Below are 144,179 nucleotides of genomic sequence, written 5' to 3'. Positions count from 1 at the left end.
TGGGGCCTCCTGCTGCTGCTGCGCCACCAGAGCACGATTTCTGTTCTCATCCTGAAGCAAAGTTCTTAACGAAGCACGATTTCTGGATAAGCGGAGTCTGTAACCTGTATGTAACCTGAAGCGTATGTAACCTGAGGTACCACCGCATTGCCTCAAGCCAGATCCTTAAAATGGGTTGGGAGTAGTGCCACACCCTCCAACTTTTCTCTGATGAAAATAGGGATGTCCTAAATAACAACAACAACAACAACAATAATAGTAATAGTAATAATAGTAATAATAATATCCCGCCTATCTGACTGGGTTGCCCCAGCCACTTGTAGGTGGCTTCTAACATATATAAAACATATAAAACGTATATAAAAACATAATAAAACATTAAACATTACAAAACTTCCCTATACAGTGGTACCTTGGTTCTCGAACTTAATCCGTTCCAGGAGTCCGTTCAACTCCCGAAACCATTTGAAAACCAAGGTGCGGCTTCCGATTGGCTGCACTCAAGCGGAAGCTGTGTTGGACGTTTGGCTTCGGAAAAACTTTCGCAAGCCAGGTTTGCAGCGTTCAGGAGCTGGTTTGTTCGGCGACTAAGCCGTTCTGGAACCAAGATTTGACTGTATAGGGCTTCAGATGTCTTCTAAAGGCTGTATAGTTACGTATCTCCTTGGCTCGGAGGTCACATAACTCCAACAATTCTCCAATGGAAATAGGGACGTCTAAGGAAAAGCAGGTGGCGCTGTGGGTTAAACCACAGAGCCTAGGACTTGCAATTCAGAAGCTTGGCAGTTTGAATCCCCACTACGGAGTGAGCTCCTGTTGCTCGGTCCCTGCTCCTGCTCACCTAGCAGTTCAAAAGCACGTCAAAGTGCAACTAGATAAGTAGGTACCACTCCAGCGGGAAGGTAAACGGCATTTCCGTGTGCTGCTCTGGTTCGCCAGAAGCGGCTTAGTCATGCTGGCCACATGACCCGGAAGCTGTACGCCGGCTCCCTTGGCCAATAAAGCGAGATGAGCGCCGCAACCCCAGAGTCGGCCACGGCTGGACCTAATGTCCAGGGGTCCCTTTACTTTTACCTTTACTAAGGAAAAGTGGGGCATTCCGGGATCAAATCAGAAACCGGGACAGCTTCTGTAAATCCAGGACTGTCCCCGGAAAATAGGAACGTTTAGAGGGTTTGCAGAATGCTGCTGGAACATGGCCCAGGTGAAACAATTGTATGAATAAAATTTAAGCCCCACAGAGTTTAAAGGAATCTGTTTCCAAATGCCTGAAGTTGTAGCTGAACACTCATCGGGGAAAACCTTTAATTAATGCACCCAGACTTTGTTTCAGAACCCTTTGCTTCATGCCACAGCCTAACCCTGTTCGCATTTCTCTGCACCATCACTCAAGCTAACTTGAGCCACAATATATAATGCATGGAAGTTTGCCAACTCAGCTATCATTAAAGCTCAGGGTTCTGGCGAGAACATAAACTCCTCAGCCTTCACTCTTGTGGTTTACTGTGATGTCACTAGAAGCCACTCAAGGTATTTATTTAAGGGGAATATATTCTCGGGAACCCCGGACTACAAAGCCATAAATCCATCAGTGCGGTGGTATCCTAACAAATGAGATGAAAATTGGTCCTTGATGTCGTCACACTCCTGAAATACATTTGATGGTCCTAGGCAACTGTTTTCATCGTGTATAATGCCTTCTGTTTTTTGTTTCTTGAAAAACAAGATGCACTTATACAGCTCATTCTACATTGTCCTGGGTTCTTCCTCTTCTGAAAGTTCAGTTTTTAATCAGGATAAGCAGAGAAGAAAGTTTTGGGTGTTTTTAAAAAATATATAGAATTTATTAGAGAGGTTTTTTTAAACGTATTAAGCAATAAAATCCAAACCCTTTTATAGAAAGATAATAAAAGGCGATATGTCAAAAGAAAAGAAATATATAGAAAAAGAAAATATAAAATGCAATATTCACGATCCTCGTAAAACACAGTTACCGTATATATCTACCGGTATGTATAGCTCTCTATAGTTTATCTCCATCTTCTTGGGATAAACAGAAAAGGAAGTTTTGGAAGGAAGTGTGATGGCTCCATTTTGCCCCTCCGGAACAAACAACAGAATGGAGCAGATTCAGCTATCCAGTGTGAGAAAGAGGCTGAGTATGAAGAGCTGGCCCTATCATTAGGCAGAGTGAGGTGGTCCATCTGAGCATGTGGGAAGAGGCTGGGCATGGAAGGCTGGCTGTATCTATTGATTCCTTTACAAAGAGAGGAAGAGGGAGATGCCTGCTCTACAGTGTGCTATGTGGAATTCTTTTATCACTGAACGGAAGCTGACTTTGGAAGAGAAGCCATTCTCCACCCCATTACCCTGAAGCATACACCCTCTATTCATGAAAATCAAGGACACTCCCAGGGCTAGTTCCAGAGGGTGGTAAACTTGGGGGCATTTGTCAGGGCCCCAACTCCATCGAAAGCCCTGCTGCTCTGAAACTGCCAGCAACTTTGAACCAAGTCTCTGGAAAGGCCAGATGCAGCCTAAGAGAATTTTCAGTTTGCATTGCATACCCTCCAACGTTTCTCTGATGAAAACAGGGACGTCCTATTCCGTAATCATCATCATAATTTTATTATTTATATCCTGCCCATCTGACTGGGTTGCCCCAGCCACTGTGGGCAGCTTCCAACATAGATAAAAACATCATAAAACATAAAACATTTTTTAAAAAACCTTCTGTATACAGGGCTGCCTCCAGATGTCTTCTAAAGGTTGTATAATTTGTTATCTCCATTTCTCCCATGAAAATAGGGACCGTCCTCAGGGAAAACGGGACATTCCAGGGTCAAATCAGAAACCAGGATGGCTTCTGTAAATCTGGGCCTGTCCCTGGAAAATAGAGACACTTGGAGGGTCTGGCGTCACCCAACACTTCTAGGTTTTTGTGGGGATGGGACCACAGTGAATTTGTTGTACTGCAGCTCCCACTGAATTCTGGAGCTGGCATGGACATTCCAGGAGGGTCATAAGTATGAATCGAGACCTCAGTCAGTCAACCTTCAGTCTCTTTACTTATCCACCCAGCCACCGCCACCCCCCAAAAGAGACTTCATTGCCACAGACAGTTTGGTGATCCTCTCTGGATTATAATATAATATAATATAATATAATATAATATAATATAATATAATATAATATAATTAAAAAACCAGCCAACCAACCAACCCACCGGGGGCGGGGGCTGGTGGAATAACTGGTAGCTCACTCACAATGAGCCAGAATGATGGACCACTTCGGGAGGAGATAAGCAACGGTGGTTATAATGCCATCCTCTCCATCCATCTTTAAATAACCCAAACCAGTTTGGGAGGATTAAAAAAAAAACCAAAAAACCCCCACAGCAGCATTGAGGTTAGAGGCAAATTCCTCAAAGGCGATGGCTCTGCAGAAGAGAGAAGAGACAGATTGTCTCGCGAGAGATATGGTCACAGCCTGGACCTTTGAACCCGCCCCCCCCCCTTTGTGCAGAACTTTGATCATTGATTGAAAGTGGGTCTTCTTGTTTTGGTCCTCTGGATCAATTTATTAAAGCTACAGGCGAGACACAGGGGCAGGGACTGTGCTGATGGTTCTGCTCTCCAGGCAGCCAAAAGGAAAGCATGGAAACCAACACATTTGATGTAGATGGGCTCTGCTTGCGTAGACCAGGAGTCAGCAAACTTTTTCAGCAGGGGGCCGGTCCACTGTCCCTCAGACCTTGTGGGGGGCAGGACTATTTTTTTGGGGGGGGGATGAACGAATTCCTATGCTCCACAAATAACCCAGAGATGCATTTCAAATAAAAAGACACATTCTACTCATGTAAAAACATGCTGATTCCTGGACTGTCCATGGGCTGGATTTAGCAGGCAATTGGGCTGAATCCGGCCCCCAGGCCTTACTTTGCCTACCCATGGTGTAGATGTTCCCAGTTTGCGCTGCTGGAACAGATGCTGCCAATCGCCACAGCCCTTCACCTGAGATTTCTCCTGCTCAAACTTCCTGTTTGAAAGCTTAGAAAGCTACTGTCAGTCACTGTGTAGGGGAAGCCTGAGGCGAGAGCCGAATGTGGCCTTCTGTCCCCCTCCATCTGGCCCTTAGGACTTTCCCCAGGCCACACACCCTTTCTGCCACACCCCCTCACTCAATCTCCCCTGTGTGTTTTTGACCAGCTGAAATGTGTTTTTGAATTCTGATCATTGTTGTTGTTGTTGTTTAGTCGTTTAGTCGTGTCCGACTCTTCGTGACCCCCTGGACCAGAGCACACCAGGCACTCCTGTCTTCCACTGCCTCCCACAGTTTGGTCAGACTCATGTTTGTAGCTTCGAGAACACTGTCCAACCATCTCATCCTCTGTCGTCCCCTTCTCCTTGTGCCCTCCATCTTTCCCAACATCAGGGTCTTTTCCACGGAGTCTTCTCTTCTCATGAGGTGGCCAAAGTATTGGAGCCTCAGCTTCAGGATCTGTCCTTCCCGTGAGCACTCAGGGCTGATTTCCTTCAGAATGGATAGGTTTGATCTTCCTGCAGTCCATGGGACTCTCAAGAGTCTCCTCCAGCACCATAATTCAAAAGCATCAATTCTTTGGCGATCAGCCTTCTTTATGGTCCAGCTCTCACTTCCATACATCACTACTGGGAAAACCATAGCTTTAAGTATACAGACCTTTGTTGGCAAGGTGATGTCTCTGCTTTTAAAGATGCTATTCTGATCATAGCTGTGGATAAGCCATATGTTTAATACTCACCCCCTCCGAACAAATCCTGGGAATTGTAGTGCATTAAGGGTGCTGGGAATTGTCGTTCTGTGGGGGGGGGGGTGAAAGGTAAACTACAGTTCCCATGAATCTTTTAAAGGAGATGTGTGCTTTAAATATATAGTGTGTATGTAGCCAACAACGGAATGGCAGAGAATGTGAGAGCATATCCAGAAACAAAGGTTAAACACGCAGGTCTAACAAGTACAGTGGTACCTCAGGTTACATACGCTTCAGGTTACAGACTCCGCTAACCCAGAAATATTACCTCAGGTTAAGAACTTTCTTCAGGATGAGAACAGAAATCGTGCTCCGGCGGCACAGCAGCAGCAGGAGGCCCCATTAGCTAAAGTGGTGTTTCAGGTTAAGAACAGTTTCAGTTTAAGTACGGACCTCCGGAACAAATTAAGTACTTAACTCGAGGTACCACTGTAGATCTGTGAGCAGTTGGGTGCTATAAACCAGTGTCGGAATCAGGGCAAGTCTTTAGGTCAGAGGTCAAAGGCCCCAGGAAGAAGCAGGAAGCAATAACACCTAAAGGCTAACTAACCACAATGGGAAGTAAGTAACATAATTCAGTTTCCCTCTAAACAGCCCCGCAGTGAGACCATAAAGGTCACATACACGTCATACATTGAAAGTACATGGCTTCCGTCAGGACGCAGGTGGGGCTGTGGTCTAAACCACTGAGCCTCTTGGGCTTGCCGATCGGAAGGCTGGCAGTTTGAGTCGCCGTGACGGGGTGAACTCCCATTTCTCTGTCCCAGATCCTGCCAACCTAGCAGTTCGAAAGCAAGCCAGTGCAAGTAGATAAATAGGTACCGCTGCGGCGGGAAGGTAAACGGCTTTTCCGTGCTCTGCTCTGGTTCACCAGAAGCAGCTTAGTCATGCTGGCCGCATGACCCGGAAAAACTGTCTGTGGACAAACGCCGGCTCCATCGGCCTGAAAGTGAGATGAGCGCCACAACCCCATAGTCGCCTTTGACTGGGCTTAACTGTCCAGGGGTCCTTCACCTGTATGCTTTTTACATGGCTTCCACCATAAAATCCTGGGAACAGTTATTTTGTTGAGGGTGCTGGGAATTGTAGCTCTGTGTGGGGTCAACTATAGTTCCCAGGATTCTTTGTGAAAAGCCAGGACTGTTGGGAAAGGGTTGTAGCTTGGCGGTAGAGTATCTGCTTTGCAGGCACAAGGGCCCAGGTTCAGTCCCCAGCATTTCCAGGTAAGGTGGAGAGCAACCCTTCTCTGAAACCCCAGAGGGTTGCTGCCAGTCAGTGTAGACCATGCTGAACTAGATGGACCGATGGTCTTACATGGTAGACAGCCACTCCCTACGTTCAAGTGGTATAAAATATGTTTTAAAGCGGAACCCACGGCACCAACCATTTTTTTATGACCTCAGCTTTCCAACCTGAGTCTCCAGAAAGAGCTTTACCTGATATCTTGGAGAGCTGCTGCCAGTCAGTGTTGACAATACTAGATGGGCCAATGATAAGACAGTTTCCTATGTCTTACAGGGATGGTCATAGCTCAGTGACAGAGCCTCTGTTTTGCATGCAGAAGGTCACAGGATCAATTCCCAACATCTCTAGGTAGGATATTTTCCGCATGAAATCCTGCTGCTGCCTATCCGCGTTGACAATATTGAGCTAGATGAGCAAATGGCCTGACTCATTATAAGGCAGGTCCAGGTCCCTCTGTTCCTTTGCATTAAGCGCAGGGCTTATAGCTCAGAAACAGAGCAAGTGCTTTGCATGCAGAAAGCTCGAGGTTCAATCCCTGACTTGTCCTAGTAAATTAGGAACATCCCCTGCCTGAAGCCCAAGCGAGCTGCTGCCTGTCTGTGTAGACAATACTGGGCTGGATGGACCAGTGGTCTGACTTTGTGTAAGGCAGCTTCCTGGGTCCATTTAGGGGACCTTCTGCTGAGTCCGGGACATCAACCCCAAAGTTCTGCCCCAACAGCACCACCACTCAGTGACATAACGGGGGGGGGGGTGTCACAGGGCCACACCCGGTGCTCCCTCAATACATCTACGCATTGGTGGGCTCCGTTGAAAACTGGCTTCTCTGTGTGAACCAGGATGTGACCTCTTCTCAGACAACAAAACAACTCTTCTTTTCTTATCTCTGTGGCTGCAATCTCCTGGAACTTAAGGAAGTTGAATGTGCATGTGTTTGCTGTTTCCCTCCTTCTACACAGCCCCAAGCACTGGCAACCCATGATACGCCACTGCCACTGCCTGAGTGTGCTCTACAGTCCACGAGCCTGGCACCTGCAGATGATACTCTTAGCGGGAGGGTGGGTGGAATTAGGAAGACTGCAACAAAATGTTGAAGTGTGGAGTGCTTTGATCCAGGATACTCCAAAGCAGATGCTCTAACCACTGAGCCACAGTCCTTCTCAAGCCTGCCTGGCTGCGGTGGCAAAAACTCTTTATTACAGGCAAGAGTCCTACTGGCTTTTTTTTTTGTGTGTGCCATACTCCTCTGGAGTAAATGTGTTTTTGGAGAGCAGCTGTTGACAGAAACGGCCCTGCGGTCAACGGTGAAGCGTGTGTACCTCTGCTATTGCTGAGCTCAGAGGAGAGAGAGAGAGTTAAGCATGAGCCTTGGAGGCCGCTCTGTGCGGAGATGTTAGTAATCATTCACAGTTGCTCAGGCCTCCCTTGCAAAAGGGGAATAAAAAGCTCTGATTAATCGAGAATTTCAAGAGAAGCCCCTCCGCCCGCCCCCCTCCCAATGCCATCCTTCAAGCTCTTTAGATGTTTCTCCCCCCACCCCTCTCTTTTTCTCTCCCTCCACTGACTTCCTTTCAAGGAATTCTGAACACATGAATGGAGAGAGAAACAGAATGAATGGGACACTTCAAAGAAAATGAAAACCATTACGAGGAAATCTGTTTATAGAGGGAATGAATGATTATGAGGGAAGATGCCGGCGGAGAGGGAGGGAGCCAATGGTTCACTTGCTGCACAGTTACTTAGCCTTGTGGTTCTCATCAATTGCTTTAGTGAAGTCTCTCCCCCCCCCGTCCCGCGCCGTCCCCCAAAATCCTTTGTACATGCTGCATGTAGCCCCTTACCCATTTAGATGGCATCTAATCAGAGCCCTTTTCCAGCCAAAGCTGTACAATGGAGCCAGGAGTGACTGTAACTACCTTAAATATATGTTGGTGTCTGTGGTTTTCTAAATTATGGGGAGAAATGTGGGGGTGGTTTTAAAACTAAATTATCCAGCAAATTGTGCATTTGTCTGGCCTCATTTTCTCTGTCTCTCTCTCTCTCCCCCCCCCCACATTCCCAATACTTGCTGTCATTTTGCGATGGCAGCATCCTAAGCAGCAGGGAGCCTGGGAAATGCAATTTCCCCAAGGCACTGGGGAGAGGGGAAGTTACATTTCCCAGGAATACCAGTGTGCTATCATTTCAACGGTGGCGCTGTGGGTTAAACCACAGAGCCTAGGACTTGCCAATCAGAAGGTCGGCGGTTCGAATCCCCACAACGGGGTGAGTTCCCGTTGCTCGGTCCCTGCTCCTGACAACCAGCAGTTTGAAAGCACCTCAAAGTGCAAGTAGATAAATAGGTACCGCTCCGGCGGGAAGGTAAACGGCGTTTCCGTGTGCTGCTCTGGTTCGCCGGAAGAGGCTTAGTCATGCTGGCCACATGACCCGGAAGCTGTACGCCGGCTCCCTCGGCCAAGAAAGCGAGATGAGCGCCGCAACCCCAGAGTCGATCACGACTGGACCTAATGGTCAGGGGTCCCTTTACCTTTTTATCATTTCAACAGGCACCAGGAAGGGAGGGGTGCAGGTGAGGCCTTCCTGCCAAGCAAGGTAGGTGGGAAGGTGGAGACCGATGTAGCTACAGGGGCAGGCTTGGGAGGGAGGCATTTGTACCTAATCACATTCTTGATTATGCCCTCAGGAATGTGATGTGGTCTAAACTGGGCTCAGAATGCTGGACATTCAACGGGCGATAGGAATCTAACGTATGAGCACAAGAAGTAAAATTTTGGATTCAGACCACTGAGACATCTTAATAGGGTGCAGGTTGTACTAATGAAATGAGAGGCTTCAGTCCTCGTGGTTGACAGCGACTCTAGGCATCCTCTATCTACAATCTATCTGTGCTGAGTTATTTTTTCTAGGAGGAATGTGATTCAGTTCAGTGGAAGCTAGTTCATTTGGGCAAACAGGGTGCTGTCTCACTAAACCAGTGTTTTTCAACCACTGTTCCGCGGCACACTAGTGATGTTGCCTGGTGTGCCGTGGGAAAAATTGAAAAATTTGAAAGATTTTTATTTTTTTTAAGTCACATTTTTGCCCACTTGGCGGGCGCCGGACTGTGTCCACCCTATTTTCCATCCGTCCTGGGTGGGGATCAGATCGGATGGGATCGGATGAGAGCGGACAGGGGGTCCGCTCTCATTCGATTCCCCATAGAGAGCAGCGGGGCTCTGACATCTCCCTCTCCGCACACAGTGGTGGTGTGCCTCGTGATTTTTTTCATGAAACAAGTGCGCCTTTGCCCAAAAAAGGTTGAAAAACACTGCACTAAACGTCCTCATCCAGCCCTCACCTGCCTGCCTTCTTACTTCCAACCAGTCCACTACAGTGCGGGATGCACATTCACAACCTGCAGCGGCACGTCTGCGCACGCGCGGGTTGCGATTCGGCGCTTCTGCGAATGCACAAAGTGTGGTTTAGCACTTCTGCGCATGCGCGACCGCAAAACCCGGAAGTAACCCATTCCAGTACTTCCAGGTTTCAGCGGGTCCGTAACCTGAAAAAAACACAACCTGAAGCATCTGTAACCCGAGGTATGACTCTACTTGTCAGCTTAGGACAGAGGTCAGCAAACTTTTTCAGCAGGGAGCCGGTCCACTGTCCCTCAGACCTTGTGGGGGGGGGGCCCAGACTTTGTTTTTTTTGGGGGGGATGAACGAATCCCTATGCCCCACAAATAACCCAGAGATGCATTTTAAATAAAAGGACACATTCTACTCATGTAAAAACATGCAGATTCCTGGACCGCCCGTGGGCCAGATTTAGAAAGCAATTGGGCTGGATCCAGCCCCCGGGCCTTAGTTTGCCTACCCATGGCTTAGGACAAAGATAGAACTTGTTGGCTCTTCCTGTCGTTGGCTCTGCTGCCACCTACTGTTGGCCTCCCTGCCTTCCACCCCACCAGTGTGAGAGGAATGAGACATTGTGTGGACTTTTTCCACCAGCCTTGCCCTACTCTCTGAACCTAGGAGCCTTTCCCAGATCATGGCTTTAAGAACAGCAGAAGTCGCTAGGATGACAGATGAGGAGTTCCAGAACCTGGAAGTTTGTTACCGCGGCTGTATCTTCGCTCTCATTTGTGGCAGTAGAGAGTTGCTTGTATATCACCTGCCAATGAAACCACAAGGAACATGAGGAAGATGCCCCATGCCAAGTCAAACCTTGGGCCCACCTAGCTCAGCATTGCCTACACTGACTGGCAGCAGCTCTCTGGGGTTTCCAATAGGGAATCTCACCTGGCCCTACCTGCAGATGCTGGGGACTGAAGCTGGGACCTTCTCAGTGCCGGATTTACGTATAAGCTAAACAAGCTATAGCTTAGGGCCCCACTCTCTTGGGGGGCCCCAAAAAAGGAAAAGCACTTTATGTACATTTCCAAAGTATAAGATAAAAAACAAATAAAATAAAACCTACATACATCAACAGTGTTTTGTCTTGCTTAGGCACTGGCGGAGGAAGAGGCATGTGGGGGGAGTGCATCGCCCGCGATCCTGGTGGGGGGCCATTGCGTCTGTAACCCCACCCACGCTGGGTGCCACGCCCCTACAGGAGGCACACCACACCCCCAGAACGCGCTCCACGCCCTTAGGAGACATGCGCCAGTCTCACCCCAGCCTGCTCTCCACCCCACCCCCAGTGCCGGAGCATGAAGCTTTGCCACTGTGTGTAGGCTCCTATGATGTAAGTAATGGGCCCCGCCTGCTAGCCTGCTACCTAAAATATCACTGGTTTGCTCATTTCTATATATAGGGTGGCTACATTCTGCATGTGCAAATGGCTTTAGATGCGTATTAGGTCCATAAATTACCATATAGCATATACGGTGGTACCTCGGGTTGCATACGCTTCAGGTTACAGACTCCGCTAGCCCAGAAATATTACCTTGGGTTAAGAACTTTGCTTCAGGATGAGAACAGAAATCGTGCAGCGGTGGCGCAGCGGCAGCAGGAGGCCCCATTAGCTAAAGTGGTACCTCAGGTTAAGAACAGTTTCAGGTTAAGAACAGACATCCAGAACTAATTCAGTTCTTAACCTGAGGTACCACTGTATTCAACGCAAAAACCAGCGACAATTTGTTGTTGACAAAGGACAGCTGGACATATAAAGGGCCCCATTACCTTCAACAGCTTAGGGCCTCATCGAACCTAAATCCGGCCCTCAACCTTCTGCATGCCAAGCACATGCTCTGCCACTCAGCTGTGACTCTTCCACACTTGGGAGTGCTAACCTGGAACCTTGTGCATTCAAGGTACGCGTTCCACCCATCGTGCTACAAAGATTTTCCTTCTAAGGAAAAATTGAGAAGGGGAGAAATCCTTTCCATGGGCAGGCAGGATCCCTGCTCAATTGGCAGCAGGGAGCGAGAGAATAAGGGGAGGCCTCCAAATGCAAGAGGGGGCTCAGGGGTCTGTTGGGAGAGAGAGAGCGACAGCTAAATGGGGGAGAACTAACCCCTCGGAACAAACCAGAAATGTGTTTTGCATTCTGCTGGCACAGCCTCTGCCTCCCTTTGCAGGTAATAAAGAGGCCAGGTTTTAAAAAAAAATATTAAAGGAACACATCTTCTTTATATATGTTTATTAGACATGTGGAAAAGGAAAACATGTGCAGATAACATTGCTCCCCCTAAATCTGCCCTCCTGCCGTCTCCTCTTCATTTCAGCCATCGATTAAGAAGGAAGGAGAAGGGTGAAAGGGGGAGCTTGTTATTGAGTCTGGAAATGAATGGATTTTCTGGTGAAAATCTGGAAGGGGAAGATCCTAACTCTGGGGAGAAATGCTGGATGGCTTTCCAACCCCCACCCTTTGGCTTCTCTGCATGCTTACTCAACAGTAAGCCTCATTGAGTTTTTTTATATATTTCTTTAAATTTATATATTGCATATATATAGAGAGAGAGAGCGCATATATATATAGCACACACACACACACACACACACACACACATATAATCTCCCCAATTAAAAGCAGTCTGATAAAAAGAGAATAAAGCAATTAAACAGAAAGTAAAAATATTTTAGAACAACTATTTAAAACACTGAACAATAATTAAAATAAACAACAAACAGATTAAAACACAGGTCAGTGTTTTACATGCGCAGATAGGCTTGCCTAAACAAAAATGTTTCCAGCAGACATTGCAAAGAGTATAGAATCACAGAATTGTAGAGTTATAACAGACCCAAACGGTAATCTAGTCCAGCCTCCCTGCAATGCAGGAATCACAGGCAATACAGGTGCCTGGTGTCAATAGGCAGGGAGTTCCGAAGTTTCTTCCAAGTAAGTATGGTTAGAATTGTGTCTACTCACAACTAAAATGTTCTGTATTCGGTTAGATTTACTCCCAGATAAATATGTGTAAAGGACAGCAGCCTTCGCATAGGGTTGCGTTAGTTCTGCAGCCATATGAACTTAACTGGGGATAAATGAAGAAGCGAAGATAGAAATGCAGTAGAGATAAATTTAAAAATATTAAGTGTGGGTCCTATTCCTACATACCTGGGAGTCAGTCCCACTGAACTTAGGGGTTTCTTACTTCTGAATAGATGTGTACAGCTCGTGAACATGGTTCCTCTCCTCCCCATTTCATCTTCACAAGAACCCTGTGAGGGAGGTTAGGCTGAGAGGCAGGGACCAGCCCTAGGTCACCCCAGCGCTTCATGGCTGAGTGAGGATTTGAATCAGGGTCTCCCAGGTCCTAGTCCAGCACATACAGCTGTTGTTTGCCAAAGTGAAGCTACATAAATCACAATTTCCTTTTTATCAGTTAAAAGCCTGGCCAGCTCATGCTCCTTTAACTGCAGCTTTGTGTACAGAAATCAGCATCTACGCCTTTCTGATATAAGGATAAAACAATATCATTGACCAATGGCGGTGGATAAAGTGGCTCTTGAAGGCAGAGGAGCAAGAGTCAATTAAAAAGTTGGCAACCCTACTCTCCTCATTCCATTCCTGCCCAGTGTCTAGCAGGCCATCCCACAAAATCCTTTCAGTGGCTCTGCCCCCAAAGCGTTATGCTTTTTGCTGGAGAATGAAATGTAAGCAAAGCCCTGACCTGATTAAACAGATCTTAGCTGGTCAATCATATGAGTTTTAGCTCAATGCGGTCCAATCCTAGGATTATTTTTTTACTCAGAAGCAAGTCCTGCTGAGTGGGACTTCCTCCTTAAGTAAATGTATGTCAAGATTGCATCTTTGTTCAATTAACTACTCAATCAAATCTGAACAAATTTGGGTGCTTGACTTGTGAAGAAATGTGTGCTTTTGAAGGAGGGAATTTTTGAAGATTCTCAAAAGAGAGGACCACATTTTAAATGTAAGAGAAGTTTAAAGTCCTGGGAAGCACATACTTGGTTTATGAAGAAAAGAACAAAATCACAAAGCAGATAAATTAATTCTATGCATATATTTTTCTTTAAGGACATCTCCGCTGCCCCAGTTTGATACACACACAGTCTATGGTGTTTACAATCTACAGTTTCCATGAGTATTCAATCTGCTATTTCGTGAATCAAGACATTTTAACCATTTCCCATGCGCTGTGAGTTAAACCACAGAGCCTAGGACTTGCCGATCAAAAGGTCGGCGGTTTGAATCCCCGCAATGGGGTGAGCTCCCGTTGCTTGGTCCCTGCTCCTGCCAACCTAGCAGTTCAAAAGCACATCAAAGTGCAAGTAGATAAATAGGTACCGCTCCGGCGGGAAGGTAAACGGTGTTTCCGTGCGCTGCTCAGGTTCGCCAGAAGTGGCTTAGTCATGCTGGCCACATGACCCGGAAGCTGTACACCAGCTCCCTCAGTCAATAAAGCGAGATGAGCGCCACAACCCCAGAGTCGGCCACAACTGGACCTAATGGTCTGGGGTCCCTTTACCTTTACCTTTAAGGCCCACTGCGTTCAATAGGACTTACTCCCACGTAAGAACATACAGGATTGCAACCTTAGCCTAAATGACTGAGCAGCACACTTACCAGGGACTATATTCCCATGGATCTCAGTGAGTGGAGCTTATTTCCAAGTAGACATGCATAAGATTGCAGAGTTAATATTGCAGTCCTAAATTCTGGACTGTGCCCTTGAGTGTGTTGACTTATCACACCACACAGGTGTGCATTTTGACAGCTGCAACACGGTTAAGAAGGAGATTCTGCTTTTGAACTTAAGACTTTAGGGGAAGAGGGTCCAGATGCAATTTTAAAATTTCACAACCTAAAAGAAACAAACAAAAATAAAGTTACAGTATTGCTTGTTCATCCATGGATCAAAGTGCATTTGGTCAAGCAGTAATCATTAGTTGCAGGTAGACTATCTGGATTTTCCATCAAATGGGCATCAGGATTGTTTCCTCGGAAAAGGTATAATTTATTTCCTAATAATTGTCTAGTGCAGATCAAATCCAGAAGGCGTGTACTCAAATACAGTTTCTCTTACTTCCCACCAGAGGACTGATTCACTAGACTCCGTTCTGGATGAAAGGCACCACAATGAGTGTTCTGTTTTCGAACTTTTTTCATAAGGGAGGTGTCTCGGACTACAAATAGAATCATTCTGACTTGGGAATTGTTGCTGTTGGTTTTTTCGAATGCATATTTTTAGATCATGTGACTTATGTGGAAATTGTTCGATTTGGTTGTGCAATTTTTGATGTTTTATTTCTTGCTTATGGCTACTTTTGTTATGTTGCAGATATTTATTTATTTTGATGTCGTAAGCTGCCCTGTGCATGGTTTGAGCTGTGGAAGGGCAGCATACAAACAAAATTATGTATTATGTAAAGGTAAAGGTAAAGGTACCCCTGCCCGTACGGGCCAGTTGGGTCCGACTCTAGGGTTGTACGCTCATCTCACTCTAGAGGCCGGGAGCCAGCGCTATATGAAGACACTTCCGGGTCACGTGGCCAGCACCAGAGCCGCACACGGAAACGCCGTTTACCTTCCCGCTATAAAGCGGTACCTATTTATCTACTTGCCCTTAAGGGTGCTTTCAAACTGCTAGGTGGGCAGGAGCTGGGACCGAACGACGGGAGCTCACCCCGCCGTGGGGATTCGAACTGCCGACCGTGTGATCGGCAAGTCCTAGGCACTGAGGTCTTACCCACAGCGCCACCCGCGTCCCGTGAATGTATTATGTAGAGATGTGCAATTTTGATCCTGAAGCTTACCTACAGTCCTTGGGTTGGTTACAGTGCTGGATTTACATATAAGCTAAACAAGCAATAGCTTAGGGCCCCACTCTGTTGGGGGCCCCAAAAAAATTAAAGGAAAAAAACCTGGATGTATCTTTCCATAATATAAGATAAAAATAAAATAAAATAAAACCTACATACAGCAACAGTGTTTTGTGTTGTGTAGGCGCCTATGATAATGGGCCCCACCTGCTAGTCTGCTCCCTAAAATATCACTGGTTTGTTCATTTCTATATATAGGGTGCCTACATTCTGCATGGACTGGTTGCATGGCAACACGTGCAAACGGCTTTAGATACCTATTAGGTCCATAAATTACCACATAGCATATATTCAACACACACAAAAACCAGTGACAATTTGGTGTTGACAAAGGACAGCTGGACATATAAAGGGTCCCATTACCTTCAGTAGCTTAGGGCCTTATCAAACCTAAATCCAGCCCTGGATGGTTAGGACAAAAATAAATCCCAATTAAAAGTTCTATTCTAAGCCCTAGAAGAAGGACCTTTTCCTGCGTGAGAGGGTTGACCACCTTGCTCAGTGACCCCTAGTCCCCTATGGCAATCCTAGGCAGGAAACCCCCATGGAACTCATTGCCACTTGATTGGGGAAGCGCCAAAGCTCAGAGGTTAGAGCATCTGCTTCAAATGCTTCTGGTGGAACCTGAAATGGGAGGCTGTGTGTCTTTTTTTGGGAGGACGGGGGAGAAGCAGAGGCTGAACATTAGCAGATGGAAATGGGAAGGATTGTAAGGAAAGTGGAATCATGCACTCCAGTCAAAACTCTGAGGTAGTTTGGGATTTTGCAGGCCCTGAACAGAATTAATGATGTCTGGAAGGTTTGTTTTTTTTTAAAAAAAAGAAACTAAAAAATTAAGGAACGGCCAATGACCAGTGTTTTATAAGAGTCATTATTTTCCAGCAAGTTCCGATTAACTCTGGCATAGCTGGAAGTCAATTTTTTTTAGCAAAACAGAAATAAAAATGTGTCTGGACATCGTAGACATATGAAATATTTGTAGGGCCGGTTTTTATGGTTTCCATTCCTATACTTAAATATATTTAAATATATTCACTATTTAAATATTGGCTATGGCTGCGGGAATGCCATATTTGGGAGGCCAAGCTCACCCAGGACTTTGAAATACTTCCTAAGAGCAAGGGGGTTGCCTCCAGGTTTTTTGTCCCCTGCTATCCAAATGGTTCCTTGTCTCTGCCTCCTGTTTTATAAATTAACCCCTTTCCCACCGAAATCTCACCCCTTCCTCTGAAGAAGAAATAAAAGAGTTAAAATATTAGGAAGCAGTTGGACGGAATCTTGACTTCTTAAGAGTAGCTACTCCACAGCAACACCCAAACATTGGAACTCCCTGCCACTTGACACTAGGCAGGTGGTCGTCCTCTTTTTGAAGCCTTCAAAAAAACCATCTCTGTTCAGGCAAACCTACCCAGATATGTGTTTTAATTTGGTTTTTAGCTTATGGCTGATTTTAATTACTTTTTGAATGTTTTAAATAGCTGTTTTTAACTGACAAAAGCAGCATTCAATAGTACCCATCTCCATTTAGCCTGAGGACAGCAACAACCCTCTGAGGTAGGTAAGGCTGAGAGACAGTGACTGTCTCAAAGCCACCCTTGAGAGTTCTCCAGGTGAGTGGGGATTTAAACCTTGGTCTCTCCCATCCAGTTTGGAGAGGTCACGAAGGCTTGTTTCATAAAGCGATTCCTTTGGGAGGACTAGAAATTGCAGGCTGCTGATTAAACAGGAGGAAATTTTAGTCCGTCTTGAGATGTGGCGATGACCATTAGTTAGATGGGTTTAAAAGCAGAGGCTGTGTTAATGAAGACTAGATGTGCTGATTTAGTTAGATGGAACCTCAATGTACAATAATTGGGAGTATTAAAATGTTTGCATTGGATGCAGAAGGTCCCAGGTCCTATCTCCAGGTTAGAGATGGAAGAGACTCCCTGCTCAAAGCCCTGAAGAGCTACTGCCTATCAGTGTAGACACCACTGAACTAGATGGTTTAACTTCATGTTGTGGCTCATTATAGGCTAGTTACCCATGTTCCCATTTTACAGAGAAAGAGGTAAAGGTAAAGGTAAAGGTACCCCTGCCCGTACGGGCCAGTCTTGACAGACTCTAGGGTTGTGCGCTCATCTCACTCTAGAGGCCAGGAGCCAGCGCTGTCCGCAGACACTTCCGGGTCACATGGCTAGCGCGACAAGCTGCATCTGGTGAGCCAGCACAGCACACGGAACGCCGTTTTCCTTCCCGCTAGTAAGCGGTCCCTATTTATCTACTTGCACCCGAGGGTGCTTTTGAACTGCTAGGTTGGCAGGCGCTGGGACCAAGCGACGGGAGCGCACCCCACCACGGGGATTCAAACCGCCAACCTTTCGATTGGCAAGTCCTAGGGGCTGAGGCTTTTACCCACAGCGCCACCCGCGTCCCTTACAGAGAAAGAGAGGTGCCTACAATTCCTGATCTATAGGGGCTGTCCATGTTTAGTCTCTGACTAACCCAAAGCCGACGCGGGTGGCGCTGTGGGTAAAAGCCTCAGCCCCTAGGACTTGCTGATCAGAAGGTTGGCGGTTCGAATCCCAGCGATGGGGTGAGCTCCCATTGCTTGGTCCCTGCTCCTGCCAACCTAGCAGTTCGAAAGCACGTCAAAGTGCAAGTAGATAAATAGGTACCACTCCAGCGGGAAGGTAAACGGTGTTTCCATGCACTGCTCTGGTTCGCCAGAAGTTGCTTAGTCATGCTGGCCACATGACCCGGAAGCTGTACACCGGCTCCCTCGGCCAATAAAGCGAGATGAGTGCCGCAACCCCAGAGTCGGCCACGACTGGACCTAATGGTCAGGGGTCCCTTTACTAAGCCAAAGCCACTCTGTGCATGCTCAGAGAGTTGCCTGTCTTCACTGTGATTTTGTGGAACGCAGCAGGACCTAGCCTTGAAGCTGGCAACAGGTTCCAGGACTTTGACTGGGAAGGGGCCCATAGCTCAGGGGCAGAGTACGTGCTTTGCATGCAGAATGTCCCAGGTTCGATCCCCAATGGCATCTCCAGGTAAGGTTGGGAGAAATCTCCCGGAGAGCTGCTGCCAGTCAGTGCTGACAACACTGAGCTAGATGGACCAAAGGTCTGACTCAGTAGAAAGCAGCTGTCAGATTCAGTTTGGCTTTAAAAAGAATCGCATTTAGGAACAAAAGAAGAGCCTGCAGGATCAGGCCAACAGGCCATCTGGCCAAGCACCTGGTTCTCACCATGACCAGCCAGATCCCTGGGAGAAACCAGCAAGCAGGACACAAACACAAGAGCAGCTCTCCCCTCCTGCGGTTATTTCAGCAACTGGTATTCAGAAGCAGTCCTGCCTCCAACTGTGGAGGCAGAAAACAGCCATTGTGATAGCTTTCTCCTCCGTGAATTTGCCTGATCCGCTTTTAAAGCCATCCAAGTTGGTGGACTGCAGGAACCCGTTCCATAGTTTAACTGTGCTCTGCAGAAGTACTTTATTTATGTGTCCTGATGTACAGGGAAATTTTTAGTGCTTGATGTTGTCTTCATAAAGGTAAAGGGACCCCTGACCATTAGGTGCAGTCGTGATCGACTCTGAGGTTGCGGCGCTCATCTCGCTTTCTTGGCGGAGGGAGCCGGCGTACAGCTTCCGGGTCACGTGGCCAGCATGGTGGCGAACCAGAGCAGCACACGGCAGTAAACGCCATTTACCCTCCCGCTGGAGCGGTACTTATTTATCTACGTGCACTTTGATGTGCTTTTGAACTGCTAGGTTGGCAGGAGCAGGGACCGAGCAACAGAAGCTCACCCCGTCGCAGGGATTCGAACCGCTGACCTTCTAATCGGCAAGTCCTAGGCTCTGTGGTTTAACCCACAGTGCCTTTCTTGCAAGGAATCCTATCTGGAATAAGGGAGTTTCCCTTAAAAGAAGAGAAACGTTGACAGCTATGGTTGTCTTGGTTTTTTTTGTTGGGAGCCGCCCAGAGTGGCTGGGGCAACCCCGTCAGATGGGAAGCATATAAATTTATTATTATTATTATTTTTGTTGTTGTTGATAATGATGATAACCTTTAATCTGTCAAGATTCAACTTGGCTCTAAAAAATAATCACCTTTAGCAAGGTTTCAAACAAACCAAACAAACCCTTATCCTCATAAAGAGTATCTGGTGGTGCTAAGAGCTGCAGATCTTCCGGTTAGTCTGAGCTGTTCAGGCTTGCATTTTTCCTTTCGGTTGCAAGAGGGCCTCATCCAGCTGATCTTCCGCCAGGGCTGCGGACCCAGATAAGGCCAGGCCGGGGGACCAGCCGCGCGCCCTTGAAAACAGGCCGCGAGTCAGTGTCAAGTGGCTGTTTCCTCCCGGGTCGGGTGTTCTTTCGCGGCCTGCGTTCGTCACTTTCGGAAAAAGGGCCTGTTGAGAGTGAGTGAGCTTGGTGGCGGCGGGGGTGTTTAAATGTAAATTGAAGCCCCTTTTAAGGATCGCATTCCTGTTTGGGAAGAAAAAAAAAATAAAAAAATTAAAAAAATTGCCCGGTTCCAAAACTGATGGGGATTTTAACGCGGGGAGAATGCAAGCTATTTTAAAAACAAGGAGAATTTAGATATTACGGGTATGCGCTTGACAGTTTCAGCTCCCTTAAACATAGTTAAATATTGCTCATCCACCTGGGTGCTTAGCAGTCCTAGGACGGTTTTGCGTCGATCTAAGTAAGGTTTACTTCTAAATAAATGGATTAAAGGTTGCAGCTGCGGATGCTGAGGAAATATAGCTTTGTGCTCAGCCAATAAAAGAAGGCATTTCTGTTGTTTTCCATAGGACTCTCCCTTCACCTCGATCAGAAGCCAAAATGGCCTTTAATTTAGCAAAATATACCATTTAGCAAAAAGTCAAGTGTCAACTTCTGGATTGTGGGGGCCGTGTTTTAAATTTACCTCTTTGCCGCAATAAGGGCGTAAATTGGGCTGGATCGGGCGCAGCAAACAATCTCAGCGAAATCTTATTTTGACGTCCAAAGAAACGCGTTTCAGGCCGTCGAGGACTTGGAAAGCGGTCCTAAGTCAGTAGGGTGATTTTAGAAACCGATTTCAAGAAGAGGTTTTGCCATGCCATCACCAGTAATGTGCGCGCGCGCATTTCGCGCCCCCCCCCCCCGCGCGCCACAGCCCGGTTTACCCAAATACTTGAAGTCAACACTGAAGTCAACAGACTAAACACCCACTTTTTTTTTTTAACACGCTTAGGGAGAAGTGTTTATTTTAGCGGAGGCCTCTTCCAAGGAAACGTGTGCGGGTCTCGGGGCCTTTGGCTGGAATCCAAAGCCCATTCACTCCCTTGACTCTATGAAACTCGAGGAGGGGGCGGCTCCAGGGTGCCGGTTTCTGTCCCGCTTCGGTTTATAGATCCAAACGCACCTGGCTGCGGTCGCGGAGTCTTTTATTTGGTCGGTAAAGGTAAAATAAAGTTTGCTAGGGCAAAGAGAGCGGGGCAGACAGGGAGCGCTTCTTTCTGTTCGTTGAGTGGTGCGTGCCTGCAATGTTATATATAATATTATATAATATATAAATATTATATATAATATTGTATGTTATAGAAATATTGTGTGTGTGATACATATGCGTAATAATAGGTGTATAATAATATGCACATAATAATGTGGGTAATGTTATACGTATATATAATATATGTGCGTTATATCTATAATACATATGTGTAATATAGATATGCATGTATTTTACATACAATACACGTGTGTGATAAAGATATAATATGTCTGTGGCATATATGTGCATAATAATATGTGTGCAATATTATATGTCTTATATATAGATCGTGTGTGCAATATATACTTGTGTGAAATATTCTTTGTAGGTATGTATAAAACTTATGTGTAATACAGACGTATATATGTCTCTATACATAATATGTGTTTGTAATATACATACGTGTGTGCGTTCTGTATATGTGTGTGTAAGTATGTATACTTATGTATGCGTACATATATAAGCATTTATTCTTGTCTGTCTGTTACAAGCTCGCATCTCGCCCTTCCAAATCTAGCCACAGACGTCGGGGTTTTATATAAACTTTAAAGCGGGAAAAAAAATCTCGTCGCACTCCCAACCGCTGTCATGCCGGTTTTCGGCTAATCTTATTTTCCCTAGTGTCAAAAAAGCTAATATTCTGGAGGGGGGGGGGGAGAAAGTGCCTGGCATCTTGATTTTCTTGTTAACAAACGGAATTCTCCTTCTTCCTGGGCGCTTTCGTACCCCACAGGTCCTTTTCTCTCCCCTCTACGTGGGAAAATAACGCAGACCCAACCCGCACCCCCTCCAAGCTCTCCCGGGCGCTGGGGAAGACTTGCAGGACGATCCGGAGCACGTTTGCATAGACGTAAATTCTCTCTGGGTTTGATGGGCTGACATCCGAGAAGACGGACCCTTTTTAACAGCTCTGTCTTGGGACGTGTCTCTCATTAGTCATTTTTTGCTTCCGAGGAAATGGGCACAATATGGTTGCACCCTCTTCTAGAAGCTCACTCGTGGTTGGATCGGGCCCATTCCTTCTTCCTAGTAAATGGGCCTAGGATGACACTCTCTGAAAAGGCTGTAAACTATCCCTTAAAGCGAACCAGGTCGACTCAGAAGCATGTCTTATCTGAATTCAGTGGGGTTTACTCTAAATACGGTTAGAAGCACAACTACAATACAATACAATACAATACAATACAATACAATACAATACAATACAATACAATACAATAGTGACAGCCTCAGGTAGATGCTCGGAGATAATCCCCCGTGGAATTCGATGCCTTGGGGACTTTTTAGCAGACGTGCATAAAACGGGACTGTAAGTCTCCCTTTAGAACCGACGGGATTTTAACACTGCTACACCCCATTCCCTCCGTGCACGCTTACCCGGGAGTCAATCCAGGGAAATTCAGCGGGTTTTGTTTCTGAATTCCTATGGAAAGGAATGCACTGTCGACTGTCTAACTTAAGTTGGGATCGTTGTTGTCAGTGTTTATTTAAAAAGAGCTGGAAATCATAAAACTCTTTAAGCGGTGTGCCTAACAACAGCAACAATTCTTAGATTATTTTACGCGGCTTAGCGAGTTCTACAATTAGGCTGTTCTTTATTATTATTTTTAGAAATGTTTATAAACGGCCCAATCTTAGAACTTTCTAAGCAGCGTGTGTATAATCAATTGCAATTAATATTATTATTTAGAGATGTTTCTAAACCGCCTAATCGTAGAACTCTCAAAGTAGGGTACCTAACAGAATAATCAATTATTATTATTATTATTATTATTATTATTATTATTATTATTATTATTATTATTATTATTATTAAGAGATGTTTATAAACAGCCTAATCGCTCTCTAAGCACTGTTCGTAATAAAATATATTAGTATTAGTATTCCCAAAGGAATAGTGGGAATAAATCGACGCTGTGACGCCCCACGCATGAGGTTTACCTAAAAAACCCCAACCACCACTCCTTTCTGGCTGTACAAATTATCTGGGCTGAGAACAGTTACGTTCCGACATAATTTCAGAACTCCATAAAATGTAACCCAGCCGTCTACTCGGAGTTTGCCAAAGCTGAAGAGGGGCTCTCATCCAGCCAAGAGAGGGGAACGCAGAACCTCAGCATCGCAGGGGAACGGGGACGACTCTTGTAGTTTGTTGGTGGGAGGGGAATTATTAAAAAAGAGGCTTTGGTTTTATGGCAGCCGAACAGTAACAAAATATAGAGTGAGGGTTGACAAGGAGCCAGCACCGAGAAACAACACTTGTGTCTCTGGATCGTTTCCAGTGGAGCAAACGCTACAGGGAGGGTTGTCTCTCCCCCCGCCCCATCCCCGAAAGGGCTTCAAATTATTAGGAGAATTATGGTGTTCATATTGCAAAGTTGTTCCATAAACACGTGGCTCATAAGACGGTGCAGCGCGCTTCACTGGGGAAAGCTATTAGCTCAGGGGCAACGCATCTGCTTCGCGCACAGAAAGCCCCAAGATCGGGCCCCGACACCCCCTGTTTGAAGAGCTGCTGCCAGAGTGGCCGTAGTATTGAGCTTGATCAGGATTAGCCACTTTGAGGCTCTCCATCATCACCCCCAGCCAGCCATGGCATTGGCTCCTATGGTCAGGAGCGTGGGGCTGTGGCTGGCTGTGGAGCTGATGGAACGATCGACATAGAGAAGGGACTTCACATAGGGAAGGCACCTCATTGGCTGCCCGGGAGCTGGGTGGACCAATGGCCTTCTGCCTTTGCAGAAAGCCACTTCCTGCGTCTCTGTAAAGGCAGCTGGTTCGCGGTCACATACAGAGTGCTGTTTGCTAGGTAGTTAGTCCAACGCCAGGAAAACGGTATAGAACTTCTGAAGATTAGGGTTGTGTTTAGCCATCGTGGCTAAAAGAATGCAATAAACCTTTTCATCTCAACCAGATTCCTTTTCCTAGATTCAGGTAGGTAGCTGTGTTGTTCTGACGCAGTCAAAAATAAAAATAACAAAATTGTCTAGTAGCATCTTATAGACCAACCAAGTTTGTTCTGGTAGAAGCTTTCCTGTGCATGCACACTTCTTCAGATACACTGATTCCCTTCAGATTCCCTTTTAACATTCTACATGGGGCTACCTTTGGAAGGGACTCTGAAACTACAACTAATCCAGGATGCGGCGGCTAGACTGCTGACTGGGAGTGGCTGCTGGATCTAAAGGATCTACACTGGCTCCCAGTACGTTTCTGAGCACAATTCGAAGTGTTGGTGCTGACCTTTAAAGCCCTCAACAGCCTCAGCCCAGTATACCTGAAGGAGCGTCTCCACCCCCATTGTTCAGCCTGGACACTGAGGTCCTGTCCTGAGGGCCTTCTGGTGGTTTCCTCACTGCTAGTAGTAAGGTTACAGGGAACCAGGCAAAGGGCCTTCTCGGTAGTGGCGCCTGCCCTGTGGAACACCCTCCCAGCAGATGTCAAGGCAATAAACAACTATTTTACTTTTAAAAGACAACTGAAGGCAGCCCTGTTTAGGGAAGTTTTTAATGACTGGTGCTGTATTGTTTTTTATATAAGGTTGGAAGCCGCCCAGAGTGGCTGGGGAAACCCAGCCAGATGGGCGGGGTATAAATAATAAAGTATTATTATTATTATGCGCATTGGAAGGTTGGAGGGAAGTGTGAAAGGGGTGAGACACTTGTTTCAAAGGGAGCAGACAAGAGATCGGACCTGGTGGCAGCTACACTCCCTGGCATGTGGTTGGTTTTTCAGGACTTTATCCTGCAAATGACCCACCTGTATGGATATTCCCCTCGGGATTAATGACTAGGCAGGTGGTGCAGTTCAGCGACTTTAGACTCTGGATAAGAACCAAAGAAGAGTTCTGTTGAATCAAGTAAAATGAATGCAATACCATTTACATATGAGTAGGTCCATTACATTCCATGGGTCTACTCTCTGTATAACTTCATTTCATTTCACTTTTAATTTGTATCCTGCCTTTCTATATTACTCTGCAGTAACAAAATATACAACAGAGAACGCACACCTTATGATAATCTGATCCAATACAAAAAGTCATAATAAAACATAACTTTAAAATGGAATGACTTCTAAATAAAGTAATATTCAATAATAGATTAGAATATAATAGTGCACAATAAAATTAACTCTCAAAACACCAGCGTATAACAATTAAACAGAAATTCACTTTAAAATTACAATAAATAATTCCTAAACCATGATCAATAAAAATAACTGCAAGTCGCTATGCATAAGATACCACAATACAAAACCATGTAGAAGGATAAACTGAGAAACAAAGACACACAATTTATGAACCTCAAACACACACACACACAAACCTTAATTGGCTACAAGTCATCTTTGATACAACGTTATAGACTAGGGATAGTCTTCCTGTTGCTGTTGTTGGACTGTAACTCCCATCATATCTGCCCATTTTCCATGGAGGCTGTGGTTGATGAGAGTCAGAGTCCAACAATATTTGCAGGGGTTCAGGTTGGGAAAGGTCTCCTAGATCTATTATTCATTCATTTCATTTTAATATGTAATGTCAAAACACAGTAAGAATCCCATAAAACATTAAGCAGAACATTAAAACAGGAATGCTGAAATTATGCCTGTGGGCTGTTAAAATGCTTTGTGGAAAGACAGAATGACCCATGCTCACACGCTAAACTACAGCTTGTTGAAGCAATGCTTTGAAAAAAAGACATTGTGGCCCATGTCCGCACCCTAAACTGTGGTCAGTCTTAACTTCAGCTTATTGAAACAATGCTTTGGGTGGCTCAAGTGCAAACCTGAACTGTAGTTAACCTATACTGTTTCTTGAAGCAAGGCAACTTCACAATTTGTGGTTTGTAAGCAAGTAGAAACTTCCTGTGCTCCTTTCTTGAAAGGGAGTATTAAAGCCAATGCATGCAATGCAGAGCTCTGCCACAGGCACAATTTTCTCTCTCCTGGCAGACTGCAGAGTCTTTGTGTAGAGCTCATGATGGCCATATGGAGCCCATGTCGCCCATCTGCAAAGGTCTGCCTGCCTCGGGCTCTGAGAGTCTGCCAAGGTCATTAAAATGTTCCCCAGCCCCCTAAGGGCAGACCTGTGCCTATCCACCAGCCTGCCTGCCTTTTATCTAGCCCATATACCAGGCTGTTTATACATTGCAGACTTCCTCCTTGCCGGTGCTCGAGCTGGGAAGGATGAAGGTCTGTTTCCACCCATGTTCTTACCAATGACCCTTTCCTAAATCAGAGGTTGGAAGTATAAAGCCAGGATAAAAGGGGGGGGGGGTGTTGTGGCATGTGGGGCTCTTAGATTTAGAGAAAAGGTAAGCAAGAGGTGACATGATAGGTGTTTTTTTAAAATAATGCATGGCATGCAGAAAGCAGATAGGGAGAGCCTTTTCTCCCTCACCTTGCTAGAACTTGGGGACATCCATTGAAGCTGAATGTTAGAAGATTTCAGGACAGATAAAAGAAAGGACCCATTTATGCAGTGCATAGTTAAATTATGGAGCTTGCTTCTGTAGGAGGCAGTGATCCATCAACTTGGATGGCTTCAAAAGAGGATTGAACAAATTCATGGAGAGGAGAAGGCCACCAATGGCTACTAGCCAGGATGCCCATACTCTGCCTCCATGGTTAGAGGCAGCAAGACTTCTGAATAACAGTTGCTGGAAACCTCAGAGGAGGGGAGAGGGCTCTTGTGTGTGTGGGATGTCAAACACAAGAACAGTCAAGTACAACATTCCTAGAGTGAACATGTTTACACACGGGGAGGAATGTTTGTCCAGCCAGCAGGTAAGCTTCCTGTTTCCTTTTGGGCTGTGGCAGACTTTCTCTGCATGTGACTAGAGGTGGGCGTGGCCTCACCTGTGCAGGTAACAACAAAAGCACAGGGCAGGGCAGCCATCTCTCTCTCTTTGACTACACGCATCAAAGAAGCGACATCTGCTTAGCCAAAGATGCTCTCTTGGCTTCCAGCCAAGGGAGGACAAAGGGACTGTCTAATTATGAGATAGTTTCCAAGTGTATGTTACTTTTCTAGTCTAAGTCTGCCTTCTGGGATCCGATTGTGAACAGAATGTGAGTAAACTCTTTTTATACTTTTATAGAAGACTGTGTCGTGTCTTATCTTTTATGAGGGAATAAGAAGGAAATACCAGAACAGTTATTATAGAGGCTTTAGCGAGCCTGAGCAAACGCATCCGCTGCAAGCTTAAAAGGGGGAATGTTACTCTGCTAAACTGTGAACTTGTTTACATAAGTTGGAAAGGCTTTAATCAAACAATATATCCTCTCCTGCATCCCTGAACATCCTCACAATGTGCAGGTCCTGCTTGCAGGTTTCCCACAGGCATCTTGTTGGTCACTGTGGGAACAGGATGGTGGAATAGGTGGGCCATTAACCTGATCCACCAGCAGATTCTTATTCTTATGTTCTTGAATATTTCTATAACTCAACCCTAGAATAGGCTATCTCTGGTAGAAAAAATGTATGGTGATTGGCTATCACTGAGAACATACCGTAATTCAGGCATCCCCAACCTGTGGCCCTCCAGATGTTTTGGCCTACAACTCCCATGATCCTTAGCTAACAGGACCAGTGGTCAGGGATGATGGGAATTGTAGTCCAGAACATCTGGAGGGCCGAAGGTTGGGGATGCCTGACATAATTCATAACTTAAAAGTGATAAAAGGAACAGAAAAAAACTGGATATACTGTAGTTGATGCAATGTGGTTCCTAGAAATGAAACTACTCTTAAAAATACATTCTCCAGAGCAGCTTTGCAGATTTGACTATCCTGAACAGAATGGCTTGAACTATATTCTTTTCACTGGGAATGCCTGTTCATGATGGATAGAACAACCTTTTTGTTGTTGTTTGATGCTAGACATCAGGATAATTTGTGTGGGTTATTACACACTATGTTGATTTAGAATGGGATACCTCTTAAGGGTGGGCGGAAATGATCTTAACATTACATATTTTTGTAAGTATGTATTAAAAGAAACAATCATAGCTATTAATAAAGATACCACCCCAAACATTCCTTTAATTGGGTTGTGGGCTTTGGGGGTGGGGGAGAGGGAGGAAGGATCTCATTGATGGATGCAGTGTTGCCGTTTATCTCTCGGCGCTGTGCATACCAACAATTATTCAACCGTTCGCTCTAGTAAGTAGTTAGGAAGATGTTAAGAAGAGATAACCCTGAGCAACCCGTCTCCTTTTATTCTAATCCGATTTACTGAAATCAGGGGCGTTTTGACAGAGACCCAACTAGACATATCCATGAGCGTCTGTGTACCAAACGTTTGGACTGCTGGTTTTTTTTAGGGTCGCCCGGGTCAGGTAAGTTCAAAGCATCACCTAACTTTCATCCAACTTCTGTCCGGCTCCACCATGCAATGAGACTTTCAAAGCACCCTGATTCAAGGAAGGTTGTCCCCCCCCCCAAAAAAAAAAGCAGCTAATAATTTTTTTGGTGATAATACTCCCTTTCTAGATACATGCTGCTCGTTCCGCTCCTACAATATAAAAGAAACCCTCTTTTGTGATTAAACTCGATTTTGGGGGGTGGGCTCTCATTTGCAATTTCAGACAGCAGCTTTTCTTTGAAGTGTTTTTGTTGGCAATATTGCTGCTTTGAGGCCAGCTTCAGGGGTTCCTGAGAGACTGAAATGCTCTCTGAGCAGACTATTTTTTTTAAAAAATATATCAAATTAGTACACATTTATTCCCTCCTATAAGGAGACTTTACTTTTTCTTTTGCTGACAATAGCAGATCATTGTGTGTCATGCATTTCTTTATTTAAAACAGAGTTAGAGAACCTTGTTTGTTTGTTTGCTTGCTTGCTTGTCAAATTTATATTCCACCTTTTTTCAGAGGAGCTCAAGAAGGCAGTGGCATAGTGTGGTGGGGGCAGAGAGGCAGTGGCTCTGGGCACAACACCTGAGAGGGACATAACCAGGTGCCCCCGTAACATGCTCCCTCAATGTGGCTGAGCTCCTAACACTTTCTAGAGCTGCAGAGAGGCAAGCTGTGCTTGGTCCAGGCCTTTAAGGCTGGGACGGTGTCTCCTTCTCCATGTGGCCAGTGAAAGGACACTTGTGCCCCTGGGCTGGCTCACCCTTTCCTCCATGTGGGCTCTGAGTCCCCACCACCATCTCCACTCAAGCCATCCAGTCTACCAGCGGGACATAACACTTGCTCTGCCCTAGGCACTGGCAACCCATGCTATGCCACTGCAAGGAGGCATACATGGTCCTTCTGGGTTCCTCATTTAATCCCCACAACAAACCTGCAGAGCAGGTTAGGCTGACGGACAGTGACTGGCCTGTTCACTCAGTGAGTTTCATTCATGGCTGAGTGGGGGTTTGAACCCTGGTCTCCCAGGTCCTGGTATGACACTTTGACTGCTACACCACACCACTTCTTAGTCGACATGCTGAGGAGCATCCTGTTAGTTGGCTATCCCCCAACCCCAGATAAAGTGTAGTTTTCATTCATTAGAAATATAGATATCTATTTTTGCAGATGCAAATTTATGCACAGTTACTAGGAAGTAATTCCCATTGTGTTCAATAAGACTCGCTCCCTAGAAAGCATGTTTGGGACTGCAGACTGACACAGCACAATCTATACATGTGCATTCAGAAGTGAGTTCAGTGGGCTTTACTCTTAGATAAGGGGATAAATGGCCTTAATCAGTTAAGACCCATAAGAAACATGCAGTGGTTAGACCGCTTTCTAAGAGAGAATACTACCAACATGTTAAGCCACAGCTGAAAGAATCGCACTGGCTGCCAATTAGCTGCGAGGCCAAGTTCAAGGTGTTGACACTAGTGTATAAAACCTTATACAGCTCAGGACCAGGATACCTATGATGTCATCTCACCCCTTATACACCCAAGTTATCATTGTATTGTGCTTGAGAGGGCCTTGCACAGGTACAGTGGTGTGCTGGTCCAAGGTTGTGGAGTGTTCAAATACCCATTTCTATTTCTGCAGCAAGGTCCCTGTCTCCAGCTAGTAGCCATCAACAGCCCTCTCCTCCATGAATATGTCTAATTCTCTTTTGTTGCTGTCCATGTTGCTGTGGGATGTAATCCACTTGGGAGCAGTAAAGTACAACATTCCTTGTTTTCCTAGAATGGACACGCAATGGAATGTTTGGTCCAGCCAGTCGAAACTTCTTGTTTCCTCCTGGGCTAGAACATTCTTCCTTTTTGCATGTGACTAGAGGTGGGTGTGACCTTACCTGTCCAGGTAACAAGGACAAGGCATGCTGCCACACTCTCTCTTTTCCATCTTCCTTTTCCCATGTGAACTGCTGTAACTGCCAGTCTGGAATCACTGAGATTAACTCCCCATATGGGGTAGATCCACATGTACATATTTGTAACTAAGTCAGCCTTCAGGGATCACACTGTGCTCTGCCTGATTACTTACTCTTTTATTTACATATGAATAAGACTGTGGTGTCCTTATTTTTTTAGGCGGGATTCAAGGAAAATATTAGAACACATTTCAATCTGGACAAGCCTGATCAAATTGCGTATAGTCAGAGGCTTACACAAGCCTGCAACCAGCTATCTGCTGTGCATGTAAAAGGGGAATGTAAACTCTGCTAAGTAAAGAAACTTGCTAATGCAAGTTAGGAGAGATATCAATAAACAATATATCCTCTCCTGTCTCCCTGAACATTCCCACAGTTGGTGGCCATCACCACCTTCTGTGGGAGTGAGTTCTAGTGTTCAATGATGCACCACATGAAAAAGTGCTTGATTTGATCTGTCCTAAATCTTCCATGAGTAGAGAAGACTCCCTGGAAAAGACCCTGATGTTGGGAAAGATGGAGGGCACAAGGAGAAGGGGACGACAGAGGACGAGATGGCTGGACAGAGTTCTCGAAGCTACTAGCATGAGTTTGATCAAACTGTGGGAGGCAGTGGAAGACAGGAGTGCCTGGTGTGCTCTGGTCCATGGGGTCACGAAGAGTCGGACACGACTAAACGACTAAACAACAACAACAAATCGTCCAACATTCAGCTTCATTGGATGTCCATGAGTTCTAGAATTATGTGGGAGGAAGAAAAATGCTTTCTCTTTCCACTTTCTCTGTGTCGTGCATCATTTGATAAACTTCCATCACGTCACCTCTTAGTTCCATTTTTGTCTGTGGAATGTAATCCATTGGAGCAGTCAAAATACAACATTTCTTGTTTGCCTAGAGTGGACACAGACAAGGGGATGATGATCCAGCCAGTTGAAATTCCTGTTACACCTGGGCTGGAGCATCCTCCCCCTGTGTGTGACCAGGTAGGTGGGCGTGACCCTTGCAGACCCCACAAAAGGTCCAGTCATGCAGCCACCTTCCTCTCTTTTGATGCCTTTTCTTCTCTTGGACTGCACTGTTGGCTCTCTGTCAGCAGCATCCTTACAAGGATGTAAGCCACACTGTACAGTTCTACCTCGGGTTAAGAACTTAATTTGTTCCGGAGGTCCGTTCTTAACCTGAAACTGTTCTTAACCTGAAGCACCACTTTAGCTAATGGGGCCTCCCGCCGCCGCCGCACGATTTCTGTTTTCATCCTGAAGCAAAGTTCTTAACCCGGGGTACTATTTCTGGGTTAGTGGAGTCTGTAACCTGAAGCGTATGTAACCCGAGGTACCACTGTATTTGTAACTACAAGCTAAAGCCTGCCTTCAGGGAGCCAACTGTGAACTGAATGTGAGTAAACTTCTTGTTACTTTTAAAAGAAGCTTCTTGTGTCTTTATTCTTTTTAGGAGGGAGAAAAGGGGTCTTACCAGGAACAAAATCCAATCTGAGCAAAGCCAGATTGGATTGCTTAAGTATATTGTGATGGCCTGGGATTCCGAGTCTGAGAGTGAACCGGAGGAATCCCAGCTGGCACAGGAGTCACCGCCTCCAGGGCCGGCTGAACTGGGGCAAGGCCTAGATGCTGAGGAACCTGCACCCGTGCCAGATCCTCAGGGGCAGGCACCAGGTGAGACCATTCTGGCCCCAGAGGTGCTGGAGGACTCAGTGGCTACAGGTGAGCCTCCCCTGGGGCCCAGTAACCCTTCGGCCTCTCCTGAACTGCAGAGGCTTAGGGCAGAGAGGCGAAGGGAACTGGTCTCTCCCAGGAGGAGTGCTCGCCTTAAGGCCAGGATAGGCGGGGCTCCTGGGGGCCGGGACCGCCCCCGGCCTTAGAAGAAGATAAAGGTCAGGCAGCCCGGTCCCAGGTTGCGGGAGCAACGTCGTTGTGGAGTACCTGCTTTACCCAGACCTAGACCTGCACTCCCGGTGTGCCTGTTCCTCACCCGGCTTCCTGCTTCTGACTCTCCGGTGTTCCTGTTCCTCGCCTGGCTGCCCGCTGCTGACCCACCAGTGTTCCTGTTACCCGCCTGGCTTCCTGCTGCTGCCCTACCAGCGTTCCTGCTCCCCCCCCCCCGGGACCAGCACATATAGAGATTCAAACGAATCTAGCAACTAGCTTCCTGCTATATATTGGGCGAATGAACTCTGCTGTATGACTCACTAGCGTGAATTGGGAAAGATAATATTTAATCAATATATCCTCTCCCAGTATCTACAACATTCCCACATTGTCAAAACTAAAAAGTCCCAAATGCTGCAACTTTTGCTGATTGGTTCCCCACAATGACAGATATCGTGTCCTTGTAGGACTCTGACCACCAGGTCTATAAAGAGAGACATGGAAGAGTGTGGGTGGAAATCCTTCATCCTTGTCCACTTGTGACAGCTAATCTAGGCTCACCAGCAGCCGCTCCAGCAAGGGACAGACACACCATTTTTTACAAAAAGGACATCTGTGTGGATGAAATGGGCTTTCAGTAGCTTTGCTGAGATGTGCCTGGCATTCAGCACGTCAACAGATCTCTCTATGTGTTGACCTTGTGGAGCAGCTGGTGGCTTTGCCTTCACAACCAAAGCTGTCTCCCTTGACAGTGGGTGCCTTACCTGCCTCAGGCCTCAATTTGAGCAAACAGCTGACATGGTGCTGGTGTGTGGACAGGACCAATCTGAGTGAGAACGTGCTGGCAGAACCCAAAGTCAAAAATTATCTGGTCTAGAGAGACAACCCCTACTTTGAAATGTTCATTTTTCTATCAGGAATTTACCCCTGATGACAGGCACAACTTTTTACAGGTCTGTGACTGTGTCATAAATGACTGACGGACGGACTGACTGATTGATTGATTGAAGCCATAACTATTTTGCTATCAAATCCAGGAAGAAAGGGCTCTTCTAGGTGACATGTTTATTGTGCATGCATCCTGTCTTGCTTCCACAAAGTTTGTGCAGAGGTTAGACTATGTCTGATCTTTATTCTGCTTTATGATTTGCTTGTGGGGAGGTTATACAGCAGTGAGTGTTCATCCTGAAACCATCACGATTTGCTTCCAGGGTGTTTATATGCTTTTGGATCATTTGTTCCTCCCCAACTTTTTGCTGCATCACTTTCCTAACAGCATAAAGTCTGTGTCTTTTTTTTAAACTGGGCTTGTTGCACTAAGGCAACGGGCCACTTTTTAATGGTGAATTGTGCTAGCCTAAATTTATGGTATATGCTTGACCCTCCTCCATCAAAATAGCATGTGTTTATTGTTTGTAAGCTGCTTTGAGGCCCAGATGTGGTGGAAAGAGAGCTCTTTTTTTAATGAATACATTTCCAAAGGGGGGCTTTGCAACAGGGCGAAGGGGGAAGTAATATCATTGATTTTGGAGAGTCGAAGAATTTGTGTTATCTAGACAAGATACTCAAAAGGGTCTGGGGGACGCACTGCCCTCCTGGAATTGCGAAACCTCCTGCTCATTCTTCTGAACTTCCCCCTCCCCCCAAGTCCTGTCCTGACAGTAGAGCTGGGCAATATATGCTTTTCAACATCATGATATAGCACCAGCTAAACATTGTTATATATCGATATATCACAATGTCTGAAATAAGGATGGAACTATGTAAAGGCTTTGATTGGCTTCACATTTCCCCACGCATCATGATTTTTGCATCACACACATGAAAGGGCTGGGCCAGATATTGATACGTTGTCAAAAATTAGTAACAACACATTGTCAAAAATTAGTAACAATTTCAGAATATTCAACATGGCAATATACAGTGGTACCTCAGATTAAGTACTTAATTCATTCCGGAGGTCCGTTCTTAACCTGAAACTGTTCTTAACCTGAAGCACCACTTTAGCTAATGGGGCCTCCTGCTGCCGCCACGCCGCCACAGCAGGATTTCTGTTCTCATCCTGAAGCAAAGTTCTTATCCCAAGGTACTATTTCTGGGTTAGCGGAGTCTGTAATCTGAAGCGTCTGTAACCTGAAGCACCTGTAACCCGAGGTACCACTGTATTGTGAACCATGATGTGTGTGCATGTGCTATCTGGGGGGGGGGAATTGTGATGTGGGGGAAACCGTGAAGCCAACAATCGCTTCACACATGGTTCCTTCCATCCCTGTTGCTCTGTACTATAAAATAACAGTTGTAACGATATGGTAAAGGTATCAGTTTTAGACCCCTAAGCAGTAGCAGTTTCCAGGGCATTACCCTTTTCACCTCTCCATAGTTACATCCTTATTTTGGACATCATGATAGAGTGGTGTATCACAATGTTTAGCTGGTGATATATATCACAATGTTGAAAGCCAGACATCAGCCCTAATGCACATCATGATTCACAATATATTGCCAGGTCAAAAATTATGAAACCGGTATCACAATATGGACTTCAAACCTGTTTGGGACGATATATAGATATATCACCCAGTTCGAGGGCCAGATTTAGGTTTGACGAGGCCCTAAACTACTGAAGGTAATGGGGCCCTTTATATGTCCAGCTGTCCTTTGTCAACAACAAATTGTCACTGTTTTTTTGTGTTGAATATATGCTCTATGGTAATTTATGGACCTAATAGGTATCTAAAGCCATTTGCACATAACAAAATATATATTTTATCAAAGGAATTGTTGAACTCAAATACAATTAAGAAGAAGTATATTAATAGTGAAATCATTATTAAGCTCTAACTTAAAATATATTTTTTATTCATAACAACCTTAATAATGCAAACACGGGTTTTATTTTATTTGTTTTTTGTCTTATATTTTGGAAATGTACATCCAGGGTTTTTTTTCCTTTAATTTTTTTTTGGGGCCCCCTAGAGAGTGGGGCCCTAAGCTATAGCTTGTTTAGCTTATACATAAATCCGGCACTGCCCAGTTCTACCTGACAGCACCACTACCTACAAGCATGTTATGTGTATTTATACAGGCAATTGTTTTGCTGTTAGTAGCTCAATTGTATTCTTCACCAACTGCTTGTTTCTAATGATATTATCAATATAAAACTATTATTAATTGTTAGTGATATTACCAAAGTAGTGGTAACAGTACTGTTAGTAGTAGTAATAATGCTGTTGTTATTGTTATTGTTATTATTATTATTAGTAATAGCAATACCACTGTTATTATTCTTAGCAGTAATAGTGCTGTTATTAGCAGCAGAAACTGTACAGTAGTTATTACTATTGCTGGTTGTGTCCATCTTCTCTAGATCATGGTTTCCCATTTTATTTTTCATCAAATGCAACTCTGTGAAACAAAATGCACTGAGAAGCAGAGAAGCTTCTCGAGAAAGAGAAAATGGAAAATATTCTTCATCTGGTTAATTATGTGTTCAACTGAAATGATTTTTTTTCCGTCCCCAAAAACCAAGTAGGCGGAGCAAAGAACAGGCCTTGGACCATTTTGTTCCTACTTAGAACAAAAGGGCTGTTTTGAAAAATTCTAAATACATTTCAAGTGCACATCAAAGGATTCTGTACAGATGGTTTTGCAGAGTAAGATTACACCTCGTGCACACCTCAAGCCACAATAAATCTGGGCACCTTAGTCTTTAAGGTGCCCCAAGACTCTTTGATGCTTGAGCTACAGCAGACTAAAGTTGCAAGCTAGCAACCCTGTTCATATTTACATAGGATTAAGTTCTGTTGGACTTAGTTGGACTTACTGGATTTACTTCAATGTGGATAAGATGAAGCAGCATGATAGGTATCCTTCTCCAATCTATCATGCTTTTGCAATGCCCTTTGTAATTATATGTGCTTACAAATATACAGGTTGAGAAGGCATTATGGTGGCACAGTAACAAGGACTGTAAAAGGCAAAGGGACCCCTGACCATTAGGTCCAGTCGTGACCGACTCTGGGGTTGTGGCGCTCATCTCACTTTATTGGCTGAGGGAGCCAGCGTAAACTTCCGGGTCGTGTGGCCAGCATGACTAAGCCGCTTCTGGCGAACCAGAGCAGCACACGGAAACGCTGTTTACCTTCCCGCCAGAGCGGTACCTATTTATCTACTTGCACTTTGACGTGCTTTCGAACTGCTAGGTTGGCAGGAGCAGGGACTGAGCAACGGGAGCGCAACCCGTTGCAGGGATTTGAACCGCCGATCTTCCGATTGGCAAGCCCTAGGCTCTGTGGTTTAACCCACAACACCACCCGCGTCCCAACAAGGACTGAAGCAAGCACAAATATCCTCTCCTTGGGTTTTCCTTGGGAAGCAATTCCATAAGCATGACTCCACCACAGAGAAGACCTTATTCTGTGTGACTCAGGAATGGAGGATTTTAGACATGAGTCTTTCCCTGTCTGAAGATATCATGCACTAAGGATTTTCTGCATGTAAGGTTTATGCTCGTGGCTGAGCAGGGATTTGAACCTACGTCTCTTTCTCTAAACTCTGATCATGGCATTACACTGGTTCTCCAGGGTCAGCAAGTGGGGAGATCATGTCTGAGAAAGTCTTCAGTGACTCTTAGCTGCTTTTCCATTTAGATGGAAGAGAGGAGCGCTTCCCTGCTTTTAAAAAGCAGGTAGGCATTGCAATTCATTTTTATTTATTTTTTAGGAGAAGGGTAAGGAAGAAGTGACATGATAGAAATTTGTCAAATGATGCATGGCATGGAAAAAGTGGATAGAGTAAAGGTTTTCTCCCTCTCTCTTACCACAAGAACTTATGGTCACTCAATGAAACGGAAGGTTGGAAGATTCAGGACAGATAAAATAAATCACTTTTTTGTCATGCAGCACATAGTTAAACAAAGGAACTTGCCAGTGGCGTAGCAAGGTCAGGTGGTACCCGGTGTGGAAAATTTCTTGTCACTTGGTTTGACTTTATTTCATATTTTCTTACAAAGGAGTGTGGATTCTGGGCCTCTGGTAACAAGTAGGCGACTGTGGATAGATACTTAAATTTACAGGTTGGATTGTGTTTTGGCTTATGTTATTTTATTTATAGCAGGCATGTCCCAAGAGACTGCAATCTACTCCCACTATTTAAAAAACTGGCAATGATCTACCCATTGGATTGACTAGAGTTGTTGAGCTTTTTTTGTGCAGAGCCAGAGTTGTTGAGTTTTTTGGGGGGAACCAAAGCTGTTGAGCGACATGGAGTCCACCCTACAGCTGAGGGGGAGCCAGCAGATGGACTGTTTTGGCAGCAGGAATACCACTTGCACCAAAGCCAAAGTGGCTCTCACAGATGTTTGCTGCACAGCATTTTGTCACCCCCCCCTCAGAGGTGACACCTGGGGCGAACCGCCCCCACCACCCCCACCTTGCTCCGCCCCTGGAACTTGCTCCTGCAGGAGGCACTAAGATCCACCAACTTGGATGGCTTCGAAAGAGGATTGGACAAATTCATGGAGGAGAGGGCTATTGATGGCTATGAGCCATGATGGGTTTGCCCTGCCTCCACAATTGGAGGCAGCAATTCTTCTGAATACCAGTCGCTGGAAACCACAGAAAAGGAAGTGTGATCTTGTGCCCAGCTTCTGTTTGTGGGCTTCCCATAGGTATCTGGTTGGCCAGATCCAGCAGGCTCTTCTTCTGTTCTTTTGGGGCCAGATCCTGGCCTCAGTGTCTCAGATACCCAGTCTAAGTTCCCAATTACTTTACTCTAGCATTCTTCTATACCCATCTCTTCTGCCCACTAATTTGCAAAATGGAGTGTATTGGTGATAATTGCCTATTCCCCTAAAGACATCACAAGGATTCCTATCATAAAGCTTCCTTGTGAATTATCAAGCAAGTTGGAAAGAGAACAGGGGGTGGAGTGATACCCCCCCCCCATTTTGTGGCATTCGGGGCTAATGATTGCTCCGCTCAAATATTTTCATTACGGCCAACCACAATTGCGGTGTGTTGGTCGCTTCATAATGGGCCATTTGGAATTATTTAATCCCAGAATCTGGCAGGCTCTGGTTTCAAGGCATCCATCTAAGATGCCCAGCTCCTTCCAGCAAGCCTGCCCTATTAGCTCCATTTGTCTATAATAGCAACCAAATGTCTTCAAATACTCCAGTGCCATTTTTATTATTATTTCTTCTTCTTTTTTTCTTTTACAGCTCTTGCAATAAGCCTTTTACATGTTAACTTTTGGCCTCTCGGAGTAACCTCTTATTTAAAATCAGCTTAATTGACTTTACCAGACTTTGGCTATTTTTCATTTCTTCCTAGAGGGCTCATTACTAGAGATGGATGTTTATAAACTTGAATCACTTGTTCCCCTGCTGCTTTCCTCGCTGCTCATGTGATCACACCCTCCTGCTAACTGTGTGGGAGCCAGTCAGAGAAGGGAATCCTTCTTTTCCAGCATTCCCTTGTGCACATTTAAGGCTACGAAGTGTCCCAATGCTTAGTGTAAATTTCATGATGTCTACTACTTTTTAAAAGTTTGATTTCATCTATAGTTTTAGTTTGAAATCAGCCCTGAGTGCTCAGTGGAAGGACAGATCCTGAAGCTGAGGCTCCAATACTTTGGCCACCTCATGAGAAGAGAAGACTCCGTGGAAAAGACCCTGATGTTGGGAAAGATGGAGGGCATAAGGAGAAGGGGACGGCAGAGGATGAGATGGTTGGATAGTGTTCTCCGAAGCTACATACATGAGTTTGACCAAACTGCGGGAGGTAGTGGAAGACAGGAGTGCCTGGCATGCTCTGGTCCATGGGGTCACGAAGAGTCGGACACGACTAAAAGACTAAACAACAACAACAACATAGTTTGATAAATTGTGTTGGGTTATATCCAATCAAGTTTTTCTCAGGAAAAACCTACTGACCTAAGTACTGGACCTAAGTTAGTCATTCCCAACCATTTCAATGGGTCTACCGTGGATAGGACCACTGCTGTTTTCTAGAAAAAGTGGTGCCGGAACTCACCATGGACACCTCCCTTGTTCTCTTAGGGCAAATCTGTAATCCCCTGGGAGCAGTCAAGTACAGCATTCCTTGTAATGCTAGAGAAGACATGCGAGAGAATGTTTGGTCCAGCCAGTCGAAACTTCCTGTTCCTCCTGGCTGGAGCATCCTTCCTTTTGCATGTGATAGAAGGTAGGCATGACCTAACCTGTCCAGGTAGCAAAAGGACGAGTCACGCAGCACACCTCTCTCTTTTTCACTTCCTTCGTTGTTTGACCAGCTTTTAGCTAGGACTGCTCTGCTAGCAGAACCAGTGGTCAGGGATAATGGGAACTGCAATAAAAAAAAGCTGGAGTCCAAATTTTGGGAAACCCTGTTCTAAACTAAAAAATAAAATAAAATTTCCCCAATGTTGCAATATTTCCTCAGAGGGGAGTCACTCCATCTCCTTGTTCATGTCTAGAGGTCCGGAGGGTGGCAACACAAGAAGGGGCCTTCTCTGCAGTGGCTCCCCATCTGTGGAATGCTCTCCCCAGGGAGGTTTGCCTTCATTATACACCTTTAGGTGCTAGGCAAAAACGTTTCTTTTTAACCAGGGCTTTGGTTAATCTGATTGACATCCTATGCCCTTTTAAAATGTGTCTCCTTTTTGGGGGGGGAGGGGTTGTTATTGAGTTGTTGTTTGTATTTTGATTATATATATTGTGGTTTTTATGTTGATTTTTTCTGTGAGACCTCCGGGTATAGGGCAGTATATAATTAAGAAGAAGAAGAAGAAGAAGAAGAAGAAGAAGAAGAAGAAGAAGAAGAAGAATTCACTGCTCTTTTCTGAAACCTTCTCCAACTCTACAATATCCTTTTTGATGTGGTGACCAGAACATGAAATACAACCCATTATGTCTACGTGCTTTTAGACATTTTATTTCAATTTTTTAAAATTTTCTTATGAATATTTTTATATTGTTTTAAGTAAAACTGTTTCATGGTATACCACCATTAAGCAGTAAATAATTACTGTTAAATAAATAAATAAATAGAATAAGCAATACAGTGGTACCTTGGTTCCCAAACTTAATCCGTTCCGGAAGTCTGTTCCAAAACCAAAGTGTTCTAAAACCAAGGTGTGCTTTCCCATAGAAAGTAATGCAAAATGGATTAATATGTTCCAGGCTTTTTTAAAAAAAACCTAAAACAGCAATTTAACATTAATTGTACTATCTCATGAGACCACTGAGCCATGAAATGAAAGCAATAATCAATGTAAAGGTAAAGGTAAAGGGACCCCTGACCATTAGGTCCAGTCGTGACTGACTCTGGGGTTGCGGCTCTCATCTCGCTTTATTGGCTGAGGGAGCCGGTGTACAGCTTCCAGGTCATGTGGCCAGCATGACTAAGCCGCTTCTGGCAAACCAGAGCAGCAGACAGAAACGCTGTTTACCTTCCCGCCAGAGCAGTACCTATTTATCTACTTGCACTTTGATGTGCTTTCGAACTGCTAGGTGGGCAGGAGCAGGGACCAAGCAACGGGAGCTCACCCCGTCACAGGGATTTGAGCCGCTGACCTCTGATCGGCAAGTCCTAGGCCCTGTGGTTTATCCCACAGCGCCACCTGCGTCCCCAATAATCAATGTACTACAGTATAAAATAAATAAGACAGTATTGTAGATGATAAAAATTAAAATTATTATTTTTTCTTACGTGCACTGATGCTAGTCATTGTTTGGATGGGGGGCTTTTCTCCATTTCTGCAGTCACACAATCAATCAATCAATCAATCAATCAGTAGCTGAACTGAGTTCCACAGTCAGAAAAACAAATCACAAAAATGAAGTCACAAGCCACAGTCACAAGTCAGTCCCATAAAGCAAAGAACAAGTCACTGTCAAAAAAACGAAAACGCCACACAAACAAAAATGCAAAAAATTAGCAAAAATGAAAGCTCCTCTGTCACCTCTGTCTTGTGTGGGTGCTCGGGACTCAACAGCCAACAGACACAACAGGAAGCCTCTAATTAGCAGCAGAAGCCTCAGTTTACAAATGGAACACACTCAACAGGAAGCGGAACATGTTCTGCTTCCAAGGCTAAGTTCACAAACCAAAACACCTACTTCCGGGTTTGCAGTGTTCTATTTCCAAGTTGTTCATAAACGAAACTGTTCTAAAACCAAGGTACCACTGTAATTAATTAAAACATTTGAATGGCTTAAAAGTGTGGCCCAATAAATCACGCAGTAAATTATGATGATGAGTGGAAAGAGTGGAATTGGGGATGGAGGCAGTATGCCAAGTGCTGGGAATCGCAGGTGTGGGGATACTGCCCTTGTGCCCTGGTCCTGTTTTCTGGTTTCCCACTGGTGTTTGGTTGGCCACTGTAAGAGCAAGTTGCAGGGAGGGAAACCCCTGACGGCATAGAAAGTTAGCAAAATTCAAATTTAAAAGCTATTTTTTTATTATTCTTATTCAAAACATGTGTTGGCAGGGGCGTGCCTACCAGATGCTTGCTTTAGCAAATGATTAGCATATCATTCACTACGTTGGGGACACACTGTTATATAATGATGATGGTTATTGGTTATTTTTTTAATGTTAATTACAGTACAATAAAACAAACTTTAAAATTACAGTACAATAAAACAAACTTTTAATGGACTGAAAAGTCTCATTTGGCAAAAACGCTACAAACAGTTTCCAAGAAAACGGCAGTGTAAACAAATTTTTGGTTCTGAATTCTTCAGAACTATTCATAATGAACAATGTAAATAAGCAGAGGAATGTAACCGGGTGCCAGATCTTCATCTTGCTCCTAGAAGAGCGGACTCCAGCATGGACCAGGGGTGTAGAACCTCAGGCCTAGTCCTCAGGACTCTTCCCAGGTCATGGTCTTCACTGATCCTGCTCCCCATACCTTAGTAGTCAAATGGTTTTGCCTGGCTTCTGGAATATATCCTTGGACTGTGATCATTGTAATTACATCAGAATCACGGGCTTTCTATAGGTACGGTAATTACAGCATGTGAATTAATATTTTGCAGCACTTCTTTCATTGCAGCTACAATAGCAGGCAGATTATTGTGAGCTTCTATCTATCTGTTGCAGTTGCATCCCATCTGTTTCTCCAGTGAGCTCAGGGTGGTGTGTGAATGGTTCTGCCCACCCCTACTTAATGCCCACAGCAACCTTGTGAGGTAGGTGAGACAGAGAGACAGTGGCTGGCCCAAGCTCACCCAAGGAGTTTCATGGCTGAGTAAGGATTTGAACCCTGGTCTCCCAGGTCCTAGTCCAACACTAACCACCACACCAGGCTGGCTCTCATATTGTGATTATGTTTCTTTTTAATTGATTATTTCCCTCCCTATGTATACTGTAAATATGTATTTCTGTTTCTTTTCTCATTCCTTCCTTTCTGCCTATCTAGAAACTTCAGCCTCTTTTGCCATCTATTGATCTATTTTAAAATACAACTTATTAAAGTCGTCGTCCCCATCCCCCATCAAAAAAAGCGATTACCAGATTCATCTATATGATGCTGGTCCAACCAAACGTCTAAGGAGAAAAATAGAAGACTTTCAAGCCTTTTGTCTGTATTGTCACTATAGTTCTTCAAGTGATAGGGGAGAAGGAAGGAAGGAAGGAAGGAATGATGGAGGGAGGGAGAGGAAGGAGGGAAGGAGAGAGAGAAGGGGAAGAAGAAGCGGAAGGAGGATGAGGAGGGGAAGGAGTGGAGGAAGGAGAGGGGGGATAGAGGAGGAGGAAGAAGAGGAGGAAGGAGAAGAGGAAGGAGGGAAGGAAGGAAGGGGAGGAAGGAGGGGAGGAGAGAGAGAAGAAGGGGAAGAAGAAGAGGAAGGAGGATGAGGAGGGGAAGGAGAGGGGGGATAGAGGAGGAGGAAGAAGAGGAGGAAGGAGAAGAGGAAGGAAAGAAGGAAGGAAGGAAGGAAGGAAGGAAGGAAGGAAGGAAGGAAGGAAGGAAGGAAAAAGAAAGAAAGAAAGAAAGAAAGAAAGAAAGAAAGAAAGAAAGGAAGGAAGGAAGGAAGGAAGGAAGGAAGGAAGGAAGGAAGGAAGGAAGGGGATTTCTGTTCACATAGAATTATTGGCCTGGTTGGCAGAAATCGGTTCCCAACCAGCAGCCCCTCCCCGCCGCCCAGAGCTCAGCAACCCCTCAGAAGGTGTGACTTGGAGCTCGGCGGTGGGGCGTCCAGCGCAACGAAGCTGGAATGCGGGCGCTCGTGTGAAGTGATTGTTGCCAGAAGCGCCTCGACGTCTCCGTCCCGCTGTCCTGGAGCGGCGGCTCAGTGGTCCCGTGGTGGAGCTGCGCGGTCGCTGCAGGTCGCTAGGCTGAGAGAGGGGCTGGGAGACCCCCTTATCAGCCAAGACCTCCTCGGGCAGGGTCCCTGGTCGTTACAGCCGGAAGCGGGGCCGAAGGAAGGAGCGAGCCGGAGAGGCTGTCAGAAGGGGAAGCGGTGAGTCCTCCTTCACCTCGGCGTCGCGGGTCCGCGGTGCTTTCCTGTCCCGGAGGTAAAGCTCTCTCCGTCTTGGAAAGAGGGCGTTGGGTCGCAGGCGAGGCGGGTCTGGACACCCGAGTCGCGGCTGAGGAGTGATGGCTTGTTGGCAGAAAGAAGACCCTGGAGACGGTTCCAGTCTAGGCTTTGACAGGCAGCGTGCTTGGTGAAGAGGGCAGTGGAGGGGCGGAGGAAGGGGGAGCATTCCTTGCAAGCCCCTAGTCCGCTGGGGGCAAGGCGGTGTGGTCTGTGCGCCGCTGCCATCTGGGCTGCCTCCTGCCTGAAACCCTGGCGAGCTGCTGCCAGTCAGTGTAGGCAAAACTGCGCTAGGTGGACCTGTGATCTGAGTCGGGAGAAGGCAGCTTCCTCTGGCCCTGTCGTCGGATTCGGCATGCGCTTAAGGGTGCTGGTCACGGGCGTAGCCAGGATTTATTGGAGCGGCAGGCTTTATGGGGGCGGGGAGCAGAACCGAGTTACCTGCGAGAATGCGACACAATTGGTCAGTTGGTTAAGTATTTTTATTTATTTACTTTATTTAGGGGAGCAGATGTCCCCCTGTACAACTACGACACTGGTGTAGTTTGCTTGTTGCTAAACATCCTCTGCCTAAAAACATCCAATGAAAGGGAGTCCATAACCCCCCTGAGGGAGTCCATTCCAGTCCATTTTGCTGAGTTGGAGTAGTGAGGGTGTGGCGGTGTCTATGACAGAAAACATAAGCGCTTCGTTTGCATTGTTGTTGCATTTAAATCCGTGGTGTTAATTCGTGATCCTGTTGCTTCAGTCAACTTCTGTTTGCTTACCCGGCTGGAGATCAGTCAAATGAATTTGCTGAGAGGCGGGATGTACATTGAAATAGAAAATGAATGCATATAAAGGACTCGCTACATTGAAAAGAATGCACCGCCCACCAGCTGAGATGTGCGCCCGCAGACACACAAACACACACGCCTATCCCGAGGGCAGCTGGAAGGAAGGCTGGCGAGATTTTGCCAGTAAAATTGTTCCAGGGCTGATCTTCTGCAAGAATAAGATGCGTGTGTTCCCATTTGCTATTATGTTGGTGCTCAGATTGCTGCTTGTGTTGGCGTAGAAACTCAGCAAGACTCCACGCTCACCATCCAGCAAATATTAACTTAGGTAATGCGTGAAATCCCGATGTTTGGGGGCGAGCGAAGTGTTTTTGGTTTTTTTGCCCTACTGTGATCCTAAACTTGCTGCCTTATTTTATTCCCCATCACCTCTCAATCTGTATTTTTCTGTAAGAGAGCTCTCTCTTCTCTCAAGAGCATCGCACTGGGTATTTTAAAAATATTTTTTAAAGGGATCTGTAGCCTCCTCGGGGCATCCAACCAACCTGCCTGGGTTCATCTGGTTATCTTCAGAATCATGCTATGACGATGATCAACCACAATAGCTTCGTATAAAAATGCGTTTATGTATCATACATATCATACATAATTATAAAGCAATGAAAGAGGCTTGCGACACCTTGAATAAATTTTTACTATTTATCACATTTAAATCCCACCTTTCCTCCAAGGAACTCAAGGTGGTGAACATAGTTCCTCTCCTAGAATCGTAGAGTGGTAGAGTTGGAAGGGACACTGAGGGTCATCTAGTCCACCCCCCTGCAATGCAGGCATCTCAGCTAAAGCATCCGTGACAGATGGCCATCCAGCCTCTACCTAAAAACATCAAATGAAGGAGAGTCCACAACCCCCTGAGGGAGTCCATTCCAGTCCATTTTACCCTCACAACTGTGGGAATGTTCTGGGGTGCAGGAGAGGATATATTGACTAATTATATCCTTATCCAACTTGTGCTAACAAGTTCCCAAAATAACAGCAGAGTTTATAAACATTCCCCTTCAAGTTTGCAACGGTAACGTGCGCACAGGTTCGCTAGAACCTCTATAATAATTACTCTGGTAATTTCCCCTTTGTTCCCTCTTAAAATACAAGACACCACACAGTCTTTATAAAAGTATAAAAGAGTTTACTCACGTTCTGTTCACAACATGATCCCAGAAGGTAGAAAGGCTTAAAAAAGGTTACATATATTTAGAATCTATCTTGTTGCAAGATAGACCTTATCTCCTCTCTTGGCTGAGAGCCAAGAGGGCATCTTCAGATGCTTCCTCATTGAGGGAAAATGGCAGAGAGAGAGAGATGGCTGCCTGCCCTGTGCTTTTGTCATTACCTGCACAGGTGAGGCCATACCCACCTCTGGTCACATGCGGAGGAAGTCCGTCCCCAGGAAGTTTACCTGCTTGCTGGACAGACATCCCTCCCCATGTTCTAACATGTACACTCTAGGAATGTTGTCATTGACTGCTCCTGTGTTTACATCCCACAACAACAACCCTGCAAGGCAACTTAGGCTGAGAGTGTGTGACTGGCCTGAGGTCACCAAGTGAGCTTCATCACGGAATGGGGATTTCAACCCTGGTCTCCCAGGTCCTTGTCCAATGCTCTAACCATTGTACCACACTGGCTTTCATTGTGCGTTCCACCTCTCATCTTACCATACCTCACACGGTTGTTTTGAGGATAAAATGAGGAGACGGAAAACCATGTCCCTTGTGCACCTGGGGGAAAAGGTGAGATATAAATGCAACAACAGTCTCCCTTGGCAGTTCCTCAGGGGAGGGGGGTGCAGCCCAGGAAAGGGCCTTCTCTGTGGTGGCCCCTAAGCTGTGGAACTACCTCTCTACAGAGGTGCATCTGGTACATTCATTATAGAGCTTCCGGAGGAGGCTGAAGACACACCTCTTTACCTTGGCTTTTGACACTCGAGGTGCATGTTTTTGGGAGCAACCTTATTTTTACATTTCCAAGTTTCTTTAACATGCTTTTAATATTGTGTTTTAATGTGCTGTAACGTGTTCTGGGACCTTAGGGTGAACAACAGGCTAATAATAATAATAATAATAATAATAATAATAGGTAAAAAGGTAAAGGTAAAGTACCCCTGGATGGTTAAGTCCAGTCAAAGGCGACTATGGGGTTGCAGCGCTCATCTTGCTTTTAGGCTGAGGGAGCCAGTATTTGTCCACAGACAGCTGTCTGGGTCATGCGGCCAGCATGACTAAACTGCTTCTGGAGCAACGGGACACCGTGACAGAAACCAGAGTGCACAGAAACACTGTTTACCTTCCTGCCACAGCGGTACCTATTTATCTACTTGCACTGCCATGCTTTCAATATGCTAGGTTGGCAGGAGCTGGGACAGAGCAACGGGAGCTCACTCCGTTGTGGGGATCCGAACCGCCGACCTTCTGATCAGCAAGCCCAAGAGGCCCTGTGGTTTAGACCACAGCACCACCCAAGTCCCTACAAAATAACAACAACAACAACAACAATAATAAATATGGCCTTCCAAAAGGGGGAAAGACGTATATATTTTCTCATATTTGCATTAAAAAATGCTTTCGTTGTGATGTGGTGGGGCGGGTAATCTATAGCAGGTGTTCCTATTTGGAGAGAGGCAAATGTCTCATTTGGAGACTTCCCCCTTCCACACCCTCCCCAAATGGAGAGCAAGGATATTATGAATGGCCTTGCCTGTGCAACCCTTTCATTGAGGACAGCTCAGCTTCCCCTTCCTACCCAATAAGTCATCCTAAGTTTTGTAGGCCGGGGCTGCGTGGGGGAAACGGGTTGGGAAACACAGTCAGATTTTTTTCCACACAAGTGGGCCTTGTTGGTGGGGAGCCCATGACGGTGTCCAGGGGCATTCTGAGAAGAGGGCTGTTTCTTATTTCATTTTCATTTTCCTTTCATTCCTCCTCCCGCCCCAACAATGAAAAGAGATAAAAGCCTCCCCTGAAACCTGTGGCGTATAAAATATCTTCAATTGGAATTCCAGAAGCACCAGGATATTAATGGGAGGCTTGTGATTCTCAGGCATGAATGGTGTGTGTGCAAGACGTATGCAGAGCAATGTGGTTTTTCTATCAAGATCCAGAAGGGTAGCTGTCTCAGATTCCAGTGGTGCGAGAAGGAGGGCTCAGTGTGCGGCAGCGTGCCCTGATGAAGGAGCTTCTGGGAAAGGGCCATTGCTCAGGGGTAGAGCATCTGCTCTGCTTGCAGAATGCCCTAGATTAAACCCTTGGCGTCTCCAGGTAGGGCTGGGAAAGGTGCCCTGCCTGAGACCCTGGAGAACAGCTGCCAGTCAGTGTAGGCAATACAGTGGTACCTTGGTTTGCAACCGTTTTGGATTACAACCACTTTGGATTACAACCATATCAAACCTGGAAGCGTGTGTCCCTTTTTTTTTTATTACAACCCATTTTTTTGGTGGGGGGGAGTCCCCATTGGTGAAAGCGTGCCTTGGGTTACAACCTGTTTTGGTTTACAACTGGACCTCTGGAACGGGTTATGGTTGCAAACCAAGGTACCACTATACTGAGTTAGATGGACTGGTGGTCTGACTTGGTATAAGGCAGCTTCCCATAGGAGCCAACTCCTAGGGGCCAAGGTCCCTTTGTCTCCCCCCCCATAAAATATTTGAGGGGGCTGTACGCCCCAAGGTTGTTGGGCATTGCCATTCAAATGGTAATGTGCCACCAATCAAATGGTGCATGTGTTGTCAAATGAAATGTTACCTTCAGGTGGCTAATACCACACAGAGACACACAAGTGCAGGTTGGAGTGTGGGCCAGGATTGCAAGCATTAAGGACAAAAGGCTACAAAGAGTCAGAGATCTGTTTGATGTTTCCATGCATACAAAATAAGAACAGTGATCAAGTTGTACAATCAAAGTGGATTTGGTGCCCTGGAGTCGTGTACAACAAACTCACTCTTCCTGCCCCCCACATGGATTTTTCGTGAGAAGGGCAGTGATGGGAAGATACACCAGGAAGCATGAGATAATAATTGTGTTTTTTCCCACCAAACCTGTGGGAATGTTCAAGGTGGCAGGAGAGGATATATTGTTTATTAATATCCTTCTTTACTTGCACTAGCAAATTCCTTTATGTAGCAGAGTTACATTCCCCTTTATATATATGCACAGCAGATAGCTGGTTGCAGGCTCGTGTAAGCCTCTCACTATTATACAATTCAATCTGTCCCACGGCCCTTCACTTCATCAGATCTGGCCCTCCTTGAAAAAAGTTTGGACACCACTGCAACTTGTTTAGCTTATATGTAAATCCGGCACTCTGTGTACACATGAAGAGCACTGCTATTCTAGAATACACAGCATTAACATAAAACAACCAACAATTATGCGAGATAGGGCTTACCCGAGCCCCCACAATATGCAAGTTGGTGCCCCTGCAACTTCCTATATAAGCAGCAGCTGCCACCAGAAAGCAGTAGAGGTGTTTCAACAGCATCTGTGCCCCCCCCAGGTTGCTGTGATTTGGCATATGTGTTTGTGCAAGTTTTATTTATTCATTCATCTGCTGCATTTACATACCACCTTTTTCTACCAAGAGTTCAAAGGCAGTGTCCATGGTTCCCTCGCTCTTCATTTAATCCCCACAACAATGCTGTGAGGTAGGTCAGGCTGAGAAGCAGTGACTTGGGCCAAGGTCACCCAGTGAGCTTCGTGGCTGATTGGGTATTTGAACCCTGGTTTCCCAGGTCTCCTAGCATGACACTTTAACCACTATGCCACACTGGTTCTCATTGTGTATCCTGAAGCATGTCCAGCATCAATCCATCACTGATAGTGCATTAGTGATGGACTGATACTGGGCCATCTATGCAATTCTCTGCTTTGTTAGTTGTTCTGTGATGCTTCCCCAGTGTTACTGCTGTATTGCCACCTGGAAGGGGCACCCTTGCCTTCGTTATGCACCTTTAGGCATCATCATCATCATCATTTATTATTTGTACCCCGCCCATCTGGCAGGTCTCCCCAGCCACTCTGGGCGGCTTCCAACAAAGATTAAAAATACATTAAAATGTCACACATTAAAAACTTCCCTAAACAGGGCTGCCTTCAGATGTCTTCTAAAAGTCTGGTAGTTGTTGTTCTCTTTCACATCTGATTGGGAGGGCGTTCCACAGGGCGGGTGCCACTATCGAGAAGGCCCTCTGCCTGGTTCCCTGTAGCTTTGGTTCTTGCAGTGAGGGAACTGCCAGAAGGCCCTCGTCATTGGACCTCAGTGTCCGGGCAGAATGATGGGGGTGGAGACGCACCAGGCAAAAATCTTCCTCTTTAATCAGGCCTTTGGCTGTTTGACACCCAGTGCTCTTTTAGACTGTGTTGGGGAGGGGAGTTTGTTGGGTTGTTTTTATTCTTATTGTGTATTTTGTGTTTTTATATTGTGTTTTTATGTTGTAACTGCCCTGAGACCTGTGGATATAGGGAGGTATACAATTAATAATAATAATAATAATAATAATAATAATAATAATAATAATGCAGAAGCAAGACTGAAATTTAAACTGGTACATTTGCTATATGAAGGGAAGGTTACAGGATTTCAGCAGGAAGCTACAGGGATATCAGCCCCAAAACCTTTGCAGCCACAGGCTTCACAGAGAGGTTGCATTTAACCACCCTAATATCATCATCATCATCATCATCATTTATTATTTGTACCCCACCCATCTGGCTGGGCCTCCCCAGCCACTCTGGATGGCTTCCAACAAAGATTAAAAATATATTAAAATGTCACATTAAAAATGTCCCTGAACAGGGCTGCCTTCAGATGTCTTCTAAATGTCAGGTAGTTGTTTATCTCTTTGACATCTGATGGGAGGGCGGGTGCCACTACCGAGAAGGCCCTCTCCCTGGTTCCCTGTAGATTTGCTTTTTGCCGTGAGGGAACCTCCAGAAGGCCCTCTGCTCTGGACCTCAGCGCCTGGGCAGAATGATGGGGGTGGAGACACTCCTTCAGGTATACTGGGTCGAGGCCATTTAGGGCTTTAAAGGTCAGCATCAACACTTGTGCTCAGAAATGTACATGAGCTCAAATAATCATGAATGCACAATGGAAAGGACATCTGGAGGGTTTCTCTTTTGGTAGTGCAGGGAACGTGGAGACAAGGCCTATCAACAGCTGCTAGCCAAGCTGGCCATATTTTACCTCCATTATTGGAGACATTATGCTTCTGAATACCAGTTGCCGGGAATTGCAACTGGTTGCTATTACAATGATGTCCTACTTGCAGGATCCCTACAGGCATCTAGTTGGCCACGGTGATGACAGGATTCTGTGGCAGATTGGTCATTGGCCTGATACAGCAAACTCTTCTCATGTTCTTACTGTGGACTAGAGACATGTAGAAGCAGCAGTGGCAGGAGGAGTGGTGACATCAATGCACACATGCCTTGAAGGTGCAGTCCTAGCCACACCTTCCATTTAAAGCACATCCAATGCAGATTTAAAGCACATGACTTCCCCCTCCCAAAAATATCCTGGGAACTGTAGTTTGTTAAGGCTGGGAATTGTAGCACAGTGAGAGGGGGGATCACAGTTCCCAGGATTCTTTGGGGGAAGGATGAACTCAGTGGGACTGCTGTCATCCAAAGGCATTCCATCTGTTTCTAGGACCTGAGCATTTATCCCTCCAACACCTTGATTTGAGCAGAATGGACTTCTCTCTCTCTCTCTCTCTCTCTCTCTCTCTCTCTCTCTCTCTCCCTCTCTCTCTCTCTCCCTCTTATTTTTTCAAGATTTTTAAAATAACAGCATTTTCCCATTCATCTTAACACCAAATTCATCTTGTCTGACCCCACCCCCACCCCCCGTTTTCCTTTTTTTTTAACTTTTCTTCCCCTTGCATATAATTGATTTTCCAATTAATTTTCAGTTCTTATTTTTTCTCTAAGATATCCAGTTACCTCATAAATGGTACACCAATCCTGCTAAACATAATCTATACATTTTATCCAATCTTGCTTGAATTTCTTCCTGTCTTGATGCCTGATCTTCACGGTGATTTTTGCCATTTCGGCATAGTCTATCATCTTGTTTGTCCATTCTTCCTTCGTTGGTACACCATCTTCTTTCCACTTTGGGGCAAATAACGTTCTAGCAGCCATGGCCGCGTACATAAATAGTCTCTTTACATTCTTTGGTATTTCTTCCCCCATTATTCCAAGCAAAAAAGGCTTCTGTTTTTTTATGAAACGTTATCTTAAACATTGTTTTTAATTCATTATATATCGTTTCCCAGAAGTCTTTTGCTTTTTTACAAGTCCACCACATGTGAAAAAAGCACCTTCATTGTCTTTACATTCCCAACATATTTTGGAGGAATGGGCAGAATGGACTTCTGGTCTCTATTAAAGTGCTAATTATGAACACAAAAACATAATATGAGCCTGCTGGATCAGGCCAATGGCCAACTAGTCCAGCATCCTCTTGCAATGTCTACCTAAATGTCTATGGGAAACCTGCAAGCAGGACCTGAGCACAGGAGCATTCTCCAGCAGGTGATTTCCAGCAATTGGCACTCAGAAGCAATTGGTTGGAGACACAGCATAGCACTGTGGCTCATAGCCATGGGAAGCCCTCTCCTCCATGGATTTATCTAATCATCTTTTAAGGACATCCAAGTTGGTGGCCATCACTACCTCCAGTGGGAACGAGTCCCATTATTTCACTGCATGAAGAAGTCCTTTCTTTTCTCTGTCTTGAATCTTCCAACATTCAACTGCAGCGGATGCCCACGAGTTCTAGTGTTATGACAGAGGGAGAAGAACTTTTTCTCTATCCACTTTCTCCATGCCGTGCATCACTGTATGAACTATCATGTCGCCTCTTACTTGCCTTTGATCTAAGCCAGTGTTACCCAAACTTGGGTCTCCAACTACAATTCCCATCATCCCTCACCACTGCTCCTGCTAGCTACGGATGATGGGAGTTGTAGTCTCCCCAAAACAGCTGGAGCCCCAAGTTTGGAAAACACTGCTCTAAACTAACAAGTCCCAAACGCTTCAACCTTTCCCCATAGGGAAGTCGCTCCATTCCCTTGACCATGTTGGTAGCCCTTCTCTGAAATTTCCCCAAGTTCCAACTCTACAATATTATAGAGGCTTACTTGGGAGGAAGCGTCGCTGAATGGAGCCAGGCTTATTTCCAAGCGTGCTTAGGATGGCGACTTTTTTTTACTTTAGGATGGGGGCTTGTTTGCTTAGCAATTTGCTACGGGTGAGATCCGGGAGAAGTGCCGGCTTCGTTCTTCCCCTTTCACTCAACAGCCTCCATTTGCGTTAATTTTACAAATTTGAGAAACAGAAGAACAAGACAGCCCTAAACCTCTCCAAGGACATTCTCCCAAGGCGCATAGCTGTCAACGTTTTCCTTTTTTTAAGGGAAATCCCCTTATTCCGAATAGGATTCCTCGCAAGAAAAGGGAAAAGTTGACAGCTATGCCCAAGGGCTGCTCGCCGGGAGGGATTTTTCTGGACGTTGAACGTCGGGTCAGCAAAGAATGTCACCGGGTTATACAGATATTTCGTCTGGTTAAAGCATAATTTGGGGGCTGGGGCATTCCAGGGTTTCGACCCTTCTAAGCACCATTACTTGAATATGAGTCCCACATGGAACCCAGTGGAACTGCTCAGATGAGACTGGCATTTTTACCCTGGTCTTTGGTACCTGAGATATTAGTTTGCAGGACCTACTCCTATTCTTGTGAATGTCATATTTTAACCGTTTTTAATTGATTTTTTTTTAATTGTCGTATCCTCTCTTGGGACATGCTGATGAACGGCGGGTAATAATGAAAATAGTAGTATATAATGATAATAATAATTATTTTTCCTGTACTTAGAAGGAAAGAAAGCCACCAGCTTACAAACTGTGTTTCTGAACTCAGAGGAACTTGCTCCCGAGTAAATGTGCGTAGAATTGCGTTGCTGTTTCACCTCCCCTCTATTTTGTCATTCATTACTTATTTCAGATTTTCAGATTTCGTTTCCCTGCGGTTCATTTCAAAGGCTGCTTTCTTAACACCCCTTTCCTGAAATCAGGGGTGCGTCCTAAAAGGCTAGGGAGAGCTAAAAATTCCTAATTACCCATTCTATAACAATCTAGTCACGCAGAGCAGGTGTACAGCGTCCAAACATTGCTGAGCCTGTGAGAGTGCGCTCCAACGGACTCAATGGGCTTTCCTTCCGAGTAAACGTGCGCAGGATTTTGCGTCCCGAAAGTAGGAACGTTCTATCCACCCTGACTTTTAGGCGCTGTGCAAAATGACGACGACAGATTCGTGCAATCCATTTTTCCATCCTCTCTGCGATTTGCTTAAGCGCATTTGGAACAATTCCTGTTGCTGATATTAAAAGACAGAGATCATATAAATCGTCCCGAGTTTCCAGATGTGGAGGCCAACTTTTGTAGCGCGTATTGATTTAGTAGATTTATTGATTTAGTTGTTTTTTAAGTCTCTCTCTCTCTCCCCCATATTATCTGCGATAGGTATTGGGGGAGGAATGCCCATTATTGTAGCTTACGTAGTTAAGGGCTGTGTTTTTGGGAGGCGGGGGAATTGTCATCAGAATTATGTCGAGTCTTTTTTTTTTAATGGTCCTGTTAGCTTTATGCGTATGACTCAGATGCAAGACTAAATTTGCAAAGGGTAGTGGGGAGAGAGCTCTGAATTAGTTGGGTGATGCTGTTCAGTAAACCCAGCTGAGCTGAAGAACTCTGACAATCGAATTGTGTGTGCCAAGATGTTCTGCGTGCCATTAATGTGCAGGGCAGAAAGATATTCTATTTACCATTGCTCCGGTTTGACCTTTGCAAATTCTGCAAGTTTTTGTGTGTGTGTTTGTGTGTGTGCGCGCGCGCACTAGTAGCGGTTGCACCCTTGCTATTCTGCTCCCCAATCCCCTGCCACCCCCCACATTAACCCCCTAGATTTCCCCCCTCCCACCCCATGCAACTACTAAGCTCGCTTTTCACCTTCCCGACACTGTTCCTGAAAATACTACTCTCTTGTGGTCTCCAGCCCTGCTTTGCTCCCCTGTTTTCACCTGCACCCCCATTCTCCCTGTCCTTTCATGTAAGCACCTCTTGCACATAAATCACCCCTGTAGCAACCTCCTGCGCGTACCTGTGTGTGTATCTCGTATGTATCGTCTGTAGTGATAAAACCTTAATTTTCTGTTGAAATGACCACTTTTGTCCGTTAAGGCGAACGGGTTTTTGAGTCCCTAGAAATTAAACTCCCTTTCAGGGAGCTGAGAAAGGCACATGGGGGAAAAACACGACCATACCTGGCCCAGGGATATCCTCCAATACATGTTTATCTCGCTCATTATGCGTGCTCGATTCATCCAGCTTTATTTCAGCGGCTCGTTCTATCATTGCCCATTATTACTATTAACATTATCATTCAACACCGTCGGCGTCTATAGTTCCTCCTGGTCGCGAGAAACTTCCAATCCTTATCGATCAGGCACACAGTTAAGACTCAGAAGTAGCTTCCCCCCAAGAATCCTGGGACTTTGGGTATTGTAGCTCTGTGGGGGAACTACAGTTTCCAGAATGGTTTTGGGGGGGAATGCGTTTTAAAAGTGCATTGGACATGTTTTAAATGATTGGCGTGGATCTGCCCATAGCTAAAGTGAAACACTCTTAAGAGGCAATCTAGTGGAAAGAGGCAAACATGAATGTGACCGCCGCAGACTGGAATCACCGTCTTTCTCCTAGAAAATAACAAGTCCTTCAGTGGTGCTCCGGCCTGGGTAAGGGGACATTTAAGCCACAGAGTTAAAAGTGCATTAGTGAGCGTGGATTGTGACTTTCTTTTGTTGTTAGAGGACAGCGCTGAAGAGCCGAAGGATGTGCAGGACAGCTTTAGACAGCATATTTTGCGGAACATCCTCCAAAAAGGCTACCCTTCCCTATAGAACCTATATAGGATAACGGGTTCTATTAACTGATTGATTGATTGATTGATAATACGCACAGCCCATTCATGTCTAGCAGAAGGACATTCACCCGCGTAAGATTTTTCTTTTCTTTTCCCTTAGAAGGGGGCCGCTGGCGAGGAAGAATAGCTACATTATTTATGTCAAAAATTCCCAGTGCATGTATGGAGGGGAAAGTATCCCCCAAATTCCCTATAACCTCCTCCCTGACCCCTGCATTCTTGAGCGCGAGCGCACAAAATATTAGACGGACAAAACCTTTCTCTTTTTTTGTACCCAGATTGAAAGCAGAACTTGTTCTATGGATATATTTTTTTTGGTTTTGAAAGGAAAATAATACGGCCTGGGGGGATTGTTGTATGATTTTATGAAGCCATAAATACTTGAATGCCCTCGTACACGACCAGAACTTCGGGATTACGTGTGTGGAGGGAAATGTGGGGCAGTGGCTGGTTTTGTAGTGGGAAAGGGGGGCTGGCGTAAAAAAAGGTTATCCTGTGTAGGCTATTAAATTGCAACTTGATCCGGGCAAGCGTCCTCTTCCAACCCGCCCCCACCTCCCTGACCGGGCTCAGTTCTCCGAGAAGTTCTCCTCCGCACGCCCTATTTAAATGAAGGCTCGGGGGAAAGTCCCGGCTCTTTTAATGAATGGATTGCGCTTTCCGCCTCGCGTTCCTGCTTGCAGGGGCGCGCATCGACTCCCAAACCAAACCTATGCAAGTCCATTCGTTCATGCCATAGAATAATGCCCCTGTTGTTCTGCTTCTTCGTATTCTCTCCCCCCCCCCCAATTTATTACCAGCCCTTTACACTCGGGTCCCCTACGGTGGGTTACAACAATTAAAAACACAACGTGAATATTTAAACCCAGTGTGTTTACGCGATAAGGATAACAGCTTAAAACAATTCAAAGGTACAAAAATAAGGTAGTATTTATACAGTGTAAGGTAGATTAAGGGCAGATAAAAGAAACGACTTCTTCGCACAGCCTGTGGAACTCTCTGCCACAGGAGGCAGTGGTGGCCACCAACTTGTATGGCTTTAAAAGAGAATTGGGCAAATTCATGGAGAAGTCCATCGGTGATGACCAGCCATAAGGGCTATGATCTGCTTTCGGAGCCAGAGGAAGTAATACTTCTGAAAACCAGTTGTTGGAAACCACAGGAGGGGAAGAGTGCTTTTGTGTTTGGGTCTTGCCTGAGGTCGTCTGGTTGGTCACTGTGAAAACAGGATGCTGCACTAAATGGGCCATCGGCCTGATCCAGCAGCCTATTCTTTTCTTATTAGTAGCAGTATTTTACGTGTAGTATTAATAATAGTGGTATTAGTAGCATTATTTTAGGTGTTGAGGACTACGGTGGGAAAATCATAACCGAGATGGTGGGCCTCTTTTGTGAGAGTAATCTTCCCACACACACAAAAAAATACCCCTCGGTGTATTATCGTTACTCTTGCACCTTCATATCACTATTAATATTCTCTTTGGATAGGCTTCAAAGAGCGGCAGCGGAGGGTGGGGGGTGGGAGTTTGGTGGTGCCCCCTTCTTAATTCTCTTGTGAAATTCTCTCTTTGCATCCCGCGATGAAAGAAAGCCCCGCTTGTGTTTGACATCATCCAAAGCTGCTCGTTTGGATGGAGGCGGCGGCGGCGGGGGGGGGGGGGTTGTTCTTTCTCCCGCCCCCCCCCCCAGCCTGTCACTATCACTTAGGTAATGTTTTTCCTCGCGATGATTTCGCTGGAGATTAATTATTCCCTTCCAACCCGCCTTCCTCACCAGCTGGGGCGTTATCTGAAAGCAGTACGCAGCGTGTGTGTGCTGTGGGGGGCGGGGCGGGGTGCTACTTCCCTCCCCGCAAGGAGAAATAAAATTTTATTACTGAATGTTCCAAGACCCCTAAGGCCATATTCATGTTAGCCCTATGACAGCACTTTAAACAGTCGTGCTTCCTCCTCAAAGAATTCTGGGAGCTGTAGTTTATTAAGGGTGCTGGGAGTTGCCTGCAGGCCCTTAATCCCCCCTCACAGAACGACAATTCCCAGAATCCCATGGTAAGAGGCACATGCGTCAACTCCTAGGGGCTGATAGTTCTTCGCCCCCCCCTTTAAAATATTTGAGGGGAATGGACCTCTCCAAAGTTGATGGGCATTGCCATTCAAATGGTGTGCGTGTACCATCTCATGTGATCGATTATGTGGGGCAGGGCTTACCTCCCCCCCCCCCCGCCATATTTTATTCAGGTTGGCACTTCTGGGAAGAGGGATAGATTATTAAACCACTCTGAGAATTATAAGTCTGTGAGGGGGAATAGGAGTCTCTCAGCACCATGGGCGTAGCCAAGGGGGTGGGGTAGAGGGGCAGTTGCCCCCCTAAATCAAGTATAGTGGTACCTCGGGTTACAGATGCTTCAGGTTACAGACGCTTCAGGTTACAGACTCCGCTAACCCAGAAATAGTACCTTGGGTTAAGAACTTTGTTTCAGGATGAGAACAGAAATCGTGCTCCGGCGGCGTGGCAGCAGCAGGAGGCCCCATTAGCTAAAGTGGTGCTTCAGGTTAAGAACAGTTTCAGGTTAAGAACAGACCTCCAGAACGAATTAAGTTCTTAACCCGAGGTACCACTGTAAATCAACAAAAATTCTTAACTAACTGAGGTTCTGCCCCCCCCTAACATAAAGCCTCCCCCCCCCATAAATCCTGGTTACGCCCATACTCAGCACCCATAGCAAACTACAACTCCCAGGATTCTTTGGAGGAAGCCATGGCTGTTTAAAGCACTATCATTCCTGCCCAGAGGAGGCAAAGGAAGTGGCCACGCACAGAGAGTCCTTTCTAGTAAGTGTAAGAACTCCCCTTATACTGTACTAGCAAAGCATGCATTTGTGATTTGGCTGCAAACCCCACACTCCTGAATGCTTTTTGCTTGGCTGGAATGTGTCCTTGAACCCTGATGGTGCTTCTAGATTGCCTGGATGGATGGAGGATAGAGAGGGTTGTCTGAGGGTATGTCAAAATTAACCTACTTATAACTAGGTAAGATCTATATGCATAAGATCTCCACCCACTTTTGCTGTGGCCCCGCCCATGAATCCCATGTGGCCCCCGTGAAGTTGCATAGAAGGAACTGTTGTGGGAATGTTCAGGGTGGCAGGAGAGGATATATTGTTTATTAATATCCTTCCTAACTTGCGCTAGCAAGTTCCTTTCCTTAGCAGAGCTTACATTCCCCTTTTTACATGCACAGCAGATAGCTGGTTGCAGGCTTGTGTAAGCCTCTCATTATTATACAATTCAATCTGCCTCAGATTTAATTGTACATTCTTGGTAAATTCCCTTGAATCCCTCTTAAAAGAATAAATAAGCCACAATCTTATTCAATGTCAATAAAAGAAGTTTACTCACATCAGTTCACAGTTGGATCCCTGAAGGCAGACTTAGTTACAAATATGTACATGTGGATCTACCCCATATGGGGGGATAATCCCCAGTGCTTCTGCTAGCTGAGCGCTAGCAGAACAGTCCTAGCTAGAAGCTGGTCAAACAAGGAAGTCAAAAAGAGAGGTGTGCTCCGTGACTCGTCCTTTTGTTACCTGGACAGGTTAGGTCGCACCCACCTTCTATCACATGCAACAGGAAGGATGCTCCAGCCAGGAGGAACAGGAAGTTTTGACTGGCTGGACCAAACATTCCCTTGCATGTCTTCTCTAGAATTACCAGGAATGTTGTACTTGACTGCCTCTCATGGATCACATCCCACAACTATGACCCCCAAGCTGTAAGTGGCTTTCCCAATCCTGCTCTAAACCACCACCGCACCGGGGAACGAGGTTCCTTAATGGCAGAACTGATGTCACCCGCCCCTTAAGCAAAATTAGTCCACCCACACAGTGGGGGAAAAGAACAATTGTCTGAGCCAAGGACTCCTATTAATGACAAAGTGTCTTGGCACGTGTCTGGAAGGGCTCTGGCACATTCCGGTTCCTTTGATCACCTTTCAGATAACAGAATCCTAAATGGATGCCTTCCTTTGTACCGGGGAACAAAAGCATCAAAAGAGAAAAGAAGTAAAAATAAATGTATGCAGGACTCCCTCCATCCCCCCCCTTGCAGAGAATGTACCAGCTGTTCCTGGGCACTTTAAAAACAAAACAAAACAAAAACAGCCACTTTATTGAACACACATATAAACTTCACCTCCGTTGCAAGGAGCACTTTTGCAATTTGAAGGGGGGGGGACCTGAAATAATAGGCCTTGTGTCAGTTTCTTGGCTTCAAATCCAAGAAACTCTTGCTGTGTCTTTTCTAACCACATCTTGTACACTTGCCTTGGAAAAAGGGGAGAGGAGGGAGGAGTGTGGCTGGAGTCTGGAGGAATTAAAAGAGAAATGTTTATATCTGTTCTCTAATGTGGGCGGCCTCCTCTTAAGCTTGGGCCTTTGGTTTCTGCTCCTGCACCATTTGGGTTCACTATCTCTGCCAAGATCTTACCTTTTCTGTGTTCTTGGTAAAATAAAACAACCCCCCCCCCAACATGCATAAAAACATGAGAAACAGTCCTGGGACCTGGGAGGTAAAGGTAAAGGGACCCCTGATCATTAGGTTCAGTCGTGACCGACTTTGGAGTTGCAGCGCTCATCTCATTTTATTGGCCAAGGGAGCCAATACAGCTTCTGGGTCATGCGGCCAGCATGACTAAGCCACTTCTGGAGAACCAGAGCAGCGCATGGAAACGCCGTTTACCTTCCCGCTGGAGCGGTACCTATTTATCTACTTGCACTTTGGCATGCTTTTGAATTGCTAGGTGGGCAGGAGCAGGGACTGAGCAACGGGAGCTCACCCTCTCGCAGGGATTCGAACCGACGAGCTTCTGATTGGCAAGTCCTAGGCTCTGTGGTTTAACCCACAGCGCCACCCATGTCCTAGGACATGGGAGACCAGGGTTCAAATTCCCACTCACTGAAGAGTGACCTTGGACAAGCTACTGTCTCTTAGTCCAACTCACCTCGCAAGGTTGTTGCAAGGATAAACCTGGGAGGCAGAATGTTGTGGCTTGCAGGCATGGTTAGCCTTCTCCTCCATGCATTTGTCCAGCCCTCCATGTTGGTGGCAGTCACTGCCTCCTCTGGCTGTGAGTTCCACAGTTTAGCTGTGAGTTGCATGAAGAAGCATTTTCTTTTATCCGTCCTGAATATTCCAACATTCAGCTTCACTTGAATTTCCATGATTTCTAGTGTCAAGAGGGAGAAAAACTTTCCTCTGTCTGCTTTCTCCATGACCGGCATCATTTTATATATCTATCATGTCACCTCTCGTTTGCCTCTTCTCTAAACTGAAATGTTGCGAACGCTGCATCCTTGGCTCATAGGGGCATTGTGCCATCTCTGTTACCATTTTCGCTGCCCTTTCCTGAACATTTTAGAACTCTGCAATACCCTCGAATATAAGCCACCCTTTGTTCACCTCATTCTGGGGGTGCTGTTGGGCTCCCCACTCCCATCAGCCCCAGTCAATGTGACCAATGGTCAGGTATATGATGGGATTTGCAGTTCAAAACATCTTGAGGGCTTAAGCTTGTGTGGACCACAGTCCACATCACTTGATTCATAAAGCACAATCCTCCCTTTTGAAAGCTGTCCATGTAAACCAGGGGTGCCCAAACTTTTTTCAAAGAGGGCCAGATTTGATGAAGTGAACATGCGTAAGGGCCGACCAAAGTTGTTATTGTTATTGAGGCTTTTTTTAGGATTTCCCCCAAAGTTGTTGACTTTTTTTAGGGTTGAAGTTGTTGACTTTTTTTACGATTTTAGGACTGAACTTGTTGAGCTTTTAAACTGGCCAGGGGACCGGATTAGGCCCCCAGAACAGACTTTGGACATGCCTGATGTAAACCAATGTCAAAGCTGAGAGCTGGATGTCTGGAACCCTGTAGAGTCGTTGCCAGCCAGTGTAGACAATATGGAGCTAGGAGGGCCAATGGTGTTGGATGTATTATCACTGTAGCAGTCAAATACAACATTTCCTGTTGCCTAGAGTGGACGCACAGGGGAATGTTGCTCCAGAGAGGGAGGACTTCCTGTCCTACCTGTTCTGGAGTATCCTCCTCCTGTGTGTGACCAGGTAGATGGGTGTGACCATAGCAGACCCTATGAAAGGGTTAGTCATGCAGCAATCTTCCTCTTTGGCTCTTTTGCTGCTCTTTCCCTCTTTTTGCCTTTTTTTCATTTTCACCTTTCGGATTCCTCTCTGCTGGCTCTTAGCCAGCAGCACAAGGCTCATCCTAACAGAGGATGGCAGCCACAAGGTAGAAAGTCTGAGGCCTAGCTCAGACTTCTTTTCTCTGCAAATGTAACTGTAATCCACAAGATAAAGCCTTCCTTCGGGACACAACAATTATTATTATTATTATTATTATTATTATTATTATTATTATTACCCCGCCCACTCTAGGTGCCTTCCAACAAAATATTAAAATACCATAATGCATCAAACATTAAAAGCTTCCCTAATCAGGGCTGCCTTCAGATGTCTTCTAAAAGTCTGGTAGTTGTTGTTCTCTTTGACATCTGGTGGGAGGGCGTGCCACAGGGCGGGCGCCAATACTGTGAACTGAATGTAAGTAAACTTTACCACTACTTTCAAAGAAGGCTGTCGTGTTCTTATTATTTTTAAGAGGGAAATAAAGGGGGAATTTACCAGGAACAATCCAATCTGGACCAGCCAGACTGGATTGTTCAATTTATATGATTCTAGCGAATCCATCAACTTGCTTCCAGACAAGGGAATGTGCTCTGCTACTTGCTCACTAGCGAGAGTGACGAAGGATAATATTTAATCAATGTATCCTCTCCTACTTTCCTCAACGTTCCCACAAATGGTCTGATTCATAGGAGCCAACTCCTAGGAGCTGAGGTCCCTTTGGCATACTCAATAAAATATTTGAGGGGGCAGAGCCCCCCAAAGTTGATGGGCATTGCTATTCAAACCGATCTCATGATCGATTATGCAGGGCGAGGCTTACCTGCCCTCCCCAACACCACCAACATTTTATTCAAGTTGGTACGCATGGCCTGTTTCAGTATGAGGCAGCTGCTTCCCATGTTTGTAATTCAGTGGGTAGAGCATCTGTTTTGCATGCAGAGGGTCCCGGGCTCAAGCCCCAGCATCTCTGGATAGGGCTGGGGATTCCCCCCTCCCTCCCTCTCTTAATTCCATCCTCAATGTCTTAGTGTGGTTGCATTCAGGGAAAGGCATAGCACTCTAAGCAGGGATTCATAGGTAAGCTCAGCTTTTGTTGATGCGTATAATGCCTTATGCAATTGAAAGAGCTGCAGTCATAATGGGCTCTGCTATGCCCTGTTTCTTTGAGTAATGGAGCATAGAGAAATTCATAGAACCTAGAGACTTTCAGGATAATGTTAAATCTTATAAAAGGTTTGCATTATTGTACACTCTGCCTTATTCTAAGTACAGTGGTACCTCGGGTTACATACGCTTCAGGTTACATGCGCTTCAGGTTACAGACTCCGCTAACCCAGAAATAGTGCTTTAGGTTAAGAACTTTGCTTCAGGATGAGAAAAGAAACTGTGCTCCAGTGGCGCGTCAGAAACAGGAGGCCCCATTAGCTAAAGTGGTGCTTCAGGTTAAGAACAGTTTCAGATTAAGTACGGACCTCCGGAACGAATTAAGTACTTAACCCGAGGTACCACTGTACTCACAAATAAGAAACTGTTGTTCATTCGCTTCCCTTGGTTGTAAGAGCACAACACACACAATTTTTTATTTTGCTACTTTTATTGTAAAAGTACTGTATAGCTTTGACATTCTCTGTCTCCTTTGGCTGTGGAATACAAGCCAGCAGACCTGCCTTGTGGGCAGAGCCCAGACTTCCTCTAACACATCCGATCTGGCTAGACGAGGGTCGGACCCTCATTCTGTCCCACCTCACTCCAGTCTTCCTCTTTCCTCGTTTTCCCCCTCTGGAGAAAAGAGGAGGGTTTGATGGATCCCCTGACCTGCCGCGGCCCGCAGGCATGAATCAAAAAGGTCTCAAAGAGCGGGTGGAAAGGTTAGCCTGACCCTTCCTACCAGGCAATGCGCCCTCCTCCCCTTCCTCTTCTCCACTTTGCCCCTGCAAACCCTCAGCCTTGTAATGGGCTTCTAATGAAGCCGGACTAGAAGCTTGATCTGTTTGGTATAACGTCACACCTCGCGTCGGTTTCCCTCGATGATGGGATGGGGGGCGCGGTGCTGTATGGGCTTCGTGTGCGGTTGAAGTTGGGGTCGTCCAGGAGAAGGGGAGGCCTCTCAACCTGTCTCAAAGCCCGTTTCCCCAGAAGTGTGTCCCAAGTGGGTAAAGTGGTAAATTGAATTCTAGAGGGCAGGAGAACTTCATGGAAACCTCCGCAGCAACGTCCCTTTTGAGACTAACACCGCAGAGAACTCTTAAGCCACTTAAGAGTTCTCTTAAGAGTTCTCTTAAGCCATGGCTTCCTTCCTGCAAAGAACCCTGGGAGCTGTAGATCAGGGGTCAGCAAACTTTTTCAGCAGAGGGCCGGTCCACTGTCCCTCAGACCTTGTGGGGGGGGGGCGGACTATATTTTCAAAAAACAAACAAACTAAAAAATGAACGAATTTCTATGCCCCACAAATAATCCAGAGATGCCTTTTAAATAAAAGCACACATTCTACTCATGTAAAAACACCAGGCAGGCCCCACAAATATCCCAGAGATGTACAGTATTTTAAATAAAAGCACACATTCTACTTATGTAAAAACATGCTGATTCCCGGACCGTCCGCTGGCCAGATTGAGAAGGCGATTGGGCCGGATCCGGCCCCCGGGCCTTAGGTTGCCTACCCATGCTGTAGATTGTTAAGTGTGCATCTTACAGAGCATCTTACAATAAGACAGTCCTTGACCACAGGCTTGCCATCTAAAAGGCACTATATGAAATTAAAAGGGATTAGGAGGATCGGGGGAACACTCAGGTACTAGTTCGCTGTTTTGGAGTTTTTGTAATGGAATGTTTTCAAGGAGGATCTCCGTCTTGCAGTCCCCTCTTTCCACTATTCCCAGTTCCATGAGGCTGCAGGGAAGAGAGTGAGGAAGAGCAGGGACATCATCTGCTGAAAGAACAGATCCTTCAGGCTGTTCCTCTCTCAACTTTGACCTAGCAACAGGAATATTAATAATAATATTATAATTTATTATTTATACCCCACCCATCTGGCTGTGCTTCCCCAGCTACTCTGGGCAGCTTCCAACAAAATACAGTGGTACCTCGGGTTACAAACACCTCGGGTTACAAACACTTTGGGTTACAGACCACTAACCTGGAAGTAGTACATCGCGTTAAGAACTTTACCTCAGGATGAGAACAGAAATCGTGCACCAGCTGCACGGTGGCAGCAGGAGACCCCTTTAGCTAAAGTGGTACCTCAGGTTAAGAATGGTTTCAGGTTAAGAACAGACCTCCAGAACAAATTAAGTTTATGACCAGAGGTACCACTGTATTAAAATACGGTAATGCATCAAACATTAAAAGCTTCCCTAAACAGGGCTGCCTTCAGATGTCTGGACAAAAAGGGAAGCAGGGCCACTCCATTGCCTTAAGGAAGTTCAACACATGTACCTAGCATCTGCTACCTGAGGCAGCTCTCTCCCTGTACTCAGTGATAGGGCCGGTCCTGTGCACCTGCATGTATATCACTGGATTTCTTTACAATCCAGCACTTGACATTTGATGAGTAGCCACAAATTCATCTTGTGCATTACATCGCTTGTGCCTTTAACAGAGGAGGTTGCAGGGAGGAGAAATTGTTTATGCAAATGAAGCTGCTGGAAGCCAAAACGGAATGTATCAGCCCCGCCCCATCCACCATGCCCCCCCCACTGGACCAGTGCAATCCCGCTCCCTTTCACATCAATGGGAGTTTGGACCATTTCATTCTATGGAAATAGGCCTCCGCCGTTGGCCAAAATTATGCAAGTCTCCCAGAGTGCTTTCTAAGCAGTCAGGAAAAGCAAGGAGACTTCTCCGCACTCTGTTCCAATAGATTTCCTGCTTCCTACATGATGGTTTGGGAAATCAAACCATCTCAAAAGGCCATTTGTTTCTGTTCAGAAGCCAAACACCACGATTAGCCAGCAATTGCTGAATGAGTGCTCCTGAAAGCTTTGCTTCAGTTTTAAATGGAGCCAGAAAGATCAAACTGATGGACTGGGCAGTGGGCACAATTAATTCCTACATCCCACATTAAAATGTGGATTTAATCAGATGTCAACTCAAGTCCTTCCAGCTATCTGTGTACACCAATTGATTCAAGATGGCTGTCTGTGCTAGGTCATCAGTACTTAAAAACATGGATATTTTGAAGGTTCTCCAAGGGTTACAACACAGGATCGTCCAAGTCTTGCCACTGAAGCGTGAATTGCATCTTCAGTATTGAAGTAATAGGGTGTTCACTGAGCATTATTACCCTAAAGTGGAGTTTGAGAGCAAATCCTGCCTACAAATCAATTGAACTTGTTTCAAAGGCCTAATAATACTTACATTTATAGTCAACAAACCACTTTTCTGCTTCTGTTGTTATATATATATTTATGTTGGGCTTGTTTTAATTCATTCATGTCCCACATTTCTTCCATGATGGAAACCAAATCACAAGCATGTTTATTTTGAAGGGAGACCAAGAGAGTGCAATAGACCTTTCAAATAAGTATTCTTCAGTATTGGGTCCCCAGGTGTCATACAATCATAGAATTGTAGAGGTGGAAGGGACACTGAAGATCGTCTAGTCCAGCCCCCTGTGATGCAAGAATATGCAGCCGTCCCATACTGGGATCAAACCTGCAAACTTGGCGTTATCAGCACCACACTCTAGCTCAGTTGGTTCAGCCAGTCAAAGCTTCCTGTTTTTTCCTGTTTTTCTAGTCATCTCCTGTGACTAGAGATCTTTTTTTAGCTAGTTTTTTTAGCTAGTTTTTTAGCTTCCAGCTAGCATAAGCACTGGATTATTCCCCCATGTGGGGTAGATCCACATGTACATATTTGTAACTAAGTCTGCCTTCAGAAATCCAACTGCTGTGTACTGATGTGAGGAAACTTGTTTTATTGTCTTTAAATGAGATTGTTGTGTCTTTATTCTTTTAAGAGGGATTAAAGGGAATTTACCAGGAACTGTACAATTCAATCTGAGACAGAATGAATTGTACAATAGTGAGAGGCTTACACAAGCCTGCAACCAGCTATCTGCTGTGCATGTAAAAGGGGAATGCAAACTCTGCTAAGTGAAGGAACTTGCTAAGGCAAATTAGGAAGGATATTAATAAACAATATATCCTCTCCTGCCACCCTGAACATTCCCACAGAGACGCTCCTTCAAAGTTGTAATCTGCCAACATCAGGGGGGGTCACACGTCCCCCCCCCACGGTCCTGTACACAAGAGTGCATCTCCTGCTTTGTATCCAGTAATCTGCAATAACTCCTGCCAGAACTGAAAGCCACATGGGGTCTTTTTTTCAGACAGCTAATGCAAGAGTTGTTAAAGGCCAAACAAAACACAACCATTTTGATAAGGTATGGTCCCCATATATCAACTCTGTAAATAGATATGACATTAATGTAAGACCTCTAGCCACTCATGGAGAGGTTGTGTCATGGGTAGTTGAAGCTTTGGCAATGTATTCGATGATTCACTAACTGGACAGTGTCCTCACTCACATTTTTTCTTATATGTGACTGATATAAGCCTGTAGCATTGTTATCTTACTATATGTTATCTTACTATAAAATTAGATAAATTACATTTTAAAAAATCACCCCCCCAAAAAACCCCTCCATCCTACTCATAAACAACATTGCAAGTGAAAATAGTTTTATAATGAATGTGAAATATGCTGATGACGATATTATTAAAATGAATCATTTATTTAAGTTGTCCCATTATGTGGTGGAATAGATTAGTATCAGACTGTGACTTGTAATGATATATTGGAACTGACTTTTGCTGTTGTGTTGTTGTTGTTGTGGACTACCCTGGGTACATTTTTGTGGGGAAGTGGCATACAAATTGTAACAACAACGACAACATTGGTACTTAGCTATTTTGAATTCCCAGGAGGAAAGGCAGGATGGAAACGCCTTAAATAGAAAAGTAGCAAATAACACTTCAGAAAAGCAGGTACAGAGATCATTAAGAGAAGGGAGTTGGGTTGCTTTTGTGATTCCAATGAAATGAACTGAGTTGGGAGCCAAGCTAGAATATTATCCCTCCTCTATGGCTAGTAAATCCAGATGTACTGTAGATGCCTTGTAACGATTGTCAAAATTGCCTATTCATTTTGTAAAAAAATGACATTCTGAGGGACCATAGAAATGACACAGTTTTTAGTAATATTATCTGGCAGGGTGCTGCGGAGCACACCCCAAAGGTGCGGAAAATTTCCCCCACCTGGGCTAGGACAAAACAAAGCAGGTTGGTTTGGCATCTGGAAGTAGTGTGCTTAAAAGCCTGAACATCTCAGGTGTGGGATATCTAAAATAAGGCAGTCAAAACCAAGTACTTCTGATTGCTAGAGAGGACACATAGAGAGAGAAAGTTGGATCTCACAGGGTCTACAGGAAGTCCTCCCTGTGAGAGCCACTCCTACTCTCCATCCAGGTAAAGGGGCACAACCTTTATAAGCTGGTCAGTCGCCTGGCCTGTTCTCTCTCTCTCTCTCTCTCTCTCTCTCTCTCTCTCTCTCTCTCTCTCATATCCCTGCTATCCACTCTCTTCAATGTTTCATCAATGACTAGGGATTTGCTGAGTCTGAGTCACAGCTCAGACTCCAATTCTAATCTAATCTATAATATATGTCTGTAACTACTTTTTAAGCCTGCCTCAAGACTCCTACTCTGAAACTGAGTGAGTAAATCCATCTTTCCTTATAAGAAGACTGTTTTGCGTGTTTATTGTTTTAAGGGGGAGAAATGGGGGGAAATACCAGGAAATGCAGTCTGCAGTAAAGCATCCTGGGTTACTTAAATTAAAAGGCTAAAGCTAGCTTATCAACAGCATCCTTATTTTTTGCTGACAAAGGGATGTACTGTGCTGAACTCACAAGTGCGAGTAAGAAAGGATAACGTCTAAGAAATATCTCCTCTCCTAGTTTCTATACACATCCTTACAACTTTCCCCCACCTGGGCTAGGGAGAAACAAAGCAGGCGTTTTGGCGTCTGGAAATATTGTGCAAAAAAGCCTCTCAGAGACTGTGGGGGTGGGTGGGGGGTAGGGATGTCCAATTAGGGACCCTTGGGAAGAAGGAGGAGGGGGAGAGAAGAGAAACCCAGATAAGCTTGGCTTTATCAGCCTATAAAAATACCACTTTCACTTAGCTGCAGAGCGCTTTTCTCTCTTGCTTTCTCCCTTCACAGCTGCAACAAGCTGGGGCTTAGACTACAGGGCGGGGGGAGAGGAAAGCTGGTTGGTGGGTCTGACCTGACCAGCAGATGAAGGTCCCTCTCACCATCAGCCAGACTGGAAGTTCAGGAGTGGTTTTTAAGTCAGGGGATCTAACTAAGGTTACTATATAGTATGGCCAATACACCTTCTCAGGCCACATTTTTTGTTGTTGTTTAGTCGTTTAGTCGTGTCTGACTCTTCATGACCCCATGAACCAGAGAACGCCAGGCACTGCCTCCCGCAGTTTCGTCAAGCTCATGCTGGTAGCTTCGAGAACACTGTCCAGCCATCTCGTCCTCTGTCGTCCCCTTGTGCCCTCCATATTTCCCAACATCAGGGTCTTTTCCAGGGAGTCTTCTCTTCTGATGAGGTGGCCAAAGTATTGGAGTCTCAGCTTCAGGATCTGTCCTTCCAGTGAGCACTCAGGGCTGATTTCCTTCAGAATGGATAGGTTTGATCTTCTTGTAGCCCATGGGACTCTCAAGAGTCTCCTCCAGCACCATAATTCAAAAGCATCAATTCTTCGGCGATCAGCCTTCTTGATGGTCCAGCTCTCACTTCCATACATCACTACTGGGAAAACCATAGCTTTAACTATACGGACCTTTGTTGGCAAGGTGATGTCTCTGCTTTTTAAGATGCTGAGGCCACATTTACACCATGGATTTAAAGAGAGAGGAAGTGTGGTGTACTGGTTACACCTAACTCTTAAATTGTTCGTGATCAAGTTGAAAAGCACAGGAGAACTCCATTTATTCCTACTCTCAGCTTCCCGTTACCTAACCAAATTCCTGACTTCTCTTCTTATCCTATGACTGCTAAGCTTACTCAGGAATCCTTCCTGAGGTCTTTTGTCAAAAGCTTTTAGAAAGTCCAGGCCCAGGAAGCCAACCAGATCATCTCTGTCTGTCTCAAACTTGTTTATCCTGCACCTTTTCCTATGGCCTCCATGTGGTTGATAGCAATGTCATCCCAAGGCCTTGGAAGTATGTGGTGGAGGAAATAATTGAGATCTGCTGCAGCCCCATCCTGTGCATGTTTACTCAGAAGGAAGCCCAGATGCGACCTAAAAAGAGAAGAGTTGAGCTTTCTCCTCCAAGTAAGACACATATTGGTTGGGTTGACAGGGACCCAGCTAGGCCCCTTAAGTGATTGTTGGAAACTTTTCAGAAACTGGTTTCAAAGTCTTTTTGGGAAAGGTAGATTCTCACCAGATGAATGAATGAATGGCTATTTATGCATGGAGAATATCATTCCTATATGCCCATTATCCAGTTGTGAAGCTTTATCGACGCATAAAGCTGCACCAACCACGCACAGGTACCCACAGGTTTAAATCAAATGGCTTGAAACAACAGAGCAGCATTAAAACCAGCAAAGGGGGGCTGGAATGGCCCGGTTTTCAGGGGGAGAAGGAGAGAGGGAACTGTGTGTCTATAAAATATTGTGTGTGAAAGCAGTGTGTGTGTATAAATATATCAGTATACAACGCCTGATTGGTCAGGCACTTCAGCTGGCCTGCTTGGCACTTAGAAATTGCTGTAATTTTAATCCCCGCAAAATCCAAGTTTAAACAAATTGCCCTCAGACCCCCTTCGAATCCTCGACCAGTATGAATGCAGACCACTGGAGCACAACAGTTCGCAGTCTTGTGTCTCCCTGTTTCCACACCTATTGTGGCTCAGCAAAAGCGTTTTGGAGCTTGAAATGATTTTTTAAAAAGTCATTTACAGTATATTGTCGTTGTATTAGTGATTCGTTAGAATGCAAATCTTGAGCAAGCAGTTATTCTCATCTCCCTTTGATTTTCAGTAGACGAGCAACCCGTTTTTCACCCCTTCTAAATATCTGTTCCAGTAAGTCTTGGAATGCTCTTTCCTTCCACTTCGACCGAGTACCACAACCAGAAACTATTTTTAAAAAGCAGTCAAACTGCTAACACCCCGATCCTCTCTAGGACTTTCCTCTTAGTTGCTGGAAGCATGAGAGAATTAATCCCCGCGCCCGTTTCATTTCAGAGTGGTCTTGGATGGTGTTGAGGACATCCGTCGTGCAAACCACAGCACGTTGAGGACAGGAAAATAAAATCGAGCTATTCTTCTTACGATCACTGGCTCAGCTAACGTGGCCCCTTTCCCCTCAAGCACGGCCCATATCGATTTAAGAAAGAAGGAAAAAATGTCGACAAACTTCCTTAAATTTTGCTTTTGGACGACTCTCATGGCGAGAGAAACTCTTCCATCGGGGGCTACTGTTCAACCCTGAAGAGCTAGATAATTATTTTACCAGTCCTTCGATCGCCACTGCCATTTTATTCCTGTAGACCAGGCATAGGCAAACTCGGCCCTCCAGATGTTTTGGGACTAATAACTCCCATCATCCCTGACCACTGGTCCTGTTAGCTAGGGATGATGGGAGTTGTAGTCCCAAAACATCTGGAGGGCCGAGTTTGCCTATGCTTGCTGTAGATCGCCGAGATCCCTAATAATTTGGGTGATAGTGAAGATTTTTCTTGTGGGGGGGGGGAACAGGGGCAGTTGACCGGAAACCTTAGATTTCCGGGTATTGCTATTTATCTGACAGGGATGAAATCGGCTCCCCTCTCCCCCGCGCCAAATATGGGCAGCTTGTGACTTTGAACTGGGGGGTATTTAAAAAAACAACAACAAAACTTTGAGCACTTTGCATAGGTGACTGCTTTTATGTTGTATCCTGTTTAAAGAGGACAGATAGATGGATGGATGGATGGATAGATGGATGGATACCAGCATAGCGTATTTTGGCATACGCCAGTAGATGTCTGCGGGAGGTGGGTTTCCCCTTCACCTTGTGGGTTTGGGCATCTTGTGGATTAGACTCCATGCTGGTACGGTGGGAGCTGGATCTCTCCAGAGTTTAGCTCCAGAACCCGATGTCCCTGCCAGTTTCAGTTTGTAAACGCCTCCAGGCAAAGACCTGCCTTCCTGAACGCTTGTCTTTCCTCCTCGTCCTGTTTATCAAGCTCCAGGCGCAGCCAGGACGCTGTATAAATAAGGACCCCTGGGCTGGGTTCAGGCGATGTGAATTGAGCCTTGGTCCTAATAAAAACCCATGATGAGGCGACGAGTTTCGCTGTGACTTCGTCTAAGCCCCCGTTGCTTTTCAGTGGCAACTGCGCTCGGCCACTTTACTGCGGGTGGAAACGCGTTCAACCCATAAAATCTGCAAACAAGGAATGAAATAAAGCAAAGCCTCTTCCAACCAGGGCTTCAGGACTTGGGGTGGAGAAAGAGAGAGACAGGCTAACTATGAGGGTCTGAAGTTTTTGACTTCCGGGGTGTCTTAGCAACTTTTATCCGTTTGAGGAACTGCACCCAGAAACCTAGCCTCTTTCTTGCTCTGTGAGAAAGGAGACGCTTTAAAACGCCTTTGCAAGTTCGCCCGCTAGACTAGCCTGCTCTCTAGGTCCTCCCCACCCCCTTCCAGCTTTCCTGGAAGGCCTTAGAAAATTCTTTTCCAAAATTAGCAACCCCAGGCAGCGACCTGCCCCCCCTCCCTGCTTATTTCGTATATAAATAAGCAACATTCGGCGATCAGCAATTATGAAACTAATAGGAACCCCGACTGTCGTCATTGGGATCAACGGGCCACATTAGGCTCGTTCAAATTAGACCCTTAAATATTGCTACGTGTCAGTCAGGTTTATGACCTTTGCGAGATCTTTCCACCCTCCCAAGACACACACACACACACACACACACACACACATGCCTTTATGCGGTGCTCGGGCAAAGCCAGCTGTTGATAGGTATGTAGAACTCATTTAGAACCAGACTCGCGTTTCCCTTCAGGAATATGATTGCAAACCGACCCGGAGAGGCCGCAGCATCCCCGTCGGGGCGGCCGGGAGCCGGTTTAACTGGAAGCAGGGAAATGGGGCAGGCAGCATGGGGCGATGTGAGGAGGGGACAAGGAAGAGAGACGTGGCTTGCTCTTGAATTTTGGGTTGTAATTTGAATTTTTGTCCCCTGGACGGAATGGAGAGGGGAAGCTTTCCAGAAGGCTCCCGTCCCGTCGATGAAACATTGTACGTGTTGTGTGTAGGGGGGAGAATAAGAGAATATCAGCATTTGAAATTTGCCAGAATCGCACTATATTTTGGGTGTGAGCGACGCCCTCGGGTTTGTTTTTTTAACAGACGGTGTGTGTGTGTGATTTGTAGTAGCCAAAGTTCCCATTCTCCCGTTTGAGCGTCATCTGCTCCACTTTTGCGCCCGATCCTAATGCTGTGATCAGCGAGGCAGGTTACTCCCATAAGGCACAGGTTTGTCTAAAGCGCCGTAGGTTCTGTTCTTTTCTCCCATCTCCGCACTGCATCGAATTCTTGGATCGCACTTGTGGGGAAGATCTCGGAGGTTTTTCATTCCGGAAGTTCTGGGTTCAAATCCTCGGTAGGCCCGGGAAAAGACACCTGCCTGAAACCCTGGGCAGGCATTGGCAGTCAGTGTTGGAAACACTTAGAGCTGCAGAGCTCTGTGAACTGCAGAACCCCTAGCCATGCTTACTGGGATGGAAGTCCCACAAAGTTCTGCATTTATTTGCCTTGACTTCAGTTGCGCTTAAACTACAATACCTCTTGAACGCGGTTAGAGTCCCACTAAGAGGCAGTGGAAAAATGGAGAGAGGGGTTCGAGTCTTCCTCTGGGCTACGACTTAGCTCAGTGAGGGGATCTTGGACCGATCTCTTCCCCTCCTTCTCTCTCTCTTTCCTCTACCCCACCTCGCAGGAGTGTTATGAGGATAAAAAGAGAGAGCGACTCATGGACGCTGCCTTGAACTCCTCAGTATAACATTATATATTACACACGTTGTTGCATATGTACTATTATTACATATGTAATATTGCATATTACACACACATATTGGCAGGTGTCCTTAGGCAGGTTCTGCTCGCTATCTGCATTAGGGGTGTGTATATTTGTGTGTGTGCGGTGATAATATTGCCTGCCATACCGGGTTTTTTAAAGGAGCGCTTTGGGGATGTTAGCTGCACCAGTGCCGGGCGTTATTTATTGCATTGGGGGCAATATTATTTTATTAGTTGCTTAGAAACAATCTCCCTATTAAAATTAGTTCTGGGTCGGACTGGGGACTTGCAATATATAAAAGAAGCACAAATTATACCAGCAAGAACAACAACAGCACCACGAGGGAAATGCAAATTAGCACGAAATGTCGGTGGGTTCAGGATTTCTGTTCAGGACAACGTGAGAGGCTGCCGATTCCCCTTTGCAAATGAAAGACATATAAAAAGCCCGTCCTAAATAAATTGGGCCCAATCTGCCCGAGACGTTCTGCTGCGCAAGTCCTATTTGGAAAAGGGAGAGGAGCCGCCTGTTCACTTCAGTAGAGCTTGCGCAGGAGAACTCCCCGCTGGCTTGTTCGCCTTAGATCGCTCCTAGGGATTCTAGATCCAATTTTATTTCCAGCGATACATTCCAATTTACCACCCACGATTTGCCTCCAGCAGACAAAAATCCAATTTATTTTGTGTAACTAAGAGAGGAATTCCCGTCTCCCAATTCACAAATGCGGGGTGTGTGTGTGTGCGCGCGCACCCCAGTGATACCATCTTAAATCCATGGAAAACGCGGGGGGGAGACCCCATACCTAAAAATGTTTTAACGGACTAAACCATAAATGCAATGTGATATATGTTTAAAAGTCTCTAATGCGCAGCTTACTGAGCAATAACGAAGAATACTGCCTGAAAACGCCAGCCCCCCCCCCCCCCGTGCCCAATAGCTTCATAAATAAAAGGATCATTTTATGCACAATGAAAATTTGCAAGATTTCTGCAGGCTGGCTATTCCCACTTTGTGTAGTTTTTAGGGAACGATCCAGAATTTTTTCACCACCCCATCATCGTGCCCTTGGGTCCTAGACGCGATATGAAAGCGCACCCCTTCGATTCAGTTAATTGACCCCTCGCCATTACAGCCCCCAGTCCCCGCCGCTCAGTAGAGTCCTCCTAATTTTCCGTAAATAAAAGTGCTCACTTTGGCCTCCTCGACCTTATGTTAAGAATCGGAAGGCAGAAACTCCAGTTCAAGGGTTAGGAAGAGAGGGAGTCACGTGTTTCTCCCGCGAGCAAGTAAATATGGGTGCCAAAAACTGTCAGCCTTGACAGGAGAGACGGTCCAGGAGCCTTTCCTCAGAAACGCGTCCTGAGGTCGCAGTACAAGGACTTGGGAGGTTGCTTCCAGGTGGATGGAAGAGCATCTCTTGCATGCAGAAGGTCCCAGGTTCAACCCCCGATGGCATCTCCAGGTAGGGCTGGGAGAGGCCCCCTATCTGAAACCCTGGAGAGCTGCTGCCAGTCAGAACTAGATGCACCGAAGTTTCGACTCAGTGTAAATTTGTTCCTAGACCAACAGAGTGAAATTTGCTTCTGTGAAAACGCGCGCAGGATTTCGCTTGCACGTTTTCCAAAAGGAAGACAGATTTGTGAGTCTAATAAATCGCTCAATCTCCCTCGAGATTAAAATAGGACAATCCCCCCCCCCCCCAATTATCACATTTCCAGGACAGGTGGAAGCGTATTTATTTATCTGGGCTTCTAGAACCCGATGATACTGATGCAATGGTTGGAACTGAGGTTTAGGCTGCGATCTTCACCCCACTTTACGGGGGGGGGTGCTCCACTGAATTGAAGAGGTATTAACTTCCGAGTAGATGTGGTTAGGATCGCGCTGTTACTAACGCTTGCTGATTTGTGTAATACGTGCACCATTTTTCTTTGGTTTGATTGCTATGCTGCTCTTGCGTTGGGTCTGGAAAGCCGCCCCGTGCTCCAGTCTGGAGGAAAGGCGTCCTATAAAAACTCTGAAACAAACAAACAAACAAACAAACAAAAACAAGGGGCTCAAACCAGCTTTATTCACATTGGGGGATATTTGGATGTTTAGTAACTTTGTGTGTTTGTGCAAGAGAGAGAGAGGTGCATTTTGTGTTCCAAAAGCCATAGTTTGGGATGGTGAAGACTGTGGACACCCTGAAAGCTTACTCAGTCATTTTGCTCGCGTGATAGCTCAACCGTCATATCAAAGCAGAACCGCTGAAACTGATTAATTCCATTGCATCAACTCATGAGCAAAACCAAAATGAAAACTCACCCATAGTCCTAATTTGGATTCCCGTCTACAGGGCTACTACATTTGCTTTTTGACCATAAGGAAGAACACTTTTACGGATTTCCCACATTTACACAGAAAGTTTGCTCCAGGCAGCAAATTTTCTCCGCGACTGACCGGGAGCGCAGGGGTGCGTGTGTGTGTGTTTTGGTACACAAACAGGACCTCAGTTATGTCTTTGAACCCCGACTTGGGGGTGCGCAAAGGCCGAGTCGATGGAAGTGGGGAGGCAGTTCTCGAAGTTTGGACGAGATTTCTGGGAACTCTTTTTGTTTTAAATGTTCGTGGGGGAGCAGCTTTATGACGACGATTATCTGCAAATGCCGACGTTATTAGCTTCTTATTATATAGGCAGATCGAGGCCAGCGTTGTTCCAATATGCAGACTAAACTTTTTGCAATTTCTTGTGTATATTATTTGTAAAGTGCGCCGAGGCAGGGGGGCTCTCTTGCTCAGATTTCAGCCCACCAAAAATCTTGGCCTGTCTAGCAAAAGTGTTGGCCATTCCAGGACCGGAGGGGTGGGGTGGGGGAGGGAGGGGAAGAGCAGAAGAGGAGGGGGAGGGGGAAATGGCGATTTCCCTTTTAAGCTGCTGGGTCTGGCTTTCTAGTGATTAAATTTTTCCTGATGTGGACTGGACTTATGGACAAATGATTGAGAACACTCCTTCGGGCGCCAAGCGAGAGCCGCCAGTGAGGGTCCGGGGTCTTTTATCCTCTAGAATGCTCCAGGGAGGAGGAGAAGGGGGGGACACAGAGAACCCCTGGCACCCCCCCCCCCTCAGCAGCCTCCCCTCCCCTCAGCTTGCTCTGACTTTGCGAAGGGGGGGATTCTCCCCGCCCCCACGCTCTCTCCTCCCCCTCCTCGTTTGCCCCGCATTTCCTGCTGAAGTCGTAAACTTTATTTGATTTACCGTGATTCAATGAACCTGCTTAAACTTAACATGTGTTCCGTCTTGTTCCCCCGGCCTATTAAAAACAAACCCTCCCCAAACCACCAGCGACTCGTGGGGGACCCCAAACAATCCCTTGTTGAGTGCGCTTTTAATAAGATGGAGAGAGAGAGGAGGAGAAGAAGAAAAAGCAAAAAACAAAAAAACCAACCCCCCCCCAACAGCAACTCAATATTGTCGAGAGGACTAGTAACCTGGCTGGCCTGCGGCAGAGATATTAAAAAATAAACAAGCGCACTGGAATCAAAGAGTGTTTTGGTGTTTGGCTTGTTAGCTTGTTTGGCTTTGGGTAGCAGCGATTACTCAGTGGGAAATGTTGACAAAACTCAGGCTGGTGGGGAAAAGAGCCACGGTCGTGCTCCTGAAGTTTCCGCACCTCTCGCTCGCGGACACTAGGGGCGCCATTACAAGTTTCAGAAGAGAGGAATTGGGCGAGATTTATAGCAAGGTTCGAAGGCCCGATCTTGAATATATTCAAAACCTAACTTTTGTATTCCAAGGAATACAGCTTAATATATTCTGTGGTGGTTCCTATGGACACATGGACTCTTTTAAATTAGTCTGCCCCAGTTGGTAGAGCGGGAGACTCTTAATCTCAGGGCTGTGGGTTGGAGAAGATTGCAAAGGGTTGGCGTTTGTGGTTCCATCCAACTCTACAATTCTATGAACGTGCACCGAGTCAGCGCATTGGTCATTGCAGCCCAGTATGGTCTACAGTGGCTTTCCAGAGAGCTTCAGGCAGAGGGGCTGTTCCCAGCCCTACCATTGGGGACTGAACCCAGGACCTTTTGCATTCAAAGCAGATCCTCGACCGCAGAGCTACCGCCCTTCCCCCGTAGGAGGGAGAGAGGTATAAGTAATAACCTTATGGTTATTATTGTCGCTTTGGGTTGCCTTGGGCAAGATAAAGACTAACAAATTTAATGAATGAAATAATAAAAATATGAGACGTCACGTGCACTCATGGTGCAGGAATAATAACAATTCATTGTAACCGGGTATATTCTCAATCCCTAAATAAGAATAATTCCACATGTTGGTCGTGGTGGGGGAAGAGAATCTCATTCTCTTGCCCTCGCTTTCTATGTCACACATACAAATTTGTCCATTTCTTTTTACCCTTTTAGAAAAAGGAAAGTGTCTAGGACACCAATGCTATTCAAGCCTCATTTGGGATTAAGTCCCATTACACCGAAAGGGACCTACTTTCGAATACACAAACCTAAAATCGGGTCTCATCTCCGGAATCCCATGATGGGAACGTGCAATTGAAATCATTGAACGCCGCCCTGTTTTTTTATTTATTTTGTTTGGCTTGGTTTTTCTTTATTAATTATTTTTCAGTGAAAATTCTGGTGATTGACTTCTCACAAATAAATAAATTATGAAATATCCGTAACGACAATAATGGAAATTCTGAGAAATGATGATTGACCTTAAGAGCGCTTTTATTAGAAATTCATATATGCGGCCTTGGCAGGAGAACGTGCCCTAGACGGTTTACAACAAAAGAAACAAATAGGAAATAAACTTTCTTTCTTTCTTTCTTTCTTTCTTTCTTTCTTTCTTTCTTTCTTTCTTTCTTTCTTTCTTTCTTTCTTTTTCTTTCTTTCTTTCTTTCTTTCTTTCTTTCTTTCTTTCTTTCTTTCTTTCTTCCCCCCCCCTGGAACTTTCGAAGGAAATCTAGTAAAAGCGTCCACCTTGAACCCAGTTCTAAACTAGGGAGCGATACCTCTGTCCAGCGCAGAGAGATCAAGTATTCATGTGGGCAGTGGATCCGTTTGGGTAACTTTGATTCGGGGTTGGTGGAGAGCTGGCTAGCTAAATCCCTCCGTAGGTTTGAAACCAGCCTCCTGGGAAGAATAATCCCATTTTGGAAAATGGGGTTGCGTTTAAGCAGCGGTAGAGGGAGCGATTCGGCCGGATCCAGCGAAGTTCAACGCTTTTAAGTCTCAAGCGCCTGTTTAATTCGGTCATTTTAAATCTATGGAATTTTAAAAGATGTAAATCTTGGCTAGATGGGAGATTCCTGACTAGGTCAAACAAATAGATCAACCTCGAGTCCTTATTTCACGGCGACTTGACTCGGGGTGCCAGGGATCCCCAAAAACCACCGCGGCTTGAGTTCTGGAGTTTCATTTGAGGGAGCGGATAGGCTTTTGTACTTTTATGTCTTGAGGATTTAAGGGAAAGCGTGCAAGGCAGATTCTGCCCCGTGGATCTCCAAGCGCAGCCCCGCGCCTGTTTACTTCCACGAAAATTTGCACAGAATTCCACCCTGTCCCTAATAGTGAGACTAGTTCGTTTTGTTTTTCTGATTCTTTAATCTTCTGATCTGCGAAGATCCCGCCCCCACCCCGTCCACATTTAAGGGCCGCTCTTGTTTATTAAGACTTCGGGAGCAAAATTGCGGGCACACACATTTTTCTTTATCTTATCTCCAAGCCTCTGTTTACTCTCCTTGCTTTTAACTGCCCAGTGAAGATAAAATAGAAGAATCAATTTAACGGCCTACCCCACGAAGCAGAGGATATTTTGGAAATATCTAAGGGAGAGAAGCGGTCGCCGTTGCCGCAACGTCCCCCCACCCTCTCCCCCGTTAATAAAGACATAATTTAAAGCTGGAAAAGTCCCTTTTCTACTTTTGAAAGAGATAACCCAGGCGAAGTTCGCAAAGAAGGACATTAGCTATGGACTCACTTCTCACCCCGAAATAAGCGACAGTCTGGGAGCGACCCCAAAGACCAGATCTTTGCAATCCGCATGTTCGCAATTTTTCGCTCTCTTGTGGATTGATTATTTATTTATTTATTTCCAAGTATGCTTGAGATTTCAGTGCATATCGGGTATCCTAGCTATGCCTGTTCAGAAAGAACTCTTACTTAATTAAACGGGGCTTTCACCCAGATAATCTGAGTTAGGATAGCAGCCTAAATTCAAGAGGGATCAAGCCCTACATTGTTTAGGATCCGACTGGAATCCGACTGGAAAGAAACTCGGGATGGTCTTAGCACGGTAACATTAACAACCTTATATGCTTGTATATTTCAGTGAAGATCGAGGCATTTGCTTCTAAATATCAGAGCCGCAAAGACTAGCCGATTAATCGGCTGGGTTAATTGGTTTTAAAGCGAATCGACTAATGGGGTGCTCCTAGAAATCGGACCAGAGACGCGGGGTGGAATTGGGACAGCAGCAGCAGCAACAAAATCTTAAGTACTTGCAAAACTTCAGGCAGCGATCACCATCTTTAAAGGAGACACCGGCCCTTTCTCCTACTTCGGAAAGAAAGCATTTTTAAAAACTGTTTTCCACGATGCGCGTGCACAATCGACAGATCAGTTGATGGACACGATTGTATGAGGTTTATTTCACCAGGGGACACACCACACTTCTAAATCTCTCTTTTGCGGACTGGAAAACTTTTTAGGATCGGGACGCCAGGGGGACAGAATGGCGAGAGCTGTTTCCTACTACATTCTTTGAAGGAGAGAACCTCATTGAATAAAGCGGGACTGACTCCCTAATAAACTTGCACAGGATTTTGCCGCGTAGCTAGCTATAAAAGGAACAAATAAGTTGTCCGCTTTTTTGTTTGTCCACCAGAACTCTTAAGAGAAATCCATTATAATATTTATGACTTGTTTTCAGTCGCTGTTCACTGTACACACACACACACACACACACACACACACAGACACACACGAGTTTAGCCTATCAGTTCATAACGCCAGATCCCGCTCCACAGTGATGTTCAACACAGGACGCCTGAAGTCTGGACAGTTTAACGGGTGTCCCAAACCCTCTTAGAAAGCGCGTGTGAGGTTGGGGAGGCCACGCATGTTCTCTGTGAAGTTAGATCCGTGGTGGCCCGTTCACACGTGGAAGCCATCACTCGATCTTGCGGTCGTGGCGGTGTGTGTGTGTGTGTGTGTGTGTGTGGACGTGCCCGTGGGTGAACTAAGCGCTGGATGGCTGAAAGACAGGCAAAGTTATTTCTGGTCTTTCCCTCCCCCCACTCCTCGAATCTTATTTCCTCCTAAATATGATCAGTTTTGACGTATATTTCGCCATCCGTGTTGGGGATCATGTGGCCCTCCAGATGTGGTTGGATTCTGACTCCCATTCTCCCTGATCACTGACCTGGGGCTGATGGACAAGTTAGAGTCCAGCAAACATCTGGAGGGCCAGTTACGCCCACCCCGCTGCTTTAAAGGAGCCTCTGTCCCCAGGAGGTTACAGTCTTAAACTCGCCCTAGGAGAAGGCCACAGGAGGGGTGGCGAGAACAAGCGAATCTCACAAAGAAGCAGTTCAGTGACATGTGCTTAGGACAGCCGCCTTCTTCCTTTGGCCCAGCAAGAGCCACCCCATCTATTGGTGAAGGGTAGTGGAATGGGCCTAACATCCCAGGGCTCGCTTTAGTTTGTTCACTTATGAGAATTACATTCCGCCTTTCTTCCAAGGAACTGGAGGCGGTATACATACATTTCCTCCTCCCCATCTTATCCTCACAACAACCCTGTGAGGTAGGGTAGGCTGACAGAAATTGACTGTGGGCCAAGGTCACCCAAGGAACTTCCTGGCTGTGTGAGGACCAGGACCTCGGTATCTCAGGTCGTGGTCTAGCACTCTAACCACTACACTACACTGTCGCCCTCCCTCCCTCTCTCTCTCTTTTGAACGAAAGAATCGCGACGAGGGAGCTTTTGCCTCACACCCAGGCACCCTACCTACCCCTCTACCCAATGTCATTACAAGAGGACAGCTCGGTTGGTTGGAGCGTGGTGGTAATAAGGCCAAGGTTGCAGGTTCGATCCCCGTATGGGACAGCTCTATATTCCTGGATTGCAGGGGGTTGGGCTAGTCTACGTGATCCTCAGGGTCCCTTCCAACTCTACAGTTCTGTGAATGAAACTCTATGAATGAAGAGCGATTGCTTGTTTGAAAGGGAAAGGGAAGGCAAGCCCGGCCTGCACCCCTTTCTTCAGGGTCCGCGAAGAAGGGGCTTATCTCGGCTTGGGTGGGGGGGGGTCTACCCCACCCCCCCTCTCTAGGTGGCGATCGGGCGTTGATTGACGTGATGTTTGGCAATTGCAGATTAGCATGGCCCTTCTGGCGTCAATGAGAGCTCTCTCGCCCATTAAGTAATTGATTAAGGAAGGTGCGCGAAGTGAGGGTGACGTTAGCGTGGGAAATTTGTTTGCTTATTTGTTCCCTCATTCATTTATGGTTTTGCCAGCTGAGCTCCATGAGAGACCAGTTGGCGTCCGGTTGAATCTGAAGAAAGGATGCCGATGTGGTGTACTGACCTAGGAGCCCGGAGAGCGGGGTTCGAATCCCCACTCAGCCACGAAGCTTACCGGGTGACCTTGGGCCACGGACGCTGCCTCTTAGCCTTGCTTGCATCGCAGGGGTGTTGTGAAGATAAAGTGTGTGTGTGTGGGGGGGGGAGAAACTTTGTACGCCACCTCGAGCCCCTTGGCTTGGAGGAAAGGTTGGAGTATCAATGCAAGCATAAATAATACAGTGGTACCTCGGGTTACATACGCTTCAGGTTACAGACTCCGCTAACCCAGAAATATTACCTCGGGTTAAGAACTTTGCTTCAGGATGAGAACAGAAATCACACGGCGGCAGCGGGAGGCCCCATTAGCTAAGGTGGTGCTTCAGGTTAAGAGCAGTTTCAAGTTAAGATCAGACCTCCAGAACGAATTAAGTACTTAACCCGAGGTACCACTGTAGATGCAGGTTTTCTCGCTGTGTGGGAGGAGAGCAAGTTTTGGAGGCCAAGAAGGGGTAGCGAGGAAGAGCTCGGTGACACTCGAGAAAGTTCATCATCGGACACCGCCACTGGGACGTCCGCTTGCTTTGCTTCTTCCCTTGGGAAAGGGACGAACTGACCAAAATCCCACATTTTGAGGACACAACTTTTCTCCGGATTGAGTCACTGGAGGTTGTGTGGTCGTGGTCAAAAACCAAACCCAAAACACTCCATAAAAATGGAAGATTAGGTTGAACCCTGAGATGCTAGCTGTCTACCTACAAGTAGAAGTTGCTTCTCCCCCCGCAAAAAAACCCTCGCCCCTGCAGGGTGGATTTTGGTTTTTTTAAAAAACCTCTTTGTTCTGTTTTCCTAGTATGAAAGTATTAGAGTTTGCTCTGTTCTTTAAACAGCAGAACATAGGAAACTGGCTTGGACGGACTCAGACCCTTGCTCCATCTTCACGGACTGGCAGAGGTTCTTCAGAGGATTCAACCTTCCGCATGCCAAGCGGACGCCCTAGTTAACTAGCTACCTCTCTTCACCCTTGGCTCATCTAGTTCACTATCATTGGCCCTGACCGGCAGCGGCTCTGCAGGGCTTTCAAGGGATATTCCCACCCTCGTCTAGACATGGCGGGGATCGAACCAACGACCTTCTAGATGCTCTGCCACTACGGCCCATGGGGGAACTTTGCAGGGGCTGTGCAACACTGGAGACCTGCAGAGTGAGGGAGCTTCATTTCAGTTCGTCCTAGACGAGCGCCGCAGAGGAGCTGGGGAAGAGACAACAGAAAATAGCAATCGTCCTTTCGCCTTTATGCCTGGGGGAGAAGGCGCTCGGCAGCTTCTTCAAGAGAAAGAGAACTAAGTTGTTTCTACTCCATCTAAATACAATATGCTCTTTCTAAACGCAGGCGCTATTAAGGCCGCGCTGTTTGCCTTTCAATTTCGTGCAACCCTGAGGTGGAGGGGGAGATTAATGGACTGCAAGAGAAAGGGGGGTGGATATTAAATGGGGTTTTCATCTAAGAAAAATAAAAAAGCACCTGAACTAGCTGTTTAAAAATAAATAACTTTTTTTAAAAAAAATGTGTCCACCTGTTTGTGACTTTAGAAATTAGAGGCCGGGTAAACCTACCGCCCGGTTCTTGAGTCCCACAGTAATCCAGTTCAAAACCAGTGGGGTGCGGTATTTTGGGGGGGGGCGTGTTAGGGTTAGAGGTGAGGGAGGTGAGGAGAAGAAATTCTCATTTCCTTCAAAGCAGCGTCTGACGTCAAACAGTTTCTGTGTTTATTTATTTGTGTGGTGTGTTTGGCGGGTGGGGGGTCGGGTGGGGAATAAAATAGCGACTGCAGTCAAACCCCACTTTTTAATGTGAACCCAGGGCCGACCTACCAACAGCACCGACTCCTGGGGAAAGCGATGGCCCCGATCCAGCTAAAAGCAGGCCTGTGTCTAAATCAATTCACTGGGAAGTAAAAGCCCCTTTAATAACGGGGCTTTCGACTCGAAGAGACCCTGTAGGATCAGGCCGGACGTCCCATCAATATCAATGGAACAAGATGACTTAGTCCGGCCCCGTTGGCTTCACCAGAACGGCGGAGGGATACCCTGAAGCGTCTTACTTTGCGCGGATATCTCAGGGCAGTTGGGTGAGTTTTGCTCCCTGTTGAGTGAGTGTTGGGTCTCGCTTCTAGGCGGGCCTGCTTTCAGCTGGATCGGGACCACCAGTCGCCTGCTGAAACTCTTTCGGGTTCTCAGATGTCGCCTCTGGCTTGCATGGCATATAAAGAAAACTTCACGGCGATAAATATAAATCGAAATGCAGAACGAAAGAGAAGGACTCCCCCCTTTGATTCCCTGATCAAGAAGTAAATCCCGCTGGTTTGAATGGAATTGATTTCCAACCAAGACGGCAACGCCCTTTTCATTTGAAAGCAAAGCCCCATTGAACTAACTGGGTACTACTTAACTCAGGCTGCAGGAACGCTAATAGGTGCCGTCCGCAGTAGTTTCTGAGCAGTCTTAAAAGTCTCATTCAGCTCAGTAGCTCAGGGAATCCTAGAAGGGTAAATATTATTATTATATTCTTAATAATAAATATGGTTAGTTCATAATAATTAATTGATAATATTAATATTCTTTCTGAGCTTTGGGGGTACATTGCAATCCATGATAATTATTTCCCCTTAAATTTCGAGTACAATATTTCCCTGTGTGTGATGTGTGTATGTATATATATTAGGCGTTTTTGTAAATGATGCCCATTGAGAAATAGCGGTGCTGCAGACTTTTTTTGTGGGTTCCAGGCAGAATAAGAGGAAGTGAACCGCTGAGAGGGAATTTCTCTCTCTCCGCCCCCATATAGTCACTTTCCTTTTAACAGCTTTGTACTTTTAACAAATGCAGATTTATTCACACCCCCCCCCACACAAAAGAGAGATAAACCTGTGTTACGAACTGAGTTTTCTCTAGCTGTTCGGTAGATTTAATGAAGCCTTCGCCGCTTTGCTATTTACTATAGTGCGATGTGATGAGGGTTTCTCAGTCTGGGCAGGTACCTGAATCTGCAGGAAGGGGTGGAGAACAATAAGACCACATTTGTCAGCTGCGGTGAAAATTAATGGAACTGTTCGCAGCAATGAGGATCCTGGATCCAAGCCTCCTGTGCAGTAAAATAAGATTCATTGCCAAAACATAAGGTGTTTTCTTTTTCCCTTTAAAAAAAAATATTTGGAAGATTCTGAATCTTTCAGGTTCAGCGACAAAGCTCTAGGATGCAAAGTGAAGGAAGAAAACCGGCGATATACTGAGAGCACACTAACTAGGGAACAATCCCCAGTGGGCCTGACTTTTGAGAAATAACTACCAGGGTTCTGCGGTTAAATGGCCCTATTTTAACAGATGTGGCTCTCCTCGTCTTGATGTCACTCCCCCCCCCATTTTTATGTAGTCAAAACTGTATGGGTGGGATCCTCAACCCGGTTGCACGGATACGGTCCTCATGGCAATTTCTCAGATGTTCAGTTCGCCGATTTCGTTCCCCAGCACTCAGGCCACTGGGCAGGCGGAGAGAGGGGTCAGCAAGCCTGATATCGGAGTCGTCATGAGGACTGCTCCGAAGAGCTGAGGTCGGCCTGAGCTGCCCTTTTGCCCATTCATCCACCGAAGTAGGAAGGAATCCATCCAAGTCGCCTGGTGTCAAGGATCGGGAGCAATCCTGCAACCCCTTAAGAGCCAGCTCGCCTGGCGAAGGACTCCCCCCTCCACGAGAGCAATTCCAGCTGTCGAATATGTCGCCTTGTGCCCCCCCCCACCTCGGAAGAAGTAAGCCCAACCGATTTCGAGGAGAGAGGATATGCTTCGGGTTGCAACTTTGCAAGATCGTCAACTGCTGCAGCGGTGGAGAGCAGAGGAGAATTAGAGCGGGCGGGGGGCACTGAAAGAAACCAAAAAATTACTAGGAAGAGGAAACGAACCATCTGCTTATTCCTCCTTCGGTGTTTCTTGGGACAGTCGCTTCTGCCCCAGAATTTGTCCTCTGGAGAGACAAGGGGGAGAAAATCTGCATGCTTTCCTCGGATTTTATGTTATTATCAATAGTTTCAGTTCTTTAGTTTTAAGTCTAACCTCTGCCCTGTGGGTAACTTCTCTTTTTAAAGCGGTGTTTTGTTTTAACATTACTTTAAACTGATTCGGGCTGTCTATTTTTGTCCTCCCCCCCCCCAACCCCAGTATATATTTATCTGAAATAATTAAATAACCTGCACTCCAAATGAAAACTCATTTATCAGGACAAAAGCTCACCTTTTAAATAGTTTTATTTCTCTTTCACACACACACGCCACCGTAAAAGCATTTCTTAAATGTAATTTCCCGCTCCCTTCGCCCCAAATAGATATCGATTGGGGGGAAAACAATACAGACGTACAATCAACGCAGGAAACTATGTTGGTCCATTGTGTGAGAGAGAAGCCCGAACTTACAGCGCAATAAGTTACACACATTTTCGCAGAAGTTAATTCTGTTGTGTCCTATAGGGCTTTCTTCCAGGTGTGTGCTTAGGTTTAATTTTTTTAAAAGATAATTATTGCCTTGATTAGGAACAACCAGTCGCAAGGTAAAGTCCAGGGTTTTTGTTTCTTTTTTGGTTGCTTTTTTACTAAATCCCTTCGGGCTGTGCGCATCCTAGAGTTTATGTCCCGTTGAACTCAAAGGGACTTCTGAGCCAGTATGTTTAGGATCGAGCTGAGTGCTTATTGAGCTGTTTAGCTAGGAGACCAGCCATCCACATATATTATCTAGTGTAGGTTTGCTTTAAATGCTTTCGAGGGTGGCAATAAGAAACTCCCTTGTTTCGGGAGAATTCCTCAGAAGCAAGCCCCACAGAGCTCATCGAGGCTTAGTTCTGTTTGTGTTACGGATCCCAGCCATAGTTCTGTGGATATTTGCCTGGGCAAATATGGCAATTTAATCAAAACCCACTTATATTAGATTTCTATTAAAGAACCCCTACTTTACCAAATGATGTTCTGCCTACTTTACCAAATGAACACAGAGGACCCTCTCCGTTCAATGCTTTGCAACATGGAAAGCAGTAAAACATTTTCTTTATTTTCAACCATAAGAAACTGGGGGGTTCTCTTTGGAATCAGGTGGGGGAAACGTTGGACACGATCTAGGTCCATTAAAAGGAGCAAAGAAACACACAAACACGCACAAATCGTCAGCCTAGGATATAAAGGTTGGCCTATCACATATGCAAGAGGAGGGGACCGGTCCATAATTACAGGGATGACTTTGTTTTGAGAGTTACGCAGGCCTCCAATTCTTAAAGGGCCCGCAGGAATATTTCTTTTTTAAAACACCCACCCACACCCACATCCTTATGAGTCAATTATCAACGGGATGGAATAGGAAGGCAAGCATCCTTTGAAGCGAAGACACGCAGAGAGGAGACGGATTGCTCTCAGTCGCTCCTTGCGGCCGTTTTGTTTCTGGGGAGGGGGGTCTTCACCTGATACCCATCTGCAACTCTGAGGTGCTTCGCTCCCTCCGCCTGCCGCTTCCCCCAACTCCCCACCCCCAGCAGACTGGTACTCAGGCCCCTCTGATGGGCCTTGTCTCAAATCCTCAGCCGGAAACCTCTGACTGAATCCAGCCGGCCAACAGAGGACATCAGCACCTCAAAGCCGGTCTGGAAATGGGGATCCCTCAAGGGTCCGACTTGGGGTCCGGGACTAAGGGAGAGACTTCTTCCCACCCTACCCCGCTCTTACCTCCTAGCTAGATCCTGAAGCGGAATCTTCCAGTCTTCCCGGTGGACCTGGGTTCATCTCGTATTTTATTTTAGTCCCCAGCAACCATTTCTTGCCTCTCCCCAGCGCCCCCGCCCCCAGTCTCGATTCCTGCTGGGGAAGGCATCGCATTTCTAGCAAGCAAAGGGCGAACGATTGCCAAGGCCAGCTTGCGAAATATCTGCAAGAGAGGGGTTACAAAAATGTCGATGATAAAAAAAGCAAAACGAAACAAAAATATTCCCCAGTCTCCGTTGACAGTAAATTTGGGGATTGGGGACCAGGAAAGAAAGGAGGCTATAAGGTCAGTATTCTTGCTCCCCAGCCCCGGAGAGATCAAAGGGCCTGCGATGTCAGGTCTACCCAAATATCGCTGTGTGTGTGTGTGTTTGTGTGTGTGTGTGTGTGTGTGTGTGAGAGAGAGAGAGAGAGAGAGAGAGAGATGGGCTCCTGAGATCGGATCTGCCCAGATCGCCTTTGCAAGATGCAGCTCTCCACGCTTCCTATAATATATAGAAACAGGACCAGCCATGCAGACACATCATGCGGTTTAATTCCACCACAAGTGCGGTCTAGCGATACGGCCAGTTGGCCCTCCATCTAGTCCACGAGAATCTGGGTTTTCAGTCCTCCATATCTCCCCCCACCTTTTCTGCCCGCTTAGCACTCCCCCTCCTCCTTCTAAAAGGGCTACATTCCTCCCAATTGCAACCAGCACCCCCCCCCCCCTTCTAGGAAAAAAAATCCAGAAGACGAAGAAGAAGAAGAGGGGGAAACTGACTGATGGGGATTTAAAGCAGAAGAACACAAATTAACCTTCCATTACTGCTGCGCTCAAGCATGACAAAGGGGCCGGTTGCGTGCGCGGTGACGTCTCCGTGTCCTATAGGTGCAGGCGCTGGTGAGATAGGAGCGATCGCCTCGAACCCGCTTTATTTTATTGGAGTATGGCTGGTAATAAACAGTAATATTTAATTTGTCAGAGGCCACAAATCGCTCGCGAGGCTGGGCAAGACTGTCTCTCTCCTTGACAAGATCCTGGAAGGGCGCTACCTCCGCAGGAGATTCCCCACGAATCTTTTTGGTCTTGTTTGAACCTGGAGCAGCAGGGACAGAAATCGTCGTGGTTGTCTGCGGCGTCTTCAGCTCTGCTTCGGAGCCCTTGCATAGTTGGTTTGGGTTTCATAAGGTGAGAGATGGTCCTTTTCGCAGAGTTTTGGGGGGATCGGTCTCTTCTATGTAGCAATGGTGAATTTTAGTGTGTGTGTGTGAGAGAGAGGGGGGGGGGAGGAGAGAACATTGTATTGCTACTATTTTCAGAATGTCCGGTGGTTGGTGTTGGGACTGACCCGTACCAAATGACGAACGGTCCGAATCCGGTCCGAATTGTAGCGCCCTGGATTCCCATGGATTGCAGTGGGGGCGAGATTTAAGCACGTGGTTTTGCCTCCCTGTCGGTATAGATGTCCCGAAACATCCTTCTCAGCGCCTCGATCCTGCCTATCGATTTTAAATATATACATATATAGATATTGTTTATTGATTTTAAAGATGGTCGTGCTTATAGATGTGTTGCATAGAGTCTAGTTTTGAGAAAGGAGCTCATAGCTGGAGTCTCTGGAAGCAGCCTTTGGACTTGAAGTAGGTTTCTGCCGGGCCGAATAGAGCTCAGGAAGGCAGGCCGTTTGCTTACGCGTTTCAACTCGTGATATTTTACTCAGTGTGCGTGCGTGTGCACCTCTATACCCATAATACACGTTCTCTGTTTGGGCTGTGATTTGGGTTGTCCTTGTTGAACGACAGCTTCTGGCCTCTGTTCTTTGTGGAACTTCGTGCACACAATCGCCCGTGGTTTAAGTTATTTTTCCAGCTGCGGGGTTATCTGCAAGATTTGTAGGGTTTGGTGAAAGTTTGGAAGATATAAGCAAATCTCAGAAAGAGCCTGCTCTTTCAAAACTGAAGGAGGTTTGAAACAGAGGCGCGCATACAAACGCACACCCGCACACCAACATAATAAAAATCCAAGGCATTTTGTATATTGAAAATGTGCTGTGGAAACAATACAGTAAATGATCATCTCTATCATCTATCTATCTATCTATCATCTATCATCATCTATATCTATCTATCTATCATCTATCTATCTATTCATATATCTCTCCGGATATTTTTCATGAACAGAGAGGAAAGAAAGTTGGAGGCTGATTTAGTTTCTGCATCAAGCTCTAACTCGATAGGCGAAAATTCATTCCTCCAGAGTAATTCTGCAGCTAGCGGGGAAATAAAATCCCACTGATTTTCACCCGGATGTAATTAAAATACAGTCTACATAGAATCCATGGAATTTACCCCGGACAAAACGTTGCCTGGGGTTGGGCCAAATGTTCGGGCGGTTTCTAAAATGTGCAATACATATACCAGTTTAGGACTCTCTATCTAAGCTGTTGTTGCTGTTCTTGTATGTTATACAAACCAACACAATATTAAGGTGGAGTTGTGGATTGTATACACACACATACGATCAATACACAATCATTTTTGTATACATATATACGCAAAACGTGAGTATTAAAAGCACAAACTCTATTATCAAGGGTACTAGTCTATAACGATACCAATCTATAATGCATGATACACGAACGTATACGCACACTTTGCAACATAATGAATGTTAATCCATGTGGTTCACGTATAACATATTAGAAGGTGAGCTGAGAAACGCATGGCAAAGTCTCTGTTTATGTGCCCGCAGAATAAAAACAAGAAGTGTGTATATTACATGCCTTACTCTCATGCTCAGGGTTTTTATTTTGCAAGGCATTATGTGGGTGCAGTATCCTGCAGCCCACGTTGCTTTTCCAAGGGATTACGAATGGGAAAGATTTGCAATCGGGTGCTAGCAAACTCCACAGAATTCCTCGCCCCTCGAGGCTTGACTGATCTCCACTTTCAGGGCCCCCCCCAGCCCCCGCTTTTACCTCCAGCTCGAAAAGCGATCCAAGCAGATCGCGCCTTATTGGACGAGATGAACTTTCCAGCGCAAATGTTGAATCAGTGTTTGAATTGCAGCGAGGCTTACAGCGCAATCCTATGCCTGCTTCCTCAGAAGTAAGCCCCACTGACTCCAACGGGCCTTTCGCTCGCCTTGCCTAATCGTGAAACCCTGTAATGTTTACTCGGCAGGAAGCTCCACTTTGTTCCCTGAAGTTGACTTCTTCCTAGGTGCGTGGCAACCTAATCCCCAATTTATCGGGGGAGAGAAAGTCCAACGGTCTGCAAATGGGGCTCTCTTTGAATTGGAGAGGCGCTGAAGCTCTCGGTAACCTCCAAATTCCATTTTAGAGAACGACATGGAATCATGCAAGAAAGCGGAGGCAGAGCTCAAAGAGTGCTAAATAAAGATCCTTTATACCAAACCCTTTTTTTTAAAAAAAATAATAATTAAAAATGACCACACGTGGCTATTATCAACCTGGTCCTCTTCAGATTCCAGAAAGAGCCAGGGAGGCTGTTTATCCTCGCTTCGACCTATTCAACTTTACCCTCAAAAATAATACATTTGAAAGAAAAAGAAAAGAAAGTTAAGATATAGAGAAGAGAAAGACAGATTACAAAAAAAACCACATCCTCAGCTCTCTTGACGGGTTGATTATTTTTAGTAAAGCCGGTTCTTGGAGCTTGTATATGTATATAGTCTCTCTCTCTCTTTCTGTCGTGTGTGTGTGTGTGTCCTATACATTCTTTATTTCTTTAGAAAAAGAGGGTGAGATTATTCGTAGGGAGGTGGAGGTCCTTAAAAAAAATAAACCTGTGCAGTGAAAATAATCATTGTTAGTAACAAGGAGATGACAATCAGATCAGATGTATTTATTTACACGGTGGTAGGACCCATGGCAAAATATATATGGAGGAGCAGATCCTCAAATAACCTGGGAGATCTCTCACACAGTACAACATGACAGTGGTCTTATTTCTCTCCCCATAAGAACAACCCGAAAACTACCGCCGTGTGATTTGGTTTACAAAGACAGCACCGCTTCCCTTTGAACAGATGCGTTTTTGTTTTTATTTTAAGAAATAATCTCCTTAGATATAATGCACGAGAGAAGTCAGGCTGGTTTGGAGACTGGAAGCCGAGGGGGAATGGTTTGTATTAGGTGTGGGTTTTTGTTCCTTTTTTAAAAAAAAGCCAACGGCTTTTCTTTTCTTTTCGAGGAAGAAAAAGGGGGAGGAAAGAGAGAAAGGGGATTTCTGAAGCTTTGAATTTTTCTTTCTGCTTAAGAAAGATGGATAGAAAGGAGGGAGGGGAGAGGGAGGAGGGGGGAGGAGGAGGCGAAGTGGGGAGGGAATCCAGAGAGATCCCTCCGACTGTCTTTGTGAGATTATTATTTTTTTCCTGTGGCCTGGGAGGGAAAATCAGGCTGGGAAAAAAGGAGAGGAAGAAGGGAGAGGGTAGGATAGGATAGGAGAAGGAGGGGGGGAGAGAGAGAGCGCGAGAGAGCGCCAGCCTCCCGTTGCACCAGCGCAGCTGGTTGGCCAGAGTGAGCTGGGCGCTCGCTCGAGACGCTGCGCTCCCTTCGCCTCAACGCACTTGGTTGGAGACGCGCAGGGCTCCGTCTTCCTCAGCCGAGCTCGCTCTTTCCCGGCCTTAAAGAAGCGAACCTGCTCTTTAGGGGCTTCCTCCGCCATCGCTCCTACCCCGAACTTTTCCCTCCCAGCTCTCTTTCCGGGAATCTGTGAGCGTCCAGGGAGAGGACGGGGTTCTCAGCTGCGTGGAAGAGGAGGCGAGGACCCTTCTCATTCCGGAAGGCATCGCCTGGAGGGACTCGCTCCTCTGCGGGCTACCAGGAGTTGTGTCCGGGAGGCAGAGAAGGGACTGGACGGGTTTTCTTTCTTTGAGGGGAGGGGGAGAAGTAGGGGAAGGGGCCTTTCCTCCCCCCCCCCCGCTTCGTCGTCTCTCGCCCTTCACATCATTTCATTGATGCTGTCTTGAGGAAAGCCTCGGTTTTTATTGCACTTGGAGCGGCGAGAATACAGCAAGGAGATGGCAATGGTGGCGGCGGCGGCGGCGGCAATGCTGCGTCCAGGCTGAGGGCTTTGTGAGTGAGATGCGGTGACTGCCCGGATCCGGGCAAAGCTAGAAGGTAACGAGGGCTGTTCTCGCGCTCCGGATGCGCGATCGTGGGGGGTGGGGGCGCCCGAGGCTCAGAGGGGAAATTCGGACCTCTGGGTGTGTGGGTGACATACACACACGCACACACTGAGAGAGAGGGGGGGAGGAGGGAGAGAGAGAGAAGCGAGCCAGAAAACAAGGCCCCAGCAAGACAGCTGGGAGATGGTGTTTTGCTTTGAGGGGAGAGATCTTCCAGTTAGTCCCTCGATCTTGCAGAGGGGGTGGCGATCCAGTTTGCAGGCACCTTGGTGTGTGTGTGTGTGTGTGTGTGTGTGTGTGTGTGTGTGTGGAGCGGTGCACTCCCCCCTTTCCATTTCATTCCTTCCCCGAAGCGCCTGGCCGAGCAGTTGCGGTTCCCTGCTCGGCTCGAGCTGGCTGGCTGCATTTTTCATCCAGCCGCGGCCTGGTTCTGTCAAGGCGGATTGCCTCTCTGCAACTCTCGGAGGGAGAAGCAAGAGGGTCTCATTCATATTTCTCTCCCCCCCCCCGTCTCTCTCTACCCGCCCGCCCCCCCTCCCGCACCGCCAGCCTTCTTGGCCCAACTCTTCCACGAGAAAACCTTCTGTGCCGATTCCGAGAGCGATTTAAGGTTAGGAGAGGCGTTCCTCTCGCGCTTGTTTTGTTCACACACGCCTGATACGTTGCCACGTTTGTCTCTCCCAGTGCCCGGAGCTGGAGGGGGGATTTTAGAGTAAATTACAGAAAATGAACAGGCAGTGATCTTGAGTCATTTGGCACCCTCCGCTCTGAGTCTAGAAATCTCTGAGGACCCTTCCTCTAATCTAGCCTCAGGCCAGCAGTTCAGTGAATTCAGCCTGACCTTGCTTTCTACCTCTGAATCACTTGCCTCCCGCTAACCCCACTTGGAACTTTAGCGTTTCCAAGGTGAGGTAGAGCAGCGCCTGTTTCTCTAGAGCTGGGGCGCGAGCACGTCCCTTGTAATGATTCCTGCAGTCCAATTTTACCGTTGTTTATTCGGAAGTAAACCCCATAGACTTCCATGACTTTAACTCACAAAACAGCCTGCCTAGGTTCAGCGGTTTGAAACTGGATGGTGTTGTTGTTTTTCCTATAAATCCCCCGCGAATTTAAAGCTATTTTCACACTGGGGCTAAATTCTCCTTTAAATAAATTTTCTTAAATGCTGGTGAAAGGAGCTGATATATTAATTATTTTTATTAATTAAAAACGAACACAAAACGCTCGTTCTGGTTTCTCTACAATTCGCGGGCTTTTTTTGTTAAGGATGTAGGCGCGGGGAAACAGGGCAGTTGAATTATTTTAAATAGCCAGTCTATGCTGTAATATTCTGGAAACTAGATTCAAAATATGATATTTTTCCCTTTATTTCTTTAAAACTAGAATGCTCTGCTCCCTTGAGTTGTGCTAGCATCCCAACTTGAACTAATAGGAAATATTTCCCGTACATTTCAATTATTTTTCTTCTTCAAGCGGCTGTATTTTTAAAAGGCAGCAAACCCTTTTGATTTCGGTGGACATTTCTTAGAAAAATGTACTAAAGATTTAACTGAGGAGGGAAAAGCAGCAATGAAAAGTTAGGGGCCTATAGGTTCTAATCACTGATTCATTAGAAGACAAGTCGCTTTGTGTTTCAGTTAGGTTTACTTCTAAGTAAATAAGTGGGATCCGGACTGCAATTCTAGATACATGCTTAGCTGGGAGTAAGTTCTATTGAATTTAGTGGGGCTTGCTTTGGAGTAGAGATTTTTGTAGAGAACAGCTTGCACTGAGAGTCTTCCATTTCATTCCCGGTTACCTGGAAGGAAGCGCCAAGGAAATATCTTCCAAGTAAAATACATATATTAGGGTGTTGGTATGAGAAACTGATTTTTGATTTGCTGGAATTTCCTTCCTTCGTTATTTCTTACTGAACTTTAGGAGATGGCCTTTTTAAAAACAAAACAAAACAAAAACACGAACATTCCTCAAGACCAAAGCCGGAGGTGCATTTAATAAACGAGAACATATATGAAAATTATATAATTTCTCCTAAAAGTAAAGACAAGGCCTTGTCGTCGTCGTCATCATCATCATCATCATCATCAAGTAATGGCCATTTTCTTCGTAGCTTGCTATAGAGCAAATTGTACAGCCTCTAATTTTCTCATTTTATCAGAGGAAATATACCCCTTTTCTTTGGGGGCAAAAAAGAAAGTCCACATTATTCTGTTCACATGGGTCCAGTCTTCGGCTCTTTTTAAACCTGCGAAGTATGTCGGGTTTTCACGAGGGATCTCTCCCCCTCCCCCCAATATACCAGCATATTCAGTTGTAGATACCTACTGCTTTGTTTGGACGCAGAAATGAAAAATCATTGGGGGGGGGTATGGATCGGTAATTGGCCTCTGCTGGAAAAGTGATTCCCACTTTGGCGGTGCTGGGGGGGGGGCGCTATTTTAGCAAGGAAATCTTGCCTGGGCCTTTTCGACATGAAATATTTCTGGGCCTTTTCTATATGAAATTGACAAACGCCTTCCATTGCTACGCTTCCTCCGCGACTCGACGTCTAAGGTCAATACCACTTTTTCTGTTGACCTCGCTGTCTCTGTGTGTACATAGATGTGTGCGCACGAATCTTTCTCTTTGTTTTACGCACGGGTATATATACATATTCTTGCTTTATGAGTACATGCAGAATATACATGTGTATACACGGAAGATGCATATGCGTGGATATCCATGCTTGCACGTGTACATGTGTAATATTTTGGTTACTGTAGAATCTGTGTGTGTACCCAGATGTATGTATGTATATGTATGCTTCTCTGTGTGCATATATTTGTGTACATATAGAATATGTGTACGTGTCAGTACACTTATGCTTGCGTGTGTGCATGCATATTTTGTGTACGTAAAGAATATGTATTTGTGTGCTAATTAACACACGTGCACACATATGTGCTTCTGCACATATGACACATGTGTGAAGAGGAGGTTAGCAGACGCACTGACCCAACTAAACAAGTAGCGCAAGAATGTGTTGCAGTCTTGGACATCCTTACATGCCTTAAGCCCCACAGACTTCCCGGGTCTAGGAACCCAGCAGCCTGAGCCTGTGCAAATTTATTCAGAAATAAATCACATTCACTGGAAGGGGTCTCACTCCCCAGTAAGTGTCCACGGGGTTATTGCAACCAAGGAAAGTTGTAAGAAAGCTTCATTGATCCAATATGCACACCCAATATACACAAGGGCTTGTACACATAGGCACAGAATGCGATTGCGGTTGTGATGATTCACAGCTCCATTAGCGTATGTACAACATTGTTCCCGGCACCTCACAGCTACGGGGAACAACGCTGAACTTACCCTTTTCTTGAATCTTCTGGAACTTATTTTAAAAACGAAAAACTGAGTCAAGAATTTGTAAGAACCTAGTTAAATCTGATATTGCAAGTTCACTTTATTTGTTTGTAAGTTTTCGTGGCACTTTGTAAGTAATTGTCTCTTTCCCACATATTTGATAAACGGTGTAAAATTATTTTTGAACAACTGTGTGAACATATGTCACCAATGTGCTGTATTAACGGCACAGGTTGCTTTTTTTCTACCATTAGCGAATGTGGCATTTTACCTCGTATCATATAAGTTTTAAAAGTGTTTGTGTGTTGGGATGGCCCATGCACGGGAGATTTACGCACAGCACAGGCACATTTCTGTCTATCTGTAAGACTGGGGACCTGTCGATGTGAAAAGAAGGGAGACAGCACGGATCCCCAAACAAGCCTCTCTTCTGGGGCCTGGTCTTTGAAGCGGGGGCAGGCGTAGGCCTTTGAGGAACGCGGGTATAACCGGCCTTGAATTGGCAGCCGTGGCTCTCTCGGCCTATCCGCCCATCATTCGGTCTCCCTCGCTCCAGGGCAGGGCCGGATTTAGGTTTGATGAGGCCCTAAGCTACTGAAGGCAATAGGGCCCTTTATATGTCCAGCTGTCCTTTGTCAACAACAAATTGTCGCCGTTTTTTGGAGTTGAATATATGCTATATGGTAGCATATAATAGGTATCTAAAGCCATTCGCACATAACAAAATATGTATTTTATCGAAGTGCATCCAGGTTTTTGCCCTTTAAATTTTTGGGGCCCCCCAAGAGAGTGGGGCCCTAAGCTATAGTTTAGCTTATAAATCCAGCACTGTTGCAGTGGCAAAGAGGGGACGCGACCGTGGGTCTCTTCACCTTCTCTCCACCATCGCCAAGACTCACCACTCTCCTCTCTCTCTCTCTCTCTCTCTCTCTCTCTCTCTCTCTCTCTCTCTCTCTCCCTCTCTCTCTCTTTCTCTCTCGCCGTTGTACAGGAGTGGGGCGGGGGGGCTCAGCAGTCTAGAACATGGCGGATGCCGAAGAAGGCTTCGGGCTCCCAGCCACGCCGGTCGACTCAGACACGAAGGAGCTAGCGAGCGACGGGAAGCCGGAGAGTCAGCTGGGCGCCAGCAGCAAACAACCTTCCTCGCCCCAGGCCGCCTTCACCCAACAGGTAAGCCGCCGCACTGGGCAGAAATGGGGGGAGACAGGGGGTGGGAATGCTAGGGGAAAGTGGGAACTAATGAGAGACAATCCCATTACGCCTCCTCTGTTCTTTTAATTCATAATAATAATGGGTTGTGTAACCAAGGACAGTCCTACTCAGAGTAAGCCCATTAAAATCAGTAAATATGACCGGGGGGGGTCACTTCATTAGGTCTTCTTTGAGTAGGGCTAAGGTTTGATGAATGATAATAACAGGTTAGGTTGCAGTCGTAACCCCACTTACCTGGGAGTAGGCCCCATTTAATTCAAATGAGTTACTTCTGAGTAGACGTGGTCAAAACTGCGCTGAAAGGTAGTTTCATTTCATTTATTTATTATTCACTGTAAATCCTACCTGTAAGGTTACAGTTGGAGAAAGAGAATACAATGGAATAAGACAAATATAAACACCTCCACCCCAAAAATCACGTGCAATGAAATATATATATATATATATATTTGGAGAGATGGAGTCTGGAATGCGCTGATTCTGCTATGCAGAAAGGCGGGCACGGCTATTGACTGAGGGAGACCGTCCTTCGCAAGCAGGAAAATTTGGGGGTACCGTTAAAGGACAGGGAAAATATTCGTATTTGTAATACCCATTCGGATTCATTTCCTGGCTCCCGCCTCAAATACAGTTTGTAGCAGATCTGGTTGTGTAAGCCAGCCGCGCAGTCCGCGTCAATCGATCCCGGAATAAACTGCCATCGCCAGATTCTTGCTCACAACCACAATAACTAAGGTCGCTTTGGATAGATTGCGCCGGCAGTAAAATGCAAATACATACGCAGGAGCGCCGCGTCCCACTCTCTCCTCGCTGCGAGGGCGGCGTAAAGGTCGCAGAAAAGGAAGTCGAAAGGGAACTGGGAACGAACCCGGCTTATATGATCGTGAGGACGTTCCCCGAGATATACGTGTGTGGCGCTCGCACCGGCGAGAGCCGCACGCGAATAAAGAATTAAGTATATTTATTTGCACCCAAACACCAGAGGTTGGAAGGAGAGATGTTTAGAAAATAAAAATAAATAAAAGTTCGCGTGTGTAGGGAGTGCCTGAGCGTGCAATACATTTACGACTGCGAGGTTTCCAGCCTTGATCCTTCGGGCTGGGTCTTTCTCTCGTCGTCCCAACATCTGGTTTCTCGAAACCGATCCTCCCTCTCCCTCCAGCCCATTACTGCTTATATATGTGCAGTATGCTCTTGGCTTGGCCAGGAGGACTTGAAATCTACCCTTGCTACGGCTGCTTCTAGCGAGTTGTTTCGCTGCCGTTTGTGAGGGGAGCGAGTCTTTGGTTTAGGATCTTAAAAAAAAAAAAACGCGCATCCGGATCACGACGCAGAAGTGACCCCCGCGAAATGGGGTGTGCTCTTTTATTTATATTTAGGTTATTTTGTTTTTTAAAAAACGATTTCTCTTTTAGGCATCACAAAACTGGGAAATCAGCATGGCTGCCTCATTCTCATTCTCTCCCTCCCTTCCACGTTATACATTTTAAAGCATGTCCCTCCGCTCCCAAAGGGAATTGTAGTTCATCCCAAAGGGAATTGTAGTTCACTCACTCGCAGACCTACAGGTCTCAGAACCCACAACAAACTACAGCTCCCAGGATCCTTTGAAGGGGAGTGTGCTTTAAATGTACAGTGGCCTAATCTCTTAGGTCAAAGCAAGCCTCGTTAAGTACCATGGATGGCGCCCACCCCATTCCTACCGTGTTCAGTAGGGCTTACTCGTAGGTAAATGCGCGTATGCGGAGTCCCCGTGTTTACAAGTTACTGGCCAGTTTTTAAACACAAAAATTATGGGAGGGAAGGAGACTGGAAAGATTTCTGTGTAAACGGCATTGAGAACTTTTGCTGTTGGAAAAGTTCTGTATAGCACTGTATAAACATATTCCAAATAAAGAAATGACCCCGGTCGAGGTTCTAGGCACTTTTAAGGAGCGATCCTATCAGGAGTTCGGTGGGGCTTACTCAAGATCAAGTGGGTGTAGGATTGCAGCCTTTCTCAAGCGTTCGCCTCCTCGAACTAGTTTGGACTTACTTCTGAATAAATATGCGTAGGATCGCATTGTCGAGCTCTCCCGGCTTGTGATAGGGAATAAGCCAACGTTCCATTTGTCGAAACGATCCATCAGCACGAAGCTGATGCGCAGCACGGCTGCAACGGTCCAATCGATTAATCAACTAAAGTGTAGGTTGATTAATCTATTAATCGGCCTGGTCAAATTTTGAACGGTGGGCTTGAGAGCTAAGGGGAACCCTATCCCCTTCTCTCTTTTTTGGGAGGTCCAGTGTGCCAGGGAAACATGGCTGATGGGCCAGGGGGCGGGGAAGACACTCTTGCAGGGCAATGCATGCAGGCACGCTCAGAAGTAAATCCCATTGATTCCAATGGGCCTCATAGGATTGCAGTTTTCGAGTTGAACTTTTGCTTCCTAAATGTTACATTTAACCCCCACCTTCGGTAATCCCCAAATGCATTTCCACTGTACCCCTCGGAAATGAGGAACCCAGGAGAAGCGCAGTCCTTTTGCACACTTACTAGGGAGTAAGTACAGTTGAACAAAGAAAGTTTATCCCGAGTAAACAGGGCTGCGCTCCTAGGCACTGGGTGGGATTCTCCTCTCTGTTGCTTTCCGCGGGCTTAGGCGTGCTCAGCTTTCAACAGGATCACAATTTTTCAGCAAGGCAATCCTAAATGTGACTACTCAGAAGGAAAACCCCATTGAATTTAATGGGACTTATTCCCACGGATATGTGCATAGGATTGTAGTTTAATGGTGTTTTCAATTAAACTGCCTTGGAACCGTCTGGTGAAGGGCGGTTAAGGAAAGACAGACAAACTGGTTGAACACTGCCCTTAATGACTCGGACATATTATTATAATTATCCTTATTTTTTGGGTAGAGATGCAGATATGTAGATGAAGCTGTATCTGGGTAATGGAAATAATAAAATAGCGTGGATGATTATGACAACAGGCGTGTACGTACATAAGAAAGCCGCGGAGGCGAGTGCGTATTTGCGCATTTGGACGTCTCAACCCAATGCACTTTCAACTTGACCTCCGCCGAGTTGGCCTCGTTTCCCAGAACCTGAACCAGAAACGCAGTAGGATGGGAACCGCGCCTTTGTGCCATGTACCGTAATCTCAGAGCCAGTGTGGGGTAGCGGTTAGAGCGTTGGACCAGGACCTGGGAGACGCGAGTTCAAACCCTCCGCTCAGCCTTGTGATGTTCACTTGGGTGACCTTGGGCGCAGCAGCCCGACGTACCTCACAGGGTTGCTGTGGAGATAAAATGTGGAGGGGGGCGGAAATCACGCAGGTCGCACTGAGCTGGGGTGGGGTGGTGGTGAGGGGGAATATAAATGCAACCAATAAAGGAAACTCTGGAAGGACGTAGGGATGGGCCCGTAAGTGACTGCAAGGCAGAGATAACCTCCTTCCCAGGGGTCAGCTTTTCATCCTCCTCCTCCTCCTCACCCCTCCTTTTTCTCTGCTCTCTCTTCCCCCATCCCACCCCGCTGCCTTTTTTCTCAGGAAAACCTTCCTCGCCTCCGATCCTATTATAGCGCCTGCTATTTTGATGCTCTTGGCTCGGAGCCTATCAGGCAGGCTCCTATCAGAAAAGTTCCAAGCGGCTCTCATGGCCGCTGGCGCTGGGCAGATCTCCGGCCTGGAGCGGCGAAGCGTCTTTGAACATGAGCCGGACTGTCCCGTCTCTCGCTCATACCCTCCCTCCCTCCCCTCCCGCCTCGCCATTTCGGGAGATAAAAACCACAAGCCTAGTTTAGGCAAGCCTCTATTCACTGAGAAGGGATAACAACCGTCGTGGAGTGCAGCCAAGTCCGCTAGCACTCTCTCTTTTTCTCTATCTCGCTCTGGAGGTCGTTTCACACGTTACACAGTCAGAAACTCGGGTTTGCCACCGAGGAGGTACTCTTAGCAGGAGCCACAGCCAACCCCGTCTCCTGGCCGCGTGTGCCTGGAAGAAGCACGCGTCTCTCCCCCGTTTCCACGTTCACTGTTGGCATTTTAGGAACACCCGTGTAACCCGAGCCTATGCGTATACTAGGGAACAAGCCACCTTGAAACCAGTGGGATTTGCTCCCAAATCAATCGAAGTTTATCATCATCATCATCAGTAAAGCGGTGGGGGATATACACTTGAAAAGGTGTGGCGTGAAAAAGACATGCCATCAGCTATTGATGGGCGCGGGAATAAACACCCTTGATATCCCCGTGATTTGGGGAACGGGTACTCATATTGCATGCTGAAGATCCCGGGTTCGATTCTCAGCCTCTCCAGATAGGGACTGGGATGTCTCCTGCCTGGAAACCTAGATATCTGCTTCTAGTCAGGGTAGACAACACTGAGATAGATGGACTGCTGGTCTGATTCAGTCTAAGGCGCCTTCCCGTGTTCTCACCTGCCCCTGCTGCATAATGATTTGCCTGTTGCCATTTGCTCTCCTTTCTAGGGCATGGAGGGAATCAAAGTGTTCTTACACGAGCGAGAATTATGGCTCAAATTTCATGACGTGGGGACCGAAATGATTATAACCAAAGCTGGAAGGTAAGAATCCAGATATTTCTCTTTTGGGGGGATCAGAATGTGGGTGATGGAGCTGGTGGGGAAAGACTCATTATCACTAGATGTGTGCGTGTGTCATGTGCGTAGCCAATTTTTTTTTTTGGGGGGGCGACTTTATAATGGGGCGTGGGGGTGGTAGAAGCGAGTTATCTGCGATGCAGTTGGTCAGTTAGTTAAGTATTTTTATTTATTAACTTGAATCCCATGGTGTGTATTTTAAATTTATTCTCTATATCCTCTTGCCTTTGTGGTTTTGCACCGAGGATGCGTATTGTAGTCTTACCACAATGTTGTAAGCCGTCTCGAGGGTTTTTCTTTTGGTCAAAAGGCGGGGTATGGATATTTTTTAGGTAAGTTAATGGCTCTGTGGAGAAATAAATGAAATTTCGGCCTGCTTCCCTAAAAGACGAAGAAACATGATGCATTTGCAGGGCTGTGTGTGTCCTCGGAGGGAGGGGGAGTTCCTTTGCGAACTCCATTGAAATGAAAAGAAGCATTTCCGGGTGCGTTATAGTAGCCCGGACGTGCCTTGAAGACTTCTGCCCAGTGAAAAATACGCAGGATCTGATGTCGCATAAAATGCAATATCAGGAGTGACAGCGGAGCTCTCGGAATAGATTTCCTTGAAGGAATGTTTCGAAGAGTTGACTTTAAGGTTTGTTTCTTCTGAGATTCCCCCCCCACCCTTTTAAAACAAGTTTAGGTGCTGCAGCAACTCTTCCAGTTATTTTCGCAGGGTAACCATTGCAATAATCGAGACAAAATGAAACCGTTTAAAGGCCCGCCAGTTTCGGTGGCACAATCCTGACCATGTCAGTTCAGAAGTACGTAAGTCCTACTCAGAGTAGATCCACAGAAATGAATGAACGAAGGTTATTTCCATCTGGCTAGGACTTAGTGTTTCAACCCAAAGTGTTTCCCCTTTTCTTAATGTGTTTGTTTGTGTGTGTCATAAAAGCACAAACAACATTTCGCTCAAGCTTGCTCTGGCTTTGTTAATTAGTTATTTATGTATCAAGTTTAGGGACAGGTGAATGCTTGAAATTAACACAGATCTGAACAGGGTCCTTTATAAACTATTTGGCCTCCTCGCCTCTATATTTACCATAGTATAAATCGCAAGGGTTATACTATCTCTACCTCTCAGTGTTGAGGAAAAAACTGTGTTTTGATCCCGCCTCCAGTTATGGTTTTCCGAAAACACTGTCCACCAAAAGCGCTGGAGGTTATGCTTTAAGGTTCAGTTTCTACTCCAGCTTTGAAATTAGTCCTGTTGAAATGAATGGCAGGGTCTGACTGGAAGATTCTGCGTTTGAGGAGTTTAGGATTTGCTGCAGTTTATTCTCTGTTTCCGTTTCAGAACACAATGTTGTTTCTCCCCCTCCCCTCGTATAAATATATTATATTATATTATATTATATTATATTATATTATATTATATTATATTATATTATATTATATTATATTATATTATATTATATTATATTATATTATATTATATTATATTATATTATATTATATTATATTATAATATTATATTATATTATATTATATTATATTATATTATATTATATTATATTATATTATATTATATTATATTATATTATATTATATTATATTATATTATATTATATTATATTATATTATATTATATTATATTATATATCTAAGTCTGCTATAAGAATGCTTTAGAATTAAGATGGATAACTATAATCACTATTGGTTACTAGCCACCCTGGCTATGTTGTACCTCCACCGCTAGAGGCAGTATGCTCCAGGTACAGTAGTAGTTTCTGGAAACGATAGGCGGCGAGAGTACTGTTGCGCTCAGATCCTGCATGTAAGCTCCCCATGGGCGTCTTGCTCCCCCCCCAGTTATAATTTATTACATTTTCAAAAAAATCATATATACATTCCAATACATAATGTTTTTTTTCTGTTTTGTCGACTTCCCACCCCATTTTCCATTTTTTATTGCTTCCCCTTGCTGTAACCCATCATCTCTCTCTTATACCATAACAACAATGCAATAATCTTTAATTCCTTCTGTTGCTCTTGTTCAAATCCTGCTTGCAAACTCATCATACTATAATATTTCTTTAAATAGCCAAAAAAAGGCTTCCATCCTTCCACAAAACAGTCATCATTAGGTTCACTTATTTTAGCTGTTAACTTTGCCAATTCCATGTTGTCCATCACTTTACTTATCCATTCTTCTTGGGCAGGAACTTTTTCCTTCCAAATTTGTGCATAGAGAATTCTGGCTGCTGGTGGTTGTATTTTTTAACTGCCCTGCGATCTTCGGATGAAGGGCAGTATGAAATTTTAATAAATAAATAAAATAATAGATGGGTCGTTGCCTGATCCACTAGGATTCTTCATACATTCTTACGTATAAGCATTCATTAGCGAATGGAGCATTGATTAGTTCACATCCATTGCATCAGCCGCAGGGGGAAGAAGAGAGCAAAGTTCTACTGCAGTTTTGGTGACCCTGCTGCCACTCACTTCTAAGTTCTGAGGATGCAAAGAACTGCTTAGTGGCACAGTTTATCTTAGCAAACAGGATTTTCAGGCACCCCTCCCTGCTTTTTATATACAGTGACTACCATTGGTTTCCCACTGTCTTAGCATGTCCATTTAAATTTCCATCTCAAAAGCAGTTCAGGAACATAGGAAGTGGTCATCCATTGAATCAAACCCTTGGTCCATCTAGCTCTGTATTTTCTACATGGGCAGGAAATGATTCAATTCAAGATGTCAGGTGGGGGACATTCCAGATCCTACCTGGAGATGCTGGGGATTGAACCTGGGACCTTTTGGATGCAAGGCAAATGCTGTACCACTAAGCTACAGCCCTTATTCATGTTTACCATGTGGCACAGTGTATATGCCTTTGTGGAGGAGAAGCAGAGTCCGAGGAAATCTTATACCTGTCTACCTGGAAGTAAATCTGATTTGGTTCAGTTGGACTCACTTCCAGGTACAGGATTGCAGCCTTTGGTTCCTTCCATTTCTAGATTTATTGTTAATTGGATTCTGGCCTAGAATTGAAATAGAAAAAAAGAGACAATTACTGTATACAGTTTCAAACAAGTTTATTCCTGTGGTTCTTTTGGAGGAACCTTATAGACAAGTTGTGTTGTATTGTGTTGTGTGTATATATGGGGGGTTGTTGGGTTGTTGTTTTTATTTTGATTATATAATTTGTGGTTTCGTATCTTGATTTCGTTCTGTGAACAGCCCTGAGACCTCCAGGTATAGGACAGTATATAAATTCAATTAATAATAATAATAATAATAATAATAATAATAATAATAATATGTACTCATATATACTCAATGTTATGTATGTATATTGCATATAATTTTTATGCAGTGAAGTATATTTTATAGAAATAGTTTATATATGCAAATGTACATGCACACATGCAAACATATAATTATATCCATAGGTCTGTTGCAGCAAGAGTCTTAAAGACTTTTAAATTTAAAAAGGAAGAGCATTTATAAAGTATGTTTTAGAAGTGCGATTTTATTCAGTATAATTTTGGATGCCACAGAAGTGTTTTAAAGTCTCTTGCTTGTGTGCATTGATATTGTAATAGATCTGTGGTGCTAAGATGTTTAACTATAGTAAATGTTAGGATTTAATTAGAACTTGTATGCTATAACTGGGATATGTTATAAGGCAGTCTCAATGTGTATTAGAAAGGAAGTTATGGAAGGGGGTTGAGGTGTTAAAATCGTGCTTATGTGTAAAGACTGTGCTTGGACTTTGAGAATGTAATCAAGATCCATACGCACTGGAATGTGCGTTCCTACTTCTGAGCACCAGCAATTAGCGTGTGAAGAGTTAATTAACCTATGTAAATGTCCTAAGTGTGTACCAGTCTTTAACTGTAGTCAGTCAACAAGTGTTGATGGTCAGGAGAACTCCTTTGTTAGGTGACACCTGAGGGGGTTAATCATTAGTATTTCAAAGCATCAAAAGAACTGACCATTAGAATGCAATAATAATAAAGGAATAAAGGAGGCTTAGTGTTTAGGAGCAACAGAATGAGGAGAGATGCCTTAGACTGGAGTGCTGCACTGCGGTGGGGAGAAAACCGCTCTTGAGATGACCATGCTGTAAGATCTGGACTCCCTCCATGCAGACTGAAGGAGTAAATATGTGAATATATAGTATTTCTTAAAGCTGTGACAGTCTCTGTCATGTCTTCAGTTCTCCAAAGGAGCCCAATGGGCTCTTGCCTCTGCTTGGCAGAGAGAGGGGCAGGCACCCAACTTTTGTAAACAATATACACATAACTGTTAATCTCGGGGTTGTGGGTTCGAGTCCCACATTGGGTGAAAGATGCATTGTAGGGGGTTGGACTAGATGACCCTGTGGTCCCTTCCAACTCTACAAATCTATGTTTCTGTGAATCTGTTAGTCTTTAATGCTTAACAAGCCTTCTTGTTGCTTTCCACATAGTTTTTTTAAAGTTATTTTAACAGCAGTACACTTACAAAATAGAATTGCAAATACGATTGCAGAGAAGCTTACAGAAATCAGTAGTAAGACAGGTGTGCAATCTGAAAGACACAACATGCAAGGAAAAATGGAGAGAGATGAAGGAAGGAAAAAAACAAACAAGTTCCACCAGTAGCTCTTAAAATTCCAGTCCTCCTCCTCCTCCTGCTCCCCAACTGCTAAGGAGGACATCTGTCTAAACCCCTGAGAATTGCTGCCAGTTAGTGTGTTGACAACAATGAGCTAGATGGGCCAGTGGTCTTACTCATAATAAGGCAGCTTCCTATGTCTTAGGGACATGGCCGTAGCTTAGTGGTAGAGCATCTGCTTTATGTGCAGAAGGTCCCAGGTTCGATCCCTGGTACCTCCAGTAGGTTTAAGGACACCTGCCTGAAACCCTTGAGAGTTGCTTCCAGTCAGTGGGTGTAGATAATGCTGAGCTAGATGACCAACAACTCAACTTGGTAAAAAGCAGTTTCCTATCCTCCTTCCCTTCCTTGTGAGTTGCATTGCCTTGTAAGGACCAGTCAGAGACCTTCATGGCTATGTTGAATACTCTGAACCAGGGATTGGGAAGCTAGGATTCCAATTCCCATCCAGCATGGCCAGTGGTCATTTTATAGCTCAGCGGGTGGCACTGTGGGTTAAACCACAGAGCCTAGGACTTGCCGATCAGAAGGTTGGCAGTTCGAATCCCCGCAATGGGGTGAGCTCTCATTGCTCGGTCCCTGCTCCTGCCCAACTAGCAGTTCAAAAGCATGTCAAAGTGTAAGTAGATAAATAGGTACCACTCTGGTGGGAAGGTAAACGGCGTTTCCGTGCGTGGCTCTGGTTCGCCAGAAGCGGCTTAGTCATGCTGGCCACATGACCTGGAAGCTGTACACCAGATCCCTCGGCCAATAAAGCGAGATGAGTGCTGCAACTCCAGAGTGGGCCATGACTGGACCTAATGGTCAGGGGCCCCTTTACCTTTACCTTAACATCTTGGAGGCCACAAGCTCCCCACCTCTGATAGCTCTTTGTTCTATTTTGGAAACTGTATGATAGCATTTTGTTTTCACTTGGTTTTGCTTTGGGCTGTTTAAATTACTTTGCGACTTTTACTCAGGATTTAGAAGTGCTGAATTCTGGTTAGAGAGTGCTATAAATTACACAGATGCATGGGTGAGAAATTATTTAAAGGCTTCAGATATTGGATGACTTATTTTGAAAAAAAAGAGAGGGAGGAAGCAGAAAGGAGAGATAGGAATCTTAAGCAAATTTATTTGAAGTAAGCCAACCCGGAAGTAGCAGGGTATACTTATGAGTAAATGGTTAAGATTGCAGCTGTAAGAGAACTTACTGGTGGATCATACCCCTTAATGATAACAGGACCTCATATGAAATGTTTACTTTCTGGTTCTCAATCTTGGTTATACTATGAAAGACTGTAATTGCAATTTGTTCCAGAACAAACGTTTTCAGATCAATGCATCTCTCTGCTAATATTTACATGTCTTTTTCTTTCCTTTTTAGGCGCATGTTCCCCAGCTACAAGGTGAAAGTGACGGGACTCAACCCAAAAACAAAGTACATCCTGTTAATGGATATTGTCCCCTCTGATGACCACAGATACAAATTTGCAGATAATAAATGGTATGCAGCCTAATTCTGTTTTGGAGATAGGGCAAAAACCATGCAAGATTAAAGGGTTGAAAACAAAATCTATACAGAGCAAAGCCAAAAGGGGCAATTGCTCTTTGGTGTGGCATGGGAAACCCTGCTCCTTGGACTAAGAACATTTGTCTATACATTAAAGCAAAGTTGAGGAAACCACAGGCTGAGGGTGGCCCTTTAGGCCTCTCTATCTGGCCCTTGGAACTCTTCACAGACCCCACCCGTTACTGGCTCTGCTTTGCACCTTGAGTGGTTTTCCTTGGCTGGAAGATGTGCTCTCATAATGCCTCTCATTTGCCTGGCCGGAGCATAGAGCAGTACAAAGCAAAACAGTCCAAAATTCAGCCATTTTGCATTGTGTGTAGGGACAGCTCTAAATACTGGGTGGCACACAGCTGAATGACACTGTTGGGTAGGTCTGTACCACTCCAGACTTCAGGTAGGACAATACCATTCTTGTCATCTTTCAAATCCACCAGACTTTGCACATTCAAGAATGTGATTCCTTCAGCTGTAGCACGTAATAGGGCAGTCTGTTCTGTCAGTGGAGGTGAGTCCATTAGGGCAAGTAGGGGCAATGCCCCATCAAACTAAGTCTGTCCTCTGCCAGCCTCCACCTGCCCACCTCCTTACAATCAGCCTCATGGGTAGTGCTGGCTGTCAGCGTCCTCCTCCTTAGTCTCATAAAATTCAGCAGAGAGTATGGTGGGGACAAAACCAGAATGAATTGGCTCTACCTATCATAGACCAGGGGGATGCGGGTGGTGCTGTGGGTTAAACCACAGAGCCTAGGACTTGCTGATCAGAAGGTTGGCGGTTCAAATCCCTGCGACGGGGTGAGCTCCTGTTGCTCGGTCCCTGCACCTGCCAACCTAGCAGTTCGAAAGCACGTCAAAGTGCAAGTAGATAAATAGGTACCGCTCCGGCGGGAAGGTAAATGGCGTTTCCGTGCGCTGCTCTGGTTCGCCAGAAGTGGCTTAGTCCTGCTGGCCACATGACCCAGAAGCTGTATGCCGGCTCCCTCAGCCAATAAAGCAAGATGAGCGCCGCAACCCCAGAGTCAGTCACGACTGGACCTAATGGTCAGGGGTCCCTTTACTTTTACATTTATCATAGACCAGTCACAGGCAAACTTGGCCCTCCAGATGTTTTGGGACTACAGTTCCCATCATCCCTGACCACAGGTCCTGTTAGCTAGGGATGATGGGAGTTGTAGTCCCAAAATATCTGGAGGGCCGAGTTTGCCTATGTCTGTCATAGACCAATCAGTAACTCCACCAGGCATTTTCTCTGGCTCCCTCTACTGTTGGCCTCCATGCCTTCCATCCTACTAGTCCCAATCAGCAGCAGTCTCTACTGCATTTCATGACTTCAGGACTCTACCACTCCTCTCTGCTGCATGTTATCACTGTCATTATCATTATTGTCATCTGTAATGTGGTACAGTCTATTGTACCACCTCCAGACTCTACCACTTCAGCTACTGCAAAATTAGTGAAGGGATGGGGCATGTCTGAGGAATAGGACTGGGAGGGAAAAGCCATTCAACAATTCTTCTCTTTCTCTGGGTTTATTCACAATTACATTTTGCCCCCCTCTTTCCTGGCACAGATTTGTGCTTAAAAGCTCCATGTCCAAGCAGTTGCTGTTGGTTTTTGCCCTGGAGCTTTCCCTGCAAAAGCTTTAAAAAGTGGGGTTTCATGGGGAAATCTCTGGAGCAAAAAAAAAAAAAAGGGGGGGGGGCATTTGGACACATAACTTTAAAGCACGGGCCATGCCTGGAAAGAATGAAGGATAAGTGTGGATAAGCTGCTCTTCCCTCCTCTGATTTGCAGCCTTTTCTGATTTTCTAACATAGTTGAGAAAATAAAACAAAACACCAAACCCACTGTGTTGATTTTGGTTAGGTCAGTGACTGGGAAAGCTGAGCCTGCCATGCCGGGAAGATTATATGTGCACCCGGACTCACCAGCCACTGGGGCCCATTGGATGAGGCAGCTGGTCTCCTTCCAAAAGCTCAAGCTGACCAACAACCATCTTGACCCATTTGGCCATGTAAGTACCTGACAGATTTAATTTCATATTGGCTGATACAGACTGACATTGGAGCTCTCGTTAAAACAAAACAAACTCCAGCTTTTCAATCAGAGCTTAATTGGATCCATACATATACACCACAATAGGATTTAGCAATCTTAAGCTCCTGTTATATGATATCACGGATGGTGACTCTAAGCACCTGCAGAGTGCCTTTCGTTTGTCACCGTGGAATTGCAGCCACTCCCAGTAACAGGGAAGAGATGGAGAAGCTGCGACCTAGCTGCTGTTAAGACTACAACTCCCATCAGGCCAAGGTAGCGAGATGAAAGGTGAGGGACCATGGGAGTTGTAGTCCAATGACACCCAGAGGGTCACAGGTTTTCCCCATCCCTGGTTTAGGGGTAAAAACTCCTAGGCAGCCTTGCATACCCAACAACTCTTCTTCTCATTTTAGAAAGTAGACATTTTGGGCCATGATCCAATGGCAACAACAGAGAAGGTGCATATAAACTTTCACTTGATTTCACTTTGTGCCAGATTGCAGCCTAGATTATGGGTGGATATCCTGTGACCTTCCAGATGCTGATGGTCTAAAACTTTCGCCGTCCTAGCAGGGACTGATGGGATTTGAAGTCTGCCAACATCTGGAGGTCCACAGGCATTCCACTCCTTGCCAAGATAGATAAATTGATAGCGAGTAAACCCCAATGAATTCTCAGTTGAGTAGCTTGGGTGCTGTGTAAGGGAATGTGCCTGTTGTGGCTTAGACTGTGTACATGCTGTATCTTTAAAGCACATTTGAAGCACAGTCTCATCCTTAAACAATCCTGGGCTCTAGAGTTTACCCCTCGCAGAGTTACAGTTCCTAGCAACCCTTCATAAACTATGGTGCCCAGAATTCTTTGAGGGGTAAAACATTCTTTGAAGCTAGAGTGTATATGCAGCGCTTGCGAAGGAAAATGAGGAAAGAGGTGGTTTGTTTGTTTTTTTTAAAAAAACAAAACCTACCTTTATTTCAGAATTGCAACTAATATTTCTGCTGGTGAGGGGGATATGGGTCAAGGAGTGCTCTGTTTGCAAAAAAGGGAAGCATAAGACAACATATGCTAACAAGATGTTGTATCTAATAAAGTTGACATTATACATATTGTATTATTTATTGGATTTGGCGTTTATAAAATAATGAAGTAGAAACAATGTAGGAAATTACTGTTTTATATGTTCACTTGGTAAGAAAGTCTCTTGATTTATCTGTGCTTCCACTGCTCTTTTATTTTCTTTCATGTACACCTCTACACATATTGCTTGAAGTCTGATTTCTCAAAGGGGAATAATAGAATTGTAGAGTTGGAAGGGAGCACTAGGGTCATCTAGTCCAACCCCCTGCAATGTCTGAATCTTTTGCCCAATGTGGGGTTCAGACCCACAACCATGAGATTAAGAGTCTCATGCTTTACCAACTGAGCTATCCCAGAAGCATGTTCTAAGCCTCCAAATGCCCTGGGAATTATTCTTATGCTCAAGCCTCAACCTAGGGATGGGGGTGGGGGGGGGAGAGAGAGAAATTGAACTGCACTCTCATTTATAGGGGAACTGACTTAATTCACCCTTTCTGACATGAGACACAGCCATCCTCCAAAATTTGCACTTTTCTGAACGTTGAGATGTTCTAGCCAATATTTGCATATCTAGCATATATTTGGGTAAGGTGTATGGAAGAATGAATCATGTTAGTGAAAAATAACATGCAGCAATCCATTACATTTGGTAATGCTGTTTTGCAAAAGTGTGTTTTTTAACCAAAATTGCATACAAACATGTACATTAGGATAAATTCACACAAAAATGCTGATACATTTTCTGACATTAAAAAAAATCTCAAAGTGATGTGGAGAACTGAATTTAAATTAAAAAAAGGAGAGAGACAAACAGAGAAACTGAAATTGACAGATTCACCCACTCCCTACCTAAAACACAGGTCTCTTCTAATCTCAGATGGGTGAAGGCAGAGGGAGACTGTGATATTTTTAAACAATGAGAGAAAGCTCCTCTGTGTATGATCAGAGACAGCCTGTACTGCATTCTTATCATCCAACCATATATTGATTACTGTCCTTTCCCAGCACTGAAAACAGGTTGCTGTGGACAGAGGCGTAGCAAGGTCAGGTGGTACCCGGTGCAATTTTTTTTTTGGTCAACCCCCCCCATTGCAATTTTTGGTAATGCTGCCCAGAGTTGCTGACCATTTTTTAGGGAGGGTTGGCCATGAAACAGATACAGTGTGAGTGCCAGTGCCGCCCACCGATTGTGAAAATCCAACTGCCTATCGCATAAAACCGCCTGCTGGGGATGTGTGAATGCCACCCGCCGGGGCGGGGGAGGGGGAGGAAGAAGGCTGATCGCTGGCAATATTTGCATGATCAGCAGCCGTATTTTTGTGATGGTCGCGCCAATCACGAAAATCCGCCCGCCGGGCGTGGGGAGTTTGCCATCCCCCTAGGCATGACACCCAGGGAGAACCACACCCCCCTTGCGACACCACTGGCTGTGAAGTTGTGGCCTGTGGAATCACAAAATAACAGAATTGGAAGGGGGCATCCAAACTAGTACAGTGGTACCTCGGGTTACAGACACTTCAGGTAACAGACTCTGCTAACCCAGAAATATTACCTCGGGTTAAGAACTTTGCTTCAGGATGAGAACAGAAATCGCGTGGCAGCAGCAGGAGGCCCCATTAGCTAAAGTGGTACCTCAGGTTAAGAGCAGTTTCAGGTTAAGAACGGACCTCCAGAATGAATTGAGTTCTTAACCTGAGGTACCACTGTACTCCAGTCTGGTGCCCTGATTAAGTACAGGACCTGTTATTCAAGATACAGCTGCAGCAGCTCTGACAGCTGGTGGTCCAGCATCTTCTGAAATATCCTCAGCGAAGGACAGCCCACTGTCTCCTGAGGAGGTCTGTTCTGCTGTGGAACCACTCTTCCTGCTAGGAGGCTTCTGTTGATGCTCAGCTAAAATCCCCTGCAGTTCTAGTCTCTCCCTCTAGAGCAGGCTTCCTCAATCTCGGCCCTCCAGATGTTTTGGGACTACAGTTCCCATCATCCCTGACCACTGGTCCTGCTAGCTAGGGATGATGGGAGTTGTAGTCCCAAAACATCTGGAGGGCCGAGGTTGAGGAATCCTGCTCTAGCGTAACGGAGGGCATTTTTCAATTGAGGTCTACATGCTTTTGCTGCCTACTGTAGACTGACTGCCAGAGCAGCAGCAGAGAGAGAGCATTAATGCTCAAATTCTTTCCACTAAGCTGAGGCTGACAGCTGAAATGCCAAGGGATGGGCGGCTGGGAAGCCTGAGCCAGGAAGGTGTTTAACAGTGAATAAAGTTGGTCTTAATTTGATGGAAGTGTGCTTGATGCATCTTGGTGGCAGCCGCGCCCTGTCAACAGTTGGCTCTAATTGAGCTCCGGCTGTACAAGTGGTGCCTGCAGACACGTGGAGGGGAGATGTGAGATGAAATGGGAGACAGCAGCGCCTTGTAAACAAGGATCTGTACAATGTGCTAACTGATCTAGTAACCTAGATTGAAGTGCAGCCGCCCAGCCCAGGTTACAGTTTGAATTAATCCTCATGCCTCGCTGGACTGACATCACACACACAAATACACACACACACACACACACACACACACACACACAGAGTATTCTAGTCCGGGATTAATTTTAGCGGTGCATGTCTTGGACTTAGCTTCAGAACCTATTTTTGGTGTTAGTCCTTAAGGAGGAATCAGAGCATGTACAGAATGCCTCCTCTGCTCCTCCTCCTCTTCTTTTTTAAGGGTTGCAATCCTAAACTTATTTATGAAAGGATTAAGGTCTGTTGTACACAATGGGAATTGTTTCTGTGCAAACATGCATGGGAATGTGTTGTGATTAATTATAACTTGCTTCTAAATTATCTTCGACTAAAGGCAGCATTTTCTAGTTAGTTGTATGCTGTGCCTTCTCTTGTTATAACCTTGAACAGTGCAATCCTATAATGTCCTTTCAGAAGTCTGACCTACTGCCTGACCCAGGGACTTACGTGCAAGCAAGCAAATGTGTATAGGATTGCAACCTTTTTTAAAAACGCTTTAAGGTTTTTGAAGTTTTCCCCTAACAATCAAGCAGTGTATAAATCTTATGAAATAAAGAAACAAACCCGAAACATTGAAGAATCTTGTGGCACCTTTAAGACAAATGTATTATAGTATAATAATAATAATAATAATAATAATAATAATAATAATAATAATAATAATAATAAATTTTTAGCCGTAAACATGCGACAAAACCTTTCATTGGCTTTGCTGCAATAGACGAGGGTGAAATCTACACACATACAAAAAATGTTGTGAAAATGTTGTTTTTTTTAATTTTTTTGAAAAATATATTGAATTTCCCATAGCTCACTGTCGCCATCAAGTGTCACGTTTGCATATTGCACTTTACAGCACACTTAAAATGTTTTATTTGCAGCTGTATAGCTGAGTCCTAAGGCAGCTAGCCCTCTGGAAACAGTTACAACCTTAGCCTTAAACATTTAATAGCTAAATGGCATGTTTGCATGTGAAAGACTACAGTTAAGGAAGCATGATCCTTCTTTTAAAATATTTAGATATTGCTGTCAGTCAGAATAGATTCCAGGGCAGACAGCAAACCTTTACAACTATATCAACCAGACAAAAACACAAACTAGAAACAAGCTGTAGATTCATGATAGAAAGAACAGAAATACTTAAATTGCTTGAGGTTTGACTTGGTAGCCACTGCAAATATATCTCTCTATACGAGGTGTAGGGAACCTGTGACCAGTGGAAGCCAGTCCATTAAGACACATGAAGAACTGCGCCCCCCCCACAGCCCCATTCTGCCCTCAGCCACTCTCCATCTGCTTTCCTTGCTGGTTATACCCAGATCAGGCCCAGGGCATGCCTGTCAGCTTCATCTTCCACCTTAAGTCTCAGTGTTGCCTTTGCAGAACTGAGCAGGGAAGAGGATGGGGTCAAAAATGGACTTAGTTGGCTCTGCCTGTTACTGGCTGTGGCGCCACCTACTGCTGGGCTCCTTGTCTTCTGCCCTACCAGTCCCAATGAGCACCAGCCATCACTGCCTGTGGTGTTCTGGATGCCGTTGGAGAACAAATCCCACCAGCCCCAGGCAGCATAGAGTTGTAGCTCGACAATACCTATATCCTCCAACTCTTCCTGAGGACACCACTTCATGTTGTAGGAGAGAGGTTTGACATGTTCAGTGCTTTCATCTCCTGGAGACAAGAACAAAACAACCTTCCAGTGTGGTGTAGTGGTTAAGAGCAGTGGACTCGTAATCTGGTGAACCAGGTTCGCTTCCCTGCTCCTCTACCTGCAGCTGCTGGGTGACCTTGGGCTAGTCATACTTCAAAGAAGTCTCTCAGCCCCACTCACCTCACAGAGTGTTTGTTGTGGGGGAATAAGGGAAAGAAGAATGTTAGCTGCTTTGAGACTCCTTCAGGTAGTGATAAAGCAGGATATCAAATCCAAACTCTTCTTCCTTGCACATAGAAAGCTAGCATGTCCTGGTGAGGGACGTTCTTCCTGGATGTGGCAGTTTTCTTTGTGCAATGAGACTGATAGTTGGCTAAGTTGGCTAAGGGATGCTGGGAGTCCATCAGCTGAAGATCACTGATGAAGATCACTAAGCTAGATGGACCAATCGTCTGACTCAGTATAAGGCAATTTCATATGATCTTCACTAGGGTGTGAAGCATATTTGAAGAAGGGCCATAGCTCACATGTCTAGCAATTCCTTGGCATGCAGTCTCTTCAAGTGGTGGGCTGTGGCCTGATTCAAGGCGGGTCACAGCAGGAGTGCTACCACCCTGCAAATGTATGGTGAAAGATTAAGAAATTGGTACTCACTGGCGGAGGAAGAGGCGTGCAGGGTTGAAGACTTTGATAATCTTTGGTTTCCCTTTCTGGAATCACATTAGCCATGATTCCTGCATCGCAGGGGGTTGGACTAGATGACCCCTGAGGGTCCCTTCCAACTCTATGATCATTTTTCTCTCTCTCCTCCCCTCAACTCCTAGCTTGAAGAATTTTATATGGGCATGGATAGCTCAGCTTGCTAAAGCATGGTGCTGATAACGCCGAGGTTGCAGGTTCGATCCCCATACGGGATGGCAGCATATTTCTGCATGGCAGGGGGCTGGAACAGATGATCCTCAGGGTCCCTTCCTACTCTACGAATCTATTAGTCTTTCTCCCCCTCCCAACTCTGCGCTCTCTCTCTCTCTCTCTCTCTCACACACACACACACACACACACACAAGAGAGAGAGGCTCCTGGCTTGGGGTGGGGGACGCGCAAAGGGCAATGGGCGCTCCGACTGGGACGCCCCTTCCCACTGGGCCCAACCGTCTCCCTCCCTGCCAAGCGGAGCCCGCGCTCCACAACAATGGGAAGCGGGGAGGCGCGCGGGCGGCCCCCTCAATTAGGAGAGCCGTAATGAAATTAAAAACCATTAGATCGTTCACCGTTGATGTCTGCGGCTCTCCGGGATGTCAGAGCCGATTTGGCTAAACCCCCCGGATGAGAGGGGCTTTGCGAGCAGCCCTGACGTCCCGAGGCCCCTGGCTGGCGCAGGCCCCGCGGGGCAGCCTGCGTCTCCCTGTCGCCAGAATCGACGGCAATCATTGTCAGGAGGGAGGAGGAGAAGGGACGGGCGGGCGGGACCGATACGCTCCCCGTCTCCTCCTCCTCGCCCCTGGAGATTAGGCTTTGGGGAGCGCCGGAGATCTGCGGGACTTGGGTCGGCTTGGAAGGCTGGGGCCGGGTGGGGAGAGGCGCTCGGGAGGTCCTTCCGACGGGCACCCCCCCTCCTTCGGCATTCCTTTCAAAGGACAATGGGGAGATGGAGGGGAAGGATGGGAGGAAGAGATGGGGTCAGGCGCCCTGGCGCATTCGTTAACCCCATGCCAAATGCCCATCCTGCGTTCTGGCCTTCGCTCTCCTTTGGTCAGTTTCCCCCTGTTCTGTTTTGTATGTGTGTGAGAGAGTTATTGTTGTGACTATTATTTTAACACGGAAGCAAAAAATTGTAAAACAACTACCTAGGAAGAAATAAATAAAAACAGAAGCCTTTAGCAAATTGTTGTTGTTTTCGATTTTTTAAATATTGTGTTTCAATATTAATGCTGCATTTTAATTGTTGCAACCCACCCTAGGACCCTAGGCAAGAAATAGTAATACTGATGATAATGATGATAATAAGAATACTTTTGTTTTGGTTTTTATTATATGTTTTGTGTTTTTATCTTGTATTTTTATGCTGTGAACCACCCTGAAATCTGAGGATGAAGGGTGGAATACAAATTTTTAATAATAATAATAATAATAATAGCTTATATCTAATGTTGGTCCTGCTCTGAAATTAACAGAATGAATGACTAATTTAGGTTTATTAATTCCAGTGGCTCCAGCTGAGTAGAGCTTAAACTGAATACAACACAGTGTAGAAGAAGAATAATACAAGCAACCACAAGCATGTATTCTGATCCAGTTACATACCAGGAGACAAAGATAAACAGAAGCCTTTAGGACATATATTTATGTATTACTCAGACATATTCACAAGCAAACACTTTGATGCAACAATGTACCAAGAAAGAAATGAAAGCAAGGCTTTAGGAATCCCCTTAAAGTAAATGCCTGTAGGTGGTGTTGTTGTTTAGTCGTTTAGTCGTGTCCGACTCTTCGTGACCCCGTGCCAATCTTACTCAGAGTAGACTCATTCAGGTTAGTGGACATGACTGGTTTAGGCTCATTAATTTTGATGGATTTACTCGGAATAGGACTTAGTTGAATACAATCCTGGGTAAACAGGAGTGATTTCAGACTCCATTGCCTGATGATGTCAATGGGAGTTGCTAACTAGTTACTACTTAGGCAAGTATTTACTATTATTTATTTGTTTCTTTACTCATACAAATGGCCCAGAGCAACTCATGAACACCATAACAGTGGTTCCCAAATCTCACCGCCCCCCACAAACCACTTGAAGATTTCCTAGGGTCTTAGCAGACTGCTTGATGATTTTTCTGCCTGTTCTAGCAATTGTACTAGATGCTGTATGGCATTTAATTTCATCTTAGTTGTTTCTTATAAATTATATTTTGATTTTACTACACTAGGAATCCCACAGAACTGCAACTGTAACACAATACAGGAAAGAAAAGAGCCAATCAAAATGCAATTAAAAACCACTGTGATTATTATTTTAACTGGGAAGACATGCTGTCTCCCATTTTCTGCTATGAATCCAGGCAGACCCTCTGAATGATAGCTGGTGGTCTGTGGACCACAGTTTGGAAAACCCTGGTTTATCAAATAATGCCATTAATGGTGGCTTTCTGCATGGAGTTTCTTCACATGGTAACTTGTTTTGCAACCCCCCCCCGCCCCAGAATTTGCTGCATTTCCAATTCCCCAATGTATCCCCAATTAGGGTATTTGTTGTGCTCTGTTTGATGCCAGAAGAGAAGACTATTGATGACTACTAATTCAGCCAGCTGGCCCTGGTGATTATCTAATGCTTATTAGATGGATTTCCCCTAAATTGATTTCTGAACTTTGAATTTTATTGTTATTTATGTTTTTATACTGTATTTTATGCTGCTTCTACAATTAAGTGTTTTAAATTTGTTGTTAGCTGCCCTGAGCCCGGTTTTTGAACCGGGAAGGGCGGGGTATAAGTAAAAATTTATTATTATTACTACTACTACTAGGCATGGCTATGCTCTGCCTCCACAATACCAGTTGCTGGAAACTGTGGAAGGGGGGAAATAATAGAATTGTAGAGTTGGAAGGGACCCTGAGGTTCATCTAGTCCAGCCCCCTGCAATGCAGGAATATGCAGCTGTCCTGTATGGGGATCGAACCTCCAACCCTTGCGTTATCAGCACCATTCTCTAACCAGCTGAGCTATCTTGCTTACTGGTTTCCCACAGGCATGTGGTTGGCCTCTACGGCAACCGGATGCTGGGCTATATGGGCCATTGGCCTCACCCAGCAGGTTCTTCTTATGTTCTTACAATGTCTTCTCCTCCTCCTCCCCTTCTAGATCATCCTCAACTCCATGCACAAATACCAGCCCAGACTCCATATCGTCAAGGCGGATGAGAACAATGGGTTTGGCTCAAAAAACACAGCCTTCTGCACCCACGTCTTTCCAGAGACGGCCTTTATCGCTGTGACGTCCTACCAGAATCACAAGGTAAATGATGGTGCCTTTGGAAATATCTTCTTGGAAATTGGAGCATGGCTGAGCCAGAGTACAGCATCCTCCTCCCATGGTGGCCAACCAGATGCCCCAATGGGAAGCCCAAGCAGGACCCAAGCCCAAGAGCATGCTTCCTTGCTGTGGTTTCCAGCAACTGCTACTCAGAAGCATTACTCCTTCCATCTGTGGAGCAGAACATAACCATCATGGCCATCAGTATCCTTGCCCTTCATAATTTTTTTCTGCCTTGAATGTTCCAGCATTCAGCTTCAGCAAATGCCCATGATTGCACATTCTCACGATATGTGATGCTGCAATGCATGGTTGTTTTTGTTTTAAGAAGGCTTCCTTTTTGTTTTTAGGACAATCTCTTTGGCCCAGGTGATGGATTGTCATCATCATCATTTTTTATTATTTGTACCCCGCCATCTGGCCGGGCCTCCCCAGCCACTCTGGGTGGCTTCCAACAAAGATTAAAAATACATTAAAATGTCACACATTAAAAACTTCCCTGAAGAGGGCTGCCTTCAGATGTTTTCTAAATCTCAGGTAGTAGTTTATCTCTTTGACATCTGATGAGAGGGTATTCCACAGGGCGGGTGCCACTACCGAGAAGGCCCTCTGCCTGGTTCCCTGTAGCTTTGCTTCTCACAGTGAGGGAACTGCCAGAAGGCCCTCGGCGCTGGACCTCAGTGTCTGGGCAGAACAATGGGGGTGGAGACGCTCCTTCAGGTATACTGGGCCGAGGCCGTTTAGGGCTTTAAAGGTCAGCACCAACACTTTGAATTGTGCTCGGAAATGTACTGGGAGCCAATGTAGGTCTTTCAGGACTGGTGTTATATGGTCTTGGTGGCCGCTCCCAGTCACTAGTCTAGCTGCGGCATTCTGAATTAGTTGTAGTTTCTGGGTCACCTTCAAAGGTAGCCCCACGTACAGCGCATTGCAGTAATCCAAGAATGAAGAAAGCCCCACCCCCGACTATCCTCTTTCTGCTTTCTCTTTTCAGATCACCCAGCTCAAGATCGAAAACAACCCCTTTGCGAAAGGATTTCGAGGCAGCGATGATATGGAGCTTCATAGAATGTCGAGGATGCAAAGGTAAACATTTTCACAGTGTATAATGAGCTGGGAACCCTCTTCAGCCTGAGGTCACATTGCTCCCTGAGCCAGCTTCTGAGGGTCACATGTCTGTGGTGGGTTGGGCCAGAGGGAAAAGGGGCGGAGCCAATAGGTTAGGGCAGTGCTTCTTTTCTAAAAAAAATGTTTAAGGGTACTCTCATTTTCCTACACATATTGAAATGCTGCCCCTCAATGAGGCCAAACTTAGATTCACAAAATGTTTAGGGGTATGCGTACCGCTGTGTCCCCCCAGAAAAAAAGCACTGGGTTAGGGTCCACCCCACTTCCGCTTGTCCCATGCCTAGAAAGCACTGGTGTGGAAAACCCCTTTTTAGTGCTAAATTGGTGCGAACCCAAGTGGCCCTTTGTTCTGATTGACCACTAAAGAGCTGTTTCCACTGGGTGAAAGCAGAGGGACAACAGGAAGTCTGGACAAGCCCTTAGCTTCTACAGATGCTATATCCTGCATCTAGGAAAGCAAGAGGCATTGTTGGAGTGGAAGGATGCATCCCAGCCAGACAAACACATTTGCTGAAAAGAGCCTGCTGGATCAGGCCAGTGGCCTACCTGATCCAGCGTCCTCTTCTCACAGCCAGTAGCCACTGACAGCCTGATCTTCCATGAGGTTGTTTCTTTCTCTTTCAAAGACATCCAAGGTGGCAGTGAGTTCTATAGTTCGACTATGCACTGCAATGGAGAAGTCCTCTGTTGTACAGTGGTACCTTGGGATAAGAATTTAATTCGTCCTGGAGGTCCGTTCTTAGCCTGAAACTGTTCTTAACCTGAAGCACCACTTTAGCTAATGGGGCCTCCCGCTGCCGCCGTACTGCCAGAGCACAATTTCTGTTCTCATCCTGAAGCAAAGTTCTTAACCCGAGATACTATTTCTGGGTTAGCAGAGTCTGTAACCTGAAGCATCTGTAACCTGAAGTGTCTGTAAGCTGAGGTACCACTGTATCTTTCCCAAATCTTTCAACATGAAGCTTCATTTGAATGTCTGTGTTCTCATGGTATGAGAGAGGGAGAAAAAACTTTTCTCCATGCTTTCTCCATGCCATATACAATTCTATCATGTCGCCCTCTTTCTTGCCTTCTCTCTAAATGGAAAACTCCCCAGCGCTGTAGCCTTTCTTCAAAGGGTGCCACTAGATCTCCTTGATCATTTGGAAGAATATCCCTTCGATAGTCAACTAAGTTTCATTTTCTTCATAAATTGGAGACAGAATTCATTGTGACTTAATTGGACACACAATTCTGCCTTTACAAATCTCTCTCTCTTTCTCTTTCTCTCTCTCTCTGTGTATGTATGTAATGGATAAGGCTCCTAAAATATGAACAGTTTTTTAAAAAATTATGAACAGGTGGTCATCTCCAACTTCAACTTGCTGCCGACATAAATGTAACAATGAGATTCTGGATGCGACATGCAAAGGCAGCCAGGAGTCTTGGCTCTCAGACTGTGCCTCTTTTTCTCAGACAGAGAAGAGCACATGTTTCTAATCGGCGTAAATGCTCTGTCTTCCCTTGTATATATATTTATAGGTCCTGATCATTTCCCTTTTCTGAGAGGGATGTTTTTGTGAGATGATAGCCATGCTCAGGACTTTGTCAGCACAGCTGGGAAACGTATGAGGAGAACCTCCTTTCCCCTCACCGACTAATTCTGCTAAATATGCCTTGAGCGCAGTCATGGGGAAGGGCCATAGCTCAGCAGTAGAGAATTTGCCTTGCATGCGGAAGGTTGCAGGTTCAATCCTTGGCATTTCCGGGTAGGGCTTGGAAAGTCTTCCTGTCTGAAATTCTGGGAAGCCTCGGCCTGTCATTGTAGACCAGGGTTTCCTACAACTCTCAGCATCACTAGCTAGCAGGACCAGTGGTCAGGGATGATGGGGGCAGCAGTCCAAAAACAGCTGGAGACCCAAGTTTGGGAAACCCTGGTGTGGACAGTACTCAGCTAGATGGGTCAATAGTCTGACTCAGCACAGGGCAGCTGCCTATTTATTTCAGTCCTTTACTCAAAACAATGTGTACTAGAATCTGACATTCATTTTTGGGGAAGGAGGCGATAGTGTACAGTGGTACCTTGGGTTAAGAACTTAATTCGTTCCGGAGGTCCATTCTTAACCTGAAACTGTTCTTAACCTGAGGTACCAGTTTAGCTAATGGGGGCCTCCCGCTGCTGCTGCTCCGCTACCACACGATTTCTGTTCTCATCCTGAAGCAAAGTTCTTGGTACTATTTCTGGGTCAGCAGAGTCTGTAACCTGAAGTGTCTGTAACCTGAAGCGTCTGTAACCCGAGGTACCACTGTAATGAGTAGAACACCCACTTTGCCTTCAGCAGGTCCCCAGTTCATGCCACAGCATCTCCAGGCACGACCATGTGCGTTCTCTGGAGAGCTGCTGCCATTCAGTGTCGACAGTCCTGAGCTGGAAGGCCTGACTCTGGCAGCTTCTCCCACAACTGGGGCATGGCCTTTGCTTCCAGAAAGCTGCCGTATTACCAGGCATGCCCTCTTGCCCCAGCAGTTGAGGGGGCTGGCACCACACGATGTACAACGGGTCACACACATGTCGTGCTGCTTGCACAAGCGACATGTGCACATATCACTGCAGATTATTGAGGGCCCTGCCCCCTCCTGGAAAAAAATTGGGGGTCCTTGGTCCCACCCTAGATGGTACCCTTGCATATTACTGACTCAGTCCCAGTCCCATTAGTACGTTTAGCTCAGTATTCTCGACACTGACTGGCAGCAGCTATCTGGGATTTCAGGCAGGGTTTCATTCCCAGCCCTGCCTTCAGCTGATGGAGATTGAAGCTTCAACCTTCTGCATGCAAAGTGGATGTTCTGTCACTGAGCTGGAGCTATTCCCAAAGTAAAATTGGAAAAAGGAACTTAGGAAGCTAACTCACACAGATTCAAGCCCATTTAGTTCAGTACTTCCAACACTGACTGGCAGTGGCCACGCAGTGTTTCAGGTGAGGAATTTCCCCCCACCGTACCTGGAGATGCTGGGGATTGAACCTGGGACCTCCTGCATGCAAAGCAAGTGCCCTGCCACTGAGCCACAGCCCTTCCCTGCCTCTTGGCAAGAGACCTGCCACTATGCACTGAGCCACGTGGATCTCAGATGGAACCTAGTATTGGCAGGCAGGCAGGCCCACTGTCCATATGGGACTGCTTACTCAAATATAGCACCCCTGTCCAATGTGGGGGAGCCCTAGCAGGCTTTCCTGAGGGTAAGCAGTGGGCCTGGGGATAGTAGCACTACTGAGTGGTTGGGAACCACCATTTCAATTTCCCACAATCCCCTCAAGCCATTTATCTTCCTGAGGCAAAGGACAAGATGGCACCATGACCATCCCATGTACAGAACCTGAGCAGACTGGCAGATGAATCTTGTTGCTATATGCACAATGGGGTTGTGTCCCCCACCTCATCTGAAGATGGCATTGTAGGACAGGCACACATAGCTCTGACCTCACAGGGAATGATACAGCCAAGAGGCCACCGCCTACCGCCCCTGCCACCTGAAGCAGTTGCCTCACACTACCTAATGGTAGAGCTGGCCGTTTGTGGGACATTTCAGTGGTGGCTTCCAGATGCAGCTGCCTGCTACTGATTGAAACACTGTATTACTATTACTACTACTACTACTACTACTACTGCTACTACTACTACTATATCATAAAAACATTGAGTTGGAAGGGACTAGAAGGAATCTTTTGCACAATGTGCATCAAGCCACTTTAAACAACCCTGGCTTTTCCTGAATTATGTTCACAGTGGTTTAATATTCAATCCCTTTTCCCAGGGAGCTCTGGGAATTATAGCTCTGGGAGGGGAACAGGCACCCCCCAAATAACTCTCAGCACCCTTTTTAAAATATATAATTTTAATTAATTTTTTTCTAATTTACATTTCAAAATATTCATTTAGACAACCTTAAATCAATGACTTCCCTTCTTCCCTTCTTCTCTTCTGGTGGTTCATTTTGCATACCATACACCCCTGCATATTTTAAATGAACTATACCATTCAGTAATCCATTGCTACATCCTTCAAAACTTATTTACACTGTTGAGTTTATCGTAATGCTACCAGCGTTTTTAAATAAACACAATTTTCACCCATATATTCAGTAAAACATTTTCCAGTCTTCTTTAAACGTATGTTCTTCTTGTTCTCTTATTCTATATGTTAAATCTGCAGGCTGTGTATATTCCATCCATTTATGTTGCCATTCTTCTTTGGTTGGGACCTCACTCATTTTCCATTTTTTGGCTAGCAGGACACGGGCCGCAGTAGCAGCATACATAAATAATCTTTTTTGATACCTGGGAATTTCGCTCTGAATTATCCCCAACAAAAAAGACTCTGTGTTTTTTTTGGGGAAAGGTACTTTTAAACATTCTCCCCCCCAATTCATTATATATCATTTCCCAATACTCTTTTACCCTTTTACAAGTCCACCACATATGGTAAAACGTACCCTCAACCTCATTACATCTCCAGCACTTACCTGATTCAGACTTATACATTTTAGCAAATCTACTTGGAGTTAAATGCCATCTATAAATGAATTAAAATGATAACTCTCAGCACCCTTAACAAGCTATATCGTTCCCAGGATCCTTTGAAGGAAGCCATGACCATTTAAAGTGGAATCATAGTGCTTTAAAGGTATAGTGCAGACAGGGCTGGATTTAGGTTTGATGAGGCCCTAAGCCACTGAGGGTAATGGGGCCCTTTATATGTCCAGCTGTCCTTTGTCAACAACAAATTATCGCTGCTTTTTTGTGTTGAATATATGCTATATGGTAATTTACGGACCTAATGCTGTTTTAGGGGTTGTTTTTAAAAGTCTGGAACGGATTTTGCATTACTTTCTATGGAATCCATTTTGTATTACTTTCTTTGGAAAAGCACGCCTTGGTTTTGGAAGGCTTTGGTTTTGGAACAGACTTCCGGAACGGATTAAGTTTGAGAACCAAGGTACCACTTTATATAGAAATTAGCAAACCAGTGATATTTTAGGGAGCAGGCTAGCAGGTGGGGCCCATTACTTACATCATAGGAGCCTACACAACACAAAACACTGTTGCTGTGTGTAGGTTTTATTTCATTTGTTTTTTATCTTATATTTTGGAAATGTACATCCAGTTGTTTTCCCTTTAATTTTTGGGGGGGTTCCCAAGAGAGTGGGGCCCCAAGCTATAGCTTGTTTAGCTTATACGTAAATCCGGCACTGTAAGCTTACTATAAGCCAATCCAGAAGTAGCAGGGTATACTGAGTTCAGATAGAGCATAAGTAACTGATGAAAACATTGCCTGTGTTTTCAGCAAGGAGTACCCAGTGGTTCCCAGAAGCACCGTCCGGCAGAAGGTGGCTTCCAACCACAGCCCTTTCAGCGGTGAGAACCGGGCACTGCCTGCCTCTTCCAACCTCGGGTCTCAGTTCCAGTGTGAGAACGGCGTTTCCAGCACTTCGCAGGACCTGCTACCAGCTGCCAACTCGTACCCCGTGTCGCAGGACCACAGCCAGATTTACCACTGCACCAAGAGAAAAGGTCAGTCCCTTTGAGCAAGAGAAATTAGGTTCGCTTTCCCTTTAGAGGCAAATCTATCCAATTGGCACTCCCCCAAACAAGACAGGAATCAAATCGCAGTTGCCCTTTCAGAGCCGTACTTCTCTGAATTTTGCGACACAGATTACCCAAGCAAACAGGGTTCACAAAGATGCATGGGTTAGGGGAAAGTACTCAAAACAAGGGATATTTTACGGAAAATAACATACAAAAAGGTATTACATTAGGGGAAACTGCTTGCGAAAACGTGTACGTTACTCAAAGATGCATGCCAAAATTAAATTATCTACTGTATTATTTTATTATTTGTTAATCTTATTAGTAGCTCTTTTTTTTTTTTACAAAAGTAATTCAAAGTGACTCACAACAAGAAATATGCAACATACCGACATCAAAACCAGCGTGAAGAAAAACAGAGAAAAACACAAAAATGTGTTTATTAGGAGAACTTCTCACTAAAAGGGCGAATTCCCATGAGGATTTCTTAAATATAGTAAACAAGTTGCAAATTAATGCAGGAATGTAGAGAAAATCCAATATTAGGGAAAAAATGAGAAACCAATAAAGACTGAAATGGGTAGATCCCTCCTTCTTTGGATGGCAGAGAGTCCTTGGCATTTATTTATTTCTTGACTCCATGTTACGGATCTCTTCTCCCTGTTTAATGACTACAGTGATGGCTCATGATGGCTAAAAACAGGAGGAGAAATTTGGTTTGGTTTGTCCTTTGAAGTGAACCTATCTAATTCGTGCTTCTTGGAACAGTATGCAAACTGAAAATTCACACTTCTCTGAATTTTGCAGTGCCATTTCCCAAGCAGTGGTACCTCAGTTTAAGAACAGTCCTCTTTAAGAACGATTTGGTTTACGAACTCTGCAAAACCGGAAGTAGTGTCCTGGTTTGTGAACTTTACCTTGGTCTAAGAACGGAAGCCGAATGGTGGAAGGGCACCGGCGGCAGGAGGCCTCATTAGGGAAAGCGTGCCTCGGTTTAAGAACAGTTTTGGTTTAAGAATGGACTTCCACAACAGGTTAAGTTCGTAAACCGAGGTACCACTGTATTGTGTGCAAAAAATGTGTGTTTTAGGGAAAAGTGTGCGTACAAGTGCACACGTATCAGGGAAGATAATGTACAAAAATGCATTTTGTTAGAGGCTATCTCGCTTGTCAAAATGTTTTCGTTAGGGAAAATTGCAGGCCGATTGCATAGCAAAACAATAATTGCATACAAAATTCCATACAATTCCCAAACTCCATACAATTCCGAACCATCCCAAAATTTCCCATTGCATGTCATTCTGAAATTCCACGCAGTTGCATACAGTTCTTTGGAAGTTCCTTTGCATACAAAAACCTACCCTTCTGATGGGTAGGCAAATTGTGTACAAAAAGGTGTATTAGGAGATGCACTCTGAAATGCTGGTGGATTATTGTGAGACCTTAAAAAAACACGGGTGCAGAAATGTGGTAAACATAATTTCAGACTGGGGAAAAAGAGAAATGGAAAGAAATCAGAATGGACAGGCTAGTCCATTCACAGTGATGACTGCCTCCCGCATCCCCTGCCCTCTGTAGCATGCACTAGTATACATGTATTTGCAACAGAAACAAGACATCATTCCGACTCCCCTCATCCTCCCGCCAACCAGTGCTTCATTTCTCCAATTTGAACTTTAGTCCATCTCCATAGGAAGCTGCCTTATTACTGAGTCCATTTAGCATGGTCTACCAAGAAGCAACAGCCATGACCCAGTTGTGGGGAAATGCAGAACGCCAGTAATTCATCCAACCAGATAAGCATAGGAAGCTGCCTGAGTTAGACCACTGGTCCATCTAGCTCAGTGCGGTTGACACTGACTGGCAGCGGCTCTGCAGAGTTTCAGTCAAGGGAGCCTCTCCCCACCCTATCTGGTGATGTCGGAGACTGGACCCAGGACCTTCTGCCTGCAAGCAGACGCTTAACCGTGGAGCTACTGGCCTCCACTTTCCCCTTCTCCCCCACTCTTTCCATTTCTTGGGCTGCTTTTCCCATTGGCCGCTATTCCGGCAATTTCAGTCTGCATTATTGAAGAGCAGCATAGATGAAACCCAGAGAGATGGCCGCATAGTTCTATAGAAGCTGAATCCACATCCAGGGAGATAGCTGGTGCCTGGGATAAAGATAGCTTATCAGGCCAGGAGGCCTCTGAAAAGGATTCGGGATTAATACAAACGCTTAAATAGCTGATGCAAGGTTATTCCGAGGGGTGAAATTTACTGCTATTTCAAGAGACTACACAGGCTCTTTTGACCACTAGCTCACATGGGATTCGAGAGCAATGTTTTGACATTGGGCCATTCATTTATTTTCTTTAACAACTTGAAAGTTCCCAGTATTCGTTTTTTTTTATGAAGTAGATTTATTATTATTAAAATAATAAAAACATTGATATCCAGTGTTACAGACAATCAGTTCAAAGAAACAAAGCTCCAGCAATCCCATACACCCTTAATAAGCTAGGAATAGATCTAGACCTCCTTCTGAGCAGATAATATAGGTACAATTACAACATAAGCATATATTCAATTTAACTGTTTCTTTTTATACATTTGTATTTTAAAATAGATTTATACGTTAGTTGACCAAATAACTTTCTAAGCATTGTACACAGTAATTAAACACAGCTGAAATCCACATCGCTATTCAAAAGAAAATTGGCATAAAATAATTATCATGAAAAAACAGGATTTAAATCAGTGGACCTTTTAAAATGACAATATTGATGGCAAGTCTGGGTAGGCTTGCTGAAATAAAAAACGGTTTTCAGCAGGCATCTGAAACAGTGAGGGCACCTGCCTAATGTCAATTGCTGTTTTCGAAAACCCACAAATTTTGCAGCAACAGCATAAGAACAGAAGAAGACCCTGCTGGATCAGGCCAATGGCCAGTGGCGTAGCGTGGGGGGTGCAGGGGGGGCCGGCCGCACCGGGCGCAACATCTGGGGGTTAGGGTTAGAGATCGCAAATCCATGGGTTAGGGGGCACAAATTACTTGCCTTGCCCCGGGTGCTGACAACCCACGCTACGCCACTGCCAATGGCCCATCCAGTCCAGCTTCCTATAGACAACCAGATGACTATAGGAGACCCACAAGCAGGACCTAAGCACAAGAGCATTCCCCCTGTGGTTTCCAGCAACGGGCATTCAGAAGCATTGCTGCCTCCAACTGTGAAGGCAGAGCAGAGCCATCATGGCTACCAGCAATTTATATCTTCCATGAATTTGTTCAATCCTCTTTTCAAGGCATCCAAGTTGGCAGCCATTGCTGCCTCCTGGGGAAGGCAGTTCCATGAGAAGGCTATCCATGGCTCCAAGGCATGATGACTCTGCTTTGCTTCCACAGGATGCTTCTGAATACCAGTTTCTGGAAACCATGCAGGGAGGGGGGGTGAATTCAGATTCTGCTTGCAGGCATCCCACAGACATCTGGTTGTCCACTGTGAGAATTGAATGCTGGGCGAGATGGGCCATTGGGCTGATCCAGGAGGCTCTTCTCATGTTCTTATGAGTATGAATGGGGTGCTGGGACAGATGGACATTGGAGTCAGAAACAAATGGAGGGTGGCAGGTTGGCAAAGGACAGTTTGGGGCAGTTGAGGCCTGCGCTTTCATTGAGTGCTCCACACCCAAGAAGCATGGGCCTGCATACACGCTATCTCTGTAATGGTTGTGACTTCTCCCAAAGAACTGTAGCTGGCTCTTTCCTGAACTACATATTATTATTATTATTATTATTATTATTACCCTGCCCATGTGACTGTGTTGCCCCAGCCACTCTGGGCAGCTTCTAACATATATAAAAACATTCAGCATTACACATTAAAAAGCTTCCCTATACAGGGCTGCTTTCAGATATCTTCTAAAGGTTATATAGTTACTCATCTCCTTGACATCTGACGGGAGGGCGTTCCACAGGGCGGGTGTCACTACCAAGAAGGCCCTCTGTCTGGTTCCCTGTAACTTCGCTTCCCATGCCAGAAAGCCCTCTGAGCTGAATCTCGGTGTCTGGACTGAATGATGGGGTGGAAACACTCCTTCAACTATACAGGGCCGAGGCCGTTTAGGACTTTGAATTGTGCTCCCTCAACAAACTACAGTCCCGGGTTTCCTGGGGAGAAGCCATGTGCTTTAACTGTGTGGTGCGTGCACCCACCCAGCCATCGTCTACAGAATATCATGCTGTGGCAAACCTATTCCACTGAAACGGTCCCACTTGACGGTCTCCATATAGATATGCAACGCAACCCTGCCTTATCCACTGTCTGCTGCCCTTCCCCCCAAAAGCATCCCAAACCGAGCCGTAACAGCAAAGAGGATGGCCCAAACTCTGATTACGGCCCTGGTCACAGGGAGGCAATCCATCATCTGTCTCCCAACATGGCAGCGTGATAAAGAATCAACAAAGTTTTCCTTCCAGGGTTGGGATTCCCACTGAGTGGGTGGCTCTTGGTGGCTCCCTTCCTCTCCCCTCTCCCGCTTTATCTAATTTCCTCATATTGTCACAGGCAGGAGGACTATCTCTCCCATGGTGTTCTCTCTCCCTGCCCCCCCCAAGCCTCTTTCAGCATGCCCAGCTCAGTGAGATGACCAAGGGAGGGGTGTGTGCGTGCAGGGGAGAGCCTTGTCTCCTTCCTATCTCCCCAATAGCTCAAGCTTGATGGGCAGAGGAGGGCTCATTTATCAAAGCTGCCACATGCTTTGATCGCTGACAAGAGACCTTCCAGCACAGTCTGTAAATCGGGATGGGGCATCTCCAGGGTGTGAGCTGGCTTCTCCTGGCTGAAATTTTTGGCTTTGCTAGATCAAAAGCAATCCACTACATTGGCAAGTGGGTGGCAGTGGGAGGAAAAGGCAGGATTTATGGAACTAGCAAAAAGTACATAGGAACATAGGAAGCTGATGATGATATTTATATTTATTTATTATTCTTATGTTGTTGTTGTTGCTGCTGTTTACTACCTGCCCTCCACTGTAAAGCCCCAGGGTGAGTTGCCACATTTAAAACCCAACGCTGGAAACAATTTAAACTTACAATCACAAAAATTAAATACAGGGTGCAAAATACATTGCTTGAAATAGAACATGTTCTTTCATACCCACACCAAGGAAATTTTACCGAATCAGGCCACTGGTCTGTGCAGCTCGGTATTGTCTGTATGAAGGGCAGGGAACCTTTTTTGGCCCAAGGGCCGCATCCCCTTCTGGGCAAACTTCTGGGGGCCACATGTGCAGGGTGGGTGGGGCCAGAGGCAAAAGTAAGTGGAGCAATGCAGGCCAAATTTACCTTTGGCCAGTCTGGGATAAACACTCTATCTAGGGAAGGAAGATGCATTATCAGAGTTCAAGGATGTTTTCCAGCCAGGGGGAAAGCGCTCAGGGAGTGTATGAAGGAAAGGGGGTGAGGGTTGTGTGGCCTGTGGAGACCCCCCCAAGGGCCAGGCAAAGACCTGGAGGGGCTACATTCAGGAGCATAGCAAGAGAGGTGCAATAGGTGCGGCCTGACCCAGGTGTCCCCACTGAGGTGGGTGACAAAATGGTGGGCTGCACTCACCGCAGGGTCTGCAGCATGCCCAAGCCACGCGTCTCTCCTAGGAGTGACGCAGTGGCTTGAGCACCCAGAGGCTCCGTGCTGCCCCAAACAGTCTGCCTGTTGCCTCCCCCTCAGCTGTAGGGCGGCTGAGTGGGAGGAAGCAGGCAGACTCCTCAGAGGCCCCTCAGTGACCCCTTGGGTGGCTGGCCCTGCCGCCGGGCGCAGGGCACGCATGCTGCCCCAGGCGCCTGATCAGCTTGCTCTGCCACTGAGGTTCTACACAGACTAGCAGCAGCCCTCCAGGATTTTAAGCAGGGGTCTCTCCCATCCCTACCTGGAGATTGAATCTGGAAGACCTTATGTGTACAGAGCAGTTGCCCTAACCACTGAACAACACTGCAGCATATCATAACCATCCCTATGTAAAAAGGGCTTGCGCCTTTGCATAGCAAGGTCTGGAGGCTCAGTTCCTTTTTTTAAAAGTTAAAGGATCTCAGGTAGCCACATTGGGAAAGGCGTGCTATAAGTCAAAGAAAGCAGTACAGTGGTACCTCGGGTTAAGTACTTAATTTGTTCCAGAGGTCCGTTCTTAACCTGAAACTGTTCTTAACCTGAAGCACCACTTTAGCTAATGGGGCCTCCTGCTGCCGCTGCGCCGCCAGAGCCCGATTTCTGTTCTTACCCTGAAGCAAAGTTCTTAACCTGAAGCACTATTTCTGGCTTAGTGGAGTGTGTAACCTGAAGTGTATGTAACCTGAAGCTTATGTAACCCAAGGTACCACTGTATAGTGGTACCTTGGTTTGGAACTGCTTTGGATTACAACCATTTTGGATTACAACCACGTCAAACCTGGAAGTGTGTGTCCCTTTTTTTGGGATCACAACCCATTTTTTATTATTACAACCAATTGGGGGGGGGCTCCATTGGCGAAAGCATGCCTTGGGTTACAACCTGTTTTGGTTTACAACTGGAACAGATTATGGTTGTAAACCAAGGTACCACTGTAATGAGAGGGATCAGCTATGATCATATATGTTCACACAGGGATGTATGTACAGTGGTACCTCGGGTTAAGAACTTAATTTGTTCTGGAGGTCCATTCTTAACCTGAAACTGTTCTTAACCCGAGGTATCACTTTAGCTAATGGCCCGCTGCTGCCACACCACCACCGCATGATTTCTGTTCTCATCCTGAAGCAAAATTCATAACCCGAGGTACTATTTCTGGGTTAGTGGAGTCTGTAACCTGAAGCATCTGTAACCCGAGGTACCACTGTAGCCAGTATCCAGAAAAAAAAAAAAATCTGCAGCAAGGTAGCCCCAATTCAACATGGATCCAGTTAGTGCCATCTTGTGACCGTAACATGGTTTCCATGGAGTGAATAGTTAAACTATGGAACTCACTGCCAAAGGAAGCAGTGATAGCCACCATAAAGGTAAAGGTAAAGGGACCCCTGACCATTAGGTCCAGTCGTGGCCGACTCTGGGGTTGCGGTGCTCATCTCACTTTATTGGCCGAGGGAGCCGGCAAACAGCTTCTGGGTCATGTGGCCAGCATGACTAAATCGCTTCTGGCAAACCAGAGCAGCGCACAGAAATGCCATTTACCTTCCCGCCGGAGTGGAACCTATTTATCTACTTGCACTTTGACGTGCTTTCAAACTGCTTGGTTGGCAGGAGCTGGGACTGAGCAATGGGAGCTCACCCTGTCGCGGGGATTCGAACCACTGACCTTCTGATCGGCAAGCCCTAGGCTCTGTGGTTTAACCCACAGTGCCACCCGCATCCCTGATAGCCACCATAGTGGATGGCTTTTGAGAGCAACTAGCCATGATAGCTGTGCTCTGACTTCACTCTCTGACGCAGTCCTGTTTCTGGATACCAGTTGCTGGTAACAACAGGAGGGGAGAGGGCTCAGGTCCAGCTTGCAGGCTTCCCATTGAGGTATCTGGTTGGTCACTGTTGAGGACAGGATGCTGGAATAGATGTGCCATTGGCCTGTTCCAAGAGGCTTGTCTTATGTTATATATTAACATGGGATGCTGCCTTATACTGAGTTAAACCCTTCGGTCCATTGAGCTCAGTATTATCTGCACTGACTGGCAGCAGCTCTTCAGGCTTGAACCTGCAGGTGCTGGGGACCTTCCGCGTGCAAAGCAGATTCTCTGCTGCTGAGCTACAGCTTTATCCTCTTGCCCACCAAAAGAGAAATCCATCCTCCTCCTCCAGTTCCTTCTTCTCCTTTGTCTGTTCTGCACAGTTCCCAATGTGCATCCCCTCCCACATGCACACAGTTCCTTCACAGGCTTCCCTTTTGCTCTGCAGACAATGCCTGCCCTATACTGTGTTGTTATTTGTGTATTATGACAGCATCTATTATCATCACCATTATAGACCGCAAGCTAGACTGGGGCGTCTCCGATGCGGGAGCCTGCCTGACTTCCATCCAAAGAGCTGGGTGAAAGGAGATACGCTCCTCTCTCTAATCTTGCTGCTGTTGTTTCCACTGCCCCTTCCAGCAGTCAGACACTTATTTTGCGTCGAGGTCTCAGCAGGGGTGCAATTTAATGGAGGGCATTAAAAAACTGGATCGTACACTCTCTCACACACATACCGTGCGTCAGACAATATGTTGCTATTCCTGCGGAGCATTTACATTTCTGCTCAGCTCACATCTTCTGCATCTAAGAGGCGTTTTGCAGGATCAGGCCAAAGGGGTCCCATATAGCCCAGCATGCTGTTCTCAGAGTGGGCAAGCAGACCTCCCGACGGGTAGGCAGAAAGGAGAATCTGAGCACAACAGCAGTGCTCTTCTCATTTGTGATTCCCAGCTGGTAAGCAGAAGGATTTCAATCCTGTGTGGTGCTGGTTGTTTCTCCTTCATGAGCAGTTTCCATGTGTGTCCCCCATGTGGGCAGCCATCTCCCCCACCCCACCAGAAGGTGCAGCTCTGGCTTCATTCCCTACAAAATAGGGACTGAAAGAATTGCTTGATCATCCTCAATTCCCTATCACTGAATGTAAGAAGAGCTTGGCTGCTGGATATGGGTAAAGGACCACAAAGCCCAACATCATGCTCTTAGATTGGCTAACCAGACACCAAAATGGAAAGTCCAGAAGCAGGACTTGAGTATAACTGCAGGGATTTCTGCACTTGTCATTGTGAGATCAGGTGACTGACAGGTGGGTGGCTCCACCCACCTGCCAACTTGGCCTGTGTGTATGTTGGGGGCAGTGTTAGAAACTCATATATATGATAATGATGATGATGATGATGATGATGATGATGATGATGATGATGATAATAATAATAATAATAATAATAATAATAATAATAATAATAAATTTATTATTTATACCCTGCCCATCTGGCTGAGTTTCCCCAGCCACTCTGGGCGGTTCCCAATCGAGTGTTAAAAACAATACAGAATTAAATATTAAAAACTTCCCTTAACAGGGCTGCCTTCAGATGTCTTCTAAAAGTCAAATAGTTGTTTATTTCCTTGAAATCTGATGGGAGGGTGTTCCATAGGGTGGGCGCCACTACCGAGAAAGCCCTCTGTCAGGTTCCCTGTAACCTCACTTCTTGCAATGAGGGAACCGCCAGAAGGCCCTTGGAGCTGGATCTCAGTGTCCGGGCTAAACGACGGGGGTGGAGACGCTCCTTCAGGTATACAGGACCAAATGGCTCCTAAAATCAAGGTTACAGTCGCCCAAACGGAATATCTAGTTGCCATTTTGGGGTCAAAACAGCTCTGAAGCCTTATTTTCCAAAGGATGGACTGATTGTGTTTGATTCTCATTTAAACATCTGGCTAGTTCAGATGACAACCTTGAGCTAGGTTAAGAATTTTCAGAACTTAAAGAAGAAAAGTCACTTGACCCAGGGACAGTCCACATACTTAATAGCCTATTCCAACCTCTTTTTTCTAAATGGTGACTGCTTCTGCTCAGGTTCCACAGAAAAAGCATTTTGCTTCCAGAAATTCATTTCGATTGTGCAGAAAAAATAGAACTGATGGAATTCTACAGGGTGGGGTATTAGTGTGTGAAAACAGCCCTGATCCAATGATGCCCAGGCATGCGCCTTCAGATGGTTGAGATACCTGATGCCCAGGTATCTTCACTTGGTTGCAAGTGGCCGAAAGCCAGGTGCAAAATGCAACTGGTGCCTGGTTATTTTTGAACATTGGTCGGGGTGGGGAAGAGATAAGGATCCAGCATAGATTCAGTTCCTGATATGGGCCTTTGGTCTGATCCAGCAGGACATCATAGATGTCTCACCGTGTTCCTCATTCATTGTGTATTTTTGTGTGTGTCTCTTCATCAGATGAAGAATGTTCCACCACAGAACATCCTTACAAAAAGCCCTACATGGAGACGTCTCCTCCAGAAGAAGACCCTTTCTATCGCTCCACCTACTCCCAGCAGCAGGGACTCAATACCAGTGCATACAGGACTGAGTCTGCTCAGCGCCAAGCCTGCATGTATGCCAGCTCTGCGCCCCCTACGGAACCGGTGCCCAGCCTAGAAGACATCAGCTGCAACACGTGGTCTGCTGTGCCGTCCTACAGCAGCTGCACAGTGACTGCCATGCAGCCTATGGACAGGCTGCCTTACCAGCACTTCTCTGCCCATTTCACTTCTGGCCCCCTCATGCCCCGGCTTGCCACAGTCGCCAACCATACCTCATCGCAGATCGGGGAGACGCATGCCATGTTCCAGCACCAGACCTCCGTCCCTCACCAGCCAATTGTCCGGCAATGTGGACCTCAGACAAGCATACAGTCGCCTCCCAGCAGCCTACAGCCAGCAGAGTTCCTTTATTCTCATGGGGTACCCCGAACCCTCTCCCCCCACCAGTACCATTCCGTGCATGGGGTGGGCATGGTGCCAGAATGGAGCGAGAACAGCTAACAAGGCAATCAAGGGAGAGGATTGCTGGAGAGATTTCACTGCAAACTAAGAGTGGTGTTTGTTTGTTTGTTTTCAAGACTCGTTTTAACTGAATGTTAATATCTAAGCACTCGAGAGATGGACAGCGTCCTATCCTCTGGCAGACCATGGTATTGTATCTCCTGGCTTTCCTTTCTTGCGACCAATGACAAACTGATCCATGCTGTTCCGCCCTGCCCCACACCATACCATACAGCCCCCCCCCATGCCCAGACATAGCCACACTGAGTTTGCAACTGCTTCCACACCAACTTGTGCCCTTGCACAACATTATAGTTTGGTTTTGTTTTCAGGTGAAACACGGGAGTTTTGCTACCTTTCTTGACACGCGGAGAGTGCTCATACAAGATGATCAGAATATGTCGTGTTTTCTTTTTCTCCTCTCTCTCTCTCTCTCTCTCTCTCTCTCTCTCTCTTTCTCTCTTTCTTTTTTTTGGTGTTGATATTGACATTGTTATATAATAAATGATAATATATATCTATCTATCTACATCTATCTATATATTCCTTGGAGTCTCATGAAAAGAACCTGTCCCTTTTCACAGAGACTTAAAAAGGGTGGGGAGGGGATTCGAGGTTGAAGGTTTCTTTTTAAAGGGGTGGAAGTAATTCACAGGTAAAACACTTTGGTACCTACCTCTGACAGGCACTTCAACTTTGAAAAGTTTCTGGCCTGATTTCGCTCCATTTTCATGCTTGGTCCATTTTGTAATGTGCCGCCGTCTAAAAATGGACCAAGATAGCTCACAGCAAATGAGCACCCGCACTCAACTTGATCGTTTTGCCTTCTCTTTGTCTACCTGTGTTATAACTAGGGATGGGGGAGAAATTCCATTCCATTCACACTTTTGAAAATAGCATATGAAGTGAAATGCCCCCATCCTTCAAAATCTTCATGTTTACTAATTTTGCAGTGCAGTTCTCCAGCCAATTCATGCGCACAGAAATGCATATGGTAGGGTCATGTGTGCATAAAAATGCACATATTAAGGAAAACATTGCACAACAATGCATGGCATTACAGAAAACAGTTTTGCAAAGAGGAAGAAGAGTATATTAGACAAAATCACATACAAAAATGTGTATATTAGAAAATCGCACTAAACAGATCTGGAAATGTGGAGAACTGAACTTAAAGTTAGAAAACTGAGAAATGCAGAGAAACCAATATTGACAGGTTCACCCACCCCTAGTTATAAGAGAGTTGATTTTGTATGGCACAGATATTCTGTTTTAAATCACAAACAGGTTTGTTGTAGCATAAGATTTTGTGCAGTAATACAGACAGGAAACCTGTTTCCTTCCTGATGTCATTGGACTATAGTTCCCTCATCCCTGAGCATTGGCCATCCTGTGTGGGGCTGATGGGAGGTGCAGTCTGACAACATCTGGAAAGCCACCATTTCCCCATCCCTGGACTAAACAGTCTACTTCATCAGATTCTTCAAGCCAAATTGGAAGTTATGCTAATGGCAGCCACGCATCTGGTGCTCTGCTCCTGCTAAAGTAAGAATGGTGGGCCATTGCCCTCCAGATGTTGCCGGACCAGCTCTCATCATCCCTAAACATTGGCCACGATGGCTGGGGGTGATGGAGTCTAACAACAACTGAGGTTTTCCCATCTCTACTGCAGTGTCTGCTAAAACGTATCCATGATTCAACATAATAATGTTTTCTCTACATCACACCATTAGCAGTCATGAATAGAGAAAGCATGAAAACAGGACATGGGGAAGTACTGCTGGGTCTTATATACAGTGAGGGAGAAGAATAGTATATTGGCTGCCCTTTTTGGTAGAATTCAAAAGAAGATCAGCACTCACACCATTTTCTAGCACGCGGTGGGGAACCTGTGGCCCTCAAGATGTTGCTAGACTCCAGCTTCTGTCACCTCTGTTCATTGATCATGGTGGCTGAGGCTGATAGGAGTTGGAGTCCAACCGCACGTCCCCCAACCCTGCCACTATTGGGAGAGATTGATGGTGCTGTGTTTTTGCATAGCAAGCACATCATCCAGCAAATCATGATGTTCTCATGCCTCTAATCTATGTCTTGTCTTGAAAAAAGGACCTCTCCATCTTCCACCTCCCCCAGCAGATTTACTAACTGCCTTTGCACTTTGAGCTTGCTCATCCCTGGTGACAGAGGTCCTTCTATTTAGGGCAGAAGTAGTCAAGCTGTGGCCCTCCAGATGTTGTCAGACTCCAGATCCCTCCAGGCCCAGCCAGCATTGCCAGTTGCAGTCCAGCAACATCCAGAGGGTGGCACGTTCCTCATCATTTAATTAAGATTGAGACTGAGATGCTGCGGAGCAGAAAATCCAGCTCAAGTGCACTTTTGTCAGCATCACTTCTTTGTCCCAGGACAACAACAAAAATGTGGCCACCACATCAATTGAATTTTTAGGTGTTTTGATGAAGTTACAGGTAGGTTCTCTAGCCTCCATTAGATTATGGGCACCAGCTTACCATGAAAGAAACTCAAACTATTTTTATTTTTGGAATTAGCACAACTGAGGTCCATGTTCTCGAATGACAATCAGGTTAGGAATCCCCCAGATGTTGTTGGAGTCCAAGTCCATCAGCCCCAACTAGGATGATAAGTGATCAGCGATGATGGGACTTGGACTCCAACTTGGGATGATGGGACTTGGCGGGTCCTTGACTCCTTGTCCATCCTGGTCCTCTGCTACAACCCCCAAAGTATTCTGGGAAGAGGTATAAGAAGTTCATGGCTGCTGTGCAAATATGACACCTGTTTCTTATCCATTTCCTTAATGCCCATGAGCAAGTGGTTATGTAGAGGTCCATTAAAAAAATGTTTCCTATGGAACCAAATCGCTGTCTGGAATGACACATCACGTGAGGTTGTCCTTCTGTCACCAGCTCTGCTGAAATGTAAGTCTATGGTGGAACAATGGGGTTGTATCCAACCAAATTCTACTCAAATAAAACTCATTGAGATTAATGTACCTGTTAGTTATGACCCTTAGCTGCAATGGGTTTGCTCTGAATACAATGAAAATTACACGCAGTTTAATGACAGGAGCCTTATCAGCAAAGCAAGTCCCTCCAGGTTAAATATGGCTTTATTTGGATGCAGTTACTCAGGGGGACAATATAAATTAGTGTGTACTAATGATGGTGTCAAAGATCTGGCAGTTTGAATTTGGGGGGCATTGACTATATCAAATTTGTAAGGGTTGATTTTTTTTGCCATCAAAACTCTTCACAGCATTATTTTCTTGGGTCCTTTGCTGTGCATGGAATTCACTTAATCCTGACATTTTCAACAGTCCCTCAGCATCTTGCCACATACACTTCTTGGACCAGATCATGTCTGGTCTTGCCCCGCCTTTCCCTTGAATTGTCCAGTATCATAATTTCTCCTACTTCCTGGTTTCGCCTCCTTTTTAAATTAGGCAAAAATGAGGTTGATCCCATCCAGTCGTACTGGATACCACATCTTATATTCTTGAACACCAATAAGTAAATTCACGTGACCTGGACACTTCAGAATGTCATTGAGGGCAAATGAGGGCAACAGAGAGTAAAAACTAGTGAGGGCAATAGAAAGAAGCATTGCCACTGAGGGATTTGTCAGCAGTGAGGAAAACCATAATGCACAGTTGTGCGCTGTTTAGTTTCTTTCCTTCTGTACGTGTCCATTTTTTTAACCTATTAATGACTTTTACAACTTCTTTTTTAAAGTTGTCCCTCTAAAGTAATGTTGGCCCTCCCTAGGACCATTTTAATGAAATCCAGTATTTTGAATCCACCCAGAAAAATACCTGAAACTAAGTTTGATGTGGGGGGGGGGGAATTCTGTGCATTTAGTAACAACCGAAAAACCAAATTTGTAAAAAATGATCACTCTATTTGTCTTCCTGTATAATTTTTCTTTTCCCCCCTTTTTTTGACATATCTGCTTATGTTAACATGGGACGTTAAACAAAATCTGTGTTTAGAAAGTGCTGAGAAAGGTTGGGCAGTTGTGTGTAGGTAAAACAAAATCTAATTGCAGGGTTCTTTGGATGTAATTATTTTATTAGTACTATTTATTGATAAATAGGTATTCTGCTTAAGGCATAACAGGTAATAAAATCAGCCACACAGCTGGTCAGAAACTTTTAAATTTTATTTTGTTGATACTTCATTGGCAAGCTTGAATTCCTTTTCCTCTCTTCCTTTCCAAACTGTACTTTAAAAAAAATTACAAATGACCCTAATTATGAAAATGGAATAAATATGTATGCACGGGAAAGAAAATGAATGACTGTCCACATGCATGGGAGACTGAGGTCACAAATACGTTTGTGTGTCTGTTTCTAAAGGGGTGGGAAGAAACTTTACCTATCTAATCTTTCCATATTTTTGTGTGACAATTTATGTCTAATAAATACCAGGTGCTCTGAAGTACAAGGTACCTGAATACCTGTTTTCCCCTGTGTCTGTGATGGATACCTGGGTCTCTGGTAGAGGAATGGGTCCTTCGAAAACCCTGATGGGAAGAAAGTTGTATGGCAACCTTTTACCTTCACCCTCATTCCTCACTGGTTCCTTTTTAAAAAGAAATGTTGGAGCTAATGGGATAGAAAATAACTACAGTGGTTTCAGGGCTGGAGTAGTTTCATTCCCATTCAAGAGGTGAGCAGCTGAGGCTGGTCCATTAGCGCAAATGGGACACTGCTCCAGAGACTGAAGGCTACTGTTGGCCATTCCTCACGAGCATGACGTCTTGCATGCTGGCATCATTCCACAGATAGCAGCTGGTATAAGGCCCTCCCAGCCCTGCACAAAGGGGTTTTGGGTTGTTCTACCTGGGACGCGGGTGACGTTGTGGTCTAAACCACAGAGCCTAGGGCTTGTCGATCAGAAGGTTGGCGGTTTGAATCCCCGCGGCGGGATGAGCTCCTGTTGCTCAGTCCCTGCTCCTGCCAACCTAGCAGTTCAAAAGCACACCAAAGTGCAAGTCAGGGGTCCCTTTACCTTTACTAGTCAATTAGGGATGCAGGTGGTGCTGTGGTCTAAACCACTGAGCCTCTTGGGCTTGCCGATCAGAAGGTCGGCGGTTCGAATCCCTTCGACGGGGTGAGCTCCTGTTGCCCTGTCCCAGCTCCTGTCAAACTAGCAGTTTGAAAGCACGCCCCAAAGTGCAAGTGGATAAATAGGTACTGCTCCAGCAGGAAGGTAAACGCCATTTCCATGGACTGCTCTGTTTTCGGTGTTCTGTTGCACCAGAAGCGGCTAGTCATACTGGCCACATGACCCGGAAAAACTGTCTGCGGACAAATGTCGGCTCCCTTGGCCTGTAAAACGAGATGAGCGCTACAACCCCAGAGTCATTTACAACTGGACTTAACTGTCTGGGGTCCTTTACCTTTACCTTACTAATCAATTAATCAACAGGCAAAGAAAATAGTTCCCAAGCAAAAACTATGCGACAAGCCAACCCTGCTACATAGAATAATAGAACTGCAGGGTTGGAATGGACCGTGAGGCTCATCTAATTCAATCTCCTGCAAATGCAGGAATTTCAACTAAAGCATCCATGACAGATGGCCATCCAACCTCTGCTTTAAAACTTCCAATGAATGAAAATTCACAACCTCCGGAGGGAATCCATTCCACTGTGAAACAGCTCTTCTTGCCAGAAGGTTCTTCCTGATGTTTAGTTGAAATCTTTCTTGTAAGCTTGCTCCTCTAGAGCAGGAGAAAACAAGTCTTCTCCATTTCCCCTGCGACAGCCCTTTAGATATTTGGAGATGGCTGTTGTGTCTCCTCTCATTCTCCTCCTAGCCAGGCTAAACATACCCAACTCCCTCAACCGTTCCTCATAAGGCTTGGTTTCCAGATAAGGGCCACTCCAAAGTCTACCTGGATGCCACCACTACCTGTAACACTAAGAACACACATTAAGGGATTGTGGAGAGGAATGGAGTTGTTGCAGAAAGCAGGAACTGCTGGTCTTTAGATTCAAACATTAGCATCATCTGCCTGGGAGAGGAAGCAGGAGACTCCAGATTGCTAGAGAACCGTGATGCAGAATTGGGTGCCCTATCAAACACTAGGTGGTGGATAGCTGTTTGACTGTGTTTCCAGGAGGGGAATGACCCTGCCTCCCCTTTGACCTTTGAAGCCTTCCCACATCTGATTTCTTTAAGAATTACATCTATGTTGGTTAGTGTCAATGTCAGAGGGGATGAGAGAATCTTTCACTTATTTCAACTGAAACAGAAACATGCTTGTTAACCTCAGCGCATAAGACCAGCCCTGCTGGATCAGCTCAAAGGCCCATCTAGTCCAGCCTCCTGTTCTCACAGTGGTGAAGCAGATACCCACGGGAAGCCCACAACTAGAATCTGAACACAAGAGCACTCTCTTCTCATTTGTGATTCACAGGTATTCAGAGGCATACTGTCTCCAGAAGTAGACACAACCATTGTGGCTGGTAGACAACAACAGTCCTTATCTCCATGAATTTGTCTAATTCCATGTCATCCAGGTTGGTGGCCACCACTAACTCTTGGTGGGAGCAGATTCCCTCGTCTAGCTATGCACTGGGTGTGCGTGTGGCAACATCACACAAGGACCGAGCTTCTACAGAGGGAAGACTTGCCTCCAGTCATAATGCTGCATTTGAGATACAGAGTGATACAGAAAAAAATCTGCCTTAAAAATTTGGATTGGACAGTTTCAATAATGCTACAATGATTACCCGTCCAAATTTGGGCCCCGTAAAGTATCTGAGCCAAAGATTTGGCTTGAAAAACTTCTAGGGCTGCTGGGATGTATTTGCCGCCCTTCGGATGGAAAAAATGGTACAGCATCTTAGCACTTTGGGCTGCTTTTTCTTTAACACATTTTTGGTGTTCATCCCATGACCCCGATGACTGGAAGACTGTGCCCAGGTATTTAAAGGCTTTAACCTGCTCAATTGGGTGATTGTCCATGCTCCAGCTATGTGATCTATGTTTCCTTGAGAAAACTATGACTTTCATAGAATCATAGAGTTGGAAGAGACCACAAGGGCCATCGAGTCCAACCTCCTGCCAAGCAGGAAACACCATCAGAGCACTCCTGACATATGGTTGTCAAGCCTCTGCTTAAA

At 45.6% G+C, this 144,179-nt stretch overlaps 1 protein-coding gene across 3 annotated transcripts; it reads left to right on the top strand.

Moving 5' to 3' along the window:
- The first annotated feature begins 43,355 nt into the window (after positions 1-43,355).
- Positions 43,356-141,484, top strand: TBX5 (T-box transcription factor 5). Of its 3 annotated transcripts, none has more exons than XM_082202901.1 (9): positions 43,356-43,566; positions 97,520-97,698; positions 102,217-102,311; positions 108,361-108,480; positions 110,409-110,556; positions 119,678-119,830; positions 120,843-120,934; positions 126,299-126,525; positions 136,444-141,484. In XM_082202901.1, the coding sequence occupies exons 2-9, from the start codon at positions 97,552-97,554 to the stop codon at positions 137,028-137,030; spliced, it is 1,569 nt and encodes a 522-aa protein (XP_082059027.1). In that variant the 5' UTR covers positions 43,356-43,566; positions 97,520-97,551; the 3' UTR covers positions 137,031-141,484. The 3 variants fall into 3 exon arrangements, with proteins under 3 accessions (XP_082059027.1, XP_082059028.1, XP_082059026.1); XM_082202902.1 differs by lacking the exon at positions 43,356-43,566 and adding an exon at positions 89,027-89,220; XM_082202900.1 differs by lacking the exon at positions 43,356-43,566 and adding an exon at positions 92,574-93,175.
- The last annotated feature ends 2,695 nt before the right edge of the window (positions 141,485-144,179 follow it).

The sequence above is a fragment of the Podarcis vaucheri genome (assembly GCF_965113315.1).
Source record: "Podarcis vaucheri genome assembly, chromosome: 16".
NCBI classification, from domain to species: Eukaryota; Metazoa; Chordata; class Lepidosauria; order Squamata; family Lacertidae; genus Podarcis; species Podarcis vaucheri.
This window is presented reverse-complemented; position numbering and strand designations above follow the sequence as displayed.

Bases quoted from the DNA above. Each gene is read 5' to 3' on its own strand.
- TBX5 (XM_082202901.1), top strand. From the start codon at position 97,552: ATGGCGGATGCCGAAGAAGGCTTCGGGCTCCCAGCCACGCCGGTCGAC. The intron at 120,935-126,298 runs GTAAACATTTTC...CTGTGTTTTCAG, and splicing joins AGAATGTCGAGGATGCAAAG to CAAGGAGTACCCAGTGGTTC. The intron at 126,526-136,443 runs GTCAGTCCCTTT...TCTCTTCATCAG, and splicing joins CCACTGCACCAAGAGAAAAG to ATGAAGAATGTTCCACCACA.